We start from the raw sequence: 122,054 nt of genomic DNA, 5'->3' as shown, positions 1-122,054 counted from the left end.
AAGAATTTTGAGACTGGTGAGGCCATCATTAAAGAGTTGTGTATTGCAGGACACTAGGACTATTTTTAAGGTTGGGTCAGTCGGTCTGCATTTTTTTTTCCTTGGTGGCGTGAGATAAATTACAGTAAAGAGCTTAAAGTTTCATAATAAAGTTGGTTGTTTTCACACAGTCCTGAGTTGGCAACAAGAAGACGGAAAAGGAAAAGATTACTGCCCTTCCCCATTTATAAAAGAAAACAAAACAGAGAAAAAAAAATCATTTCATTCGTAAGCTTCATGGAGGTTTGGGATGCTAATCCGCACCACATAGGATCAATTAAGTCAGTGACAGGGAGGTTTGGGATGCTAATCTGCACCACATGGGATCAATCAAGTCAGTGACAGGGAGGTTTGGGATGCTAATCCGCACCACATGGGATCAATCAAGTCAGTGACAGGGAGGTGTGGGATGCCAATCTGCACCACATGGGATCAATCAAGTCAGTGACAGGGAGGTTTGGGATGTCAATCTGCACCACATGGGGTCAATCAACAGGGAGGTTTGGGATGCCAATCCGCACCACATGGGATCAATCAAGTCAGTGACAGGGAGGTTTGGGATGCTAATCCGCACCACATGGGATCAATCAAGTCAGTGACAGGGAGGTTTGGGATGTTAATCCGCACCACATTGGATCAATCAAGTCAGGTTTGTTTAATAAAGTTGGTTGTTTTCACACAGTCCTGAGTTGGCAACAAGAAGACGGAAAAGGAAAAGATTACTGCCCTTCCCCATTTATAAAAGAAAACAAAACAGAGAAAAAAAATCATTTCATTCGTAAGCTTCATGGAGGTTTGGGATGCTAATCCGCACCACATGGCATCAATCAAGTCAGTGACAGGGAGGTTTGGGATGCTAATCCGCACCACATTGGATCAATCACGTCAGCGACAGGGAGGTTTGGGATGCTAATCCGCACCACATGGGATCAATCAAGTCAGCGACAGGGAGGTTTGGGATGCTAATCTGCACCAAATGGGGTCAATCAACAGGGAGGTTTGGGATGCCAATCCGCACCACATGGGGTCAATCAACAGGGAGGTTTGGGATGCCAATAAGCACCATATGGGATCAATCAAGTCAGTGACAGGGAGGTTTGGGATGCCAATCCGCACCAAATGGGATCAATCAAGTCAGTGACAGGGAGGTTTGGGATGCTAATCTGCACCACATAGGATCAATTAAGTCAGTGACAGGGAGGTTTGGGATGCTAATCCGCACCACATGGGATCAATCAAGTCACCGTTCCTTACTAGGGAGATCATGTGGTCTCTAGCTTCTGACCCATCTTACAGAACACTGCATCGGTGAATGATACAGCATGATACAGGAGACTCATACATAAATGCAACAAATTAGCATACAAATTTTTTTCAGTGATAAAGATCTACTCTCCCAACCCCAACATCTCCCCCTAACTCCTTACCTGAGATGTGAACCACCCATAGGAACCTTGAGACGTCTGATGGACATGCCTGTCTCCTCTAGCACAGTCTTCTCTACCAGGTGTAACAAATCACGTAGCCCTAAACCTGCGGTGGCGGAGATCAACGTGTCCTGGGAATCAAGGGGACTGTTGAGTGGAAAAACTGCATTACTATTTGTATACCAAATACTTCCTGAACCCTTATGAAACAACATGGCTATTTGCTGAGACAGAAAGAATTGTAATTTATGTTACTATGGAAGTTGTACAACTACAATAACAGAACATGCAATAATCAGATATGCTAGAGAGGGAAGACTTCTTTCTTTATTTATTTCGTTCTTCATTATTTTATCACATGTACATCTTAAAAACTATTCACTCCTACGATGGTGGTGACCACTTACACAGGTGGAGAAAACTGTAGTGGGCGTAGTAAACCAGGAAACTTCTTTAAGAAATTAATTTTTACTGATTCCAGAACTGAAAACTACATGTACATGTAAATAGATTCAAAAAAGTTGACTTCTTAACTCTGCCATCGAGGCAGTGTCCTGCACATAAAGCAAAAGTCCAACATCGCAATCTGCACTGCCACAATGAAGGAATGATAATGGCTTAACGCCACACCTGATGCCAAAATGAAGGAATGATAATGGCTTAACGCCACACCTGATGCCAAAATGAAGGAATGATAATGGCTTAACGCCACACCTGATGCCAAAATGAAGGAATGTTAATGGCTTAACGCCACACCTGATGCCAAAATGAAGGAATGATAATGGCTTAACGCCACACCTGATGCCAAAATGAAGGAATGATAATGGCTTAACACCACACCTGATGCCAAATGAAGGAATGTTAATGGCTTAACGCCACACCTGATGCCAAAATGAAGGAATGATAATGGCTTAACGCCACACCTGATGCCAAAATGAAGGAATGATAATGGCTTAATGCCCACACCTGATGCCAAAATGAGATGGGTAATGACATCAATCCACAGCACTAAATGACTGATCATGAATTTCAATAAGCTGTTATTTGACAAGATGGAGCTAATGCGACAGGGTAGGATGTACTGGCAGTCTACTACCAAGCAGACACTAAATAAATATGCTTTTGGTCGTTGGTTCAAACCCTAGCTCCATGTGCCTCTACACCTAACAGTACATGGGTAGATCAACACAACGTTATATGTGATGTTTTTGGAGTACAGCCTCAGACATTTTTCTCACTTTGGCGGTCTCACCTTCATTCCTGGGGAGATTACCAGCCTTGATGATCAATGCTCCATGTTAAAATGAAACTATCCATAATGATGGCCTTGGTGCATGTAAACAAGGATGGCTGTGATGAATGTAAACAATGATGGCCATGGTGAATGTAAACAATGGCCGAGGTGAATGTAAACAATGATGGCCATGGTGAATGTAAACAATGGCCGTGGTGACTGTGAACAATGATGGCCGTGGTGAATGTAAACAATACTGCCTCCCATGTGTGGAGAGTTCCCACTGAAGCCGCCTTAACCTAGTTCATTTTGAAGCCTGCAATTGCTGCAATATTTCACTGACAAAGACGAAAACTAGTAGCTAAAAACCTGGTCCACCTGTGTGATCAGAGGGCACCATTAAATTCAACTCTGCAAAGTTTTAATTGGGGCCAAATGCTATGAAAGTCACTAGTCATTGTTTACAAACGGGGATGCAGTCACCATTACAGGTTTTCACACGGTTGAAAATTTTCAAAACCTGCAATCTTCTAAGGAATGAAGGTGAGGCCACTGAAATTGTAGTGGGCAGATTTGTGTTGATGTGTACTTTCGCAGGAGAAAGTGCCTGAGGTGTGAGATGGCAGAACTCTGGCGCTACTACAAGAAAATCAAATAGAACCTTGTATGGCTCCACCCCATAGTGTTAGCCAAGACGTAGAGGTACGTGGAGCTGGTTCAAACCCCAAAGAGTTTCACCCTGGTACACTGAGAACAGACCTCTGTAAAAAGTATGCATCATCTAACACAGCATTTTCTGCTGATTCCGAATATGGTTTTCTGGATATTTTTTACAGGGAATTGAATGCATATGATGATAGGTGCTGTGGTGGACTTCTTATACCTCTTTAAACAAGCTGTAACTTGACAGCTGCAAATCATGCTCAGATTGCTGGAATTTTTTGTTAAGCATGAGCATACCCGCAGTACTACATCTATATCCGTATTAATGTGGAAACATAACAGCCTAAAATGATTAGCTTCTAAAGCAAATCCATGACTCTTCTGCCTGTTCAATATGGCCCAAAAAGTTCAAACTAAAGCCTTCATGTTTCTTGCATTTTCCACATATTAAAAAAACGTAAAAAAAATTGTGAAAACCATCTGCATGAACTGGCTTTTCAGATGATGGCTACAGTCCACAATTAATGCTTCCGTGTCAGGAAGGATGAATGTAATCCCATGCTGTTGTTAGATATATTTTCTTTTGCTCCTTTGGTCTGCCCTTCATCACTATCTTCTGCTTGTTAAGTGGTATCATTTGTGCTTCAAAATTTCATTCCAGGTATAAATTTGTGTGTTTTTCAGAGAATGGTAGCAGACGCACACTAGGCTAAAGTAGTAAAAACTCTTGTTTGACCAGCCTCTGCCTGGGTGGGTTTGATCCTGATCAGCTGTTCATCAATGTAGAGAAAAATTTCATCAGTCAACCCCTATCAGGAATTTGACTGGAGTTGTGTCAGGGGACAAGGATTATCAGGCCCAATGTTTTCGGGGCACACAGATTTAGGGACAATTTGACTGGAGTTGTGTCAGGGGACAAGGATTATCAGGCCCAATGCTTTTGGGGCACACAGATTTAGGGACAATTTGACTGGAGTTGTGTCAGGGGACAAGGATTATCAGGCCCAATGTTTTCAGGGCACACAGATTTAGGGACAATTTGACTGGAGTTGTGTCAGGGGACAAGGATTATCAGGCCCAATGCTTTTGGGGCACACAGATTTAGGGACAATTTGACTGGAGTTGTGTCAGGGGACAAGGATTATCAGGCCCAATGCTTTCAGGGCACACAGATTTAGGGACAATTTGACTGGAGTTGTGTCAGGGGACAAGGATTATCAGGCCCAATGTTTTCAGGGCACACAGATTTAGGGACAATTTGACTGGAGTTGTGTCAGGGGACAAGGATTATCAGGCCCAATGCTTTTGGGGCACACAGATTTAGGGACAATTTGACTGGAGTTGTGTCAGGGGACAAGGATTATCAGGCCCAATGTTTTCAGGGCACACAGATTTAGGGACAATTTGACTGGAGTTGTGTCAGGGGACAAGGATCATCGGGCCCAATGCTTTTGGGGCACACAGATTTAGGGACAATTTGACTGGAGTTGTGTCAGGGGACAAGGATTATCAGGCCCAATGCTTTTGGGGCACACAGATTTAGGGACAATTTGACTGGAGTTGTGTCAGGGGACAAGGATCATCGGGCCCAATGCTTTTGGGGCACACAGATTTAGGGACAATTTGACTGGAGTTGTGTCAGGGGACAAGGATTATCAGGCCCAATGTTTTCAGGGCACACAGATTTAGTGACAATTTGACTGGAGTTGTGTCAGGGGACAAGGATTATCAGGCCCAATGTTTTCAGGGCACACAGATTTAGTGACAATTTGACTGAAGTTGTGTCAGGGGACAAGGATTATCAGGCCCAATGCTTTTGGGGCACACAGATTTAGGGACAATTTGACTGGAGTTGTGTCAGGGGACAAGGATTATCAGGCCCAATGTTTTCAGGGCACACAGATTTAGGGACAATTTGACTGGAGTTGTGTCAGGGGACAAGGATTATCAGGCCCAATGCTTTTGGGGCACACAGATTTAGGGACAATTTGACTGGAGTTGTGTCAGGGGACAAGGATTATCAGGCCCAATGCTTTCAGGGCACACAGATTTAGGGACAATTTGACTGGAGTTGTGTCAGGGGACAAGGATTATCAGGCCCAATGCTTTCAGGGTGCACAGATTTAGGGACAATTTGACTGGAGTTGTATCAGGGGACAAGGATTATCAGGCCCAATGCTTTCAGGGCGCACAGATTTAGGGACAATTTGACTGGAGTTGTATCAGGGGACAAGGATTATCAGGCCCAATGCTTTCAGGGCACACAGATTTAGGGACAATTTGACTGGAGTTGTGTCAGGGGACAAGGATTATCAGGCCCAATGCTTTTGGGGCACACAGATTTAGGGACAATTTGACTGGAGTTGTGTCAGGGGACAAGGATCATCGGGCCCAATGCTTTTGGGGCACACAGATTTAGGGACAATTTGACTGGAGTTGTATCAGGGGACAAGGATTATTAGGCCCAATGCTTTCAGGGCACACAGATTTAGGGACAATTTGACTGGAGTTGTGTCAGTGGACAAGGATTATCAGGCCCAATGTTTTCAGGGCACACAGATTTAGGGACAATTTGACTGGAGTTGTGTCAGGGGACAAGGATTATCAGGCCCAATGCTTTTGGGGCACACAGATTTAGGGACAATTTGACTGGAGTTGTATCAGGGGACAAGGATCATCGGGCCCAATGCTTTTGGGGCACACAGATTTAGGGACAATTTGACTGGAGTTGTGTCAGGGGACAAGGATTATCAGGCCCAATGCTTTCAGGGCACACAGATTTAGGGACAATTTGACTGGAGTTGTGTCAGGGGACAAGGATTATCAGGCCCAATGTTTTCAGGGCACACAGATTTAGGGACAATTTGACTGGAGTTGTGTCAGGGGACAAGGATTATCAGGCCCAATGCTTTTGGGGCACACAGATTTAGGGACAATTTGACTGGAGTTGTGTCAGGGGACAAGGATTATCAGGCCCAATGTTTTCAGGGCACACAGATTTAGTGACAATTTGACTGGAGTTGTGTCAGGGGACAAGGATTATCAGGCCCAATGTTTTCAGGGCACACAGATTTAGTGACAATTTGACTGAAGTTGTGTCAGGGGACAAGGATTATCAGGCCCAATGCTTTTGGGGCACACAGATTTAGGGACAATTTGACTGGAGTTGTGTCAGGGGACAAGGATTATCAGGCCCAATGTTTTCAGGGCACACAGATTTAGGGACAATTTGACTGGAGTTGTGTCAGGGGACAAGGATTATCAGGCCCAATGCTTTTGGGGCACACAGATTTAGGGACAATTTGACTGGAGTTGTGTCAGGGGACAAGGATTATCAGGCCCAATGCTTTCAGGGCACACAGATTTAGGGACAATTTGACTGGAGTTGTGTCAGGGGACAAGGATTATCAGGCCCAATGCTTTCAGGGTGCACAGATTTAGGGACAATTTGACTGGAGTTGTATCAGGGGACAAGGATTATCAGGCCCAATGCTTTCAGGGCGCACAAATTTAGGGACAATTTGACTGGAGTTGTATCAGGGGACAAGGATTATCAGGCCCAATGCTTTCAGGGCGCACAGATTTAGGGGCAATTTGACTGGAGTTGTGTCAGGGGACAAGGATTATCAGGCCCAATGCTTTTGGGGCACACAGAGTTAGGGACAATTTGACTGGAGTTGTATCAGGGGACAAGGATCATCGGGCCCAATGCTTTTGGGGCACACAGATTTAGGGACAATTTGACTGGAGTTGTATCAGGGGACAAGGATTATTAGGCCCAATGCTTTCAGGGCACACAGATTTAGGGACAATTTGACTGGAGTTGTGTCAGGGGACAAGGATTATCAGGCCCAATGTTTTCAGGGCACACAGATTTAGGGACAATTTGACTGGAGTTGTGTCAGGGGACAAGGATTATCAGGCCCAATGCTTTTGGGGCACACAGATTTAGGGACAATTTGACTGGAGTTGTATCAGGGGACAAGGATCATCGGGCCCAATGCTTTTGGGGCACACAGATTTAGGGACAATTTGACTGGAGTTGTGTCAGGGGACAAGGATTATCAGGCCCAATGCTTTCAGGGCACACAGATTTAGGGACAATTTGACTGGAGTTGTGTCAGGGGACAAGGATTATCAGGCCCAATGTTTTCAGGGCACACAGATTTAGGGACAATTTGACTGGAGTTGTGTCAGGGGACAAGGATTATCAGGCCCAATGCTTTTGGGGCACACAGATTTAGGGACAATTTGACTGGAGTTGTGTCAGGGGACAAGGATTATCAGGCCCAATGTTTTCAGGGCACACAGATTTAGGGACAATTTGACTGGAGTTGTGTCAGGGGACAAGGATCATCGGGCCCAATGCTTTTGGGGCACACAGATTTAGGGACAATTTGACTGGAGTTGTGTCAGGGGACAAGGATTATCAGGCCCAATGTTTTCAGGGCACACAGATTTAGTGACAATTTGACTGGAGTTGTGTCAGGGGACAAGGATTATCAGGCCCAATGTTTTCAGGGCACACAGATTTAGTGACAATTTGACTGAAGTTGTGTCAGGGGACAAGGATTATCAGGCCCAATGCTTTTGGGGCACACAGATTTAGGGACAATTTGACTGGAGTTGTGTCAGGGGACAAGGATTATCAGGCCCAATGTTTTCAGGGCACACAGATTTAGGGACAATTTGACTGGAGTTGTGTCAGGGGACAAGGATTATCAGGCCCAATGCTTTTGGGGCACACAGATTTAGTGACAATTTGACTGGAGTTGTGTCAGGGGACAAGGATTATCAGGCCCAATGCTTTCAGGGCACACAGATTTAGGGACAATTTGACTGGAGTTGTGTCAGGGGACAAGGATTATCAGGCCCAATGCTTTCAGGGTGCACAGATTTAGGGACAATTTGACTGGAGTTGTGTCAGGGGACAAGGATTATCAGGCCCAATGCTTTCAGGGCGCACAGATTTAGGGACAATTTGACTGGAGTTGTATCAGGGGACAAGGATTATCAGGCCCAATGCTTTCAGGGCGCACAGATTTAGGGACAATTTGACTGGAGTTGTGTCAGGGGACAAGGATTATCAGGCCCAATGCTTTTGGGGCACACAGATTTAGGGACAATTTGACTGGAGTTGTATCAGGGGACAAGGATCATCGGGCCCAATGCTTTTGGGGCACACAGATTTAGGGACAATTTGACTGGAGTTGTATCAGGGGACAAGGATTATTAGGCCCAATGCTTTTGGGGCACACAGATTTAGTGACAATTTGACTGGAGTTGTGTCAGGGGACAAGGATCATCGGGCCCAATGCTTTTGGGGCACACAGATTTAGGGACAATTTGACTGGAGTTGTATCAGGGGACAAGGATTATCAGGCCCAATGCTTTCAGGGCGCACAGATTTAGGGACAATTTGACTGGAGTTGTATCAGGGGACAAGGATTATCAGGCCCAATGCTTTCAGGGCACACAGATTTAGGGACAATTTGACTGGAGTTGTGTCAGGGGACAAGAATTATCAGGCCCAATGCTTTTGGGGCGCACAGATTTAAGGACAGTGCTATGAGACCAAATGCTAACAAGTAAATAAATGGAAAATTAATTGTAGACTGTGATCTGATGCATACTTTATTTAAAGGTGGTCCCCTCTAACCTTACTCACTGTGTGAGGAGATCTGCTTTGTTGCACACCTCAATCACCGTGGCCAGCTTCTGCTCTGGTAACATGGACTGTAGGGTGGTGAGGACATTATGTCTCTGAGCCTGGGTGTCAGGATGGCTGATGTCACGCACATGGATCACAGCATCCTAGTTAAAACATACAAACACATTGTTCATACCTCTACATCCGTGCTGCACCTATAATAAAGGGGATCAGCCACTTTGATATGTATGATTTTCTGTTTTCTTACTCCATAGCTGTTTAATGTTATAATCTTAATTTTTCTTCAACAGGAATGAATTCTTTGTTAAGACAGTAAGATTTTTTTCATCGTTTTCCTGAATAAGTACTCCTCTGGAAGGTTGATATCTGGAAGCCCTTACCTGGGTGAAATCTGAAGAGCATAAACCTGCATTTCAGAGGTCAATTTAAACCCCACCGAACACATGTAGAAGTCCAGCAAATAGCAGTTACCTATAATTACCTTGAATCTTCATCAAAAGCTAGTTTTAACATTCCATCTTTCAGAAGCAACTAATTCTTTTATTTTCTACTTCAGGGCAATTTCAGAATTAAAATACTAATACAAGCAAACATACAGCTGCAAGAGCATCTTCCAGTGTAGCGGAGAATGCATCAATGAGTGATGTGGGAATATCTGACATAAAGCCCACAGTGTCCACGTAGAGAACTGTCATGTGATTGGGCAGAACACCTGCATGGGCCGTCACATCCAGTGTGGCAAACAGCTGATCTTGAGGCTCCAGGCTTTTGTCTCCAGTCAGTGCCTTGATCAAACTTGTTTTACCTGAAATCATGAGCATGGCATTCTGGGATGATGGGTGATAAAACTGTGAAATCATGAGAATGGTAAGCTTGGATCACGGGTGATAAAACTGTGAAATCATGAGCATGGTAAGCTGGTATCACGGGTGATAAAACTGTGAAATCACGAGAATGGTAAGCTTGGATCATGGGTGATAAAACTGTGAATTCATGAGCATGATAAGCTGGGATCATGGGTGGTGATGAAACTGTGACCTATGCATTTTGTACATGTAATGCTATAAGAAAAGTAAACCAAATACTGACTTGGTATATTATCTTCATATTTTGGGAAATCAAAATAACTCGCAATGGTATAGTACACTGTCATTGTATTGCAGTACTTTTTTTTATCCTTTTTCTCTTGAATTTAATGTATGCCCAAAATAATAAATTCATAATTTTTCGACAACATTACATTTCCTAGATGCTGGTCATCCTTTGAAAAGAAATGAGTTCCCATCAAAATGATTTTTTCTGAATTTCTACATTTTGCTTTACTCCTATCACATGGCCCCATTTTAGAACACATGTAGAACATTATCCAGAGAGAGCCGGCATAGACTTTAATACCCGAGTATGTCTAGCCTTACTGGAGTCTGTGTAGACTTATGTGATTTTATGTAGACTTATTTGAGTTTGTGTAGATTTAAAATCAGTGCAGACCTACCTGAATTTGTGTATGCTTACTTGAGTTTACGCAGAGTTACCAGTGTCTGTGAAAATGCACCAGAGCTGGACTTACCCGAGTTCATGTAAACATACTGAGTTCAAACAGATTTACCTGAGTTGTGTAGGCTTACCCGAGTTGTGTACTCTTATCCAAGTTGTGCAGACTTACCTGAGATGTGTAGACTTACCTGAGATGTGTAGACTTACCTGAGTTGTGTAGACTTACCTGGGTTGTGTAGACTTACCTGGGTTGTGCAGACTTACCTGAGATGTGTAGACTTACCTGAGATGTGTAGACTTACCCAGGTTGTGCTGACTTACCTGATATGTGTAGACTTACCCGGGTTGTGCAGACTTACCTGATATGTGTAGACTTGCCCGGGTTGTGCAAATTTACCCAGGTTGTACTCGAGTTGTGTAGACTTTCGCGAGTTGCCAAACTTACCAGAGTTGTGTACACTTATCCAGGTTGTGCAGACTTTGAGTAGTGTAGATTTACCTGAGATGTACAGACATATCCGGGTTGTGAAAGCTTACCCAGGTTGTGCAAGATTACCCGAGTTGTTCAAATTTACCCGAGTTGTGTAGACATACCCCTAGTTGTGCAGACTTACCCACGTTGTGCAAACTTAACCGTGTCGTGCAACTTACCAGAGTTGTGTGCAGACCTGAGTATGTACAGACATACCTGAGTTTGCGCAGAGTTTGGGCTGACTTACCTGACTTTGGCAGGTCTACCTGAAATTGTACAGACATACATGAGTTTGCATAGATTTACCAGAGTTTGTGCTGACTTACCTGAGTTGGTGTAGCCCACAACAGCTACCACTGGTAGGTCTCTCCTGGCTCTGTTTGCTCGTAACATCTGCCTCTGATTCCTCACCTTCTCCAAGGCCTTCTTCAACTTAAGCTCCCTCTGCTGCAAGAGGGATATACATGTACCACTTCAGTGTGTTGCAGATTGGTGGTATTATGGTGAAATGATACCAATGTCTCTTCATATCAGTCCAGCCCAAGTGCCAGTTATTTTTACTCCGATGCCTCGTACTCATTTATTTGTTTCATTGGAGTTTTCGTTGTATTCAAGAATATTTTGCTTATACGACAGTGGTCAACATCACAGTGGGAAGAAACTGGGGGAAGAAACCAACGAATATCTACATGTTGCTGGCAGACCGTCTTAAGTACAACTGAGGAGGAAGTCAGCACGATTTGGACTTGAAGTCACAACAATTGCATTGGTTCCTGGGTCATTGTTCTGTGCTAGCACGCTAAACACTAGGTCACTGAGGCCCGTGGTGCCTCATATTACATTTGAGTCTTAGCATATATGCGTAAACACACCAAATAGGACACCTCATTCTGCCCTGGCAAATTCTGCACTTGGCCTGAGCACATAGTGAGGAAAAACCGAGTATTCTAAAATGTTTGACATGACCCGATTCAAAAATGATCCTGACATTTGAAACCTCTGCCCATTGCAGCGTGGAACCTTGACACTTCACTCTAAGACTGGCCTGACAAAAAGAGACAATCAAATTCAGAAGAGTTTTAATAAATGTTCTTTAATATATTGGGTTTAATTTTATTTCATACACACTGTGTCCAAGTAGGAGGATAACTTCAAATGCTACAATGTCTTCTCGTTATGTTGTTTTGCTGGAATTCCATTTCAAAGACACTAGTCAAGACACCTCACCGTGCCACACCTATACTTTACCTCCAGGTAACCGTACATATAAGTCTCTCCTGTTCCCTGAAGTACTACATGATTCATGAGTTGGCTACTATACTTGAAGAAGTCTTTGTCTCAGTTCCAGGTAAGTCTGTCCTGGTCCCTGATATACTATATCTCTGGAGACCTGGTTACTTCACCTGAAGAAGTCTTTGTCGCAGTTCCAGGTAAATCTTTTCTGAACCCTGATAAACTACATCCCTCATGACCTGATTACTTTACCTGAAGAAGTCTATGTCTCAGATCCAGGTAAGTCTCTACTGATCCCTGACATACTATATCTCTGGTGACCTGATTACTTTACCTGAAGAAGTCTATGTCTCAGCTCCAGGTAAGTCTCTGCTGAACCCTGATATACTAGCCTATATCCATGGTGACCTAGTTACTTTACCTGAAGAAGTCTATGTCTCAGATCCAGGTAACTCTCTGCTGAACCCTGATATAACAGCCTATATCCACGGTGACCTAGTTACTTCACCTGAAAAAGTCTTTGTCTCAGCTCCAGGTAAGTCTCTGCTGAACCCTGATATAATAGCCTATATCCATGGTGACCTAATTACATTACCTGAAGAAGTCTATGTCTCAGTTCCAGGTAAGTCTCTGCTGAACCCTGATATACTAGCCTATATCCATGGTGACCTAGTTACTTTACCTGAAGAAGTCTATGTCTCAGCTCCAGGTAAGTCTCTCCTGAACCCCCAATATAATGCATGCCTCCTGCTGATCTATTCACAGTGCCTTCATGGATTTCCCTCAGTCGGGATCTGTCAGCAATGAAAAATCATTGTCAAAAGCTTTATTAAGCTTCTCAAGAGCCATCTGTCATTGTAATTACTTGGGTTTTTCTCCACCCACAATACTGATGTCTTCCTATAAGTGAACAATTCATCATAAATACAATCAGAAAATGGCTAGCTAGGATTTAAAATATTTTCAAAGGCGCACAGTGTAATCAATAAGAAAATTACATCTTGAAAATTTTCATTTGTCACATCAGGATGCACTTTCCACAAATTTTTTCTCAGTCATGGTTACAAAGGGCAGCATGAGCTATGTTTATTTCTACTGAGACCAAAAGTTGGTGAACTCATATGATTCGTTAACAACACCAATGCCAATTAACACTCCGAGCCTCCAGAAACTGTTGAAGTGTTTACATTTACATGTGATATATTTTATTACTGTGAATCTTATACCATTATATTTTCTAATAGTACTGACAACTGAAACTAAGCATGTATTTAAATCATCTAATCAACTTTTAAGTATTTTAGTACACAGTATAATGAATGTACTTGTGATCAACTTAAGTTTTGAACATTGTAAATTTCCTATACCTCATACAAATCAAATTATCCAGGGTCTGGAATGACATTTATCACACATTCACCCTATAAATCTTATACATGTACAAATATATACCTGTCTAAATGTCTGTATTAAACTGCAGTTTGGACCATAAATCACAAACACCAAAAATAAGACTGTGAGTGGGAAGATCTGTCAGGAACCTGCGGATGGTCATGGGTTTCCCCCCGGGCAACTGCCCGGTTTCCACCCACCATAATGCTGGCCACCGTCGTATAAGTGAAATTTCTTCAGTACGGCATAAAACACCAATCAAATAAATAAATCAATCCAAAAATAAGATAATCTTCTTTTTTCACAACAGCTGGTTGTAGCTTTTTGTCTTTATTATTAAACCAAATCATAATGTAAAATTCTCTAACACTTGTCAATGGCTCTATTAATGGAGTAATCTGCATAGTTTGAATCAAAATCTTCAACTAGTCTCTCTTTCTGTCAGATGATGCCGGTGTGGCCGACTTGATCCAAAACTGGCGATCAAGCGAGGTCTGGCTTGCTGCTGATGAGCTAAATACATTTATTTTAAGAGTAACGTTATGGTCTTCATTACTCAAGAAGAACTACTTAATTACGAAGTCAGATTTACTGTAGGAATTCTGTACTGTCAGAAAGGAAACATGACTTAATTGGGTAAAGCTTTGATTTTATTTTACTTATATGATTGGTGTTATATGCAATACTCAAGAATATTTCACTTATGCGACAATGGCCAGCATTATGGTGGGAGGAAACTGGGCAGAGCCAGGGGAAAACCCATGACCATCAAGGGTTGCTGGCCGTCCTTCCCACATACAGCCAGAGAGGAAGCCAGCATGAGCTGGACTCACAGCGACCGCGCTGGTGAAAGGCTCCTGGGTCATTACGCTGCGCTAGTACGTTAGCCAACTGAGCCACAGAGGCCCCTGGGTAAAGCTTTGACAAACTGAGGACAGTACAGATTTGTATTTCTGAAAGCTAAGTTTGGAAGATTGAAAACAGATCTGAGATCTCTTGTCACTAGTGAATGATACGATGGTCTGACCTTAGGTAAGGGATTTCTGCCAAAGCCACTTGAAGTTTTGCTTCTTTAGTCTTTGCATGTTCTTTAAATATCTCCAAAACAACAGTGTACCTGTAAAGAGAACAAATAACAAACAAACTAAGTATTTCGTCTACCTGAATAAAACTTGTCTTTTAAGATCCATGAAAATTCCATGATTTGATGTTCTGGAAAAAAAAGAGGTTTATAAATGTTTGAATTCATTCAGATTAACTACATGTACAGTAACCAGATGAACTACATGTACAGTACCCAGATTAACTACCTGTACAATAACCAGATTAACTACATGTACAGTAACCAGATTAACTACATGTACAGTAACAAGAATAACTACCCGTTCAGTGATCAGATTAACTACATGTATAGTAAGCAGATTAACTACATGTATAGTAACCAGATTAACTACATGTACAGTAACCAGATTAACTACATGTACAGTACCCAGATTAACTACCTGTACAATAACCAGATTAACTACATGTACAGTAACCAGATTAACTACCCGTACAATAACCAGATTAACTACATGTACAGTGACAAGAATAACTACGTGTTCAGTAATCAGATTAACTACATGTATAGTAAGCAGATTAACTACATGTATAGTAACCAGATTAACTACATGTACAGTAACCAGATTACTACACGTACAGTAATTAACTACATGTACAGTTACCAGAAAACTATCATGTGTGATGGCATTATCGCCTCATCTCTATCTTTTAAATGCTGAGAACAGGTAATGAAGGTGAAGGTGTAGAGTTACACTCCTTTGTTTCACCTTTTCCTACCTGTCGTATACAGGGATGCCCCACAGCTTCTGTAATGTAGACAGTTGCTCCCCAGTCACCATATTCATACTGATGAACACAGCCGATATGTCCATCCTCGACCTCACATCTGCTGTCAGCTCATCCAGCATGCCACGGCCAAAAATGTAGCGGGTGTTCAAAGACTTCGTCTTGCAAATTTTCTAAGGCAATGACAGTTAAAGAGAAATACAAGATCAACATAAAACCACCCATTTAATGCCTTCAAAGTAAGGAAGAGTGAAGCACAGCTCTTCAAAGTAAAAGAAAGCTAAGGTAAAGTTCATCATAAAAACAAACTCAAAACTCTGCATAAAAATGCTTTCCTTTCTTTTTTCAGGTTTTTTTTGAGAAAGGCATTCAAATACTTGAAAACTATGGTGGGCTTTAAGAGCCATAGTGATAGTATCTGGGAACTGTTACGTCACATCATCTTTTTTCCTGATGTTCATCAGGAGGAAGGGAATTTTGGGAACATGATTTCAGTAATCCTTCACTCATTGGTAAAAAAAAGTTATTCCAACATTCAGTGTTGTGATTAGAGTTGGACAAACTTCCTGTGATGTTCCCAACCTCTGTTAGTGTGGTCCATAAATGCCTACTTCGAATGCCAGTGATGCCTACTTCGATATTTAGACGGCTTTTCCCTTAAATTAAAACATGAAAATCTTACTTGAACTTTTTGAATAGGGGTAACAGGTTACTGGAAGATGTAACACTTTACAATGGGTTTGCAGGGATCTTTTGAATATTATTTGTCTCAATGATTTATCAACCAATAAATTCCTGCTCACAAATTCAAAAGGTATACTCTGTAGACACATATGTACATGTAAGATGATTTATATTTTGACATCAGATCATGAGGGTGGAATACAATTTTATAATGCCAGTAAATCCAGGGTAAAATGATCTTTGCGTTATCTGTTACTTGTACTCCAAACATTCTGTGGCTATTGCAAGGTTTCCCCACAAGTTAAACTGTACACATTGGTTTTATACGGGTTATCAAGGTAAAATAAGTTCATTGGAGATTTGTTCGGTTTTTCTTCTTTATCATGGAGAAGGACAAACACACACTCCAACAAAAATACATAAAACCTTACATCATCCCACAGACACACATGTAGGATCAAACACTCTTTCATATTACTGTAAAACTCAAATAGAAATACATTGCATTTACAAATACTAGTTTCATGGTATGACTGCTTCAAACTGTTTTATTTTTTTCATGAGACCTTTGCGCTACATGTACCATGTTAGAATAAAACAATCTTGCTATAGTTATAATACTCATAGTCTTACCGCTGTTAGTATCAAATAAATACTGTAGGTCATGCACCACTTTATACAAGTACATCTAAAATGTCATCAGAGTAATTTTCTATCCCAACCATGCAATTAACAAAGTAAACAAAGGTTGCATGTTACTACCTTGTGAATTACTTTCCAGTTTGGTATACTGTCTACCAGGGCACACGCCTCCGCTAGCTGTAACTCTCCTGTGGTCAGGGTGCGCTTCATGGGGCCCCACTTCACCTCTATCAATGAGATCAAACAGTGTTAAAATTTCACAGGCCTTGGACAAAACTGCTTTTGGACATTCACATACAGAAATGCTGACTTGAATTGCAGTTCACTCTTGGAATGTCCACTAGATTTGTTTGCGACCTAACTGGTCAGGGCCTGATCCACTGTAAGAGAACAAAACCTAAGGCAAAAGAGCTGTGACGACCTAGAATGATTTGCAACTCAAATGTCAGACTTAAGACGCTGCGAAAATTAGGTATGTACTGTACTCAGTTGAACATTGCCCATTGGTGTGATAGCTGTGCTGTGAAAAGTTTGTTACACATTTGTTTTCATCACTGTTCTGAAACAAACTGTGCTGAAATAGTTTTACTGTGATAAGTGTGCCGAGAAAATTATACTGTGATAACTGTCATGACTGTGCTGTGACAGCTGTGCTGAGATACATGTGCTGTGACAACTGTGCTGAGATACATGTGCTGTGACAACTGTGCTGAAATAACTGTGCTGTGACAACTGTGCTGAAATAACTGTGCTGTGACAACTGTGCTGAAATAACTGTGCTGTGACAACTGTGCTGAAATAACTGTGCTGTGACAACTGTGCTGAGATACATGTGCTGTGACAACTGTGCTGAGATACATGTGCTGCGACGACTGTGCTGAGATACATGTAGCTGTGACAACTGTGCTGAGATAACTGCTGTGACAACTGTGCTGATGCATGTGCTGTAACAACTGTGCTGAGATACATGTGCTGCGACGACTGTGCTGATATACATGTAGCTGTGACAACTGTGCTGATATACATGTGCTGTGACAGCTGTGCTGAGATACAATACATGTAGCTGTGACAACTATGCTGAGATAACTATGCTGCGACAACTGTGCTGAGATACATGTGCTGTGACAACTGTGCTGATACATGTGCTGTAACAACTATGCTGAGATAACTGTGTTGCGACAACTGTGCTGAGATAACTGTGCTGAAATACATGTGTTGCGACAACTGTGCTGAGATACATGTAGCTGTGACAACTGTGCTGAGATACATGTAGCTGTGACAACTGTGCCGAGATAACTGTGCTGACAATTGTGCTGAGATAACTGTGCTGAAATAACTGTGCTGTGACAACTGTGCTGTGACAACTATGCTGAGATACATGTGCTGCGACAACTGTGCTGAGATAACTGTGCTGTGACAACTGTGCTGAGATACATGTAGCTGTGACAACTGTGCTGATATACATGTAGCTGTGACAACTGTGCCGAGATAACTGTGCTGTGACAAGTGTGCTGAGATACATGTAGCTGTGACAACTGTGCTGATATACATGTAGCTGTGACAACTGTGCTGATATACATGTAGGTGTGACAACTGTGCTGAGGTACATGTAGCTCCTCTGTTCTCACCTGGCTGGATGACTAATAACCTCTGGCCCGTGTCAGGAATTTTGTAATACTCGCGCAGAAACTCTCTATATTTCATGTCCTCAAGCAGTGATTCCTCTGAAACACAGAATTTGTGCATAAATACATGTATATCATTGTTGATTTGACCTCTGTGACAAGTCAGATGTATTCCAGGTGTATTCTCTGACCATCACCTAAACCTCATTACATTACAGAAGCTACTCATTAACATCTATTTTGGTTTTAAATTGTTGACTGTCAATGTGAGTGTCAAAATTCAATGGCAATTCTTTAACATGAAATTCACTTTTCCCTGATGATGAGAAATTGTTTATCGTTCTAATACCTAAAAAATTAAACCACTGCTCTGGTGGCATAAATGGAATAAAAGGCCAACTGCTTATTAAATGAATGACAAGTCACTGTTTTGTCTACATTTCAGAACTGTACTTGTATCAGCTTCAGGTTCTTGTGTCTGGTGGACAGAACACAAGGTATTCAAACCTTACATGGTAACTTAAGCTTATAGATTCATTTTTATGTACAATAATAAACATACATTTATGTACAGATGAATACATAAACCTCTTCACGAATATTAGATTTTGCGCTTTTTTTTTTTTTTTTGTCACCTGAATCCTCCTGGTTTTCGGAAGTTTCATCTATGTGAGATTCCTCCCTCCCTACAGGTGCTGATGAATGCAGTTTCCTCAGCTGGCACAATCTGCAGAAGCTAAGTCCGCTAGAAGCTTTGTTCTTGGGTAAATCATGGACTGTTTCGTGCGGCATCCACACCATTCCCACTCTTTGTTCACGGAGACGTTTTTCAGCTGATGACAAAAATCTTCGTATAATTCTGTCTCTTCCACATGAAAGGAGAAACTTCAGCCCTATTCTTTCCTTTGAGCACTGTGACTGGATAGTTCTGAGGAGCTTTACACAAGACATATTTGAAATGTCACATCATAAGAAAACCTGAAATAAAGAGGCAAAAATCAGCATATTTATCATAAATCTGACACACATTAAATTATGACTGAATCACAACTGAAAGGCCTAAAACAAGTTTAATGATGAACACTGATTAAATAGCTCTGCATGAGGGCACCAGTGGTGAGGCTAATCACAGGCTCCAAAACAAATAGTTTTGTTCAACTTTACCATTTGACCAACTAGGGGTATGTGGAGTTCAGTGTTAATTTAGGTTACAATCTGTTACACACCCTTTTGGCGAATAATAAGGAAGGGATCAATTAATTACCACAGTCAGAGATTAATTTTAATTGACACATCCCACAAAAATCTCTGTCATGTAACTTTAATGTAACTGTAACAACCAGTTCTGGAAGCACGGAGAATCAATCACTGGAAAAAAAAATACCACTGTCATGCATATATATATATATATATATATACACATATCACAGGTAGAGTAGTCTCCTACATGTATTTTTTTCCTAGCACAAAAGTCCGGTTTAAGGGTATTTTATATTTACTGATACGTGCAGGCCCTGCCATCCTTAGCCTGTGTGAGGCATGTATCTGATTTTAACACTGTATCGGTCTTCAGCTACCCTATCGTCAAAGCTCGCTGAATGTGCAATACTTAATATCCAAATCCACATAAATACATAGCCTATCCGCTAGCTAAAACATTTAGAAGTATGAAGGGCCAGATGCTTTTAAAATGACAAAAAACTGATGCTGTCAATACAAGTTTTTTTTTTTTCACCACCTAAACGTCAACCACATATGCACATGCCCCGCGATCGAAAACAAAAGCTACATATGTTTAATGAAGACAGTCTGACATTTGTGAGTAGGGCACAAAAGCCAGATATCATGGAATTACCACTCGTATGCGCCATGGAAGTAGATAAAACTTGTCCAGCAGACCACAAAGCCGTCGGCGAATGTAATTCACTTCACTTTTGCCGATGGCACGTATGTATTTTCTTGTATTTTCGTTCGGTCCAATAAGTCCGATATATACCCATATACATACTTTACTATGTACAGTTTCTCGGTTGTGAACTGACCTTACCTAATATTAAAAGTTCACAGCCGATTTCTTGGCTATTTTTTCCGTGATCGATTCCTTGTGTCAAATAGCACATACATCTACGTTCATTTGACCTTGTGAAACCTTGTCTCAGCCTACCTATATATGGCGTATCCAAATATTCATCAACCAACTGTCAGTGTACTTCGACTATGTGAAACCAGACATACCAAGGGAATTCTCGATCCTGATATATGTTGTTGTTGTTACTTCTTAAATGTTTGAGATGTTTTTTCTCAGAAGAGGATTGGGTGGTGCTCCAACGTCAAATACAGGTAATATCAAAATAACATATTAATACAGGACTTGAGAATTTGCATTATGACACACCCTACATCTGACGATATGCATTCCGCAAGTCGGTGCTTCGTTATGTCAAAGCGTCTGGTCAAACCATGTGCGTGGTCAAACACCTCAACGCAAGAGTTAATATCAAGGGAGATAACTCGAGCAGGAATAAGTTTTACCTGTCCAGAATTTCAGGTTCATGATTTGCTTTGTGTACATACACATGTATGCCTGCGTTTTTATGTCATCCTTAATACTTTTTTTCAGTCATATGACGACGAGGAGTGATTCTTGTGGCAGTACGAGCTCATGCCGCCAATGTGCCGCCGCCACTGATGTAGGCTATCATGCCAAAGACGCCAACGCATATATGCAGACATGACACCCCGCCCAGTCACATTATACTGACACCGTGCCAATCAGCCCTGTTTCCTTGCTCTATCATGTCAGAGCGGAGCTATAAGCGAAGTATACATTTTGATATGAACGGGTTTGATCTTTGGCGTGCTAACATCCTGGGGCACGGAGACCCCTAAATATAATCGTTCATAGTGGTATTTCCCTAGCGCTCAATGTGTACAGCCCAATGTCCGTATAGAGGCCCATGTGTACTGCAAGTGACTGGGTGGACGGAACATCAAATCTGGTGTCTTTAAATATTACGTGACATGTTCCTTTGAGACAACAGTCATGTCAAAATGTGGAACAGCCCTAAATTATCCTAAATTAATCGAGGAATGTTAAAAACGACTTAAAGCCAAAGTAAACAAACCAACAACAGTTTTGTCGCTCTTTAAATGGAAAAGGCCTGTTTTATTTCTGAATGAACAGGACTTTAGGACCTGTACGTGTACCTGTATGAAATAAAATAGTAGGCTGGTAATGGATAGACCCATATGTGCTTCATGTCAAATTGTCCGTTGGAAAAAAGGGGTTTTAATGATACCCAACCCTTAGAGGTTTGTCATGTCAAAATGTGGAACAGCCCTAAATTATCCTAAATTAATCGAGGAATGTTAAAAACGACATAAAGCCAAAGTAAACAAACCAACAACAGTTTTGTCGCTCTTTAAATGGAAAAGGCCTGTTTTATTTCTGAATGAACAGGACTTTAGGACCTGTACGTGTACCTGTATGAAATAAAATAGTAGGCTGGTGATGGATAGACCCATATGTGCTTCATGTCAAATTGTCCGTTGGAAAAAAGGGGTTTTAATAATACCCAACCCTTAGAGGGATGTGTTCTTATATTATATATCTTCATCGTAATCGTATACTTTGTAATCTCCGTCAAAATAACATTTTACTGTCGACCTCTGTCACTTTATTGTAGCCTCTATAGGGCCTACGCCATGCATATGACGTAGGCCTATATAAACTGGTTCGAAAACGATTATCATTTAACGAAATCCAAACTCCATTGTTTTTTAAAGGAGTATGTCATTTTCGATTTCGAAGTAAAAGTAAAAGATCTCAAATGACACTGGAAATAACAACCATTTTCGAACAGGTTTATATTTGATGCAGAAACGCACAGTTAATTAGGTTATAATTTTTTCTTTATTTTTGGAAACTTTCCAAAATAACTATGAATTCCAATCAGTTACACTTGTTCTTGAAACAGTGACATATTATGGTGACGTCATGTGTGCCCTTTGGACCCAGCTTCTCGCAGCCTTCGTCGATCTGTTTCTTTTCCGCTTTCACGCAGACTCGAGACACGACCTTATTCTGTGCAATAGTTGCTGAAAGCAAGAATAAATACTTCTGTGAGGTTAACGTTAACAATAATATAGTGATATTAGTTTATAGACATTCATGCACACAAATCACCGTGCACGGATATTTGTGACCACTGGCTTCTCTGTCTTCAGATCGTACAAGTAAAGACAACTTGATTTGAAAAGTGAAAGTTCAAATGTGAACAAAAAGTTAAACTGATAGGGCCTAAAAGAAAAGGAAAAGGCGAGAAAACGCGAGAAAACGCGAGAGTAATGAGATTCCATTTTCTGTTTTCTCTTAGCTTAACAAGTGTTGCTTCGTACATTTAATATTATGATCGATTCTCTAAGTGAGTGAAGGCAAACAAAGGAAAGAACAAAATTCTTTACTATATAAAACATATGAACGATAACTATCCTAAAATTGCGCCTAAAAATGCATTTTAGAAACAAAAAAATGTCATAAAGTATTACTTTTGGTGCAGAAAATTTCTAGTAGTAAGCCTATGTCATCATACCGTCCAAACAAACCTCAAAACATCTTTCTAAGATCAACAGCTAAAGCTCTCACAACCAGGCAAACTTTGCAACTTTGATGTCATTTTATGTCATTCGCCGTACACATGTCATTCTTTTAGACCACAAATTCATAAAAAAGTGCTTGGGTGCTATGCATATCACCACCGAGGCCTTTCAAACGACGAAAGCTCAGAGTTTCACAAATTCCACGTGCATGGCAAGACTGATCCGCACCTATAGAAGAGGTGTCCTGGCGATTGGAATGACATGCAGCTTTACCACTGGACGACGACCTGAGGTTCATAGGTCGAAAATATCTTTTACAGGAATCCGACCTTCAGGGCATTTTCAAGAGCATTACCTGCAGGTAAATCAAATTCCCTTTATTGTTCGCTCACGTAGTCCCTAGAAAGTCAGATATGTTCACTTGGATTCTCGGAAAAGAAATATTTCCCTCTGAAGACAGATATTCCTCGAATTTTCTAGCTGTGTCATGGATCTGTCAACCTCTGCATTATAATGTTACCACCAGGTACCTTTTCCTGAGTAATGGCTTATCGGGTCCAAACAAATCGCCAACATAAAGGAAGGAATGAATTACACCAATTTGGACGGAGTTACTTTAGGTGAGAAAAAAATCTCCATCATTTTGCACGTTAGGTTTATCTTTTGAGCATTGTTATCTTACATTTTCCATCCTCTCCGATCTCATGATGTGAGGTCGTCGTTTTCACCGTCATGCACGCGCGACAGTTGTCCATCACCCCACAGCGTTTAACCCAATCTGCTTTGTTGCCCATCTCAGTGGTGTTAGTCAGCGGCCCCGGAGGTGCGTACTCGTCATGGTAACACTGCAGGGACAACACTGTCAGGGAGGAGACAAAACTATAACTATAGTTATATCTTGGTAAAACCGCGGGGAGAGCATCGTCAGGGAGGAGAAAACACTATAGCTATATAGTTATATCATTGTATCACCACAGGGACAGCACTATCAGGAAAGAGAAATTACTATCGCTAAAATCGCGGGCAGAACACTGTCAGGGAGGAGAAAAACGCTATAACTATTGTCATATCATGGCAATGCCGCGAGGATAGCACTACCAGGGAAGAAAAATTAGTATGGCTAGTTACGTCATGGTAACACCATTGAGAGCACCGCCATCGATTACTATGGCTAGTTACGTCATGGTAACACCATTGAGAGCACCGCCATCGATTACTATGGCTAGTTACGTCATGGTAACACCATTGAGAGCACCGCCATCGATTACTATGGCTAGGTACGTCATGGTAACACCAACACCGCCATCGATGAGAAAACGCTAGTCATGATTAATGAAAATATTGTTTGAAAGTTTCATGTAATTTATTCATATGTTGGGCCTACAATACGAATGGCAATATTTAAATACTTTAAATGTCAGTTTTACACCGAAACAGATTTTCTTTTCATTTGAAATGTTTCTAACAGTTGACTAACAGTTGGAAATTAAATACTACATCATTGTTTCCAACTAACCTCTCCATTCCTTATACCATACTTCAAAATGGTTAAAGTAATGACTTTTTCTTTTTGTGTTTACACCTCATGGTATTGCAATGCTTTGTCAAAAATTCTAAATTGTCAAAATTACAGATATCACAAAATATGCTGAAAGTATTACCCAGTATACTTTAGTAGCACATGCTGTTATATATCTCGACTTACCTGTCGCGCTAAAAATCTGTAAGCAGACGATAAAACACGAAGAAATTTCTTGGATGTTAAACTTCATATTTGAGATCTGGTTGAAAAATGTGGAATTTTCAGTGTGGATATGTTTCGTGTGCGCCGGTGGAGCAAACAATTAACTAACGTATAGGACCATATACATATCCCAGACGTACATTATAAGATAGACGGGTACTGTTCGAAATACCGTGCTGTTCTGCATGCAGATACGGATGTATTGGGCTTGTCAGCCCGTCGAGGAGTTGGTTCCTTCCGATTAAGTTAGTTAATGCCCTTGAACGTAGTTTATTTCCGGACATACTTTCCTCCATATAAAACTAAAGTAGACCTGGTCTCTTGCAGTTTATCTGGTTGTTCACCTATTATATCTGTGAAAAATATTTCCGGCAATGAGCCGTTCATTGTTTGTACTTTATCTGCTTCCTGATGAGCGTTGTTTTGAATATCACGTCTGTCAAAAACTGGTAACACGTCTACCTCTAAGCAGTCGATCTCAGCTAACACCCCTTCCATATAGTGTTGCCGGTGGCATTATAAAACCATATCCTATATTGAACGTATTTTTCAATGATGTTTTAAGAACTCCAAACATATACCGGACATATACCTTATATAAACTTGTTGTCATTTGCAAACTGCTGTTTTAAAGGTAAAGAAAACACCATCATGAATGTCAGAAAGATGGAAGACCTTTCAACACTCTTTGTAAAAATAGTTCAATTTATGTTTTTAGATTTTTGCAACCTAGAAAAATGCATTTGAAACTTCTAATTTTACGGTGACCATTTCGGGCCACACTGGAACGAGTGGCTTAAAATCAGATTTTTACCATTTAAGACACCTCGCCTGTTAGATTGCATCGTTCAAAAATGCGGATGCATATAAATCTATGAATGCATTGGCAAAATGGACTCAAGCCAAAATATGGAAGTTACGTCACTGATACCCTCTGGGTCACTACAGTAGAGTTATAGAGTAGAATTATAAATCCATTTTGTTTGGTTGGAAAAATTCTATAAAAATGAATCTGCCTAATGGCCTTTCATCTCATATATACTTAGGTTTTACAAATGTACGCTGACAATATAGTTTACAATACGTTGGCCAGCGCTCGCCCCGGCCATGATGTATTCGTGATGTATTTACATTTAAAGGAGAAAATATAAAACATAAAAATGATGCCAAAATCAGACGAAAGACGTATTCAAAATTTTTTACATTTTTCTTTCAGGAGAAAAGTTGGAAAAGCGGAAATCCTCATTGCAATCCTCATTGCATAACAATGTTCTAAATAAGGAATGTGATGCCAATTTAATAAATTTACCTCAATGTAAATTGGGTATTTATATCGAAACATGTGCATTTAATCTGAATTAGGGTTATATTTATGAAAATGTATTAAAGATAAAAATATGATCAAAATTCAGGTTGATCACATTTGTTACCTGAAAATACCAAATTCTAGTGTAAATATATTTATTACCATTAAACATGTGTTACGTACATTATTACGCAAAGACAAGGTTCTAAACAGCCACCATACAAATTTTTTTTCTCAAGTTTCCTTTCTCTTTAAAAAAAGATGGCAAAAATATTGAACTAAATTTTCGCACTACTTCATCCGAACTTTACGTAATTTTTATGTTTTCCCCACCTTTAAAGATGATATATTTCAATCGAAAAAAAAAAATAGACAGCAAACGGCTAACCAGCATAGGTCGTCAGCTTTCAAATAAGTCGGATTTTCCACATCAGTTGTGAGAGTAGTAGGCCTATGCACTAAACAATAAATATTCAAGCCAGTCTCTATAGGTATAAGAAATACACGCATGATAATAAATACATTTTTTCCCGGGAAATAATACCTTTATTATCAAAAATATTTGTGCACATTTAATTTCACTAAAACTGAAATCAGACTCAGGTATAGTGGAATGTGATATCTCAGTTGATTGTCTCTAGGATATTCAAGAACTACACAGGATTGCTAACAATCTCCTAATCTCACTAAAACACGGAAGCATTTGGGAACATATAAAGGGGACATTAGTCCTCACGTCCAAGAAAAAAATATTATTATAACGTTCAAAGCACACGTAATTACAAACTCTCTATTTCATGTTTCATTATTAAACACATGCCTGTTCTGCTTAAACACATATTCAGCCAGTATACATACTGCTTTTGTTGAAGTCTACGTGCATGAACAAGGTCATCAATGGACTTGTGGCGTCTACACTACTGAGTCAGAGGAAATTCTTGCATATTACTATATTGATTTACTTACTTGATTTGATTTTGTGTTTTTACGCCGTACTCAAGAATATTTCACTTATACGACGGTGGCCAGCATTATGGAGGGAGGAAGCCGGGCACAGCCCGGGGGAAACCCACGACCATCCGCAGGTAGCTGGCAGACCTTCCCACGTACGGCCGGAGAGGAAGCCAGCATGAGCTGGACTTGAACTCACAGCGACCGCATTGGTGAGATATTACTATATTGAGGCAGTTTGGACCTCGCCAGAGACATCACCATAGAAAAATACAAAACCTTGTGGAATGACGTCAAGCATGGTTGACATATAGGCATACATTTCTTCGACCATTTTCATAAAGCGCAAGTGCTGTAACTGCACAGAAGGTAATATCATTTACAAAAGAGAATTCCCATTCTATCCAAGTGCAATGGCATTTTGTATGTATTACCGAATGGCGGAGAGCTATCGGGAAGTGCCGAGTCTTATCAGATTCCTGAACAAAAGTTTCTTCATTCCTTCAAAATATGTGTACATCTAAAAGGTTTAGCAGGATAGGTAACCGTAGAATGTATACACAAAGTTATATATGAACGTATTATCTGATCTCATCAACGATTAATGAAGTTTTAAAAACAACCAATTTATAAATGCATACCGAATATTTCTATGACCGTTGAAGCATTAATGTACTTATGAACAACGCCAAGAATTATAAACGTAATTGTAGAAAAATTGACTTCTTTTTGCCTTGTGGGTTCACTGGTAGGTTTTTATCCTCAGACGAAACCTAACCTTTAGGCCTACATCACTTTGCAAACACAAAAACAAACAAAAAAAAATACGAGAAAAGGACAATAATATAAAAAGTACAGATAATTAATTATTTACTATCACGATAGATCGCGAATGAGCAATGAATGTCTGTATAGAAATGTCCGTTAACCTAAAATATGTGATGTTCATAACATAGACTGTTATTGAGTAAAAAGCATGTACTGCCCGAGAGCCAGAACTGTACTCAAAAGTGTGAGGAAAGAGCTAGTGGAGATGTGCAGGGCAGAGTTACATAGATCGTCGAAACAGTGACACACATGTTGGACGGCGTGGGGTGGACCACTTCTGGAACACGAGTCTTTCTTGCTATGGGGTTCCTCTTTGGCACAGACCTTCGACACAACCGTATCGTCTGAAAGTAAACATACACAAGTTCGTTAGAACAGAACTGAGGTTCCATGAACATATACAGACAAAAGTATTGACTTTTCCAATATATATATATATATATATATATATATATATATATATATATATATATATATATATATATATATATGTACTCATGTAAACGTGTGTACGTGGAAATATTATTTTTTGTTTGACTGATTTGTGTTTGACTGATTGGTGTTAAATTCTTCACTCATTTCTTATTTCATAATACGACGGTACACGAAGGTAAACCAACGTCCCTTTCCAGGTACCTGAAAAAAATCCTGACGTCAAGGTGCAGCCGAAGCAATGAGATTGATTGATTGGTGTTTTACTCCGTACTCAAGAATATTTCACTTATACGACGGCGGCCAGCATTATGGTGGGTGGAAACCGGGCCGAGCCCGGGGGAAACCCACGACCATCCACAGGTTGCTGACAAACCTTCCCACTTACGGCCGGAGAGGAAGCCAGCATGAGCTGGACTTGAACTCACAGCGACCGCATTGGTGAGATATTACTATATTGAGGCAGTTTGGACCTCGCCAGAGACATTTGTGAGAGACTCCTGGGTCATTACGCTGCGCTAGCACGTTAACCAACTGAGCCACGGAGCCCCCGTCTGGAAGCAGTGAGAGCATATATAGAAAAATGCATTAATCTGAGTGGCGTTTCATGAGCTTCTGTAGGATATTAATTGTTTTACAAGTAAAGGAACATGAAGAGACAAGAAGAGACTGGACAGAACCTGGATAAAACTGAACAAAGCCGGAAAATAAATGGACATAGCCCAGTGGAAAATGTACACAACCTGGTGGAAAATGGACAGAAAAATGGGGCGAAGACCAAAAGAAAACTGGACAGAGCAGGGAATTTACTAGACAGAGCCCAAAGGAAAATGGACAGTGTCGGAAGGAAAATAGACAGTGCTCGGTGGAAAGTGGTTAGAATCTGTACACGAGAATGGACAGTGCATGCCCATCTATCTATCAAAGGAATCAATGAGATCAAAGGAAGCTGGACTGGAGTGATAAGATGCCTGCAGTGTGTTGTCTGAATCGACAATGCGCGAATAACGACATTGTCTGAAATGACAGGTCCCTGCAGGTTGCTGTCTGAAATGGCAGATGAGTAAACAAGGAAATTGCCAGAAATGATAGATGTCAGCAGGCTGTTATATGAACTGATAGAGGAGCAAATAATAATAATGACAATAATGAAATTGATGAAGGAACAGATGCCTGGTTTAGGTTTTTTGTATTGGTAGATGCCAGAACAGAACAATTGTATGAAGTGACAGATGCCCAGGTCACATTGTTAACTGAAATGATAGATGCGTGATCGAGAAAACAATTATCTGAATCGATACATGCGTGAAGCTATTGTTTGAAGCATTAGGCGTAGGTATGAGACATGTCGCATGTTGTCTGAAGTGCTATATGTGGGAATATAAGGGTGCTGTCTTACATAAGTACTCTCCCTTTGGCTGCTGTCGCCGGACACTGGTTTTAACCTTAACACAAGCTTTGCAGTTCTGGGCTTGTTTCTCGTGGCAACCCGCCAACCCCACCATCTTGTTGAAGATGTCGTCCCGCTTTGTGAAGTTCGTCTCTTGTCTGTACTGCCTCGCTAATTTGCATTGCTCAGTATTCATGTTCGGTCGAGTACACATGTACATGTTACATTCATAGCATGACAGGGCTGAAACAAAGAATAAAAATGGCATTACTTGGGCAGGAACACTAAAGTTACTGACAACCAAAAGTGTGACGGATGGACGGACATCAGTTTGATAGGCCAAAACTATACACCGGATGCAAACCTCACAATCTCAGTGCAAGTTAACCTGTGAATTTTGTAAATTCTATTCTGTTTAGTGCTCAGAATACGAGCCAATTATACAGTGAAGTTGACGCACGAAAAATAAATCGCCAGATATTTTCCGTATTTTCAAGGCGGAGAGACCAGGTCTTGGAGGTGGGGGGTGGGGGTCGCATTTGAAGAATGCGTTTGACTGATCTTTTTAGCCTGATCCAGTAATGAGGATAAATGAATGGAAAAAAAAATCCATAAAGCAGGAGGCGGTGCCACAGAAGCACAAGGGTGTCAAAAAGGGGACATAGGTCAATTTTGCGCCCCTGTAGACGTCATGTACATATAGATCGTTACAAAAAACCTAACACAAATAGGTCCCACATCGCTACATTCTGCTCTACTTGTACACAAAAATGTAGATGTTGTGGCAATTCTGCGTTACATGCAAGTGGGACTAAAGCAATAACCCACCCCATCCCCACCCCCACCTACCCAAAACACAAGCTGCCTTTCAATTGATATTAATGTTGTGAACACATTTCAAAATCCTGAACCCAGGCTGAAAGTAAGATCAAGCCACATACAAATGCCCCTAACGATTCCCTGATATGCATGTAACACAGACGCATGAACGACGCTATCTGCCAGTAGGCCAATTCTCTTGGCAGACGGCGATGTTCACACCAATCAGGTATTTATAGTGGACGAGGTGGATAAATTATACCGCCATAATTCTTCTGCCCAAGAAGTAGTCTATACGTCATATACCGGAGAAAGAGCAAGAACTGCGATTGTGAAAACAACATTAACAGAAAAAACAAGGGTTGTGAGAGACCCACCAGCTATCCCATATAGTGCTTCAGTGCCGGCAGCCTTTAAGCTGATCTGACACTTTAGCCATGTTGCCTAATACAAATCTCAACCTCAACCACATGACAACGATTCAAACAGCACCAGAAGGCAAAAGGACCAAAACCTGGCATTTTTGCCGGAACTGATACATTATTTCACACTTTAAAATGGGCACATTTTCAAAGCAGGTCATAAAGCCTAACGTTTAGTGAATGTTGTAAGACCATTTGATCCAAATATAAAACAGAGATGAATAGAAATTGCCCGCCAACTTGATAAAAAAAAAAGAAACAAACTTTTTAAATTATTAAAGATGTTCATTTAGTCTATTAAGTTTCGTGAATATGTGTTGAAAACTGTTTAGTTAACCCAAACATAAAACCTTACTATGGCACTACATTTATACTACACTTGAATACAAAATTGGCTATTCAAAAACCTGGTAACCTGGGAAAAAATGCAAACAACAAGAACGACAGCCATATATCATTTCAAAATTAAGATGTCTACTTCTTCACAGTACATTAATCATGTCCATTAAGTCTCTTTATGATGTAGTGAAAACTATCAGAATGGTTGACCCAAAGACAAAACATTGTGATCACAAGCATAAAAAAATGACTGTCAAACATCAGTCGGTTGGAGGAAAACGGATTGGGGTAAACCAGCAACCTTTGCCAAATTACTGACCAACTTTCCATACGTGATGTAGAGATATGCATGTATGTTGGTATAGGCCAAAGTGGCCTACAATGAACGTAAATTACCGGTACGCGGATTATTGTAAAAGCAAAACCACGACCAACCCGACAAACCTTCCCACGTAACGCCATTGCGCAGCGCTGGTGTGCTAACCACCTCGGACACGGAGCAGTCCAATATCAATAAGGGTTACACTCTGTGAGTAGCTAACCTAATGAATCAGATGTTGTATGCTAACGATTAGCAAACAACGTCTAATTCATTAGGCTATATGAGTAACCTATATAGGACAGGCTGTGATAAATCATCTGCTTCTAGTGTTGATAGAACGATCTGGTAAAGATTCCTATATCGTACTTCTGCAGACCTCTATAGTCATGTGAAAAACAGCCAACATATATAAAACAGACAATGGGTCATAAACACGAGGAGATCCTGCTGACTGTGATTTGGGGTTAGCATTTCATGATAAAGGGTGTCCCTAATCTAGGTTTCAGTGTACGCATCTCCACAACGTTAGGCTTGGCACGCCATATGTACGCGTTTAGCTGTAGGCTACACCCTTGTCCGATTGAACACAAGAATCTCTTCCACGGACATGTTCATGAGATAGGCATACGGTAAATAATAAACGCTGCTTCAAAAAAACAACAACCATTCAGTTATCAGGTTGTCTTAATCCCAATGGCTGACAGCGCTTGCCGGTTGCGCAATTCCATGGCCAATACCTTATGGTTTGACATTGGCCCTTATATGGTGAATATGTGACCCGAGGCCTATTATACGAAGGGGTTGCAAACTGCGCCTGGCGCAAACACACAGTGAAGGGATACGTCACCACGGTGAATGCGCTTGGCGTAACACTGCGACAATGTTGTAGAATGCGTTCCCTGGTCTAATAATGAACGTATGCAGTTTGGAGCATCCTTGTTTAGGTTGGAAATGTCCCCATTATCTCATTACGATCGCATCTAGGCTTGAACTACATGGTGTGGCCATTTGTCAGCTATCACACTGTCGTCGCTGCTCTGCTTTTGCTCTCTATGCTGTACGTCTTTAATTATATTTTTATTCCTGCATAACCCAGGATTCTATATCCCAGAGTCCTTTGCTTTCCGTTGTTTCAAAGTGACTGTATGTTAAATGTGATGACAGCACAGCATTTTGAGTCCTTCTAGACCACTGACGTCTAATTAATATCTCTGCATTTTTTTAACTTAATTCTACTTAAGTAATAGGGCTAGGGGACGTGTAAATTGTTACTATTTATGCATTTACATGAACAATTAGAATACAACTCTGACTGAGAGGTAAAATGAAAATAAGTCGTATTTCACCTGTTGCGTGTGACCATTTGCCAGCTATCAGACTGGTGTCGCTGCTCTGATTTTATTGTCTACACTGTACGTCTATCACACTGTCGTCACTGCTCTGGTTTTACCGACCAGCGCCAGCGACGACACTGTCGTCGCTGCTCTGGTGGTTTTGTCGATATTTACAGAGATAGACGTACAGCTGAGAGAAACAACTGCGTCAATATCGGCAAAACCACCGGTAAAACCACAACAGCGACGACAGCGTGATAGACGTACACCGTCGATGCTCTGGGTTTACTCTCTATTCTGCACATCTATCATATTGTCGTCGCTGATCTGGTCTTGCTCTCTATGCTGTACAGGTACGTCTTTAGTTATACCAACTGTATGTTGATAGCTCATCCTCTCTCGAAACAAATTTGATGAGTATAAAGTCTAAAAAGACAATTAAGTTTTCATTCTCATGCATAAGCTGATCTTTAATAAAATGAGAACGCGATCTAACATCGTGTGTGATTGTGCTGACAAGGCCTGTACAGGTACTGAGCCGGACGACGTGGACAGCATAGGCCTACTTTGAAATCGTACAGTGCATATAGCAATTAAAACATGTTTTGTGTATACATGTATACAGTTTATGCACATTTGCATGCTGCCAAATTGCCGGCTTTGGGAACATAGAAAAGTATTTCGCTTCTGTATGGCAAAGCTTCTTTTGCGTTGACAGCTGAATAAATTTGCCGAAATTTGCACAGTTGTTTTTTGTATGAAAGCCGGACACGGTCACGCGCACTCCAACAACGTTATCCAAAATCAGGAACAGCAATAATTGACCGATAGTGCGAAATTCGCTCAAGGTCCGGTTGAGATCTATGTCAAGAATCTTGCGCAAATCTCACACCGACGTATGAACCACTAGCTCTTGTTTACTTCTGGACCACGCAAATTTCGACTAAACTTCAAACTGTACATTAATGCTCTAGACTTGCCAAAATTATGTCTTATATATCAGAAAGATGCATACCTAACCTTGTGTGGGAAAGCTCTAGGTACTCTAGCGACATTCTGAATGCGAGATTACGACCAGATTTTATATATAGCGCGACATTCTGACAGTAGTATATATATATATACATATATATATATATATATATATATATATATATATATATATATATATATATATATATATATAGGGCGTCATATTCCATAATGCAGAGGAAAAGCTAGCGAGTCTTCACTGGTTCTTGAATAAATATATTGTCTATTGATTCCAGTCCATATCTCACCTGACTTCCATGTAGTCGTCAAAATACTATGAGATTGTTGCCTTTGTTACTGGACAATAATGGATTATACTACTGGATAATAATACTATAATAAATGATAATACTGGACTGGTTTAATCGAGGATTCAAGGTCGTAGAGATTGGCATATGATTATTAGTTGAATGTCGCTAGAATCTCGCCAGCTTGACTCTTACTTGAGAGTCCGGTGTTCAAATCTAACGTGCAGCAACACACGTGAGTCTCAAACTTACTGGGTTTATGTGTCTTGTCATACAGTGGAAACAGTTACTGCAGAACCCAATATACATATATGCGGATTATATTCCATAGAATTTGATATTCGCGTGACAATTTTAGGAAAAATCGTCCTTTATATTATTTCACCAATTCATGCTGCTCATATAGTGGGATTAATATTTTCGTTAATAGTGCTAATTCACACCTACATACATACATACATACATACATACATACATACATACACACACGCATGCACACACGCACACATACACACATACATACAAAAAATGTTTTCTTTTGGGTTATTGATTGACCCAAACAAACCGTCCCGGATGTGTTTATCAAAGTTTGACCTGTTATCAGTGAACGTCACATATGCGTATGCTCCAAATAATACTTTATCGGCAAGTGACATTCTACATGAGGCAAAGGGGGGACGTAAACGTGTAATGCAAAAGGTCGTCGTCTAACTTTACCATATAGCTGAGGAGTAATAGGGAGGCCATATATATGTATATATATCCAGGAATTTCGTCACCGAACGACATTATATAGGCCACAGTTAGAAGTTACAACATCGGACATACCTATGTCATCATTCACAACTCAATATTTCGTGTTTCATAAGATCACTGCGAAATTTCTGAACTCGTATTTCTGAACCGCTAAACTTTTTGAACTTAAACATTTACGAATTCCATTAAATGTGTTTGTCTGGAACTTACACCTACATATAGAAGAGCCCTTTTTTAGTTTATGCGAACACATGCGCCTAGGCAAGATGTAAATAATTGTTGCCAGAATGGGCAAAATGGAAGAAAGTTTTTTTCTGATAAGCCAAAACTTCCATGCTGACTTCGGTATACGTGGGTAGACAATTCAACTGTTTGCGCAAACTAGCCGGGGAAATCAGCTGTTGTGTGCTAGAGGCGACCTTTGGCACGCCCACAGGTAACACAATCTCCTCTTTGTATCCAAGGTGCGTTTTAGCTGCGCTAGAAGTATGTCAGGCAAGTTCAATCCTGAGCTGTTAGGGGCTATGCCAGCGTGTGTGTATAGGAAGGAATACCCTGAGGGGTTCCACGGACTGACCTATTCCCGGACAGCGAAAATGCCCCCCATATGATAGTCAGCGTTGACATATTTAAGTATTGGCCTGATATTTCTCTGTCAACTGCCGAGGGTGCGCGACCTGCTTAGGACCCGCATATAGTCGTGAGCGAGGAATGACCTATGTAACTCATCACTATTAAAACTTTGGTTATAAAATTTAATAAAGTGAAGGCAATATGTTCTGTTCCCTGAACCTTCCTAATATATCCTGTTTTGGGTGCAGTTACCAAATTACCAAACAGTACAACTGAATCATGAGAAAAACTGCAGCTGTTTTGTTTGCGCCCGGGCATTGGACGTACCTCATATCGAGGAAAACACAATTTCAAGGTATAGCGTCCTTTGGTGAAAAGCAATTCTCATTCAGTTTTCCGACATTAGGGACTTTTTCACCCACTTGACCCATGGTTTGGTCGCATGTGCCCATCCATCCACATAAAATCAAGGATGAAGGACGAAATCTACTGATTTTGAAAATTCCAATTAGGAACCAGGTGATAAAGGTTGTATTGAGAATGGTGAGCACCATCCAAAGCAGAGCAGGTATACATAAATGCTAGTGTGACCTATAAGGACCTAATACGGCCTACTAACAGTACTTCACCAACAGGTCGACGAACAAGATGTATTTAAGGCTTGCTCAATTGAATTGTGCAGCAACATTAACTTGCATCTAGAGGATACAATCTTTCGATTCACAGGTTTGAAGAGAAATAAAAGTACATGCAATTTATGTGTATTTCGCTCGATATAATGATAAATTCACAGATAAAAACTAGTTAAAACCTCGACATAAAAAGTATAGGTCATTTGAAGATGTACCAATGGTTGCTACGAGCTGAGGCGTAGACGTCCAACGTGTTATATGCACATCCAGTCCAGCTTTCAATTCTGAAGCATTTTTTACGTTTGATTCGCAATAAAAACGAGTAAACATGTTACCTGAGGTGGATGCTATAGTTATCCAGAATATGGAAGCCAAAAGGAGAAGAGACGACTGATTTTCCATGGCTCTCCTTGTCACCTTGAATCGGTCTGCGCGCTAGAGCTGAGGGCTTGATAAACAGGCTGACCCGACGCTATGCGACATTACCCTCTGTACAGACCACGTGTTCCCCGCGAGCTGTTACACACTCCACTGATCTCGCTATGTCGGGCAGGTTCCGTCAAAACAAAATATGTCAATACAATACCATGCTAAAGTCTACAGTAAAACGTAGTTCGTTAGTGACTGCATTACGGCTTGACAGAAAACCTGGATACGTTGTATATAATCCACATGTAAAATTTTTCGACAACACGCCGTATATTGCAAAACAGTAACAACTCTAAACACGAACGTTTTGCTTAACCTATGTATATCACCATTCGCGCATGTAACTGTATACAGCAATGTAGGCCTACATTCAGACAATGTTCATGCATACTGTGAGTTTAAGATCTCTATGGTGTAATTACGAATACCAGCTTTATTGGTTAAGTAAAAACTTGCGTGAATTTGGTATGCGAACAAAGAGAAACAATGGAGAAAAAGCACAAAGTATCATGACCGGACTAAAAAGCAAGCAGCTTATTGTTAAGCTTGTGCTAAAAGCAAGCAGCCTATTGTTAAGATCGTGCTACAAGCAAGCAGCCTATTGTTATGAGGCCGCACATGCCTGGACCAGAAACTTAATACATGTACATGTAGTAACAAGCAACAGTTCTCAGGATATGGGTATAAACGAAATGAGCGCAAACAAGTTTCGCAGAATTAAAGTAAAAAAAAGTTTCCTGTCGTTAGGTCGGGCAAAGGCATGAAGTTCTTCACCCTTGAAGTCATCTCAGCCGTATGACCGATATATCTAATCTACCATATATATGCATCCTTGCCTTTATATGCCTTTATAAGCACCGGTACAGTAGGCTTATAAGCTTGGCGATTTTGAGTATCATAGATGCACTGGGCATAACAATGTATACTCGACACTCGAAGAGATTGTGCAATACTAGTATACAGTGCCGTAGTAAACATTTGATTACAGAGCGCCGATACGGAAGCCGAGCCTTTGTATCACGGATAACGCGTAGGCCTAAGCAAAAAGTGAGTGTGACCCACACTATCCCCTCGGCTCAGACAAAGTAATTTTCTATTTTCAGTTGGTTGCTTTGGAAACAAGAAATCCAATCAACTCAGACGTAGTTTAAACAGAAAGCACTTCATCCCCTGAATACCAAAAATGCAACTCTTGTGTGAAACCGCATGGTTTTTAAAATGTTCACGTCACGCTGCCATGGCAAGCAGAAAGTTAATAAAAAAAAACGCCGAGTTTAAAAAGCAAGATAACTCACCCCAATCTTGATGAAGCAGAATGACTACTATAGTGTTCACATCATTTCCATTTGTCATGGAAACCAGAAAATTGATCAAAACACTTCTAGTTTAAATAGGAACTTACAGTTAACCTCAATATGAGCCAATACAAACTACCGGCAGTGTATGGTTTACACTGCGACCACACCCTTGGAACTTTCTATTTCAAGTTGGTTGCCATGAAAACCAGAAATTTGATCGACACAGCCTCAGTTTAAATATGCAATCAGTTCACCTCATTATAAACGTACATATCAAATACGAAATTCTTATTTTCATTTCTTTTGCGATTATACAACGCTGAAACTTTTCAGTTTTTGCCATGCGTGAAAACCAGATTATCTGTTTGTATCTGTATCTATGCTTAGGATTTTATATTGTACTTGACAATTTTTCAGTCAGCCTACGATGGGGAGTCATTAGACGTGTGTACATTTACTGTGTCTTGTAATGGCATGACGAGCCCTGTCATGTGTCATGCCGAAGACACTAGACATGACACCTCACACAGTCACATTATACTGATACTGGTCCAACCTGCCGGCAGCAACAATGTTATTTCCGAAGTCTATGATATGACTGGACCAGGGTTTGGTCGACGGCCTTCGACGCAAACAACTGGCCCGGATAGCACAGTTGGTAGAGAGTCCGCTTCGGGACCGGTAGATCCAGGGTCAATCCTTGATCGAGTCACACCTAAGGCTTAAAAAGAGGAAGTTGTAACTTCCTCGCTTGGCATTCTGCATGAAGGGGTTAGTGCAACAACTGGTTGACCCGTATCAGTATAATGGCTCGGGCGGGGCGGCTTACTTGCCTTCGGCAAGTCGTCTCAGTGAAGCAGCACTAAATAAAAGACCGGTGGAAATCCGTCCTGCAAACAAGGAGGCACATTACACGTACATGCACCCTAAGGATTCCTTCGTCGTCATATGACTGAAAAATTGTTGAGTACGACGTTAAAGCCCCAAGCACTCACTCACTCACTCACTCACTCGACGCAAACACACTAGCACTTAGGCCAAATAAGCTGTCTACATGGAAACCAAAAATTTAACTAAAACAGCCCTAATTTCATTAAGAATCTATTTCAGGTATGAACCTGCATGATATTAAATCATTATCTGCAGCGGTCTTAACCGCTATGACCACGTTGAGACCTTTAATGTCCAGCCGGCTGCCATGGAAACAAGAAATTTGATCAAAACAACTGCAGACTAAGTAGGAACTAATAGGAACACTTTAAACTGAACTCGCATACCAAACATGAAATCATTATCTGCAGCTCGAATCCTTCAAAACTTGGATTAAAAAATAATTGTTTACTCTGACATTATGGCTTTATCTTTACACATTTACAACTATACTCATCTATGCTTCTTGCAGACAAACAACCAAACAACAAAGCAATATTCCCTGGGATCGTTGGGTTAACAAATCCAGCTGGCGCTGTTTCGGATGCGCTTTTTATTGGGAGGTTTGTCAGGTATCTGGTCAAAGCCTGTGGTTTACGCCAGGCACACCGGTTTCCCCACCCAGAAAGCGCCGCCTTTTACATTGTAGGTGAAAGAACGGCATAAAACACAAATCAATCAATCAATCAATCAATCAATCAGTATGTCAATATATGTATAGAACATGGTAATACGTCTGTTGTGACACACTACGTACATGCCTATTCGTACGGTAGCTATATATAAATACATATACAACCAAGAATACGGAAAACCACGGTAGATCGACAAATTAACGAAATGTTTCTCTATTATCAGTGCTATACATGTCTAGACTGAATAGTTCGCGCTATACGTCGGCATCTATGTATTATACGAGCGACCGTGATCAAATTCTATGACGTACTAAAGATGATGTCGCTGGAACTGGTGGAGAAATACACGTGACCTAAATGTATACTGGTGCATGAGAACTGGACATGGGTGGGAGGGGGGGGGGGGGAGTCATTTTATCCATTCAATAATCGAGGGACCAGAAAACTGTAAATTGGTATTTTTACAGCGCATACAGAACGGAATATAACGAAAGCTTATATGTTAAATATTCGACGGTCAGAGCATTCTGTCAATGCAATAGCCCGGATTTGAATGCAGTCTATGTATTGTATTATGTTTCCCCGAATTAAATCGTCTTTCACTTCAACAGAAAACATGTCATATGTCACAGGCCTACATGCTAATACACAAAATCAACACAAGTTTTCTGAAAATTGATCAGAAACACTGACGTATCAATTCCTTGAACGACTTCAGCCCCTTTCGTGCGATAAAGCCTACAACGGTCGTACATATCTACTCATCCAAGCAGAAAACAATTGAGGCACAGACCGGGTACTTGCGCGTTTTCAGGGGTCGATGACCCGCATATTTAGGTCAACACCTGGTATAGCGGATGTCTCGCATACAACCCATGTACATGTAATACAGCAGAAAGTCGTGTTTTGTGTGTGTCCGTCAGCAAAGTTATAAAATTCTTAGGTAAATGTTGCATTATTCCTGGCTTGTCCAGAGGGTTAAAGGCAAAACTTGAGTGCAAGCCAGACTTGCAGAGTGAAACAAAGGAAACCATTTTATAGTGACAGAATGATTATTTCTTTATGGTCGCGCGTACCCAAAGCTATACTGACACATTTTAACACAAGCTAGAGATCCTTGCAGCTGATTGTAGCATTACAGTGCTGAGATTGTTGAAGCATTTAGCGTTCAATCTATACGAAGCTGTTATTCTTGTCGTATTTGAGAAAATCTTCTATCTGTCAGTGTCCCCAAAATAATAAGCAGGACATTTTTTCACTCGTAAAATTGTCCTGGCGTTCATGGAGCGATATGGTCCGTTACTGCGTTGAATTAAATATACTGGTGGAGAATGGTAGTAGAGACAATGGAGAAATCCCATTTGGAAATATATTTATGTTGGACTAAATGTTATTATATGTTCCTTCACAGTTTTAAGCTTATTTAATATCCATATCACTTATATGGATATAAAATTATGTGAAGATAAAATGAACTTTGTTCAGTTACCCAAATAATTTCACTTTTACTCATGTATGTATGTATGTATACTGTGGGGTTCAAGGTCATACTTTACAATGTTTCTGTCATACGACTACGAGGAGTCATTAGGTATGTGTAGCCTACATGCATATATTGTCTCTTCTTGCGGCAGGGCGAGTCCATGTCGCCAAAGTGGTGCTGGAAATATGCCGAAGACACCAGACATGACACCCCACCCAGTCACATTAAAGGCCTACGAACACCTGGCCAGCCAGTCCTGTTTCATTGCTCTCTGACTTCTCAGTGCTCAGTACGAGCAAGTACCACGCTCAAACCACTATGCCACCGAAGCGGTTCTCAGCAATGTGGGGAGGAAACTAATATGATAAAGTGTAACTTCGTGTTATATTTTCATTACGTTTTGCAAACACATACAATATATATATATATATATATATATATATATATATATATATATATATATATATATATATATACCTTCTGTCTGGTTAAAGGAAATACTCCCTGCCTTGGGTTACGTGCAGCAGGTTTGGCTGTATTAATGGGTAGTATAATCTCACCGAGGTATTTTATAGAATTGAGGGCAGATGCGCACATAATATAATTACGCACTTCTGCAAACATGCACAATTAACACCTGATGGGGAAACCATGACCATTCGCAGGTTGCTGGGGCCTTCCAATGTACGACTGGAGAGAAAGCCAGCATGAGCTGCACTTGAACTCACACCAACCGCATAGGTGACAGGCTCATTGCAACAAAACTTTGAGTTCTTCCCTGTTCTGAGCTTGGCTTTTAAAGCACTTTTAGTTTAGTCTTGGTCTTAAGTTACTTGATAAATACAAGTCCAGATCTCACATCCAGAGACTGACTTGTGTATCTGTGTAGAATTCAAGCATGGTGAAATCACGAGAGATTTACGTGTTATCATATAGACAAGTTTTCACGTGTTAGCGCCATCATTTTGATGGAAATTCACGTTGAGAACTCTCAAAAAAAGCTGTGAAATTTAACAGTAAGTCTGTTGTCCGAGGGAAGCTAGAATGTATTCTGTTATATGCGACACAAATATTCTGTTAACTCAACATAACAGCTGTATTAGAAAAACAGAATAATATGTTGAATATGACACATAGTACATGCATTTGTTATAATAACAGAATACATTGTAGCATCAATCAGACAACAGAATTTCTGTTAAAATTAACAGACTATTTTTTGAGTGAAGAGAAAGTTTACACTTTGGGCGAGCATTTACAAGCTGCGATCTTTCGGCTGAACTCGTCGAATTCGTCAAATAGAATGAAAACAGGAAGTCTCTTCATTAGCCCAAGGTTGCTGGACACTACATTATCGTGCCCTTACTAGCTTTTGCCCACGTTCAGATGACTGATGTGATTTGTCAAATGCTTGGACATCCAGCTACCTCGACCTTTCTAGTACAGGGCGAGGCAGAGAAGCGAGATAACGGACTAGCAAGATGACTTACATAGGTCAAGGTAGCAAGGTAGTGAAGCCAGGCAGAGAGGTATCATGTTGATCTTGCTACCTCACTGCCTCGCTACCTCACTGCCTCGCCCTGTATTAAAAAGGTTGAGGTAGTGAGATGTCCTCTATCAGCTTCCATAATTCATTCTACCAGTCGACATGACAATTGCAGCCTGCATATATGCATGTATGTATGTATGCTCGGGGTTTTGCCTCATACTGAACAATTTTTAATCATGAGGCATGTGTACTTACATCATGTCTTCATATACTGTGTCTTCTTGTAGCAGGGTGAGTTCATGCGGCCAAAGTGCTGCCGCCAGTATCATGGCGAAGACACCACACATGACACTCCATCCAGTCACATTATACTGACACTGGGGCAACCAGTCCTGTATCCTTGCTCTGACCTCTCAGTGCTGAATGCCAAGCGAAGAGTGAGTGAGTGAGTGCTTGGGGTTTAACGTCTTACTCAACAATTTTTCAGTCATATGACGACAAAGGAATCATTAGGGTGCATGTACGTGTAATGTGCCACCTTGTTGCAGGACGGATTTCCACCGCTCTTTTATTTAGTGCTGCTTCACTGAGACGACTTACCGAAGGCAAGTAAGCAGCCCCGCCCGAGCCATTATACTGATACGGGTCAACCAGTCCTGTATCCCTGCTCTGACCTCTCAGTGCTGAACGCCAAGCGAAGAACTAACAAATACCATTTTTAAAGACTTTGGTTTGACCCGGCCAAGGTTTCATGCCAGGTTTCCTAACTTCGAGGCTGACGCTCTAATCATTAGGCCACCAAAACCATCAGTTGCAGAGTGTGAACAAGGCATTATACGCGTCTCTACCCCCATCCCCTCCTTATGTCCCAGGGGAGACAATAGGGGGTAAGTTGCAGAAAATACCATTCCCACTCTCTCAGGAAGTGATAAGCACTGCCTACTGCATCAGTGTCTGTGATGACATACGGGGACATTACCAGTATTTATACTTCGGTTGGATAAGCTCACATCTGTATGGTATACATCTGTATGTGACACTTGGCACAGAATGCATCACTTCACAGTGTTATGTCCCACCAGCCTGTATGATTAGTATATAGGCTCTCCATAACCCAGCAATAAGAGCTAAAGGTCAGACGCTACATGAAGAGAAGGAAGCCAGCTTGGGTGTTTATTTACATTTATTTGGTTACAACTCTAAATGTGTATACAGTGTAAAATAGGACAAACACACTGACTATTATCACACAAAGTCTGGGTTATGCACAGTCTCTGGAGTTAGTGATTCTTGGTCCCCATATGGCTGTACACATGTAAAGTCATCAACTACTGCACATTTCTACAATAAGTGACCCAAGTTTAAGCCTTTACACTTTAAACCATGAAACTACACACAATTCTACAATACAAATGAAAACTTCATGACACAAACTTTTTATATGTGCTATACATGGCACTGCACAGAGCGCTGTTCCAGGACACTACACAAACTGCTGTTCCAGGACACTGCATGTACACAAAACGATGTTCCATGGCACTACATGGACACAAAGTGGTGTTTCATGTCACTACACAAATTGCTGTTCCATGAGACTACAATGCACACAAAGTGGTGTTTTATGACACTGCACAAAGTGACATTCCATGGCACTACACAAAGTGGTGTTCCATTAGGTATTAGTGCATTGTTAAATAATACATAACATTTTAAACCCAGCCTTTAAAATCATCACATTTAAAAACACATATGTACCTGGTAATGTTTTCACAGAGATCATCCTAATATCAACCATTCAGAAAATCTATACACTGTGCTGTCACTTGTCATAGCTACACACCATCCCCTGCCAGTGGTTAACCTGATCACCCATAACCACAGGTAGAGCATATCTGCCTCCAAACCAAGTACGTACCATAACCTAACCTCTGGCTAACATGGACTTGGCCCACCAGCTTCCATTCTGTTTGCATAGACAAATAGAACCACTTGTCACAACAGACTACACCTAATATTATCTTCACAACAATTAATCATGGACTTCATAAGCTACTGGATTAAAAGCCAGTCTGTATTGAGATTTATCGCCGAACAAACAGTGGGCTGACAGAAATACTACGGTGCCCCTGGTGGTTAAGATGCCTGTGGCTACACTGGGTTGGTCAATGTTACAGGTTTACCATAAAAACCTGCCTATCTGTACAGGACAGGTAATTCCATAAAACAAGTTGTGACTTGTATCAAAATCTGAAATTTGATGGAAACATTTATTTTGGATCCTAGGTGTTGACATTGGGAACACAAAATATATTTCAACTCACAACTGGATCAGCCTGGCCCATAAACTTTCTACTGTACTGGAGTGCTAAATTTTGACAGAAGTCAAAGGTCACTGTGAAAGGGTCTTCCTGGTTCCTTTACTTCCTTAACACGTGGTGGAATGATGCTACTAATATCACTGTAAAATAATCTTTACTTCTCCTAGCTCACTGAATTATTTATAAATACATGTATATTGTGACGTCAATTGAAAACACAGAGCGCAAACAATCTGAGGAATGTCGTCCAAAACCCTTACAAATTCTGAGGTCATTGTAAAAAATGACGGTGTACAATTTATACATTGTGGTACAAGGTAAAAATAAATACAACTGCAAGTTGTTTTTTGACCAGTCAAATAGAATCCATTATTTGGGGTTCATAATAGATAAATTATGATCTAAATACAAATTCAAACTGGATAGCTATGAACATCAGATCACATGATTCTGAGAGAAATACTTTTCAAACAATACAGAAAATGTAAAACAAACACTGCATCAAAGGACATAACAATGTACAAATAAAGAGCGTGCAAAAGAAAAAAATGGCTGTAAAAAGCTGAGGCTATTGCAACCTCATGCCAAATGGGAAGGTAGATAAAACATAACATACATGTATATCAAATAAGAATTAACATAAAAGTGGATTTCAAAGTAAAATAAAATCAGTCATGAGCAAATGTGCAGTACTCACTGCTTTCTACAACATATCATGATGTTTCTCAGAAACACTGTAAATTGTCCGAAAGAAAATAAATGCACTGTTAAAGTTACCGGTCTATGAGTGTAGAAATCTCAACATGAATAAGACATTAAAAAAAGGGATATCAAAAAAATACATTGCACAAAACAGACCTCTGGTAGGGATGGCTTATGTTATAAATTACATTTAGCTTAACTTTATGATTCAAGTGAGAAACATTTCTGTGCACATTTCTCATAAAACTGGAATTATATACCAAGCTTAGTCACTGTCATCCTCTAAAAATATTAATTTTTCTTCAAAACTGCCTTCAGATTTAAACAATGAAAATCTAAACATGACCTGTATTTGACCATCTGACCAGTCATTGTCCACTGAGTAGTCCACTGATTGTAAAATTTCTGCTGAATGTGGGTCTCTGTGTTCATGTGACCAGTAGCCTAGAAAACGCATCACTAATTTCACTCGTAAATGCAGTGTGAGACTATCTATTTATTTTTGTGACATTTTACTCTACAGAGTTATCTGTCCCTGACAATTTAAAATGACAGTAGTTTAGCTATAAGAAGAAATATAACAGTAACAAAATTAAAGGTGAGAGCAGATGCAGTGTTACAATTGTCTCCATAACATACACAAAGAATACTCTTGGCATACTTTGGTCCTCTCTCTTTACAGCTGTCATCATCGATTTCTGGTTTCTCTTGGGCACAGACTTTAGAAATCACTCTGGAAGCTACAACACCCGAAAGGAACATACAGTTACCACAGAGATAATAAGAGGGTCCTGACAAAACACAGATATGGTAAAACACAGAACCGTACATGGTAAAATACAGAACTGTACATGGTAAAACATAGAACTGTATACATGATAAAGCACAGAACTATACATATGGTAAAACATAGAACTGTATAGGGTAAAACACAGAACTGTATATATGGTAAAACATAGAACTGTATAGGGTAAAACACAGAACTGTACACATGGTAAAACATAGAACAGTATAGGGTAAAACACAAAATTGTATACATGGTAAAACATAGAACTGTATAGGGTAAAACACAGAACTGTATATATGGTAAAACATAGAACTGTATAGGGTAAAACACAAAATTGTATATATGGTAAATCACAGAACTATATAATGGTAAAACTCACGACTGTCAGACAAGAACTCCATGTGGTAAATCTCACCACCAAGTGTATATATGGTAAAAACTTTGAGACAAAACAAAGAACTGTATGTGCTAACTGTAACTGTACTTTGAAGTGTGTGAGGCAAAACAGAAAACTGTGTGTGGCAAAACACAGAAGGTATGTGGTAACACTGAGAACTGCCAGACAAAAACAGAGAACTGTATGTGATAAAACCCAAAAGTGTATTTGGAAAAACTCAAAAGCGTATGCGGAAAAACTCAAAAGTGTATGTTATAATGTAGTAAAATTCAGAATTGTCAGACTAAACAGGGAGCAGACAACTCAGAAGTGTATATATGCAAAAACTCAGAACTATACTAGGTGGTAAATCACAGAACTGTACATAAATTAGATGAACGAATCGTTAAGTCCTATTTTTTATCTGTGCTTTAACATTATACTTAAGAACTTTTCCTTTTGTCAGGTTGCTGACAAATCTCTTTACCTATTAAATAAACTGACAGCCAGCCAAGAGTAACTTGACTTGAGCATACTGCTTCTTTGGCCTAGTTACCTTCTGGCAGCCTTTCTCAATAAACAATCTGTCTAGTCACATCAGCTCTTGCTAATTTTTGATTTTCAGGAAATTTCATTGTGTAAAACTAATTATTAAAGCCAAATTTAAACCCTACTTATCCAAATATGGCAATGTGAACATCCAGCTCCACAAGCTTAGCTACTTGGCCAGCATGTGATGCCTTGGGCATGTCACAGAGATACATGTCACTTGTGTTAAACTGAGATTGTATAAAACAAGTGGATACTGAATGATCAGAAGACAGTCAAACTATAAAAGAAAAACTGAAAATCTTGACCTACAAATCTGTGAGAATTAACTTGCTACTACGACAGCCATCAGGGGATTATTACAAATTAGAACACACTCAACTGACCCACACAAGGACGTACACGTAGGTGACATGAAGTATGTACAATAAATGAATCCTTACTCATCGAGGTTCCATGATGGCCCCTCATGATGACGGTTGTGTCCACCTTGATGCAAGCCTTACAGTTATTCCTGCGCACTGGTTCACACGTGTTGTGCATCTTGTTCAACTCATCCATGGCTGTGCTGCGTGCAGTCAAGTTTGTCATGGCCTGGATTTCATGGTACTTCTGACACTCTTCATGCACTCGCTGCTGCTTTTCTGGCACGCCGCTCTGGTTACGGCTGCACAGGTGCACATTGCACTCATAACAATCCATCAAGACATCTTTACTATACACTGAAAGAAAGAAACAAACAATGGTGAAATAACTCATCAGAATTTTGTTACTTTTATCTAACAAAGCCCATTTTTCCAACCATACACACTATACTTCTTGTACTAGCTTTATAAAATAAACCGCTGCCCCTGCCACCACCACCACCAAATGGTGGATAGAAACCTTGAAACTACATGAATGTAACTACCACTGCTTTGTAAACCAGTTCCCAGGTGATGAGGTGCTGCAAGAAGTACAGGAATATGTGCCACAAAAAAAAAAAAAAAAAAAAATTAAATGCTTTCTTAAGGTTTGGTATGTATGCATTTCCTTTTAACTGCAATATACAACTGCACTGGATAGCTACAACATGATGGCAGTCATTGCAACCTTCCCATGAAGTTCACTGTCTTAGAGTTTTAATCATAGTTTGATAGAACTATGAGTTTTATTGATAGGCCTACATGTAGTTCGTAGGACTGCACCTGGGCAAATGGGCTCCCACATGAAAAGAAGACCATGCATACCACACACGATCAAAAAGTCAACTGTGTCTAAACGTAACAGAGGTGGCAGTGATGTAAAACAAGCTATCCTGGGATATAAGCAGGCTGGCATTGTCAATGAATATGTCAAGCATACATGCAGGCAATGACCATAGTGCCCAGCCAGCACCCATGTCCACAATACTTGGTAAATATTTTTTTTTCCACCATTATTCTTGCAAATTGAGCCACATTACAGTCTTTACAACGTGGGCCAGCTGTTGCACCTCCACATAATGTTATCAACACAAAGACCCTGGACAAACAATACCCTATCCAGCACTGATAGTAACCTATAGGTATAAGGCTTACCATGTTCTGTACATGAGAGATTACCTTGACCTAATGCTGTGGGTGTGATCCTAGACAACTCACCGCCATGACTGTCATCACTTACTGTTAGATTTACCTGTACGTGTTGTCTATATGTACATGCAAATGTACAGTGACATGATGAACGGCATGCCCTAATTGAACTCAAGGTTTATCAAGTTTCTCTTCAATGTTCAGCATCGCCAAGCAGAATGTGGTACATGTGGCGTTACCTTAGTGAAAAGGAAAACTGAAGAATTTCAAAGAATATAATTTTCCTTGTTTTGGTTAAAAACGAGGGTATTCATCCAACAGTAAAAACTCAAATTCATTTGTGGAAATAACAAACACCATATGATTGCATTAGCTGTGAGTCGATGTTATAGCTAGTCAATCATAATTACTCCAATTTCTATTAGTATATTCTACATGATAGCTCAACTCAAGTACTGTTAGTTACAACTGTTTTCCTCTTTCATTTTTCCGCACCAGAGTGGAACCAATTCGAATTAGCTGGTCTCATTATTTGCCAAGACTTGGATTTCGATTGTCTTTCATTTTTCACTGGCGTTTGATTGTGATTGTTCGTACAATACTACAAGTGCGATGTGTAATATTACGGTGAATGTTTACGCCTGTATCAAACAAAGACATAAACCTGGCTGTTATTCTCTCTAACCATGCCATAATTTGGTAAGAATCAGTCTAGATCATGTTTATCTCTCGTTAGAACATTGTTCTTTTTCTAATTATTAAATGTATTTATATGTAGGCCTATCTACTCTACAAGAGCCAGGCCTATAGCGTGGTCAACTTGAATTAACTGTTCAGATGTGCTCACAACATGTATGTGCCAGTACATCATACATTTATGCTCTTTCCCAGTATTACCTGGGACTATTATATACAACAGTAATAAAACCTATACGATCCCATGCCTAGATCAGATATGATTCAGATTGGCCTGTCTAATCAATCAGAGTAGTGCCCTTGTAATTGTATTTCTGCTTGGCGATGTTGAATTTATCAATACCTGTACTAGTGTTCTTATAGCTAGGGGCCATAGGCTGGATTGATAGTAAAATATGACTGAATATAGCAGTAACCGATGCCTGTACTTTGGGCAGGTGGTGCCAGGAATGAAAAATCCGAAATTCATTCGTTTTGGGTTCATATCCGATAATGGCGGTAGGCCTATGTTTTACACCTTTTGATGAAATAAAATCCATCTAATCAGAGATTTGTCTCAAAGTTCGATAGCAATGCGGAACTACTTTTGTTTTTTTGTTTTTTTCAACAGTAGTCTATGATGAGTCTATACATGCCATCATTCACTGCCTCAGTTCTAGTTGTAGTTGTAGGCCTATTGCGAAAGGAAATCCAGGTATTGCTGTTTCGGTCCAGTAAAATTAAAATGTTGGTTACAAAACACTTGCACAAAAATTGGCAGATCTGTGAAACTAAGATTACCTGTCCCCACAGTTGCAGCAAAGATCACAAAAACGACAGCGTAAACGATTTCCATTGTCTATTTCGTTGTGGACACCGGCTCCTCTGTGAATGCTGCAGCTAATATGGCGTGGGTTTTACACTTCGTTTCGGCTGAATTCGTGGTTTTCCGTAAAAATCGATTGCTTATCTAAGGGACACAACTCATATATTGATCTGAAATGTTTCAAGCGACAGATTGATTTCCCTTGGATTATGAATAACGCTATATAGGATGAGGCTTGAGGCCATTGTATTAACACAAAGCTAGAATAAAATAGGTAATAAGTGTGGTCAAGATGATGATTGACATGCGAAGGCTATTAATATAGTCTGCAAGAATTTTGCCATCCGCAAAGTTCCACTGAAAGTCTAATGAGCCTATGCAATTTAGGCCTTGCGTTCAGTTGACAGGCACTCATTTTCCTCCGCCAAGATTCCATCTTTGAACCACCTTAACATCGAAAAATATGAACGAAGTGCAACCAAAAAGGCAGACATCTATACATTGTCCCCATCACATATATTAAGTTTAATTCATGGTGACATGCAAGTATTGGTAATAGAGATGACTTCTTAGTGAGACTCTCCGGCCGTAAGTGGGAAGGTCTGCCAGCAACCTGCGGATGGTCGTGGGTTTCCCCCGGACTGTGCCCGGTTTCCACCCACCATAATGCTGGCCGCTGTCGTATAAGTGAAATATTCTTGAGTACGGCGTAAAACACCAATTCAAAAAAAAAAAAAAAAAATCTTAGTGAGACTGGTGTTTCTTCACATATATTTGTACTTAGTCAGGGAAGGGAATGGCTTCGAGATTTGACTTTAACTGGCATTCAGTCGACAACGATCTGTTCACATCCTGAAACAGGCCTCAGTGGTCCATTAATGGTTTTTGGTCAACCGTAGTTCTAAGTCATTAATATATTTATTTATTTGGTTGTTGTTCCACCATACTCAGTTTTGCCTGAAATGATGGCTGTAGATTTTACCCCTGGAGGAAACTGGAGTGCCCGACATTGGTAAACCACCAACCTTACATGGTAGCATACAAACAGTCCTACAGGTGATCATATTTCTGGGATACAAATGATCTATAATAACCTTAAGACTGCTCAGACGTCCCAGGAGCACTGGCGATAGCTTATTTTTCACGAACAACTACAAGTAAGGGAATTCACAACTTTATTCCAGGCCCAGAATTGAACTCAAACCCCTTGTGTCTGCAGCAAGGAGGCAAGACCCATATTTACCAAGCGTCTTAACACTTAATTGAAAAAGTCAAACACAGCTACAACAGAAATCCTTTGTTTCATGAAGTTTAAAATTTTTACACGGACTCTTTACTGCCGAACATTGTACCAGCCACAGTTTTAATACTTTTCTGATCTGACTTCACAAATATGAGCTCCGGGTCCTACTCCCCTTTAACAGTCAGCCATGTTAAAATGTACATGTAGGAAGGACTCAAACGAAACATCTAAAGTAATCATAACCTTTTATTTCCCAGTCTTCTTATGAGACTTTGACTACACACAAAGAAAGTAAATACAGCTTTAGTATAAATTTATAAATACAATAGAAGTTCTAAACAATTAAAGCAACATTTGAACAAAAATAAACACTGACTTTTGAAGTCTTGAACAGAAATTGTGTCCGACATCCACATTAAACTTATCTTGTTCCAATAACAATAATAACATTCAGCAGGCAGACATCTGATTAACGAAATTATAAAACACATCAACAACCTGAAGACTTTATTGTTCTCACCAGACTTAATCTGTAATCTAGCTGGCAAGGAAAATGCAAACAGGCATTATTCGTATATAAATAACTGACCCTGAGAGTGATAGTGTATTTACACAGGTATTTGCATATCTGACCAAGCTCTTAACTAAAACTAAACACCACAATGATCAAATAGTCTAGTATTTTCTTTCTCAAGGTGTAACAAGCATGGCAAAAATAAACTGACTAAAGACTAAATTGAGAAGTGAAAGTTAAATTTTTTTAATAAATAGTCACAGGAGCAAAGTGACCATGATATCTGGACAAAAAATACAAAAGCTCTTCTTATTCTGACTACTGTGATTTGCCCGGACTTCGGTGATTGCTGAAGACAGCCAAGTATAGGTCTAACCAGCAAGTAGTCAGGCATCCTCTCTCAATTGAAGCATCGGCAAAGTCACTAAAATATCTAGAATAGGACATTTCTGAACTAATTTAGTAGGCAAACCGCTGACTTTCCGAGTAGCCGAGTTTGTCCAGGTTTGGCAGACAGGCAAATTTGATCATGGGTGGTGGTCCACACATGACGATCAGGGTGTCATCTCCTGGGCCTGGGAGGTGCTCCTTGATCATGGTGTCACTCACAAAGCCTTTACTGTACTCCCAGCCTGTAAACACCAAGAAATCCCACAATTAGCAAAGAGGATACAAACCCACAGCTGGCCGACATCTACAACTGTATTTTAATAAATTTCTGTACATTTACTTGAATAAGCTTTTGGATCCCTTAGAAAAACACACACAAGGCCTTTGTGAACTGTTGTTAAATTCAAATTTGCATGCACAAAATCTTTACACCAAACGGAGTAAAAAACATGTATTTTCCTGGAGATTACATTGTTTGGAGATGAACTGCGATCTAACACCACATATAAAGGAGGAAAGCATGTCTGTAAGATATGAACAAGTGGACTTGCCATCTGAGGGACGGTCCAGGGTGTACCACAGATGGAAGCGGGATGGGTGGGCATTTTTCACTTCTTCCAGCTCTGGTCGCAATAGGATGTCATTCTCTGTCTGTAAAAAAAAAAAAAACAACAAATAAACCACTGCACTTGAAACCCAAGGATTCTTGAAAGTTGGAAATTTGATTGTTTTTTTGTAATTCAGAATTTAGCATATGATTTTTTTCCTTTCTTGGTTCCCAATATGAGGGTTTCAAATGAACAAGGAAGGAAAACAAAACCAAAAAACTAAAAGAAAAAGTTTTGTTTATCACGATTGATAGGTTTCTAAAAATCAGCTGATGGAATGATGTATACCTGTATAACAAAGTTTACATGTAGTTCACATTTAAACTTGGGCAATCAGGAATTTAGACACCCATGTGACTGACCACCATTCTGAGTGTTAATGCGATTGAACAGATAATTTTGTATAATCACAATATTAATGGATCAAAGTGCTTTGACACTTCTCTACTAGCCATGATTTCTCCTTTGATCAGAGTGATTTTTATACTGAAGCTAGCCTTTTTCAGATTTGACATGTAATTGATAGCGCTAAAGATAACACGAAGAAGACTGATTATCTCACCTGGTTGGCAAAGAGCAGGAAGAGCTCCGTCTTGTCAGCGGGGTCCTTGAACACCTGTCTGACCAACTGTAACATCGGGGTAATTCCTGAAACATTAAACACTCACCATACTGATGAGGACTGGACACTAAATTAATGGAAGATGTGTGAGTGAAGTTGATCTCTCCAGCATTTCACCATCGGAATGAAAACAGCACAATCACCAATGTGTTCCCCAACACATGAGGATTTAAAATAATTAAAAGGTCAAATCGTTATTTTATGGTTAACACCTACTCATTGAATTACATGATATACTGATCTCGTCCACAATTAACATCCAGCTATAAAGCATGTCTAAGGTGCACAATATACATGTATGTCAAAGTCCTTCAGTGGCCATAGATTTAGGCAGACATGTCTCCAAACAGCAATTTTATTATGAGAGAGGTATATTTCATCTCCATAATATCTCATTTCGGGAAAGGTATGCACTGACCACGGTCATCAACTTAACTGAAAACCTCTAGCTTTTAATAACAAGACAAAATATTATGTCAGGAAATAAATCATATTTACATGTGTTGGTACATGTGTTAGCTTACAAACTACAGCAAAGTTTATGAATGGAATAACAGTGAAGAATGTAGAAAAACATACCTGTTCCACCTGCAATCATTCCAACCTTCTTAGCAGTTACAGTACGAGGAGGAGACTTCTTGTCTGGTCGGATGGAGAAGGTACCTTAACAGAAGCGAAGAACAAAGCAGTGAACAAATCTGCTGGCTGAACAGTCAAGACATATGGTGGCTGGACAGACAAGACATATGGTGGCTGAACAGACAAGACATCTGGTAGCTGGACAGACAAGACATATGGTGGCTGGACAGACAAGACATATGGTGGCTGGACAGACAAGACATACGGTGGCTGGACAGACAAGACATATGGTGGCAGAACAGACAAGACATATGGTGGCTGAACAGACAAGACATCAGTCATCTGATGGCTGAACACAGAAACATCTGTTGGCTGAAAAGGTGAGACATCAGTCATCTGCTGGCTGAACAGATAAGACATTTGCTGGTCAAACAGAGGAGAACTTAGTCTTCTGGTGGCTGAATGGACAAGACTTGTGCTGGTTAAACAGATGGAATATCAGTCCTCTAATGGCTAAAGAGACATGACATCTGGTGGCTGAACAGACAAGATATTTGTTGGCTGAACGAAGCCAGATTTTGCAACCTCAATATACTGGATTTGTTCACTCTGCCTTTATAATGGAGTCGTCTACTCTGCCAATATCCACATGTACTAGTGTACTCCATACACTGGAGTTGTTCACTTTGCCACTGGGGTTCACCTCCAATAGGCTTCTTGGGCAGTGGTAGATAGATATGCACCTGAAGTGACACATACCGCAAGTGAAGCACTTGTGCAGAGACAGTATTCAACTGTACTTTAAACTATTACCATAATTTAATGACCCAGCCTTATAAGAGGCATATAAAAAATATCTGATGGTTATTAATACTGACAAGGTCTCTGTATTAAGAAAAAGAAAGAACAAATATTCCTCATGGAGAAGTACATGGGTTACTTTCCCAAACAGAACTGCCTGCATCCATTTATTTTCTTTGTTGTCTTTCAACGAAGTTCTATAAAAAGTGGGTTTTGCGTGGTACAAGGTTAAGAACATAAACCGAAGGTTATACTCTGTGCACAGATGGCCGCAGAATCAGCCAACAGCTCCGCTTAAAGCTTACCTTTTCCAGAGTACTTAAGCAGCCCATTGGGTCCCCGCACATCGATGTAATCCCCGATGCTCATGGACTCCAGGTGTTGAGACATCTTCCCCCCGTCAGGGAACTTGGGGTGCACATTTTTGAAGTACACCTGCAACAAAACAGTGGTAGATGAGAAATATGGAGATGACACACTGCACACTGGAAAATATCAGAAAGCTGTCTTTCAACATGGTCATGAAGGCTCCATGACATTTTATTTTATTTATTTATCTGATTGGTTGTTTTACGACGTACTCAAGAATATTTCACTTCTACGACGGTGGCCACCATTATAGCAGATCAGGTAGATCAAACAACATGATGGAGCAAAAAGAAAAATCACCATATATCATTATATGACATCATAAGTACATGTAAATCTGTTAGAGAATATGGAATATTCCAATCCTAACAAGTTATTACCTATGATAATTTTTCGTTTTATTTTACACTGTCACTGAAGCTTTGGCAATCAAGAAATCTGCACACCATACCTATGTGTGTGTTATTTATGTATTTATTTGGTTCATGTTTAATACTGTGCTCAAGAATTTTCATGTCCATGTATATGATGGCAGTCAGGTTTCTTGGTGGAGGAAACCACTGACCTTCCACAGTTACATTTACTTGATAAACCTCCTGACTTAAAGCTACAGCTGAAACATTTTGGCCTCTCTAAGTGCACTACATGTAGTAAAATTGCAATCCCATTAAAATTGCGTCTCAGAGTTGATACCTCTGAGAAGGCATTCATATTGACACATCTTAAAGCTAAATTGCAGCAATTGTGTTCACCCGAGAGAGGAGTGTAGCAGATGAAACATTACCTTTATGACCAGGTCCATGTATCCCTTGTCATCATCACTGGACACAGGTGTGTATGGCCTCACAACCAGCTCCCCATTGATACGGGCACTCAGGTAGATGTGCTGACCTAAACACAGTGATCACACACACACTCAATCTGGTTGTCAGCCAGGTGTTTTCTAGTGAACAACCATTAACCTATACCACTGTTATCAAGGTTATGGGTAAAACATATTCGGTAAGGACTTGAAAAACCCATCTCACACTGGGCACAGATCTTGATTTTTGACCTTGATTACTGTTTTGATGACTACGTTCATGATCATACATTCTATAAGGTCATGGCATGCACTAATTCAACTAGCGTACATTGTATTTTATTTATTTATTTGATCGGTGTTTTATGCCCTACTCAAGAATATTTCACTTATACGACAGCGGTCAGCATTATGTGAGAGGAAACCGGGCACAGCCTGGGGAAACCCGCAACCATCCGCAGGTTGCTGACAGACCTTCCCACGTATGGCCCGAGAGGGAGCGTGTGCATTGTAAATATTCAGGCATAGCTTGCTGGAAACAAAGCCTCTCAACCAGGTTTCTCTTCGCTTACGTTACACAATGTACCACACAAAACATCAACATGGCATCATCCAGAGAACCCTGTCGATATAGCCGCTTTTTGAACGATAACCAACACTATAAAATCATTGTCTTTCAGTACTGTGTATTTTTTTTTTCACATTTTGAGGACACCTGTGTTTGGATTTAATATCAGAATCCCAATGATATTAAAACAGCCTACAGAAATGCCATTATCAATCATCTCAGTTGGGATTTGATAGCTTATTTGTAGCTTATGTATACTACCTGGATAACAAAAAGCTGCATCCATCTTTCTATACAGTGCAGCTGGAGTGCACCACATATATATATATATATATATATACACACACCATGGTTGACATGTCAACATCTACACATCAAGCTGCATGTACATATATTAATAACTTCACATTTCCCCCATTATACAGTAAACAGTACCAACCACCTGTGACCCTCCGATAGTGAAGTAGAGCATTATTAAATAACTGCATATTTGGGACAGTTTGATGTATACCAATGTTACATGGTCCAGTTCATGATCAGATTTACAACTAAACATGTTATAAACATGTACAAAGAACATTTTATTAAAAGGAAATTCTGCATGTATATGTCTGTTGTCTTGACAACTGAAAATTGCCAATTATCCAAACAGTTGTTAAAATTTAAATTTTTTACATATTCAAAAACCTGGGAGGTCTGGGATAGCAAAACTTAAATTTAAATGCAAATCTACTCAAATATTAAAGATGCTAATAATGATAGCAGCTTCAAATGCTGCATGCCTACATACATGTAAATGTACTGTTTTAAAGTCTGGTAGAATTCTGAGGATGCATGGTGTAGATTTGTGTGAATATGTAAATACACTTACAGTACTGGTAAGACTACCTGATCCTGAACAGCATTTCTGCAGAACAACTGGGCACCTGTGATCGTTAGTACCTGTGCACATCGCTAAGTCAGCCAGCACAGCTGTGTCACGGTGTCCCTGTCTACAGTGGAAGTGTCTGTGTTAGGGAGGGGGGGTATCAACTGTTAAGGGTCTCCTGGTATGTAGCACATGTAGCTATAATAGAGAATAATGTGTACACCCCTAATGTATTACAGGTGTAATGTTTAATTTTGTTAAGGAGAACAACAACTAGGAAACTACAAAGTTCTCAAGACTTTCAACTGAGTGTATACAGTGTTCAAAATTCCTGTACACATGATTCTTTTTGGTTTTCTTTTAAAGAATTTATTTAATCTCGCAAAATGATATCTTACTCCGGCTTAAGGATACATGACCTATATGTTAGTAGTTTATTCACATACCTAATATTAGGCTGAGGCCTATAAAAGAGTATAACATGACCAGTGTCCCCACCCTGAGCCTGTCACACATACCTATAGGCTAAGACCATGAGGATAAGTCAATCCAGCTGAGAATACAGGCAATTCTGATGCTTCTGATACACAGTTGCACAGGAACATCTTTTTCAAAGCTGTTATTAAAATTCTCCACAATAATCTATAGTATTACTGATGTTAATTGTTAACAAGCTACAGTAGATTGAGCACTCCAGTACAAACAAACAAATCCATCGGGTTGTTGAAAACTGTATATTTCTGTGCATGACAAGTGATCTTATGGCTGGTATGATGTAAAAAAAGGTCTGAACATGGAAACCTTGATCGCTCTCATCATTACATGTATGATACTACTGTCCCGTCTAATAAATCCAGACAAGTTAACCCGCTAAAGGGGAACAACTTTACAAAACTTTTCCAGCATGGGGACATTGTCTGGCAGCATGATAGTATAATGCTATGATTTCACACCACCAGCACTCCGTAGTTAGAGAAACGAACTTTTCACATTATCTGACTTTATCTGATTTGACAAAAACAAAATCCAAACATAGCAGCCACTGTTTGGCACAGAATTAACCACTACTGTACCTGAAACACGATGCTTCCTGCCTCAAATTGACTGTTTCTGATTTTACGACTACTGAAAACCGAAATACTCTTGCTCATAGTCTTGTATACACGTGGAAAGAGCACACAGTTGTGCGTTGCAAAGTATGGCATCGGTCTTTTGTGAACAAGGTGCCTCCAATTACGACAACAACATTACTGGTTTATGGTACTACAGGATTTTGGACACAAACCGGCTGAAGTGGACACCCGACACAAGAAAATACATGTAAGTCAAATCAATTATTAAATGATGACCCTTCTTACCAAACTGAGTCCACCCGCCCTAAATTTTCTTCTCGGATTTGTGCCAATCTCAGAAACGATCTTTTCAGCCATAAAAAGACGGGAACTTCCCATGCCTGCATCTCTTTTCTTCACTCACCAAAAGAGTACATGCTGTCTCGATTTAGTCAGATTTTTATAGATCAGAATGTCTAATTTCCAATACTGGTCACAAATTGCCATGGTTAATTTCCAATACTGGTCACAAATTCCCATGGTTAATTTCCAATACTGGTCACAAATTCCCATGGTTAATTTCCAATACTGGTCACAAATTGCCATGGTTAATTTCCAATACTGGTCACAAATTCCCATGGTTAATTTCCAATACTGGTCACAAATTTCCATGGTTAATTTCCAATACTGGTCACAAATTCCCATGGTTAATTTCCAATACTGGTCACAAATTGCCATGGTTAATTTCCAATACTGGTCACAAATTCCCATGGTTAATTTCCAATACTGGTCACAAATTTCCATGGTTAATTTCCAATACTGGTCACAAATTGCCATGGTTAATTTCCAATACTGGTCACAAATTCCCATGGTTAATTTCCAATATTGGTCACAAATCCCCAGGGTTAATTTCTTTAGAATAGGGTATGTTTGTTCTCCTGTATAAAGCTATTATACAATGCATGCAATCTTATGTCAATAAGCAAATACACTATCATGTGAAAAGAGTAACAAAATACAAAGGAAATATCACTGAAAGCCATATTTGTTGCACATGTTCAGTACTTGCTACCACCTGATTTGTAGCATACAAGTATATATGGAGATGATGGGCTGAGGGATGATGAGGCTCTGCACTTACCCACAGGTAGACCAAGAATGTGGGCAGGGGAGGGCAGGGCGAAGCGGAACTTCCGGGTGTCATGGCTCACCTCCTGTCAAACACCAATAGGAACAGATTAAATGACTTCTTCTCACCTGACTGGCATTCATGCTCTACTCCAGAAAATTTCCCTTGCAATGCTGCAGTGAGGTTTATTGGCGGTAAAAACCACTGGTCATACATATACCTTGACAGGTAACTGACAGATCTCTTGAGAAGGTTGCAGCCAATCATACTTATTAGATTTATTCGTCTCATGAGTTTTTATACTTTTTATATATATATTTTTTTTATGTTGACATCCAACATGCATACAGTTAATGACATGATTTGAACAATTAAGGATTGATTGTAACTATTTTTCAGTTCAATGAGTATGAACAAAATAAAAACTGCTGTACAGCCCATGAATGTAATACATGTACCTCCATGCCAGAATATGATTGTAGTTAAGGTGTTTGTATTCTCCAATCTTCACAAACCCGGAGACTATTGGCTTTCCTTTGCTAAACAATGACAGGCATGGCACAAGGGGAGATAAGCCACTCACTTCTTTGTCCACAAGCTTCAATGGGTACTTGATGGTGGAGTCTTCTAGGGTGACTGGAGACTTCTTGGACTTCTTGCCCCCGAACAAGAAGACCTTGGCTAAGATTGCTGTGACTGTGACCACGCCCACCCCCACTAAGATGGGCACAGTCTGAAACCAAACAAATTGTCATGTACATGTAACATTGCTAAGGCAAAGAACCTTTGTCTACAGGCTGCATACTGGATATGCCATAACTAAAGGGAGTCGTATTAGAAAAATATTAGTGGGTGTGCCTTTTTTGCACATGGGCTACAAAGCTTCTGAACCCTGAACTAGTGTTTCAAAAAGCACCTGTAAAACTAAATGTTGCTCAAAACAAGAGGGAAAAGAACACTGGATTCTCAGTACCTTACCACTGCTCATCATCAAAAAACATTCATGCTCACCAGCATTATTCCAAGACAGCATCACTTAACATGTCAAGCATCATTTTCAATCCTTTGAGGCACTGATACAATGCCAACCATCTACATCAGTACTGTTTACAAATGCACCTACATGTATTTTGTACACTTTTCTGTCAAACACTACACTTACATAGAGGTCAATGATCTTTACCGTATTTGTCAGGTGTGAAAAGTACAAATTTGCAAGTAATCTTACCGAGCTTTTGGAATCTGCGTCCGTCATCTTGGTATTATTTTGTTTTCTGAGCAACGCCACAAAGCTGCAGAGCTGACTTTATTCTTACACATTACCTGTACAACTGTCACCTGCCCAGCTTACCTGGCACAGGTATCCAAACCCAGACAACAGATGTCGATATGCTAATGAGGTAGCTGCTTTCATCCTAGAGTTCGCTCAACCCTGAGTAACCTGGCAGGTCAATGACACGTGAATAGAGGATGCAAACTGTTCAAACCACTGGCCATCATCAATAGCACATGTGTCATAATAAACAAGATTGATCTATTTTAATTTATAAACAGCAGATTTTTGTTGTTATAAATTTATACATGTATACATCTGCATACTAAATTACCAATACATACTGGTTTGGCTCTGAAACCATAAATAAAGCCAGGGGATTGAATACAAGAGGTTTTAAATGGTGCAAACAGCCACAAGTATTTCTGACCACTTACTCTCCTCAGGGGGTTTGGGGGTTACATGCATTACATGTATTGATAAGTGAGAAGTGCATGGAAAACATTGACATGAAGGACAATGATTGGCTTGTCGCATGTACATATTCACACCAGTGCATAAACACACTGACCGTATAAACACATACATTTGTAACACAGCATGTTTGATGACACTCAAATGACAAATAATATAACGTTTTATAAAACCCAGTGTTAGGAACTAAAACTGGGAGAAGATTGACCTTAATTGTAAGTAGGAGCAACAGGGGTTTTGGCAACTGGAGACAGCTAGGAGCATCCAATCGGGCACTGGCTTTAGTCAATCTAAGTGAGCTTGCCAACCTTCATGTATTTTGTGATACACAAACGGCATTACACCTCGCTCAACACTGATGTTGCTTATAATCGCAAGTTGATCTACATGTATGCCCAGCTTCATTGATCTGCTCATTGTTACAGTGCCATATTCAACAATTTTTAACCTATATAACAGCAGTGAAGTTTCACAGATGGAGAAAAATGTGCTCAGCGAAAACCACTGACCTTTGGCAAACTTACTGACAAACCTTCCGTGTCAAATGCAGATATACGCAGCACATTGGTGGAAGACAAGCAGTATTCAACAAATTTTAGTCCGAGTGTCGTTGACTGACACTCACAGCCCACAAGCAGTGAGAGTGGGCAGAGCTACAAATTCTCTGTCCATGGCTGGGTTTGAACCAGTATCTTATACGTCCTACCAACTGAAAGACAAGCACTTTTAATCGCTAGACCACAGCCTGCACCTGCGAACTTATTGAAATACAGGTAACAACGTGTCTATATGCATTTATGTATGTGTATTGAAATTGAAAATGCAATGACAGGTGAATCAACATGTGGTATGAAAGAGCCCTATCCAATATGTAGTATGAAGGTGTCCTATCAGTCTAGAAGCCGCTCCATTCAGGTTTTACAGTTCTCTGTAGATGTATCACATATTATGATTGTCAGTACTGGTATCCATACAACTCTGTAGATGTATCACATATTATTATTGTCAGTACTGGTATCCATACAACTCTGTAGATGTATCACATATTATTATTGTCAGTACTGGTATCCATACAACTCTGTAGATGTATCACATATTATTATTGTCAGTACTGGTATCCACACAACTCTGTAGATGTATCATATATTATTATTGTCAGTACTGGTATCCATACAACTCTGTAGATGTATCACATATTATTATTGTCAGTACTGGTATCCATACAACTCAGTAGATGTATCACATATTATTACTGTCAGTACCAGTATCCATACAACTCTGTAGATGTATCACATATTATTATTGTCAGTACCGGTATCCATACAACTCTGTAGATGTATCACAGATTATTATTGTCAGTACTGGTATCCATACAAATCTGTAGACGTATCACATATTATTATTGTTAGTATTGGTATCCATACAACTCTGTAGATGTATCACATATTATTATTGTCAGTACTGGTATCCATACAACTCTGTAGACGTATCACATATTATTACAACTCTGTAGACGTATCACAGATTATTATTGTCAGTACCGGTATCCGTACAACTCTGTAGACGTATCACATATTATTATTGTCAGTACTGGTATCCATACAACTCTGTAGATGTATCACATATTATTATTGTCAGTACTGGTATCCATACAACTCTGTAGATGTATCACATATTATTATTGTCAGTACTGGTATCCATACAACTCTGTAGATGTATCACATATTATTACAACTCTGTAGACATATCACAGATTATTATTGTCAGTACCGGTATCCGTACAACTCTGTAGACGTATCACATATTATTATTGTCAGTACCGGTATCCATACAACTCTGTAGAGGTATCACATATTATTATTGTCAGTACTGGTATCCATACAACTCTGTAGATGTATCACATATTATTACAACTCTGTAGACGTATCACAGATTATTATTGTCAGTACCGGTATCCATACAACTCTGTAGACGTATCATATATTATTATTGTCAGTACCGGTATCCGTACAACTCTGTAGACGTATCACATATTATTATTGTCAGTACCGGTATCCATACAACTCTGTAGAGGTATCACATATTATTATTGTCAGTACTGGTATCCATACAACTCTGTAGATGTATCACATATTATTACAACTCTGTAGACGTATCACAGATTATTATTGTCAGTACTGGTATCCATACAACTCTGTAGATGTATCACATATTATGATTGTCAGTACTGGTATCCGTACAACTCTGTAGACGTATCACATATTATTATTGTCAGTACCGGTATCCATACAACTCTGTAGATGTATCACATATTATTACAACTCTGTAGACGTATCACAGATTATTATTGTCAGTACCGGTATCCATACAACTCTGTAGATGTATCATACATTATTATTGTCAGTACTGGTATCCATACAACTCTGTAGATGTATCACATATTATTATTGTCAGTACCGGTATCCATACAACTCTGTAGACGTATCATATATTATCACTGTCAGTACTGGTATCCATACAATTCAGGTGATGGCTAGCAACTCTCATAAATTATGTAATATGTGTACCAATTAATATCCATCTTCATTTTTATAAAAAGGGATGATATATCAGGATTTCCTCCAATATTTCACCACACAAGTAAAATTGAAATAATCATGACTGCCCACTGGGCAGTTGTTCTGCCATTACCTACATCTGATTTCCTGGTTTTCTGACAGAACTGTTTTGCTGATGTATATAATAATTTGAACACTAAATGCAGGATGAAATATGAGCCCAGTATTGTATGAGGCTAGAGGTCAAGGACATATATTGCAGTGACTTAGATACAGCATGTCCTAGTTCCCACAAAGACTAGGCATCTCGTGTTGTATTATAGACATATACGAGGCCATGTATAAGGTTATCGCTGCTTTATTTTATTTTTTTTTTTAAATCTTCTTGGAAAAGGTTATTTATTTTTTACATTTTATATTGTCTTAAGTGAATAAATGTAGTCAGCTTAAAAAGACCCCCCCCCCACACACACAGAAAGACATTAAAACCCAAGACTGGAGATATAAGCACTATTCACTGACACGCCCATCCATCATTCTGAACCCACTACTTTCCCACTCAGACCATGCGCCCAATGCCCCCTCCCCCCACCCTCCCACCACACACACCAACATGCTTTAGTATTCAGACCAGGCCCACACAAACATTCCACCATAAATTAAACCACTAATCATGGGAGTTTTGCACCACAAACTGGCACATGTCTAACAGTCTAGCCTGCGGTCTATAGGCACACAAACCGTCAGAACTGCAGTGCGAGCGCTACATATAACATATATGAATAACTTAATAAAGCACTGTAGCCATTACCCATGGCAACTTTGTTTGTGTCGGTTGTTCATTATAGCAACATTCCTACAACTACATGTACATCAAAGCTTCAAGCTGTCAAAATAATACATGTACCAACCTTATTGTAAAAAGAAAGTTTAAAATGTACATGTACATCAAAAATTTTTAAAATACTCAGTTTTCATTATTCAAGAAGTCAAAATGCTTTCTCTGGACGTTCACAAACAGCTGACGGTAAATCAAAACTTTCTTTTTAAACATCAACAATTGTTTTTAATCCTTTAACAAAAATTTTTTATGTAGTGCTTGAAACAGATCAAAAAATATTCCCACATCATCATTTTTCCAGTAAAACTTGATCTATAAAAACCAAAACCCATTTTTTTTGCTGTTACTGGTAACGCAGAATGGACAGGTTGTCCAGCAGAGCATATACTACAGACATAGGTAATGACAGTCCACTGTGTGGTCTGCGTAGAGACAATCAGAGCCAATCATGAACTCGGCAATCTACATACCAGTCCATGCCTACACAAACAGTGTATGTACTATCAGCAGGCCTTACTGCTACAAAATCTGTGTTAATACAATCACAATCACAAGTCCATTAGGACGCCCAGCCTGGTCACGTAAGCCTTGGGACTAGACATTCTAAATGGTAATTTACGTTGGTGTTGTTTACAACACCAAATTATAGCGTACAAATATATATAAGTGCAGGGGTTCTCAAAACAAGAAAATCTTTCCGCACAGTTCATTTATACGTGATATCAACACACAAGCACTGTCTCTCCTGTAGATGTATAGGGTTCACTCTGGAAATCAAATGTAATTAGACTAGAAATGGTCAAAAACATCAGCTACTATACATCTACAAGGACATCCAGATATGAGAATAGGCTGTTTGCAAAGTAACCTAGTCTGAAGTTCAATCCCCAGAATGTTAAAATACATGCACACCTGGATCACAAAAGACTGGATGGTTCCAAATCCTTTAAATACTGAAGAAAAGAATGCAATGACCTACTGGATTTATGACTCACAAGTCTTACTGTACATGTTACCTTGATAAGTCAATAAATCTAGGGCACTGTCTCAGTGGTAGGAAACTGAAGCTGTGTGACAACAGGACTGAGTTCAAGAGAACCCAACATAAGCAGACACAAATATATCCCCATTTTTATTGCACATACATTGGCGACACTTTGTCATCTCTACACATCTATGTACAAAAACCAACTGCAAAACAAATGGAGATAGAACCTGGACAGAGAAAGAGGGACAAAACATCCGTACTGTAATACACTCCACCCAACATGTATTTATATATTTGTGCCTTCATGTTTAGGCCATACTCAACATATTTCACTAATGCAACAGCGGACACGACTGTGGTGCCAGGAAACCTGGCAGACACTCCACCTAATAGAGGGCCTACAAAAATGTTTTGGGAAATCGTGGGTTAATGTTTATTTTTCATAAAGGGCTGGCTTCTGGAGTAACAGGGACTGTCAAGGCCATAACAAGGCAGCATACAGAAAATAGAGGTACATCTTTATGGAAATATACAAGTAGAAGCTGTTGTCCTGTGTGTACCTGGACAGGGGTTCTCTTTCATGTAAGGCCAATCATTCTTGATTCCTTGTTCTTGTCAAAATGTTTTAGAAAATTCTTGTGAGCCCCACACATGTAACAATTTTCATTTTTAATTATCATGATATTGGCTAAATTTTATGATAATCTCAGCTTCAGTGACAAATTCTGGTAAATATTAAAATAATGAGTTCCAATGTGGGGATAAAATAACATGCGTGCAGTAACAGGAAAACAAAAGATCAAGTGTTATTCCTCTAAACAAGCTGAAATACATGCTAGAACATATACTGTTATTTCGTTGTGGACAGGCCACACCCTCTTCCTTACTAGAGCTACAAGTATACTGTGAGAACATAGAGTAAAGCTGGATGTAAGCTTTCTCTCTCCACGTCAGACCGTACTACTCTACCAGCGGTTGTCTAGACCTACAGCTACATGTACAGTCCTCTGTCTCAGGAGAGAGGATGTAAGCCCACATGCAATCAAAAGCATCTGAGTACAGGCCTAAAGTTCTTGACAAAGCTTTTGATATGGGTACATGTAGTTCGACTGTTACTGACTCTCTGTACCTGTGACATAGCACTGACATAGCAAAGTGACTGTGATGTGATGTGTTACAGGTGATGCAGAACAGAGACCAAATTACCAAACCATATATTGAAGTACACATAAGCACACAACAACTGGACGCTACCAGTCACAGAAACACACATGTTCAACTCCAGCGATCACAAGCCCACGTAGATTGACTAAAACCAGTGGCCACATGAATGCTTACAATTGCAGCCTGATGTTCTGAGTCACCAAAATACAAACTGCTCTCTAAGTTGGAAGGTCAATCTATGACCACCTATACGCAGGGTCAGACAGCCCTTAGATACAGTTTGAAAAAACCTGTGATGATGTGTCAGGGTCTCTAACTTGTATACATTACAATACATTAGTATACATTGTAGCCTAACAATCAGGTACATTGTATGTTGGGTGACCTTTTAATATTATATACAAATCATTCATGTACATACATACATAGCAGTAAGCCAAAATACAAAGCTGTAAACCATTTATGGTTCAGGAAATGGATGCACTGCATAACAATACCATAATACTGTCAATAACCTAAATGTTCATTTTTTAAAGAAATAAATGTCACATTATAATATATCACTATTGTTGACAGAACTTTACATACATTTTTCCAATAGTATCATCTATCTTCCAAACAATCATGAGAGCACCTACATATGCATGCAAGTCCTTTCTTCACTGATCAATTATAACTTTCAAGAAACATGCAAAATGAGTAACTTTGTTGGATGAAATTTGAAGTTATCTAAATTACTCACTATCCTAACAAATAAGTTCTGTCAACTCACTGAACTCAAAACTATAAAACACAGTCATAATATACAGGACCAGAGGAAAAGCCGAAGGTGTTGCCTTCCTTTGCTGATAATTTGTTTTTGATGTCATGCTCTATGTATGTATGTTGGCTGGGTTTAACGTCATACTTTTTTTTATCAGTAATATGATGACAACGAGTCATTAGGTGTGTGTACATGTACTCATGTCTTCTTGTGGCAGGGCGAGTCCATGCCACTAAATTGCAGGCATCACTGCCAAAGACATGACACATGACACCCCGCCCAGTCACATTATATGGCCACTGGGCCAACCAGTCCTGTTTCCTTGTTCTAATCTCTCACTGCTCAGTGCCATGCAAGGCAGCAACAAGTAGTATTTTTTAAAGTCTTTGGTGTGACTCGACTCGGGTTTAATCCCTTGTCTTGTTATCACGTTGACCACATAATCTATGTCCAAGACAGGCAGATAAACCTGGCAGTTGAATTCTCAACAACGGACTTGAAAAATGCGCATGTTTTTGTGATTTTATTTGATTCCCATAGGTCTTGTTTCATAGTTCATAGATTGTGGGAGTCTATATATTCATGTAAGTAAGTTAACTATGGTTCTTTTTATCTGTTAACGATATGCTGATGTGACATTTGTCAGAAATTGTGCACATCTGTATTTCACTATCTTTGTTACTATTTTACACAGCACAACAACCAACCCATTAAAATTACCCTCACTGCACGTCATATGTAGGTATGTATGTATTAAGGAATTTGGTCATCATTTTTCAGTCGTATGAGGATGAAAAGTCATTCGATGTGTGTATTATACTATATACACTGTGTCTTCTAGTGGCAGGGCGAGACCATGTGTCAAAGTGCTGCTACCACTGAAGTATTATGCCGAAGACACCAGACATGACATCTCACCCAGTCACATTATGCGGACACCTGGCAAACCAGTACTGAGCGCCAAGTGAGCCAACCCTACAGTGCTGCTGAAGGTATACCTACTTAAGACCTTTCTTCAGTCTCAGGCTTTAATTCGGATTACAGCTGTAAAACACTTATCTGGTTACAGACTAATCATTCACCAAACCCTTTTCACAATCACATCTGCACACATGCCGGGCGTGGGAAGTTGAAAAACTCTGTACGGTGAGTGTACGGTACCGGCATAAGCTCTCCTCTGACAATAAGCTACAAACAAATGTATGTTAAAATTATAAAACAAGACACCTGACATGCATATCACTCACCAGCATTTCTGCACTAGGGGCCATTGCTTCCACAAAATGACAAACGAAAAAATGAAGAGATCCCAAGTTGACACCGCCTACGGTACTATACTTTTCCAACCAAGTCAGACGTACAGCGTGCACGAAAGAGTTCTCATTAAGGGAGAAAGCCCAATGTACTCAACCTCAATCATGCAAAGGCTTGTGGTTATCTCCCCTAGCAATGCCTTGCTTATTTCAGAAGGGTTGAACACACCCGATGCATGTCGTGGATTCGAATCTGGCGTCTGTTTGGATTTTCAATGGTATAGATTTTATTAAGTTTTGGAAATATACTTTCTATCTGTTTCGCTTAATAGCAGACTTACTGAAAGTACGAATTATCTGAGATCACTCTTCAGCATAAGCGTTTAAAACGTTCTCGATGATATGACGTCTGTCTCACCCTAGGCTCATGTATGAGATTAAAACCTGGGCGTACTCTGGGGTCTGTTCTACGCAGCTGTCTTAAACACCGCCTGGCGCAATTTTCATGACAACATCCAGTAAAGAGATGCGTCGCCACGGTAAATGCGCGTTTGGCAGCGTTTCGACGGCTATATAGAACAGGCACCTGAAGAGACTATGTTTTTTCTGGCATGCATAGATATTGATAATAATGATTGCATTTTCTGCACTGAAATATTAGAATGAATGAAGGAGATTCGTATAGAACTTGAGCAAAATAATTGGAAATGCATTTAAATCTACATTTACCTGAATGGTTCAATAGTTTTCATCATGGAATAGAGAGTGGACTCCAAACATCAAACATTTTCCTTGCAATCATGACAAATACAGCTTTATTTGTTAAGAGGAATAAGTTTCCAAGTACCTTGTAGCTCATTAGAAACCATATAACTCACTCATTTATCAGGTATAGTGTTCATCAACAATCTGATTACGATAGCGGTCAGTTTCATAGCTGGAGGAAACATGAGTGACCGCAGTAAACCACCGACCTCTTGTAACTTACTGACGAACTCACACAGGCACACACACAATCTTGTGTGAAGAACAGAATGTTCTCGAGTATGGTGCAAAGCAATAAATAAATAAAATGAAAAAACAAATAGCTAAAATGTTAATGACTGACCACTTAGTGTGCCGTGCTCAAGAATGAAAATTGTTAACTCCAATGTCCTTTTTGGTGTTCCATGTCCTATTAAATTTTCTCTGATGTTAATGACTGACCACTTAGTGTGCCGTGCTCAAGAATGAAAATTGTTAACTCCAATGGCCTTTTTGGTGTTCCATGTCCTATTAAATTTTCTCTGATCTTCGATAAGAATCATTACACAGTCCTGCGTCTCATGATGTCTCTGTAATCGTACGCGTCGCATTCATAGATTCTCCTGAAGCAGAAATAGCGTTAGAACCGAAAACTGTAGGCACTGCGTTGGCCTTCTAACCCCCTCGACCACGTAGACCTCGAACACCACCATCATGTCGAAGACACCAGACATGACACCCCACCAAGTCACATTATACTAACATCGAGCCAAGGCCCGTTTTCCTTGCTCTAACCCCAAAGTGCTGAACGACAAGCAAGTCTTTGGTGTGACCCGTGTTTCATCTCAGGCCTCCCGACTTCGAGTTTAGTGGAGTGTGAATACTTTGTGCAGCACTAGAGAGTTGAGTGTATTGGGTGCTGTGTCAGATTGTGAATATACTGCGCTCAGCACCGAAGTGTGAATATGCTCCTCGTAACACCGGGCGGTAAATACTGCATATGTGAATAGAATGTGAATATGCTGCCCCCAGTACTAGAATGTAAATATACCGTGCGCAGTACCGAAGTGTGAATATATTACTCGCAACACCTGGCTGTGAATGCTGCATTAGGGTATAGACATGCTGTGCGCGGCACCATCGAATGAATAAACTATTCTCGTATTCTGCATGTACGTTTTGAAACATAATCAGCTTTTCAACAATATATTGACACAAGTCATTTCTTTGTCATCGTGCTTCTATTCTGTATTTTTTTTTAGATTGTAAAAGTATTGTCTGCATGAGTCTCTTTGAATAATCTATGAAATATATCAGTTTTGCATACGAATGATCCAGGACAGAGATACCGTGAACTGGCAGTTGTCAAAACAAAATGCAGTGTGCTAAATAATGCTGCATTTTGAAGTATACTAAATAATACTGCATTTTGAAGTACGCTAAATAATCATATGTGGCTAAACTTGAGTGATAAAAGTATCTACTCACTTCTCACTTATACGATGACGATAATTTTATGAGTGGCAGAAACGGGTGTTCCCGCGTAAAACCACCGGCCTTGGGCAAGTTATACCAGAAGTCCATAACCTAGAAATATGCAACTTCCCCATAGCTAGTTTCCACGGCACATCACACATGTTACGTCATCCGTAGAAGTTCGAGCCACCTGGTGGGAAAATATGTCAACCTCTTGAATGAATCTTAATCATGGGAAATCCTACAAGAACTGGCCACAGGTTAAAACCGAAACTACTATTTCGCTAATCAGTGTTGCTGTGCAGTTGAAAACCTATTGACTACGTTTTTTTATATTTCCAAGCAGCTCTGAAACAGTTTCTATCAAAGACATTGTGTTCCTTTGACAAAACTTTGCGTTGTTGTAAATATTTTAAAGTTCAACACAACAGCGTTTGAAACATTTTTCCCACCATGCATCAGCCATTTCTCAAACGTTTGCTGTGTAATAGAGGGACAAAAATACATTCTGATTAATGTATTTCAAGATACTTTCAAATGTCACTTCCCGGACTAGTTGATAGTACTTAGTCGCAAGGTCTGGTGATCTATGTGTTTCCAGGCTATAGCTTGGTACATTTCTGCCCACGCCGGACTAATCAGTTGGACAACTCCGGTATAATGTTATATTGATGTGGCTTTAGGGACTTTAACCATTACTCATTCTATGTACTTAAATGTTTGGCAAATACTGTCGCTTTCTTGCTTCACGTAAATCTGTTACCAATCTCTAACAAGCGTGTTTTCTCCACATCAGCAGTAGCTCCGCCAAGACTCACGAGAAGTGCCGTGGGACAAGAACCTCATGAGTCGGTGTCATGCTCGAGTTAAGTTGTGGCATGCTGTTAGCAAAATTCGAAAATCTCTTTAGCAACTTGCTTCTGATAAGAATTACTTTATTCTTAAAAGTAATGTCAACTTATAGTCATATATCATAGAAATGGGATAAGCACATACATTAAAAAAATCTTAATGTATACAGATTTTTATATTTATTTGAAAGGTTGGTGTTTCACTTATACGCTGGTGGCTAGAATTATGGTAAAAGGAAACCAGGTAGAGCCCCAGGGGAAACCCACAACTATGTGCGGGTTGCAGACTCTAGACTCACTTAGAATGTGATAGGTGTATAAGAGTGATCAGAGTGCTGAGGGACAATATCTAGAAAAAAAATTTGTTTATTTTTTTGTTTGGATTTCTAACTAATCAGGGTTAGGCGTGTAGGGAATGGGGGGTGGGGGGCGTCTATAAACCGACAATGCACCGGTTCCATCGTGTTTCTCGTTTCTATAATATGGCGTGTCCCCTCGTAATAATTCCACATTAAAATTGATTCATAATGTTACCAAACTCGCCAGCAAGACAAAGCTGTGGCGGTTTAAACCCACTCCTTGTCCGAAATATCTAAGTCTGTCCCACCCTTTGTCCGAAATATCTCAGTATGTCCCCACCCCTTGTCCGAAATGTCTAAGTCTGTCGCCATCTTTTGTCCCAAATATCTAAATCTGTCTCCACCCCTTGTCCGAAATATCTACGATTCGTTGTTGTGTCTGATCTAGGCCTTCAGACACCCAGGGTGGCGATGTCCCACGGCCCTTGTATTGCATGCTCTAACAGATGAAAACAAAGTACGAGATTCATCTCTTGACCACACATCACATGTACATACATCATTTGTGACTCTCCGCAAACACCAAATGAGTTTGTTCCAAAACTATATGCACTTGGCTGATTTTTGTAGGATTCGTTCTCAGTTACTCAGTTAAGATAGCCATTTTTGTGTCTTGAAGCCTTGACGGGTATCCCCATATGCAGAAACTGAGCAACAGGCATGCGCATGTCAGGATGTTGAACATTTTGATGCGCCATATTCTTTTGCGAATTAGTGAAGACTGAAGACGATTCTTATTTGTGAGATAGCAATAAAACACAGCTAACATTTAACACGTGACAACGGGTTTGAACACTGGAGTGGGCATTGGAGTGAACACTATGTTTCGAGAGGGCTGGATACGTATTCTCTCGGAACGACATTCTCACCTGAGAGAACCCCCAATTTCTAGCCGTTAAGTCGTGGAAAATTCGTGCGTCTTCTGTCTGGTACCCGGCGTGTTATTTATTATTTATACTGCTTTTGCAGGTTTTCACACCGTGCTCATTGTTCTGCCACTCCTGTGAGGCTGAGCACAGTGAGGCAGCCAGACATTTTCCGCAGAACATATAAACCGCAAAACACCGCATGAAAACAGAACCGCTAAATGGCTGGGACCTCTTGCACAAAGCGATCGTAAGCTAAGTTTGACTGTAACTACCATGTTTTTAACATGTGTTGCCATAGAAGATACAATCAACTTAGCCAACGACGACTTGGTACAAGACAACTCTGACAATGAAACAAGAACAGTTTCTGATATTGTGGAGCTTAAAGGAGTTGCTCAATGTTCATGCCGACTACAAATATACACCAGTACACCGGTTTTACGCCGTACTCAAGAATATTTCAACGCGATATAGCTGCATGTGCGCTATTTGCAGATTGGTCTAATCCGCTATAGTACAATATATTTATTATACAGTTATAATACAAGACCTGTATAATGAGCGGTGTTAGTTTTAGTCAGGTGTCTCCGGGGTGAAGTGAATGGGACCTCATTCCTCTATACGGGTGTGAAGTGCGAGGCGACTTCTATTTTGCCTTTATTGATGGAATAATTTTATGTACACATTCTCAACGCCTTCTGATTTCACAACTAATTGGATCATGCTATTTTTTCACCAATTTTCCAAAAAATTGTAAAAACTTATTATCCAGGTGTGCCGTACAGTTTACTACTTGTACTGAAAAACCGAAAACTTTAAGGAAGGTTAGGTAATCATTTTTTAATTGAAGGATTCAGCTACAGGTACGTCAAATTTCAAAGCATTATGTTGAAATGTTCTTGAGAAGCCTTATGTGTTACACAAATGTTTTTACATAATTATGTAAAATTTTTAAATTGCAATGCTCCATGTAAACTAGTGTTGTATTTTGATAATAGTGAGCAAAACCTGATAGGATGTGTATTTACAATTCGAATTTGGCTTTCATCTTTAACCAGAGGAATGAAAAGAAAATGGAGAAATCAAAACGTGAAATAAAAGCATGGCCAGATCTGAGAGGAATCATTCTCATCACGCCGAAGGCTGTTTTAGGTTCTAACTCACCACGCCACACTGGCTAAGACTCTGCCAGTGTGGCGTTAAACCCTAATCCATTCATTCTGGAGTTCCCCGGGCTTTGCCCGGTTTCCTTCCACCCTAATGCTGGCCGCCGTCGTATAAGTGAAATATTCTTGAGTACGGCGTAAAACACCAATCAAATAAATAATAAATACATTCTGGAGTATACATCAAGGGATTATACGGCTAAGAACTTCTAACAAACGATTCCTCTGGGCTCTGCCTTGATTCCTCACATCATATTGCTGGGCGCCGTCGCATGAGTGAAATATTATTGAGTACGGCGTAAAACACCAATCAAAAAAGTCTAAAAAAGGAGAAAAGTTCACCGTAAAGTTTTCCTTTAGCCATCAATAGTATTAACTTATTATACTGTTTATTGTATATTATTTACTTTGTAATACTTCTGGCATTGGTAGAAAAAGAAAAACTCCTTTTCCCTTTTGCTGTCTTCTCTACAAATAAAGGGTCTAAGTCAAGCAGAACCATCTGGACAGCATGCAGACATGTTTAAATCCGACGAAGGTGGATATATTTTTTCACAACCTCTTCTCAATGTGTTATTCAAATCTAACATATCATCAACATACAACGTGGTTTTTAAGTACGGTTACTGTTCAATAAATTCTGCATAGTTACTATCCTATGCATATGAGAACAAGAGTAGGTCCACTTTGTACCCATCAGGATATCTGTGCGCGGTTGTGGTTTCTCCTTATATCACATTGATGTTACAGATTCAAGCAACTCATTAAACGACTAGACATTGCTCTGAGTCAGGTCGATACCATACCATGGAGCCACGCTTCAAGTGATTGAACGAGTATGCCCACATTTCCTGATTGAAGCCATGTGATATCCATTATGAGTGTCAGGTAACAAAGGATAGCTTTCAAGCTTAGGATATAATCTGATAGTGATATACTTACGTACATGTAATAACAAAGCATACGGTAGTAGGTAGGTGGTACAATCTATCTCAGTCGCCGGACTTTTTGAGGTACGGCATATAAAGCCATCAGGTATGACAGTATTCATTTTTCAATTTCCGGAAAAAACGAAATCCTTTTGTTTTTCACAGTACAATAGCTTCGCTGTTTCGCTACATTTATGCCACAGTAATATTTTCGCACTGTTTACACCAGGCCTTTGACAAATTCGAACCTTAGCAAAGTTAATCCGCAACTTAGATGAGAAGGTCAGCTCAGAAAACACGGAATCCTTCAAGTGAAACACTACTGGGTTAAATAGTTTTGAACAAAAGTAAATTTTTTTAGCATAATATTTCAGCCTTGTATATCGTGTGCTTTACACAAGTTAACACAAGTCAAGTTAGACGGCTGAATATGGAATGATTTCAGCCTGCTCTCCATCTGGTGTAAGTTTAGCCTCACTCACTTGGCATTTTACTATGATGTGATCAAATACAACAAACTCTTACAGGATATCCAATCTTGATGTTTATTATGATTTTTAAAACACACACTAATTTGCATAATATGACCTTTTGCTCATGTAATGTTTGCTGTAATGATCTCTATGGAACCTTGGCGCAAGGCATGTCATGTATAGTCAACAACATCTTCATTAATGAGTTTAACTCTCGCGCAATTAAATGGAAAGAAACAATAAAAATAAAGTAAACACCAGTAGCAAGACCGTTGAAACAGTAACTAAAATACTGTCAATCATTTTTATATTTTTCTTTTTTTGAATTAAATGCGATCTAATGTTTAGATTCTCCGTAAAGTTAACCGTAAATTTAACGTCAGGTTAGCTTTTTCTTTCACATGCATTCATTGCATCAGTAAAGATAACAAGAAGTTTATTCAGATCTGCATATAAAGGTGTGGAAAGAGTTGTGTGACGTCATTAGCGATGTAAATTTTCAATATTGCCCATAAAACATCTGACTATACAATAAGTAAACAAATCTGAAAAGCTATGTTAAATTAGTTTCTAAAACAATATTTAATGGTCTTTCTACAGATGATTATTTTTAACGTTTCTTTCCCTTGAATGCTACAAAATATGTTCAACTGAAGAAAGGACCGTCAGCCTAGATGAAGTTCTGGTACGTGCAGGTATAGTGCCAGTGAAGTCTTATCATGTGATTGAATCGTACGATACATGACGTATACTCTTTACTCATCAGCCATTACATCCCGGTCCAGGATAGTTAAACATTCTTCCGTATTTCTTCCACAAACATTTGAAGAAGAAAATAGCACTGATCACTCTACACGGGTCTACTCCCCTAAATGCTGCGCTATTTCCACTGGCGATCGGCCTTGACATGGCCTGGCTCCAGGTGTCTCTGCATTCACTCCGATTCCATAACAGCTGCGGCCAAGTCATGCAGTACTTTCATTTACTTTTCTTGAAGTAGTGCCAAAGCTCTGCTGTCTCGCACATCAGAAATAGTGTATCACCTAATAAAATACAATCCTGCACAACTATGAGCGCTACATTTTCGAAGGACCTACCTTTACTACATTGTAGCCTAAGAGTTCTAAGGGCATCCTCATCCTTTGATAGCTGTTTTACGCCGTACTCAAGAATATTCAATTACGCGACGGCGGCCAGCATTATGGTGGGAGGAAACCAGGCAATGCCCGGGGGGAACCCACGACCACCCGCAGGTTGCTGAAGACCTTCCCACGTACAGCCGGAGAGGACGCCAGCATCAGCTGGACTTGGAACTCACGTCGACTGCATTGGTGAGAGGCTCCTGGGTCATTACGCTGCGCCAACACGCTAACCAACAGAGCCACGGAGGCCCCGGAAGACCTTTGACGTCGACAAGTTATGGATTGAAGATGAGGTTGTTGAACCGTAGTGTGCACAATTATGTCCATTTGTCCATACAAACGTTAATATACCAACCATCAACTACCCAAGAAAAGTAGCAGGAAAGTTGTATGAGTTTACAGTAAGCCATTATGGAATGCAGGAGGAAAGGCAGAAAACATGAGTCTTTGGTTCGGTCGTGGGATTAAATCAAGAGATTTTTAGGAGGTACTGGAGGAAGTGGGGTGGTCTTCTCCGACCCTTACAATTTATTTACTTAGTATGAAATAAAATAAAATATAAAATAGTCTGAAAATGTACTTTGTTTACTGTGAAATTAGTCGTTCTTATCGGCTTCTCGAAAAGAAAATACAAAAGGAAAAAAAAAACAATCAAAAAAAACAAACCAAAACAAACTAAAATTATGTCAGTAATATAGTGGATGAAATGTATATTTCAATTTGTATGTGAAAAGATATGTCAAATATATTTAAGGGATTCACAGTAAAGAAAACTTTAATCAAGGTCAGCTGACCACTGAAAACTGTTTCTGAAAACAATGTTACCATCTCTTTAAAAATGTTCACTTGGTAAATTTGCGTTTTATATTTTTGATATCGCGTGTCACCAGACGCCTCAGACACCCCCTTCTTTACATTAGGTACAAACCTCCGAGCTGTTTGGTAGAATAATTGTGCTTTTAAGCTGTTCTAGCTCATGTAGTTCACCCTTCAATCACAATTAGATACGGACTATACACTTCAATGAAATAATTAAGATTTTTAACCCCTTTTCACGTACACTGTATTACAAGCCATCAATCACCATTTGCCTCGGCGTCGGTGTCAGCAAGTATGTCTAGCCCCTCTGCTGGCTTCTACTTGAGACAAAATTGATCTGGAAACCAATGTGACTTGTTTGAATCAGAGTCGTTCTGTTTATATTTATAATCTTATAATCAGTATCTTATATCGACATTTCCGCAGTGCTGTAATTTTCTCAAACGATAAGAATAACTGACACCGATGATTTTATGAAATAAAAGAAACATATGAAACATGGTAATATATGTGTCCATAATGTTCAATCCTCAGGTTTCAAATCCCTAAAGAGCTAGGTGCCTTGTGGCTTCCAAGGCCGTTCAGTGCAGGCACTGTGACGAGTGATGGGATCACTGTATGACTGACTGGGAGAACACCAGTGAATTTTTTTTATACAAAAGACCCTCAGTAGTCAAATACATAAGGTATACCAACATGATGAGTGTAGTGCCTTGGCTGTAGTGCGCCCCACGGCGGAAGTATTCAGTTAGTCTTGTAGCCATGGATATCACAGGATATTGTTCTCACGTCTTCACTTCAGACAAGGATACTCTTAATCCTTTTGAACAGTATAACTAGCGACATTTTGTCTATTCGCGTACTCAAAGTTTCAACGCATGTTAATACGTTCCCTCACTTTGAAACTTCAAAGACGAATGTTTGTAAATCTCTCAAACTTTGCTCTCTTCACAAAACAAATCTCTTTTCGCAGGTCCTTGGGAGTTTAAGGGAATTATCTCATCGTTCATCTGTTCTTCTTTGAGTGACTTGGAGGCTTCATGACAGTTTATGTCCCTTTCGATGAACTGTTTGATAAACGTCCTGTCGTATACTACGTAAATGATGACAACCGGGAGTCCACTACAGTAGTATAGCACGGTGACAAGGCCGTTCAGCCACAAGGGAATGACTGCTCCGTCCCCGTTTGCAATGTTAACAGCATAGTACGGACAGAGTAAAAAGAAACACACAACACTTCCGACGACGAGAGCTCTTAACGCTTTTCCGTGGTCTGTCGACTGAGAGTCGTCGATGTAATGGCCATCTATATGCTGCTGGAGATATATAGAGCCGTAACAATAGGTCATGATCCCCAGCGGCATGATAACGGCGCATGCGATGAGAAGACCTGCAAACATCCGGGTGTGAGGGTTTGTGTTTGTAAAGTCAACCATGCACACATGGAGGTCTGAAAACAGGAGAAAACTTTATCATTACTATCACATTACAGTTTTCGTAAGCCTGTATCGCGCCAGTGCCACAATTAAGGCCCAGTGTTTTATAACAGTAACCAAATGAGCTGATATTTTTCCACTCCCGCCACTCAAATATTTCATGATATTTCGAAATTCCCAGTTGCCTTCGTCAAAAGAAACCTGTCTGCTTCAGATTAAGTAATGCACTTTCAATAAGACGATATCAACTCATAAGTAAGAATAAGTCACAGCCACTCACAAAGCCTTGTAAATTAGATGGCGGCTTTACATTTTTACTCGGTAAATTTGTACATATATCAAAAAATTATACCATATGTCATTTATCTGACAAACTAAAGGACGCATCAAGGACAACTGGTGTGTATACCCCCGAAGGTTCGGCTGATGAATATCCTTGATTGTCAGAATTTGTTGACTTGTGCGCCATTTATGAGCAACACGATCGGGGTAGGCTTGTTAAAAGAGATATGATTTACCTTGGAATGGCTGATAAACATGGCTGTACAATGTGTACTCATCTTCAGGAATCCAGGTAGTTATGTGACAAACCAGACCAGGCCTGAATGCGGAACTAGCACCAATAATCGAACTCAGGTTTTGTGCTAAGGAACCATTAACGTAACTGCTCCAGAATTCCTCCAAAGAACGTTTTTGTGGTGCCTGTAAAGAAAACAGCACTGCCCCTCGGGCTCGCGACACTGACCGAACTATTAACCCCATGTGAGCCTCAATGTACTTCCAGGTCAGTAAATCCACGGATAGTGATTTGTTCAAACAAGGCACGTGATGAACTTGCGTGTCTTCAAACGGAAGTGGCGTCACCACCAACGTCTCATCTTCTGCATCTTTAGTGGTTATGTTTACTCGGAAATCAAACTTTCCTGGAAACAAAAAAAACAAAACAACAGAAAACAATCAATTAAAAGTAGAAGTAAGTTAATGAGAATTCTAACATACCTCCAAAAACTTCATCACTAAAGTCAATGGTGAGCGAAGTCTGCTGAAATTGTTATTTTATACGCAGTTGTCGTCCTCGTCATGGACACTGGGACGGTTCCATTTCACTAATGAAATAGTGAGACTGGGTTGTGCTCCTTCTTCAAAATTCGACAGCTCACGTTTTCCGAGGACGACGGCAAATTATGATTAAAAGTGAAATATTTACCATTAACTACATCATCTGCTTAATAGGCATCCCGTGTATGAGATATATAGACGTGCCATCAAACAACAAGTATCTAGGTGCTATATCTTTATCAGCGAAACATGGACACCCCCGATGCTTTTTTTCAACGCCCTTTTACTAGTAACTCCCTCCAAAAGCTGCGGATTGCTGATATTATAAGCAAGCGATGGAAGTGAACAGCTTGTGCTCTATGATGGCAGACATCTCCCGTGATGCAGCACTCAGTACACAAACCACTTTATCCGCACCACTGCAGCCACTGTTCTGAACCACGCTGGCGTTGGGATGCATGGGATAATGTCCGTAACTGGCCTCCGGAACGAGTCCAGCCTAAGGAGTTACATACAGCTAAAGGCCGTCTGAAGAACAACGCCGCTCTTTGAGCAGTGATTTTCACTCAACCGTTGTTTCCTCTCAGTCATCGGATACCTCTGTGACTTGTGTCAGGACGTCTGGATCCATAGCAACCGTCATCCAGACACAGAATGTGACCTGAGTTGAAGAAGTTGCAGGCCGGAGTCTGCCGAAATCGGCGCCACATGACCATCAAATTCTCGGCAACGCTACCATCTCAGGAAGCACATTTCATTTCAACTTCATCTGAATCTACAAGTTTCTCCACGAAATAAATCGTTTACTCCTGACAGCCTTTTATTTATTAGCCTGACTGCAATTCCTTAAAATCATCATTCCTCTGTACTTGGAAAACTGTAATGGTCGGATTTAGAGGTCGAAACTACATAGAGAGGCGCTAGCGGGAAATGTGCATTATTTGGTCAATAATTGCCACGTGCTTCGCTTTTTCCCCCCAAATAGCCCCATCATTTCATTAATGGTATGTTAGAACAGAAATAAACGTAGTTTGCCATGCCCTGCGACCTCTCGGGAGGCTTGTGGTCCCTCGTTTTCTAACAGTGGACAATTCCCGTCTGGTACGGATCATGTTGGTGATTTCAAAACGGCAAACGACGTTTTTATTTCTTAAATAATCCTCGATGAAATATACTATAATTAGCTTTAAAATAGCTTTATTTACTTTGCTCATAACATGCTTTAAACTAGGATCACAGGTGCATCTCCATCCCTGCTATCTACAAAAATGACTCACTTAATAAAACTACAGCTCACACAGAAAAAAAATGCAACTGGGTAAATGTCGTGAAGTTGAATTTAAACTGGGGCAGGTGTTCCTTCAAATAGTCAATCCTCTACCTGTCATGTAATTACTGTATCTGTATATGGGTACCTTTCATAGAACTGTACTCCCCGATTCCAAACAGCGGGTTAGACCCAATCAAAGCCATCATTACGTATGCACCAAACACCAAGATTTTGGTGTTAATTTCTGTAAACATGCAAGGATGGTCCATTGGCACCAACAGTTTCCAATATCTGAAAAATAAAATGGCATAAATGCAGAATAAGATACACCAATGCACTGCGAAACATGAAAATGTGCTACGAAACATGAAAATTCAGTACGAAAACACGAAACTAACATGACAACTTCTTCATTTCACCCTTTCTGGGTTGAGCTAATAAGTCTGGCTAAATAAGAGATAATAAGGCGAATAAGAGATATTTATATTGTATTTAGTATCCGTGAAGAAAGGCAATTGTTAAATGATGTAATATCTTTATTTTGTTTTCACTTGTCCAGAACTATCTTTTTATGCATCAGTGTGTGGTATATTTCTGTACAGTAAGGAGAGGGTCCCTGGAGATTTATGACTCGAATCGATATCATTTTAAATGATGAACATGGTATTTCTCCAAATACCCTCCAGGAAGTTTCCACACAGAAGAGATATAAAAGAATGCAAAGCATTAAATAAAACGCCCTATACAGCTGATAATGACCTGTCCACATTCCTTCCGATTACTTATTTAGTACTGCTATAATTAATGATTTATCACTATCATTCTTTGCCTGTTTAATGATAAAGCTGATTTGGTGTTTATGTCAATGCTCCAAGACGGGCTGTCCTGGATTAATATTTATGATGAAAAAGCATACACATGTGCATGAGTTTTAAATGTATGTTACACAAAAGCAACCTTAAATTAATTACCGCATGAAATACTTGGACAATAAAAATCGCACTGCATCAGTCTAACTTCTTTCTTTGTATTTATTTTCGGCCTCAATGGAGATTCATTACACGGTGAGCTGCCTTTGGGTGGCCTCGGGCAGAGTACGTTAGCTTTCTTTTTCTAATTTTATGATGCTGACATTCAAATAATGCTGTCTGTTGCGTTAAGTTAATTACATTAAATGCTCGCCCTAGGTTTCTTTTGAAATCGTTGGACTTAGCCCTCGACGTTAAATTAATTTTTAACGTCGTAATCAAAAAGTTCTTGATATTAAAACCGTTGGCTTTGTGACCGGGCTGCCCTGGATAAACCATCGAAGTTTGGCAAAGTCATTGACGAACTGTCCACGTGTGACACATGGATATGTGAACTATACTGCTGTAGGACCAGTGATCTTTAATGAAGTTTGCGGAAATGGGACCATGAGTGTCGTCCACCGGTAACTGTATAACCGAGGTGTGATCTCATAAAAAAGTGTGTTAGGGTTAACTGCCCATCCAAGGCTGTCAGATGACAAGTATCAGACTATAGATGTGTGTGTGTGTGCTCTGTGTTACTAGGGGGAAAATCTGCATCGTTTTATATCGGTCATATAAAAATAAGCATACAACAGAAGGATAAACTATCTAAGGAAATATCACATGTATCAAGTACGCCATACATAGTATCATTAGAACATTAGAACAGGCCTGAACACAAAAGAATTACTGATATAAAACACACAGGATAGAGTAAACCCTAGACAGCGAGGGCATTGCGATAGGTGACAAATGGTTAAATTCGGCCTCTTTCAACTGACCTCAGTTCATAGATATAGTTTTAAAGTGTAGCAATGCATTGTAGACTTGAGCTGAATTACGTAAAAATCTAACAGCAATGTCAAATACCAATGTACGAGATTTATTAATCTATTTTTTGATTGGAGTTTTACGCCATACTTAAAAATATTTCACTTACGACAGCATTATGGTTTTAGGAAACCGGGCAGTTCCATGGAGAAACTCGCCACTAATTACAGGCTGCTGACAGACCTTCCTACGGCATGTAACGAAAAGCCAGCATGAGCTTTACTTGACTGTTACTTTTGAGAAGCTCCCAAATTATTAAGCTGCACCCGCGCACGAACCTCTAGGCCACGGCAGCAACCAATACACTAAACGTGACCGATCTAGAATAACATCAAAGCGTGTTGTTATCATAAATCAATATTCGTGTGTTGCTGACAGATCTTCCCACGTACATAAGCATTTTAAAAGTAGCCACTTCTCCACCTGAAAGCTATTGCAGGCTTACACTAGGAGTTCAGGTGACTGGGGAGATGCACATATATATGTGAAAATCAAAATGTCATGGGATGGAAAAATTTGTTTACTTATATATGATATGGGTAATAATGTATTCATTAAAACACCTTACTGTCTATAGATCAGTTGCAGGCAAATAATTAAACTAATAAGAACATTTCTGTTTTGAGTGAATACATCGATCCGAACGTGGTCACAGCTCTAGATAATGAATTTATTTACTTATTTATTTGATAGGTATTTTACGCCGTACTCTGCATTATGGTGGGAGAAAACCGGGCAGAGCCCGGGGCTAAACCACGACCATCCACAGGTTGCTGAAGACCTTCCCACAAACGGCCGGAGAGGAAGCCAGCTGGGCTTGAACTCACAGCGACAGCATTGGTGAGAGGCTCCTGGGTCATTACGCTGCGCTAGCGCGCTAACCAACTGAGCTACATAGGACCCTTCTATATAATGAAGGCTTAACTTATAATCATGTACTAGTCAGCACAGTGTGTATTGACCAACCGGTGGTTCCTGCCCACTAACCTTGTAAACATTGATCTCACTAATTATTTTCGTTTTAGATATTTTGCTATGCTGAGAAGCTTACAATAGGCAATGTACATGGGTGCAGTACACATAAATACTTGCGCTGAACACAGCATGTGCCAAAGGAATCAATTAGTTCAAAGATCTCATCTCATGTGCTAAAGCCACCTGTTCTATTTTTTAATTTTATCAATAAGATCAACATGAAACTTGACGGCACAACTCACAAAGAAAGAACAGGTGTTCGTGTGGGTGCTGAAAGCTCTTCTATATTAGCGGAACTTTACTTGATTGATCAAAACCTGAGACATTGAAGTACGGTAGTACATTCCTTTGCTTCCACTGCTTGTAGGGAAATGGTAATGGCAAGCTATTGACTGCGCTCGTGTGGCTATTCGCGCAGTCTGGTGTTTATTGAAACCGCTTGTCTCCACCAACATGGCGTGCATATATGTACGTCACATTTGTGAAAGCTTGTCCCTAACTTGGCAAAAGGTCGGTAGCCCCAGTCACTCCGGATTCTTCCGCCCAAAACACTATCCGACACATAGTATTTATGTGTACTGCACCCATATCCGACATAATCCGATGCAGAAGTCGAATAATTTATATTATTTTAATATTTTTATATTTGACGCCATTCTTTGTATTATATCATGTGTATGACGTAGATCAGATTTTCAATGCGGAAATCGGGAAAAAAATCGGCAAAAGTTAATTGGTCAAGGTTTAGTTGACAGCACATTAAAAAAATATAATTATAAAGCTCGGTAAAGTTGGCACAAGATTCCAACACAACATTCAACACCATATTCGCCAGAATGCAGCTCGTCCAGCTGCGAATATGGAGCTGAATGTTGTGTTGCAATAATGTGTCAACTTTACTCTGTAAACAACATTTAGCTGGTTATAGACACATCTTGTGCGCGACTGTGACATGTATAATATAGTGCTACATAGGTAGTTAACAGTTCGTCCAAGAAGACACAAATTTCATGCTTACTGAAAACATAAGATTTATTTTCACATTTCGAACGAGTTTAGTGCCCAAAATACCTTCTTTATACGGTCAGTTGACATACAGTTCAAGTCCTAAAGGTCCTTTAGTGAATATTCATCAAGTCAGAAACTTGCCACAGTGTCAAAGGGCATTTCGTTTGCAACATAACTGAAACTGTACATGTATGTAAAGGTGCATAGTTGTGGTCAGGAAATAAGGAGTCACAACATATGCAACGCAAGTCGTAGACGTCCAGTAATGGGCAATAAAGGACAGCATCTTGTTTAATCCTTGTATCCAATGCCATCTTAGACCGTCTCCAACATGCCTAGGTGTCAAAACTGTCCCCAAAAAATTCATTTAAAATTCAGAAAGATACCTGACTAGTGCAAGTCGCAGACGCCCTGGAAAGGCGATTAAACGACAGTATGTTGTTCATTCGTAATATTCAACGTATTCTCAAACCCTCTCCGACTTGCATACTGTCGTTTAATCCCCCTTTTAGGGCGTCTGCGCCTTACACTGTAAGTTTTCTAACCTTAAAATTGTACTATACGGTAAGTTATAAAATAAGCCAATTGCACTTATTTAAGCCAAGAAGACATTTTTGACATTTTTGACACCATAGCAAGTTGGAGACGGTTTGAGATTGCGTTGAATATCACGAATGAATAACATACTGTCGTTTTATCGCCTTTCCAGGGCGTTTGCGACTTGCACTTCATATTTTCTATCCATAAAATTATACTTTCAGTCAGGTATCTTCCTCATAAAATGAATTTTAGAGGACATTTTTGATGCCTAGGCATGTTGGCGGCAGTCTAAGATGGCATTAAATATAAAGAGTAAACAAGATGATGTAGGATTTCGACTGCATGTTAACTGACCATAGAAATGTACCCCTAGGGCCGGTTAAAGAGGCAAGAACACCCATTTCAAGAAGGTATTTTGGGCACTAAACTCGTTCGAAATGTGAAAATAAATCTTATGTTTTCAGTAAGCATGAAATTTGTGTCTTTTTGGATGAACTGTTAACTACCTATGTAGCACTCTATTAAACATGTCACAGTCGCGCACAAGATGTGTCTATAACCAGCTAAATGTTGTTTTACAAAGTAAAGTTGACACATTATTGCAACACAACATTCAGCTCCATATTCGCAGCTGGACGAGCTGCGTTCTGGCGAATATGGTGTTGAATGTTGTGTTGGAATCTTGTGCCAACTTTGCAGAGCTTAAATATAATCATATCAAGAAGGCTTTAAAAATACTTCAAAAACAATCAAATTTCTATTGATCATTTGTCGTTTGTATGACAGTATGATTATACACCTTCAGTGAACTACTCCACAAAGCACAGACTAATATGACATTATTAACTATCCAATCATAAATACAATTTTCCCGATGGCTCGAGGTATGCTTATGTTTCCTAACTGTTACAATGTACGAAGTGTCCATAATCTCCAATGATAACTCTGCTTCATAGTTTTGTCTAATTCCGTTTAAACCGGTTCTAAAGGTTTGAAAACACACCGTCCTAAGTACAATCTTCACGTTGGACATATTAATGAACAGCTGTAATTAAAGCGCAATTAAAATACCTATTAGTGATTAAAAAATCCTTTAAAGTGGCTTTATATATACCTGATTAGGACACCGATCAAATTTACGCGTTAGACCATTCCTGGTCTCTTTACGAGCATCATTGAAAAACTGATCACTGATTGTCATTCACATCGCTTCATCTTCATTTCTTATTTTATATGCTTTTTTTTAAAGTTCTTTGGTGGTTTGTGTTGAAGCTTGTTTTGGAAATTGGTTTAATGATTCTTGTCCAGAAATCTCTATTACTGATGACATCTGGAAAACGAATGTATGTCACGATATATATGTTAACACGGTTTCGTTTCATCCCAGTCTATTTTTTTTAAGGGAAAGCATTTTGCAGATAATAATTAAATTTTTCATCTGCTTTATCGGATACCGAGTTAAGACGTTGCACGGTGGAGCGCTTATATTTCTAGCATTTCTGCCATGTAAATGAGTGCTCAAATCGCTGCTAGGCTCTGTGGATAGGGCAATGTCAACTAGAATATAGGACGACAAGGAACGATTTGTTTCTTATATAATGTATTATAAGGATTATATGTAACATATTTACACACGGATATTACAGACATATAGATTCTTCCGACACCGTTGAAAGCTCTCGATAGCTTCCTTTTCAGATAAATAATTTACGTCCCATTTGGAATATATTACGATGCTTCGTACGTGGGAAGGTAGCCGATGGTTAGAGATTTCCCCCAAGCTCTGTCCGGTTCCCTCTCATCATAATACAAATATGGTGTCAGGAAATAAGCAATCAAATAAATAGCTAAATATTAAATAAATGTATGTTGTGCTGGGCCCGCTTGGATAAAGATATTGTAGCTACAATCCATTGTAGACCCTGCAGTGAGTTAACAACTGATTGTAAAATAAGTTGCGCCGCTTGCTCAAAAGAATTGTATGGCGAAGTTACAATCTATCGTAGGCCAAATCTGACTGATACATAAAGGTGGCCTGTGTAAATGGACAATGTACCGGTCAATAACTTTTCTTGCCTTCATTTTCAAAAGAATTCTACATGATAATGATTCAGCTGCTAACAACACGTGAACAAATGTTCGTTAACATCTTACGAAGACAATTACATTGCACATCATTACAAACCGAGTTGAAAAGTACTAACAGTCTACCTAAGGCAAATATTTGCACTGAATGTTGCACTGACGATAGTAAATATTTACAACACGGTCAACGCCATTGTAATTTCTGATTGTAAGTACAACTGTCGTAGCTTACAATCACTTCGGGCAAGTGGGTGTGGATTGTAAGGTAAGGCTACGATCTAAATCTTATTTACGATCAACTTAGACATACAATCCCTTTGTACAAGCTGCCCCTAGACATAAGGGGTGAACCATGCGCGCAAATGTGACAAATTTGTACAGTTTTCATTGTGTACATGTAGGTCTATGTATATCAAAATATCATCCAGGTCTGTCTGTTTCATCGACCCCTGCCCTTACAAATTGGTCTAAGAGTGGAAAAATCCCTCTACCCATTGAATAAACTTCAATATCTACCCTGACGCAATGACGCATTTCCATTGGTCGAAATTGCATATCGTTTCTCGAGAGTCTACATAACCCTGGTAGCCATGGTATACATACATACTGCATGCATGTCTGTGACCTTGACACTGTGTGATCTTTTGTACGCTATGTATACTGGGAGGCAGCGCTATAGTTGAAATATTTTTTTAGTTCGGCGTAAAATAAATACACACAGACTGAGGTGCTTGATAAAGTAAATTCTGAACAGGAGAGCCACAACACAGTCATAGTAATGTATGGCTTATCGTCAAAGAGACGCCACTCTTCGTACAAGATAATCCACTCAATGTAAGTTACTTTGATAACGGATTGCAATGATAAAATAGAATGCACTACTGAGCTATATTTTGCCTGGCAACTCCAGAAAATGACGTAGACGATATATAATTGAATCATGCGTCGCACCTTGCAACATTTCATAGCAATGCCACATAAATCTACTTTCCAACGGTAGACACGTTCTAGCCTCCCATCCTTTTGCGGTCGATATATCATCAGCAATTTTTCAGACTGGCCTCTCGCCGTTTGGTTGCGCATAGAGTCGTAGCCTTAATATGAGACAGCCTGACTGGAGTTTATGCATTTCAAACATGGAAGATTCTGTGACGTAGTATTATCGTTTCGAAACCATTTACTGTTTCCTGGTTTAAACATCTTCTCCCCACGACATGGCTGCAATGTTGCCTGAAGCCATCATTATTCATTCACTAATTCAAACCTTGAAGTTTACCTTTCCATGGCGCCAATAGCCAGAACCCAGGTGGTTCCTGCTACTAGTACGAGCCCCACAAGTCCATGAACCTGGCACATTGTGTCTCCCATCAACCATCCACCTGAAAAATACAACGGATGACAGATGATTTATCACACATATGTGTGCAAAAGACAAAGCATTATACCAAAACCCTGCAGTGTGTACAAGGAATCGTATCGACGAGATTATTTTGTGCCGTTTTTTTTAAATAACGAGTTAATCAAAGTTGATCTTTTTCTCCTAAATGAGCTATGTATTACTTATGGCAAAACTCATTTTTAAATGAACTACCCTTATTGAAGGAATTATTTCTATCGGATTTCATTCGAATAAATTGTCAGTCTGGAATCCATTTGTTATATCTAGAAAAACAATTATTCTAAAACTGAGAGTAAGTGTTACCCTTAGTTAAATATTGTTTGATTAGCGGAATTCCATGTTCAATTTTTTTTATGTCATGTCTTAATTTCTTATATAATAGCAACTTAGACGCCCTCCAGCACAATGGTTTAAGCAGGCTTAGGTAAAAAAATGCAGTGATGTCAGCTGAAATATATTAAACATCATTGGTCTAAACCACCCCCTGTTTCCATTACATGTCACACAACACTTTCTCATTGCCACTATCAGTCTCTGGATAACAGCTTGTGGTGCCCTACGTCACTTACGTTGTAGCCGAGGACAAGCGCGAAATCTCTAATGTTGGCGATTTGGGGACGACATCCCGTAAGTGCTAGACAGATCGGGAGATGAGGCAGCACATGGATTAAGGCGTAAATTACTCTGAGCCAGGAGTTCAATAGAAGCACGTAGTATGAAGCTCTTGCTTTTGACGGAAACAGGGTACAACCCGACGTCCCAAACTTTGTTGCTATGGTTCTTGTATTCAGGCCAACTTCGGTCTAGGCAATGGCACATTCCCGTTCCTCAGGTCTCAGGTGCGGCACTGTGTCTTCATTGCTATTCTGCTGTTACAGCGATTGTGCGGATAGCCTTTGAATGCCTTCCCTTTATATACCATTTCTGGATCCCAAAGTAAATGACTTGCTTTTCAGGTGTAAAAACGTGTTTTCCAGTAGTGTGCCATTGTTATTCTCAATTTACGTTACACTTAACACCTAAATGAACTGCGTTCTGTTATAATGGGTGTTAGATCATACACTAGAATTGGTATACTCATAAGTTCTGTTTATTAAACATGTGCTGTAAACAAGTAATGAGAATTCCACTGGGAACGTTTTGTACCTTCCAATCGCCTATAATAGCCTAGGAAAGGTTACTGTAGGGCGCTGTTTTAATCATTTAGGAATTATTGCTAAACAAACAGAAAAAGCACACAATCGTATGTGTTCTTTTCGTTAATGCAGAGTCGTAATATAAACTACAGTTATGTATTTTCCTAAAATCATAAAGGGGACGGCGATCTCTGTGGTAGTCAGTGAGAGGATTTAAGCATAAGCCTTGCTATAGTTATTCCTTTGATTCAAGTCACCTTATTTGGATATTTCAGTGCTTAAGCCAATATGTTTGAAACGAGATAGGTCTTGTTCAAAACACTCTTCCAGTCGACAGTGAGACTTACTAAACGTTATTTAAGGAAAAAGAAAAGAACACTAACTATGAAAATATTCAAGCTTGAAATAAGGACTCTGTTTACCTTCCCAAGCAAACGAATATCTCACACGAAATAATTGGTCTCAAAATTATGTGAATTAAGAATCATGCTATCCGTGCGATAAGGGATTCTCATGAACTCTCCCTTCAGTACCCCCATGACACATATAGGCTGGGCATAAATACTTACTAAAAACAGCGAACTGGAGCTATCGTCAGCGGAAGATTGAAAATTGAGACAATAGGACTGGCCAAAAATAATACATCAACCGAGTCATGACCTTCTGCATATAACTGGTGTTTATTATTAACAAAAAACTATTGTGATTTGTGACTTACTTGACTAGCTTATTTAGCAATTTGAAGATATAAAACCAGAGCAGCGAGGGCAAAACAAATGGTCATGAGTAACTGCATTGTCTTTTGTTAACTTACCTCAGTTACGGCATTACGCTAACTGTTCATGCAAATGTTTAAATAGTACAATCCTACAGGCGCTATTGCAACATTACTTAGATACAAGTAGTCACAAAGTGAAATCAAACTGTATTTTTTCGCGCACAGATAAGCATCATTTATTCCTTACTAAGGGTGATATTGAAGTGACTTCACATGTGTTTTCTATTCGGGTTTATCCCAGCAGTAACGGGATAATTCTCCCTGGAAGATGCTGGTGACTTAAAATAAGAATTCTACCCTGAAATGCCCTCGTACAAAACGTCCAGGTTTTTACTGTGATCAAAAATGGGAAACTAGCTCATATACCCGATGTTTTAAAAGTTGACCTTATAAAGTAGTGTCCACGGATATTTTTATTGCCATTTTACCTCATATACATGCATCTTGCGGTCGTCCAACATCACACAATCTTTATGCAGGCTTCCGGTGAATCTTGGGAAATAGCTGATAGCTGATATTCTGTACCCACACCAAAAACGTCGTTCATCCTGTTTGCAAAAGTCGTAAAACGTTTCAAGACTTTTTTTTACATTTCAAATACAGGAAACCAGATATGCTGCTTCCTCTTAATGGGAGCCCACTCTTTGTAATGACCCTTGGAGAGGGAAACTTATGAATGTTCATATCTCCACAGGTGCAACAGGTGCATGAAATATTATGCGAATAGGACATTGCCGTCGTTGAAATCCCACTAGAATGTGACAATATCCTTCGTTAAGCATATTGTTAGGACAGTGGGAGAGAGACAACAGTTAGCAACTGTTGTAATGTTAGGAAATTTAACTTTAACCCTATTGTAGCAACATAGTCATCCATGTGAGGCTAATTGGCATCTGCATTTCGTCTTTGAATAACCATAATACATACTCAGTGAATAAAAGCTCACGTGATTAAAGAGGCAGGGTTAATGTCAGCTGGTATTCCATATTGCTAAATAAATAGTAAATGGTACTCGTGCACTGTGAGGTACGTTTGGGATAAACTGAAATGTATTTTCTCTCACAACAGAAGACAATCATGCCTGGGGTGATATCGTGATACCGGGTAATCAAGGATAATACTACAATTAGAATCTTATAAAAGCCTCTTTGGATGGTGGGCCTGCTGCTAGAGAGGGTTTAGTGGTAGGGGAATCTTCCAGTTGATACCCTAGTGAAGGGTCAATGCAGGGTGGTGATCCAGGTTAGAGAGAAATTCACGCAATTTGTTTTGTACGTTTGCATAGTGACGTGGAGATCCCTAGCCAGTGGCAATAGACCTTTGCGAACAGTCAATCAAGAACACGCGAATGGCCAATCATAAGCAGTATAGTTGCAGATAGGTCTACTGGATGTTCCACACATGGTTACAAATGTTCAATCTTTCTGTGACGTCATGACGTCACAATAGCTTTCACCGGGAATGGAATGTAAAGATACGTTGTCACGAAATGGGATGGTGAGACATCGGATTTGTTGGGGCCATCCATGCCATCATATTCTAGATTCATCAACTTTTGGAAAGAAAAAAAAAAACATTTGTTGGAATTAATGATCGTTCTCGAAGTATAGGGACATGTAACTGTTCTTGGGACATTGACTGTTCTCAAAAGTCATTGCAATTAGTTGTTGACCATTGTAATTTGTTAAACCATTGGTATATACTCGTGGCAAATGCATGTTCACAGGGATTATAACAAGGGTATTTGGTATTGGGAAATCTTGTTCTAAAATTGTTTTTCTTTCCCAACATTGTATTGTGTCTGGTTTACAGCCTATTATTATAAATTGTCCCAACTTTCAAAATATAGATAATACGCAATTTTGTGCCGGTGACGTTTGAATTGATCAACAGTGGAATAATCAAGTGGTTAAAACCAGCAGCACACGAGCAAACACACACGGGTACAGCGTGTACACCTCACATACAGATACTCATCTTCTATAATTAGCTGGGTGTTCTCAATTAAACAGAATGCATTGAACCGTTTATGGAGTTAATGTAAACCTTGACATCTAAACGATTAAGTTGACGTATGTGAACTATAAAGGAAAATAGAAAATAGATGGCGAGGTAATTAACAAGATATAGGAAAAAGGTTTAGAGCAGTGACTTGCCACTAATCACATCTGCTTTACACAAATTCCCCCAGCCGGCATTTCATTAATTCTCTCAGCTGAAGGCAGGTCTATTATGTTGGCAATATCTGACGAATGGTAAGTTGAGGAACGGTAACTCATCTTACTGTCTGAATGCTATATTTTCCCTGAGGAGCCCTGGATGGTCACACCTTAGCTTGATTTCATGTGCGACTTCAGACCAGTAAATTTATTTGCTCAACATCTTAGTCTTTTCCCAGCAATACTTTGAGCTGTCATTGCCATTCGGAATACAAAAACTCTGGTGAGTAAAACCAGAACAGCAAGGACAATATGACAGTCTGCAAATAATCCTGCGTAACACCGTGAAATCTGGTTTATCATTAATATACTTCATGTAGTGGGTTTTTTAATATGTCAGTCCACGTAAATTCTTAAATAGTAGCAAATTAAGCGCCCCCTATACAGCATCATGGCAAAAAATGTTGTCAAAGTCTCTTGTGTGTCTTTCTTGCTGGCCCTGGTAATCAGTATCTGAGACATTGTTTATTTTAAAAGGTGGAAAAACGTTTTGAAGGAAGGCCAAGGCTGTATTAGCGCTCTTCTTCTCCGGAAAATATTCTAAGACCTCAGTGCATTATTGTACCTGATGATAACGTCCAAAGTGTATTTGAGAAGTGTTTTATAACCTTACATGGTTTAAACTGAGCCAAAATATCCATACATTCCTGCATGTGCCATACAGCGAGAACGTCAATCTTTGGATGGCATCAGTACTTAAAATGGCAAAAATTAAAATGTTTAAGATAGTAAGTCGATGTTAGGGATTTTTTTCTGTACTGGTTTGTTAGAAGTGTACAATAACTTTTATCAAGAGGTCATCAGCAGTTTTAAGTATTAGTCGATTCCAAGTATTGACCTATATGTAATGAAGCGATTGACATGGTGATTATAATATCCTTCAAAAATCGGAGTAAAGCCGTGTTCACGACTCATCGAAGTCGACTTTTCGAAAGAGCATAGGATATCCGATATTCCATACGATTGTAGCATTCGACAAATCATACTGTCTGAACGCGGTTTATGTTAGACATGTGGTTTTATTTTCATCCTCTTTATCGAATTCAACAAGTCTGCACTTTCAAGCACAAGCGAAAGCCACTGGTTTTGCCAAAAAAATCTCATTCATCAAATTCACAGGTTTATTGCGTTTACAAAGAAGTTAGCCTGTCCCTTCCTGCATTTCGTTAAAGCAGAATCGTTTATGTTATACAAGATGTCTAAATGACTTGTTCTCAGTTTATCACTCAAGACTTGTATGAGTGTGAGTGATTAAGGTCACACGAAGACCGTTCCTGGAAGAAATCTAATGAATATTTCAGCTAACCTTGGATACAATTTGCTCTTGGCTTGTTGTGTGGTACACAGTAGATGTATAGCACGCTATTTACCGCCCCATACAAATTTTAGAATTCACGTACTAGTGCATGGTCACGACAGTGTTTAGTGCATGGTCACGACAGTAAATGTATGTATTCTGTGACCGTGTATGTGTTGGAAACTTCCTTTCATACAACTCAGCTACACATTTGGAACAATTTCAAGGACGTACATATATGACAAATCAAAACATCATACAGATCTATACTTGTTTCCTCCATCCTGGTAAACGTCCCGACAATATTATACATAAACCACTGCATTGGCATATTTTGGATTCGACCCAAACGATCAGTAGGCACTGTCAAGATTGATAAATGAACATCCCATTCTAGTTCGTAAATAATAATTTGAGTATAAGCTTTTCTAATATAAAAACCTGGAAACGAATTCGCATTTGGTTTCTTTTTTATTCGCCTTTTAGAATAATTCAGACATGTTACGTAAATTTTGCAGATTTTGTTTTTGTTTTGTCAATGTCTGTTCTAATGCATTAATTTATCCTGAAATAACTGGATTTGGAAACATGTTCTGTCTTCTTTGACAAACCACTCATAACCTTCACAACAAAATGCCACATATCGGAGAACGCAGCATTTAAGATGACAGGATGTGCGGCATCTCGCAGTGGGGCTTTAAATGTTGCTCAGGGTAATTCCCCCACCTCTGTGTATTTTGCAAGTCCCTTTTGCGCTTGCGCTGCAGATATGCACATCATACGAACGTAAGACTGAGCAAACTGCCACACGTGATCACCGTCGGCAGCTTATTGTCACAGAGGCCCCAGAAGCAGTGAAAATAAATTCTCCTCCTTGTTTGATCTATTTATTTATTTCATTGGTGATTCCTCAAGAATATTTCACTTATACTACGGCGGCCAGCATTATGGTGGGAGGAACTCTGAAACGAGGATTATGGTTCCAGGGTAAATGAACAAAGTTAGCATAGTTTATATCTCTTACCCACTGCTTTAAGCATATTTTCCGTCAACTGTTGGAAATTTTAGATAATGATGTTAACGATGACCTTAATGGATGGCGGAAATAGTTCCCACTACAGAGTTGCTTTGACAGCTATCACCGTTGACGTGACGACGGCAAGGTACATAATTTTCAGATTTGCAGCTGGGACTGTAATTTAAAGCCATTTAGGAAGAAAGATGAGATTTTTTTGTACTTAGAACACGTGTTATTACACGTATTAAACGGCATCTTAACCCCCCTCCCCCCAAAAAAGATAACAAATAAAAACCTTTCATTTGTCCTGTAACCGGATAAACCTGCGTGGTCGTTTGCGTAACTGATAAAATCCTATTGCCGATTTGACTATCTTCTCTAATGTCTAGGTTCACTCAAAAAAGAAATCTGGTCATTGAAGGAGCTTAGTTCACTGGCACATTCATCGGATTGAGAGTTTGGGGCAATAAAAGGACACGCCCTGCCAACTGGTCTGAAGGCTAAAATTAAATTTGTTACCTTAGTGACGTCAACAGCAGACAAGACTATGCTTGTCTCGGAGGCCATAACTTTGATCATGTACAAAAAATACACATTTACAAATAATGTAAATACATATTCCTAAAGAGAGTGAATTCATTTCGTACCTATGACATTAAAAGTTTGTCAAGAATGGATTACTGTTAAACGACACAAAGCCATTATGCCTGAACAGAAATGGATTTGCAATTATTACATCCGTTCATTTAAAACCAATTAGGTTCCTACATTTTTCTTGTTGGAGGTAGAGCTGCCAGTTATATATCGGCTATCAATAAATGTACCACCATGGTCTTCCAGCATCGTGTGAGATGACAATGACAGAGGCATTTTGTGTAACAGGAGACCCCAGCTTGTAACTTAGCCTCCTAAGAGTAAACACTACAAAACTGTAAATTTAAATAAATATTCTCTTGCTGGTCTGTGTAATGTTTTATGTATAGGATTACTTAACAAGTGAGTTCCTAGAGCATGGGTGCTTGGCGAACGGACATAAGTTTGCAATCAAATAAATAAAGTTCTTCGCTCTTTGCTGAGTGACAGCTAATCCACTCCTTACGATCGACACAAATTGGCAAAAAGAATCAACGGATCCTTTTTAGCCAATGTAACTACAGGAGAATTTTGCAGAGACCGTCTATATTCGGTATGATGTTGTAAACTTTTGTCCTTTACGTTTGTGTTGTATACTTATTTACTCATGGAAGAATATGTGTTTCTAAGTCGAATGCATTACGGTAAAACTAAATAGACCAGGGAATTCATTAACTGAATTAACTGATGAGATGTTTCCGGACCACATAATTTTTTAATATCTCATGTCCATTTAACCGCTCCACATGTCTGCGCAAGGGCTTTAATTAAGATTAAACAAGCTCACGTATGCTTCACAGGTTCGATAAGTGAGACTTAATTTTCTACTGGCGTTTAAAATTAAATCCGTTTTTTTAAAAAAAACAAATATACACAATGAGCTGTGCCCTGAACGACGGTTTACTAGTATCAAGCACAGGGACCTATAGATACAAATACATCCTGAGTCATGTTTATATCCTTCATCATGACGTATTTCATGACGGACTCAGGTGGTGTGTGGGGGCATAAATACACATTCGTCTGCGCTTTTCTTTAATAAATTGCCTGTGACTAAATAAAAGATGGGCTGACAGCGGTGTAATGTTCCTATTATAGCAATCATTATGTACAAAATACTAATACTAAAAACATCTGCCCATAAACTATTTTCTGGCTACAGCTATAGCTATTTATTTATTTGATTGGTGTTTTACGCCGTACTCAAGAATAGTTCACTCAGCCATAGCTATTATTCAAACATATGGGTTTTTTTTTTAGTAATAAATGAAGTTTAAAAAATTGCAACAATTTTCAGTACATATGAAAATTCCAGCAGATTTATTCACTGAAATATTTTTTCGCGTACTCATATGTCATTCGTCAGATGCGAACGTCGGAATTCAGAACATTGTCCAATTACTTATTTTAAGTTAAGAACAGCGTCCGGACTTTTGTGCGAGCAGACCTTCTTATTCTAGTTGTGTGACTGGTCCATTCAAAGACATCTGGTCACTTTTAAATTCCCACACGTTCACATGAACCAGGTGACCGATATATGGTCAGAGGTACCTACTTATTGGTTTGTGGTTACAGTCATCCACTCATTGGTTTGTGGTGACAGTCATCCGTTCATTGGTTTGTGGTTACAGTGATCCGCTCATTGGTTTGTGGTTACAGTAATCCGTTCATTGTTATGTGGCCACAGGTATCTGGTCACCGTTTTGTGGTCACGAGTGTCTGGTCACTGGTTTGTGGTCACGAGTGTCTGGTCGCTAGCATCGAACCACTGATAACCTCTCACTGATGTATATCTGCCAACTGATATCGAACTGGTATCTGGTCGCAAGTACCTAATGATACACACTTGTGATAAAAAAATGCCTGGGGGAGTAGTAACGACAGTGCGATAGTTGGAAAATGCTTACCCCTTTGCACCATAGCCTAATCATGGTGTATGACACGTGTATGACGGGAGTATTATGCAAGGAGAAGTTCCAGACGCCGTAAAGTTTTGGTTTGCATACAGTTATATGACACAGTTAACTTGATATAAATATGTTTAGAATAGTTTCAACAGGCAGACATTCTCATATGTCAAATGTTAACGGCGTCAAACGATTTTATTTATAACGACACACAAGATTTAAATATGAGCCCTTGTGAGAATTTCAATTTCCACCGACCTTCAAGAGAATACAAATCCCAGGGGAATACAGATAATACATCATGCAGAACAATTACAAAACAAATATTTTCAGACCAGAGTCTTTATTGATGTAGTTTTTAGATGCATAATTGGTCATTTTTGTAGCGAACGCACTTCGGTGGGCTTTCTATTGACAGAGTGTAGATGTGTGTGAGTCAGTGTTTCAATTTCTGATCATTAAAAAAATGGTAGATAATGCCTTAATAACAAAAAAAAACCCCTAAATATTAAATGAACCACTCAAAAAAAAAATTACAAACGCTTACATATATGCCTATATATTCACGTTTAGTAATGGTAGCAAAAACAGGCGTGTATCTAGCGATTGTTTTCGCGCATCTTTCTATCAGAAAAATTGACCTTCCGTCATAGACAGCCAATGACATTGCATCTCTCATATTTCCGCCAGGAGGATTTTCAGCCATTCATTGCTCATTCCTTCTAAGAGTATATTTTGATTTGAAAACAAATATATGTAAGCTCGGAGTTATTTCGTTGGTATAACATCAGAAAAAAGCAATATGCAGTGTGTGAACACGGTTAATGTGATTTTATCGACAGGAACAGGCAGTGGAAAGTTACTGTACTACCAGGCAATACCGGTGATAGCGAAACAGGTTGGCCATCCAGTTTAAATTTTTTTAAAAACTAGTTCACGTTCAGGGAGTTACATTTGGTACTAAATTTAGTCCATACACTACATATATTTGTCACTAACGCCATTTTGCAACGTCATGTTGTTTTGAACTCCTGTCAGTGTCAGTGACTAAGGCCCCAGCTGGTCGACCTTTGTAAAGTGTAACCTGATTGAACCGTAAATCATATTTATTTATGAAGGAAAGATCGCCAAAACACTGGACTTTGAGGAGTTAATATAGCTCAAGGTAGATGATGTTCGATATCGCTAACTTGATTAAAGGAAGACGGTTTTCTTGCGACCGAACACCATTGTGAATGGGGAAAGTTATGATGTTCTAAAGGGTTATTCTAATTTCAGATAAGCACAGCGATGAGAGGTTGTAAGGGTTTGTCTGCATGTTTCTCACATGAACTGTTGGTGTATATATTGTCAATTTATAAACATGCAAAAGGATTCAAATACATTCTTTTTACAAACTCATCAAGACCAAAGAAGTTAGCGTAGTTGTAAAATAGAAATCACAATACAATTACCCATGATCGGACATTCGATGTCGCGTCACCCTGGCTCATATGGATCAAAGGCAAAACGGTGTTAGGGTTTACGTCCGCGGAAACATGTGCGTGCACGTACTGTAGAAATAACTCGCGCCTGACTGATTACAACTGATAACATGGCGGCGCTTTCGAATCTTTCAGTATTTTGCTTAATCAGAACTGCGATGTATCCGTTACACAGCATCACCAAAATAAAAAGTTTTGCTTTTAAAACTATATGTGGGATACTTTATCGAAGTATATATACATTTTGACCAGTGTTGCCTTTTCTTTCATCCCCCGGGCTCTGCCTGGTTTCAACCCACCATAATGCTGGCCGCCGTCGTATAAGTGAAATATTCTTGAGTACGGCGTAAAATACCAATCCAATAAATAAAAAAACGTTTTCTTTCAAGTATTAACAGTAGGCCGCCTGAGAAACTTTCTGTGGTGCTTCGCTACATAGAGTGAGAGTAGCCTTGGGTTTACAATTTATTTACCGAGTCGAGAAGTGCACTCATTGATTTTCTTTGACCATTACACGCATTAGCTAAATGAATCCCCAACTGTTTGATGAACTTCAACCACACTTAAAGTAAAACTCCAGTGTCTCTGAAAGGCCGTTGCGTGAAGAAAAACATGAAATCAATTTGAAAGGACCTCATGGCGGGCTGCATCGATCAAGGTGCAAACCACACACCGTAATGTTCCACTAGCCCATGATTTTTCGTTACGCTTATATTGTGCTCTTTTTCAGTGAATGGACACGAGTTAACGACCCAACTTTATGGTAGGAGACGATTTATTGATTGTGCTTCTACAATTTAACCGATATTGGACTCACCAGTGCTATGGTTCAACAAACATAGAGTGAGGGGGAATTGTTTTCAACCTGTAGGGGTGACAATATCTGAAAAATAACAACTAGAATGAAATTTTATAGGATAAATAGTATAACCAAACAGAAAGCAAATGTGTGGAGTTCAATTCGAACAAAGCTACAGACCCTGTCAGCATCGTCGGAAGAAAATTAAAAGTATGTGTGGAGGAAGGTGGTGGTAGTGGTGGGTGGGAGGGGGGGGGGGACTATCACATCAGGGCCCCCGAATCTTCGACTCTAGATTACCGTAGATGAGATCTCAGCCATTTTGGGGTATCAAGATATGGGGTATAATGGGCAGAGAGCGGTAAAAGGGACATTGTGAAAATGAAAGCTTTAAAATGCTACCCCATCAAGTTAGGCGATGGTCAAATGGCCGCTGAGGCCAAGGAGTTTCCACAACGTTAGACTGCCATAAATGTATACTTGAGTAGACATCCATAGCTGGGGCATCGCAGCACGGGAATTAAGTTATCCGCGTTTTGAGAAGGGTATATGGGGATTTAAAAACTGTTTTAAATTTATTTGAATGAAAATTAATTTAGTCTACCACCGTTTTTCTTATTTCCATTGGTCAGCTGAAATGTAGATTTCAGATGTTGAATATAAGGATTCGTTGTATATATTCTTTATTTTTCAATTTGAGTATATGTATCCATATTCCTACTGCTTACTATCGAAGGAGGAACAGGTACCAAGAAGTGGCATCACTTCAAAGTCATTTGAAGTATACTTTATTTAGCTAACCAGTTATTAACTTACTGACCTTAAGGCTTTCTCCACTCTATACGAACCACGGTAATATGGCAAAAATACACCCCCACTTAATGTGTACACGTATCAATGGTGCACAAAGTGGTAATTTGTGTAACTCCCAACACCCACAATGACATGTGCATCAGTGATGCCCAACTTGTGTGCAACCGATGATATTGTGGACAAACCTTATTCTGCAAAGGTTTCTACAAGCAATCTTTCAGCATCCAATTATCTGAAAGTCACATGGTAACCGGAAGTAATTAAGAATAGCGATGTTTGCCCGACATCACGAAGTGTACCCCAATTCCGCCAAGCTGTTAATAGGCGTAATTTATGCACATATAAATTCGTAACAAAACAACTGGGACGCGGCGTATTCTTGTTTTACAGTTTTATGTACAAGGTCATGAGAATTCCTTCTATGATTGAGTGGCATTTAAAAATGCTGGCAGGGATGTATGGAGAGTGGGAGTAAATCCCTATCTGTAGACGCGTCATGGAGCAATAAAACAAAGGTTCCATATACAACGCGGGATGCTCAGCGTTTAATAGCGATATACTGGTTACTTTAATTAGATAGAAAAACAGCACCTGTGCTCCTTACAAACGGAAACACGGCTTATTAGTTTTTATTTTGATCTCTTATACATCAAAAACATCTATAGACAGGTTGGAAAGAGACAAAGCTGTGATTAATGGGAGCTGTGCTTGAACCAGCTCTATCCAGCTCCAGTCGCTCTATCATTAGTATATACTACTACGTCATGTTGTTTTTGGCTCAGAGGTGTTTTTAAGGGTTTATTTAGTAGTATCTACATTGTATTACCATATACACCCGCTGGTTGTAATCACTCGATGTTATCCGTCATCACCCGACTTTAACTCGACACCACTAAAGCTTTCAAACACCACCCGAACTCATCCAACACCCGAACTCATCTAGAACCTTCGGACATAATCTGATTCTTCTGGTCACTCTACACCAGACACCAGATCTGACGTGTACAGTAACAGATATTTTGCAAGATAAAACCTAGATGAAGGTGATCTGCCTGGTTGGCGTATTTCACCTCTGAGCTATGATCATCACATTCTCGTGGCTGTCAGGTACTCGATCAGCCTTTGTATCTTACATAAGCTCCTGCAGACAGACAGCGGTCATGTTGATTGTTAGACATTGAGCGTCGAGTTTGGAGTGAGCGAGTGAGGACTGGCCCTCGCTATACCCAACTATCATGAGATTGCTTTTGTAAATAGCCCCATCCGTTTACAGTGTGTATATAGATAAATTTTTTTTGTAAATATTGTGGTTTGGATAGGGCTTGTAGTTTTGGGTTTTTCCTATAGCTGTCTAACCGTATGCCAGGTACTGTTTGGCACTGCTAAGTGTCATTTCGATTTTGGCAGGGCCTTACATTTGTATATATTTAGGTGTCTATACATGCTCGCACTCCCATGTTGGCGTGGACGTGGGCACGAGTATACTGTGAAGCACACTGTATCGTATTGAATTTACATAGCATATTGGAAGTAGTATTTCTGGTAGTGCTGGCCTGTAGCTGTGATGTAGGGCTGTATTTTCAGCTATACGTTAGGTATAGCGTAGCATTGCACTGTAGCCGAGTATTTACATGGTGCTGCTCAGCACTTCTAACGCCTTTTGTCTTTCCTTAGCCTAGAGCAGCCTTTAGGCTTTCCTATCTGTTACATAACTGTCTTGTATTAAAAACTTGTCCTGTACACCTGTTACGAAATTATATTCCAACAATTATGATGGCCCAAACTCTAGGGAGGTTATCGAAATAAAAACTTTAGGGAAACACACTGGGAATTTTTCCAGCCAGCCAAGGGTAGCAAAGAGGTACGGCAAGTAACTGCAATGCCCTAATATCTTCCTTGGGGGGGATTAGCAATTTCCGCTTGGAATCCAATTAAATTTGCGCAAGTCTTACAGCAGATAATACGTAATGTCAAACAAGTTAAACGCTGTAATAATAAAGATCTTCTTATATCCTGTTCTTCTGATACTCAAGTTAAGAAAACACTGAATTTGTCTTCCTTTATGGGTCGTGATGTGGTTTGTAAATTGCGGTCTAGTATTAACATATATCGTGGGGTAATATATGGGTTGAGGGAGGACATATCTGAAGAAGTTTTAGCGGCATTAAAGAAAAGTGAAGCTACTCAAATCCAAAGATTGCCTAAGGGGAGGTAAAAAGTTCCAACCAAATGTCTTTTGCTATATTTTGATTCTGAAATCTGGCCTGAAGAAGTCCACTTAGGTTACGAAATATTTCCTGTAAAACAGTATATTCTACCTGTAATTAGATGCTTCAAATGTCAATCCCTTAGTCATAGATTTTCTGAATGCAGAGGACGCCAGTTGTGCCCGAGGTGTGGAGGAGAGCATGCCTTTGACGAGCGTAAGAATTTAGACAGACCATGGTACATGCATTGTAACTCATCTGGCTACAGCTCGGCGTACATGGGCTATCCACATCATTTACTGGCCTTGTTTACTGGCTATAAGGTCAGTGGCAACACAGACTACTGTATCCACTGGTACACAGTATGAAGATCCTCCGTTGACAATGGTCACTAAATTAATCGCTGTATTTGCTGAAATACTACTTACAGTATTTGATGTTTCCCACCCTCATGGGCTTGTCCAAACAGTTTTCGAAATTGCCCAAAATCGTAGCGGACCGTAAAAATGTTAGGAGTCTCATGGAGTCATTAACGCCCATGTCAACAAATGATTCAAAGTCATAGGTACCAAGACGCCTCAGTGTGAGTTATATTACATTGTCCCCGTATTATTTACAGTGCCTTTCAGTCTACTACATTGCAGTATTAATGGCATAGTCTCCCATGAGCTGGAGTTAAGGTTTTACTTGTTAAATATTGTACCTTCTCCTGATGTGGTGTGTTTACAAGAAACTTTTTTAAAACCACACCTGGACTTTACTTACCCGGGTATTCAGTTTGTAGGGTGGATCGACATACAGGGGCTAAGGGTGGACTTGTCATGTCAAGGATGGGTTGTCTTTTTCAGAGGTTGATCTCCCCGTCTTTAAGTCAATGGAGTGTTAGAGCTTTAGTATAGCTCGTCCGAATGGACAGTCCACAACTGTAAGTAACATGGACAACCCGTACAATTCCCTTGAATTTACAGATTTTAATATGCAGGTGGCTCACTGAGAAAGCTCTTTTATTATATGTGGGGATGGATTAACTACTAATGCTAATGATGGTAGTCAATGATTTCATCGCAGATCATGACCTGGTACTTTTAAATAATGGGTCGGATACTGGACTAGACCTCCATACGTACAATTTACCCTGTACCGATCTGACTTTGTGCACCTCTGACCTAAGGCCAAAGAACGAATGTTCTGTGGATTTGTTGAATGACGCTTGCACCGCCGCTAAGTGGAGGAACTAATGTTCAAATATTTCGAGCCGTACCCCTGTAAGAAATGCCTGGGCGCAAGTCAACGCCATTAGCGGCAAGGGCAGATCTACATCTACACCAAATATAGTAGATCAGAGAACCATGTCATCAATATTGATAAGGCCAATATATTGGCTGATAACTTTTCCTATGTATCTAGTTCGGACAATTACACAGAAATCACGTAACCGTTCCTCTTCACAATTCCCGTGTTAAGTTGTCCAGTCATTTCGTCGTCTGTCCTCTTAATGAGGAGTATATCTGGGAAATCTTAGGGTACTGATAGACATTGTCTGTTGTTGTTGTATCGTTCTCTGATTCGTTCTAAGCGACCCATTCATCTGCATATTTATGCATGTTTTTTGTAATGAGTGGCCTTTGTGTCTCTGCCGGGGCCTGCGTGCTATCCTGTTATGATAGTTTATGATGGTTAATGACAATTAGGCCTTGCCGTTCAGCTTGAGGCCCAAAGAGACCTCTTCCTTTGTTCCTGATTTCCCGTCATGGAATTTGTATTTTCCTTTTATTTCCACAGACCTCCATAGCAAAGTTAAGAAATGTGACAACCTCGTCACATCATTGATGTGTGTTAAAGACCATATCGCATCCAACTGGTCCGAGTACCTATATATTCCTAATTATACAGATGCCTCAAAATGCCTAGGTAGCAATTGTGTTGGTGCGTCATTTTGCGTCCCTAAAATGAAATATATCAAATCGTTTAGATCACTAATTTCGTTTCTGTGTGCACTGCTGAAATTACTGTCATTATCTGGGGCCTGAATTTTCTTCTTGAGTTAAAACCTGTGCGAGCACTGATTCATTGTCTTCGTTACAGCTGTTTTAAATTACATCTGGACTAAGCCTTCTCCACTGATGTATGAAATACGACACTTGTGTACTGCGCTTAACTCTCTAGAAGCCTCCGGCAATGAGCTTGCCGACACTCTAGCAAAACGGGCTCTTTCTTTGCCAGATATATCACATATGGTTGCATTATCAAGCCACGAAGCTTAAGCTATATTAAGCCCAAAATCAATGATCTTCTTCAGCAGGACTGGAATAATTCCAACAAAGGTAGACTTTTCTACTTGGTCAATGCCGTAATTAATATGAAACATTCTCTCAACCTCAACCATCGTAAAGATTTATTTATTTTTTTGATTGGTGTTTTACGCCGTACTCAAGAATATTTCACTTATACGACGGCGGCCAGCATTATGGTGGGGGAAGACCGGGTGGAGCCCGGGGAAACCCACGACCATCCGCAGGTTGCTGCAGACCTTCCCACTTACGGGAAGTATGAGCCAGTATGATCTTAACCTGCTGCTGTACGCTAACCAGCCCCGTCTAACTTGCTTTCCCGACTGTCCTTAAAACGTCGCACTCCTCTCCTCAGTCTGTCTCTGACATCTATAAGCGTTGCATATTATATATGAATTATAATTCATAAATATTAAGCCTAGCCAAGCAGCTACCAGTTTAAGTTCCATCGTTGGTGTATATCGTTCACTTCGGATGGGTACACGCCATTACAAATCTAACTCCCTCCTCCCTTATATAAGCTGCGTTCGCACAGTCGTTGCGGACAAAAGTTTTATGAATTTATGCTTTATAAATATGTAGACATCTTTCTGTATAGATTGAATGGCTTGAAAGTTCCTACCAAAACGGAACAAGCCTCGATCTCACTCATTAGGTGTTGGGGTTCACAAATGAATTAGTGTTCTAGTGGTAGTGTTCTTTCTCAGTAATAAAGGCATCTGTAGTTAGAGAGTGTCACTAGGAACCGAAGAGAGAAGAACCCTTAAATACACTAGTAATCTGACTGTTTCTACTGAAATCTTGGGTCGACACAGCCTCAGATATTCCTCCACTGTGAGAATTCCCCCAGAGGATGACTTAATTAAAGTCGAAATGTTAGGTTCGTCAAAATGAATTTCTTTGGAGTTACTTTGCTTATTTATTATGCTAAGCTGTTCAGTGGATCAAGTAGATTTGGGGCTGAAGCTGTGAATAGTTTACAAGAATTACTTACTGTTCTGCTAAAGAATATGCTTAACCACAGGCTCAAAAAGTCTCCCAAAATGGCTGATGGAGTTCCGGCTCTGAGGATGTAATATAGGTTATAAAGGTTTTGGGGCTAAAGTTGTCCATATTTCACAAGAATTAATAAACAATTTTGTGACGAAGATGACAGAACTGGTTTGATGTTTACGATAACTCAACCGTTTGTAATAATGTATCTTCAGAACTCATGAATGCGAATACAGTGATAATCTTGTATCTGGTCACAGTTTTTACGGAAACAACCCAAAATGGTCAGGTTAACGTTACTATTATAAATAAGTCATCAAAAACGTTCAATTGTTTTCACAAACGATCAAACGAACTATTATCACAAAGTTGATGAGATAAAAAATATGTTCTGTGAAGATCTTCCCCTCTGGGTTAAACAGTTGTGTCACTGGGTTGTTAGCAATATGTAACGATACTTTTAATAAATACTTTTAAGTCCTTAGGACACTATTTAAAACTTCTTTTTGGTTGTAGAGATAAAGAATCAGACTGCTTGATTTCTATGTATGTAGTATATGTTACTTCATGAAGAGTATATCGGCCTCTCGGCTTTGCAAACACTAATTGTAGTTAAATAATTAATGAATGAATATAAGGGATTATCACTACCAGAATAAAGGCTCGAGGGCAAGTTTTCTGCCTATCTGACACACACACGTTTTCTGTTGATTATTTTGTACACTTACATATAGGCTTGTTTTTTTCGCATATCATTATTTGATTGTTGTTTAATACTCTATAATTTTTCACTTATACGATGGCAGTCTGCTTTAATAGGTAGGGAAAACCGGCCTGCGGTAAACCACCAACCTTGGGCAAGTTACTGACCAACTTTCTCAGATGTGACGTATAGATATGTAACCATACTGGAGGAATACATATGATTTTAAGCGAACGTTAAAATTCCAAAACTGACACACGAGTGCCCTTGGGAGCTTACTGTCATCAAACCAGTCCATGCACGAGCAGTGGCCGACAACGGGGAATGAACAAGTTTCTTGCCCAAGGCCGGGTTTGCACCTCGTTTTGGCAGCTCGGTTGGCTTTGTAATTTATACACAGAATAAAGGCAGGATGTAATTTTTGAATTTGGCAACATGGTAAATGTAACAGCCACGCTTTTACCACTTGAGGATAAATATGATTATAGTTAAAATGCTCTGTTTCATGAAGCCCCCCTAAGTCAAATTATTTACATTTTTAATTCATGTTATTCTTTAACCTTCTCCACTGCACCTAAAAATCCATTGCACGTATTTCTCACTGTTAACACTATGAGCTGCACTCACATCCATAACCGTGAGAAATAAAGCTTACATAAAACTACATAGGCTTTGCGTCATATGCCTTGAAGAAATACGTCACTTCAGAGAAGCGCGTCATTGAATTTAATAGTACCTAATCAAAATACCACGATATACAGCACGGTGACCGGTACGCGTTGTTAGCAAGCAGTAACCGTCTTCATCTAGTTTCATTCTCTAACGTTTATCAGCAGTCATTATTACATCCTATTTCAGCTGACACGCTCGGTGCATGCACCTATATGTACTAGTGCACACATGCGATTGGTCAATTATATCACGGGTTCCACAATAACACAAATTTGGCCACACCATTTCCTCCCCTGAAACCTTGAAAGCAAGCATGACCTGAAATTGCAAGCATGACCTGAAATTACAGACGAACGTTGTATACAAGTCATGTACATATACATGTATTGGGCAACAAGCCAACTGAGTTTTCCTCATTCGTCTAATAAAGAGCCTAATTTGTTCGCGTTTAACACCGGTCGAAGTAGTGAATTATCGGGATTTGCTTAAGTGAACATCTTCTATTTCCCATGTGTGCCAACCTGATGGCAGTTACAAAATTATTTGACATTCAAAACGTTGGAAACTAAAACATGTTTGTGGGAAGAAAGCCGACAGAGTCCACGGCCATCCACAGGTTGCTGACAAACTTCCGCAAGTAGAGGAAGACACCATGATCTGTATAAGTCCGCTTGCACTAAGTTCTCTTAACGTCACGAGCACGTAACTACCATGGTAAACAGCACTGTAAGCATTACATCGCCATGTCAATTACGAGCTTCGTACAAGTGGACCGTGGACATGCACTGACAACGAGCGCACTGGTTTATAGCATGCAAAATGCTTAAAACTTACAATTTAAAAAGTTACAAAGTTACAATTTAGTAGCTGTCGTGTTCTGATGTGGAATTACTCACAGTGTTGTGGTGTCATAACATTTAATAAACATTTAGGTGAAATAAATACAAAAAGACCAGGCCTGGGAGATTAACACTAGTCATAGACATAAAGGAATAAATAAGCAATATTATATTAGATTTCGATCACACTGCTCATCGTCTCTCCACCTTTATGCATAGTTTTTATGTTAAAAAAGATTAGCAGATGAATTTCCAAATAACCATACATCAAAGTCAATAAAACAATTAAGATTTTTCTTGATTCAGGGAAACATTTATTATCGTCTTTTATTATTAAGAGAATGACGCATTGTCGCACTCAAATATCTAATTCATGGATGGTAACAGTTACTAGTACGGACACTGATAAATAGCTCAACGTCAGTCACGTTTCCGTCCAGATTCATTTTACCGTATGCGTTATGGACGTTTATTTTAGGATAAATGACGACTGTACAAATAAGACCAACAACATGCATCTATATTATATTAGTTTTGTAAGCTGTCCAAACGTATCATATGTTCTTTAGCATCACAAGTAATTCATTATTGTAGAAGGTCACATATCGACAGATGTGTACAAGAGCATACGCCTGATATGTTATTTTAACGCCAAACTGATTGCACCTAAAAAATCTTATTAAGATCTTGCCAATAAATATAAATATGTTCATGTCAAACATAAAAGGGTAATAGGTTGTTAGGTAGTTAATTTTTCCCGCTATATTTTAGACTATTTTTGTTTAAATTTTAACACATTAACAATAAATGAGAGTAATCAATAGAATCACTTTTGTTTTCTGGTGTATATAAAAACCATACCTCGTCTCGGACACTAATCTTAGAAGAATATTCAAAATGTGTCTGACCGATTTTTTTTGGGGCATAAATGTGGATTTATATGCTAAGAAAGGCATGGATATTAAACTGGATATTAAATACTATTTGAAAAATCTTTTTTTTTTGCCTAATTTTATTCAAAAATAATATTGAGTGATTTTTTTATAAAAGTAATTGAATGATCTGTTCTCAAAGGGTTGAGGACGAATATACAAGTCCTCGAAACTATTCAAATGGAAAAACGAAAGCATTCCTTTATCAGGTTACAGTTACATTACCATCCTGCTCAAAGAGGCATTGTTAATTGTTGACGCTAACCCGTATCGTAATCTGATTCAGGAAGATAGTTACACCCAGCTTCTTTGAAACCAGAAAGATTTTACAGCATTAATTAGAAGCAGAACCAGTTCTTGCTCATTATCTGTACTCAATCAGTCTTCGCCAGAACGATGAGTTAAAAACGTGTACATTAAATGTTAGAAAGCTATAATTATATCTACTCTCATTTGAGAGAAAGAGCTCACACTGAACTCATTAGCAAACCATGAATTATAATCAGTTTCATGGATAAAGGACACCTGAAGTGGCAATTATAGCCACTTACACCCTGTTCAAACTTTACTTGACAGAGCCTAATGCCTTTGTCAAGTGGCATTGTATTTATTGAGCCACGTGATCGATGTTTTATGATGTAATCAGGAACTGTCTGATCAGTATGGTTTATGCTGACAGTAACAACACCATCTTTGTAAGTACCAAGGAACTTCCGGGAGCAAACGTATGGCTACTTCAGCGGAAGTCGAAGTAGAACCCGAGGGATATTAAGACTGTTCGCGGAAGCTAGAAGCTTGTGTAATAGTGCATAATACAAGTACTTGATATGCACTATGCCAAGTACACATACATACACCAGCTGTTAAGAAAAGATAACTGCATACATGTCCATAGCGAAGGCATCGAATGCACATGTAATATTGTAGGAAATACATATTATAAACTATAGTGATTTTATACGGATACTGTTTTGGATAACCTTTTTCAAAACATACTCAAAGTTGGTAACTGTGATATGGTTGATATGGCGTTAGCCAATAATGGTTCATTCAAAGTTGATAAGCTGATCATCTTAATCACAGAAAACTGCTTGAATGTTTGGGGTAAAAGGGAAGTTCAAGTCAAACAACGCTTACTTACCTGAAACTGTAGAAATGAGAAACACAAGTCCATTGAAAACAACACATGTTAAATCCGACACGCAGATATACATCATGAGGCGCTTTGGCCGAATGGCTTTGTTCACACGCAACATGATTATAACGAAGAAATCATAGAGCGAAGGAGAGTAACGTAGCCCAAGAGCGTAGATTTCCTGCCGTCGTTGTCGTGGTACCAAGCCAGTAATCCCGTGTGCGCTACCTACACGCTGCTGTGTGACAGTCGGCCGTTGTTACTCCAGCAACCTTGGACCCGTAAGCACGCTCACAACTCCCACCATGCTATACCACCATCACGCTGTTCATTAAAGACGTCATTTGGATCCCCCTTGATCAAACTGCCAGCGTCCAACTATCTATTATTCCCGTTCATTCCCCACAGCCAGTGTTCGATTAGCACTTAACCCATCGTTGTATTTGTAATCTGTCGTGTCCTGGTGGTTTATTGAGATAAGCCTGATGAGTTTTTTTTTCTTTATCCAACTTAACTACCGAAACAACGTGTATGCTGCAGATGTAGTCGTGTGGAACTTTCCGGTTAATTTTCCCCAGCGATCATAAACTCTTGTCTTTATACAGAGACTCACAACGACATATTAAAGCGTGCGTCCATTTCTGTTTAGAGAAATTCTCATTTTTGTCATGCATCGGTAATCACTGGCCTGTTCAGAAGTTTTAGTTTATAGCTGCCAGCTCTGTGCCTGGGGCTAGTTTGATCTTCATTATCGTGGCTAATCGACCTACAATTTTCACGCATGTGTTTCCATCATCCAATTGTTGTCCACCTTCACTTCCTGCATAACAGTCCATATCCACTTGACCATATGCAGTTGTTCCTTCATTAGTTTTGACCTTAGGAGTCTTGCAGACCGCAACCTCTGAAGACAATGACGTTTGCATGTTAACTCTGGACGAATGTTTCACTAATAGCTCCGTAGGATGCCATATGTGTGACTCAGTTCGGCCAGGCTCTTTTACTTGGCATCTGTATCCTTCCAGGTTAATTTTTATCATTTAGGAAACTTCCTTTAGCCAATCAGTCCGGTTGCCCGATCACTTGGTTAGGCCTTGCCGTTTTGGTGACCAGAGATATTTTGGCCATGTCTTTTACAGTAGCCTAATATCTGTAACAAGACTCGGTTCTTGGACATGCCAGCCTCATTAACCCGTTATCTATGAATCTACCCTAGATGATATACAAGAGCAATTCATTCTGGTCGTGCAAGTGCTATACTTACGTTATCTGCAATCGGGTGAGTTGGACAGGAAGTATATGATCTATCGACAAACTCACTCTAATCACGCTCAGACATACCTCACCAATCCTTCCTTCGGATAGGCTAACCTATTATTTAGCGGTTGCTCTTTTTAAATACTGGCTTGATGGTCCACTTAAAGTAAATATTAATCACTTAGGATACCACTTTGATCAAAGTCATGTATGGAAGACCATGACGACCTTCGCTCAACCACAAAGTAGACGGTACGAGGCAATGAGGCCCCGTAATCCAGTGATTTGCTGGTAAAATCTCTCTCCCTGTGAGGTAAGCGTCAAATGTCCAGTCCTAAGTGGCTGGTCGCTACTCTGGGTGCCAGATCATGTACTACAGGCAGACAGTGACATGGCTGTGGCTCACCACGCTCAACTATAGCTCCGATAATCTATAAAAAATCTCTGGCAGATCGAATTCTGTGTGTAGGCCTCCGTCCTCTCTGAAATCCCTGCAGCATTTACAGGGATCGTTGGCTGTCATCTTGTTGCCGCCTGTCTAACGTCATCTCCTGCGCTCTGATGTACACTCCCGCGATGGCAGGATAAAAGCAAACTTTTAGGACAACCTTTTGTTCTTTCTTATTCCAATTTTAATAAATGTGTATCTGTGTCATGGTATCCTTTTATCATTCTGTTTACCGTCTACTAAGTCCGCCCACTACATGTGATCAAACAGATTGTCTACTAAACCCGCCCACTACATGTGATCATACAGACCGTCTACTAGCCCCTCCCAGTACACAGATTACACACTTATTTGATTATGCGCTAGCATCACACTTTATTTCAGCTGGTTGGAGTTTTCCCGTTTAATATTGAAGAAATGTGCATCTTGACGATGTTAACACGGCAGTGCGGAGCTATAACCTAAATGCCTCTCAGCAATGTAGTCGCTGTGAGGTCAAGTCTAGCTCATGCTTGCTTCCTCTCCGGCCGTACGAGGGAAGGTCTGCCAGCAACCTGTGGATGGTCGTTTCCTCACAACATAATGCTGGCCGCTGTCGTATAAGTGAAATATTCTTGAGTACAGTGTAAAATCAAATGGTCTGTGAGGTACAGCCCTAGTGACGAGCATGAACCTCGTCAAAGACTACGTCATCCACAAGCAGAAGAGCGTAGCCGATCTAACCGACACGTTAAAGTGGCCTGCCGGCATGGAGTAACCAGAGACTGGATAAAATCGACATTCAATTTGTGAAACAGGTGTGGTTGGTCTAAACCTTCATCTTTTACCCTGAATGCAAATTTAGAATAACACAATTCGGCACAGTTAACCTGGTGCGCAGAAATGTGTTCAGTAGCCCTCGACTTCAACGTGAGACTAAATGAATGGTTTGCCAGGGAATGAATTTTAAGAATCCTTGTTAGTTTAATTGACTTTGGAGACAAGAGCTTAATCGACCTGGGGACTGACTAACCTCTTGGAGGCAGAAATCTCTTACTCGAGTTTACCCGTGAGCTATGTGGAGGAGTAGGCCGAAGTTGAATCTGTCACTAATGTACATATACACTACCAGTATAGTCGTTGATAAGGTATCGTAGCAAAACAGATCCGAGCAAATTGACCGTAATCGCACTAGCCTTAGGAAAATTGTCTACTTGATTAAACACCAAAGGTATCCAAAAAAGATGTAGTGTGCACAGTAACTGATCCACACCTGCTGACATTGCTGTTTGTACGTGTATGCGATGTTAGGAGCGTCTGTTTGATCATAATTCTTACAGCGCATGCATCGCTCTCTACGTTCGCTTTACATCGTTGCCACCAATAGCAAATTTGCCACCGAGATCTTGAACAGGCGTGATCGGACCGAAAGTGATGTCAGAAAACACAAAACACCAAGGTCACTCACTATGTTGCAATAATTGAAAAGAATTCTTGTCGGGACCAACTCCGTTCAATCCATCCATTCTCCGAGAAACTTGTCTTTGAATGAAAAACTTTTATATGTATAAATCAGTTCGTCATATTAACATTTTGCCTTAATCTCTATCTCAGTTGACTGCTTAGCTTTGCCCGATTCCGTCCTGTTTTCGTACTTAGGTGGTTTGTGTTAAACGTCGTTTGGGGAATTGGCCTTGTGATTATTGACCTGGAACGTCCATCTTGGTTGAGTTCTTGTATGCGAATGTTTCGACGCATAGATCCGATGTGATTACTGACACACTGATCTTGCAGAAACGAGAGTAGTCTGTCAGCGCAACACTCTGTTAGCGAGAAAACACATGTCATTGAATGTCATTAAACTTTAGATTTAATCACGACATTGCCACTCAAGTCTTCACACGCAAACAATGTACCGTGTAAATATGGAAGCATAGAGTTCATAAGGTAATATCGGGTGTCTGCTTTTGGGTAAATATGTCCATAGAGCGTTTTCGATGAACTAAAGTTCAGAGTTCACGTACAGCCTCCATTTGTGAGGATAACAGGCTCCATCTATCAGGATAACAGCCTCCGCTCTGCACACCATCACTTCACTCTGACATCGGATTTGCTCGTGAGCCCAGGGAGCCCGGATTTAAGTCCGTTAAAGAATATATGGGATATGTTTGACCATATCGTATACAAACACTAGAGACCCCTGCAAGACCTATCAGCAACTTTTGCACTGGGAGCTTAGGCAATTGCTGGGATCCTCCAGATCCGGCATCTAGCGGGAGGGATGTGACGTACGGTGCAGATCGCCATTGGGACACATGAAAGCTATACGTGACAATATATCACGACTAAATTCTAATCTTTAATTCGCGGTGTCCTCTTACTGACAGAGTATTGGCCATGCAAATCACATTCACTCCGGCAATTCAGTTTGCCAATCATGTAAAAAATATATCATGCCATTTGTCAGTATAGAATTTGAGAATGGTGCTTAGTGTTTCCTTTGTGTATATATGTGATTATATGTTACAAATGACCAAGGTCACTCACTATGTTGCAATAATTGAAAAGAATTCTTGTCAGGACCAACTCCGTTCAATCCATCCATTCTCCGAGAACCTTGCCTTTGAATGAAAAACTTGTATATGTATCAATCAGTTCGTCATATAAACATTTTGCCTTAATCTCTATCGAGATATGAACACATGCTCGAGCTTGTCAGGGACGTGTTATGTCCTGTAAACACGTATAGCTGTAATTACTTGACCTGATTGTATTGCCCCTCTTTGTGCGAGGACTAACACGCGCACTGCACCGCAGTTAAATTAGTACCCATCGGCTTTCAGCAATTGGTTTACTGGGATCTTTCAGCAATTGGTTTACTCCTTAAATGCCAATGGAAAATGTGGTGCCTAAACAAGAAAACGCTGGGAAGTAGCCAAGTTCCGAGCTCATTACCGCATACATGTTGAAGAAGGGTGATCCTCCAAGGAATTCTCAGTTGACTTTGGAAAGTGGTCAGGGTGGGAAACTAAATAACACACGATGTACATGTCATTATTCTTGGGTAAAGCCATAAATCCGTAATCGTAGTTTGATGTGTGCCTTTTCCCCTTGCATTGTCCACTCGGATCCAAGCAAGGGTGACCATTGTTCTCTGGAGCAATATGGGAGTGTTGCGTTCATACCATTATGCAGACAAACCTTCATCGCAAGGGCAACAGCAAACAAGATAGACTAGCTAGCTTTGGTCCGTGTTAGTTTGAAGGGGAGCGTTTCCCTATAATATACTCTGACGCACACAATATATAGCAAACATACGCAATACAATATCCTATGTTCAGGTAATTAACTCACCCCTCTATATATAGTCATATTTTTGTTAGCAATTTCTTTGTTTTGTTGCCACAGCGTCATAATGATAAAGCACTGGAAATGTCATTTTGTGTCAAAACGAAAGCAATTCTAACTTTGTATTAATGTTTGTTTACATTATGTTTTCTCTGTATAATTATTATAATGAACAAAAGTAAGGTACAATTTTTGACATGACATACGCTTTTTCTTGGGCGGAAACTGATTTCACAATTGTGTGTTAGACTAAAGTACCGTTATAACGTATGGTAGGCTTACCACACAATTGTGTTGGACTAAAGCGCCGTTATAGCGTATGGTAAGGTTGCCACAATATTGTATTATACTAGCGTTGTTGCCTGAACAATTATTTCGCGTACATACTAACTTACAGGTTCAATCAAGCACCATGACAGTACAACCTGTGTGCAAGTCAAAACAAATAGGTTTAAATCACAAGAAACCAGACATACTAGAGGTGGGTGACAAGGTGTAGACGCTCACAAGAAAATATAAGTTCTCAGCTTTATGTGTCAAACGAATGTCAAGGACAAATGATGAACCGAAAATCCACAACAGCTGCCTTCTTTTTAAAATTTTCTTGATTCTAACCAATTTAAGAAATTGCATAGCGGACATCTGTTTTTCTACAGTGTGCATCTGTTAAAAAGAACATACATACATTGTACATGTACTACACATAAAATTTCATCAATCTTGATATAGATTTCCTTCAAACAATGTTTATGCAATTGGAAAACTGGGGAAATAGCTGTACAGCAATCAGACTACACATATGAGCACGTTAAATATACATGTAGTATATCCTTACAATTTGTCCTCATATCTTTTGTGAAGGTGTTAAGGCTGCTAGGCCCGCTTGTTCAAAGTTGTATTAGCTAACACCTGTATTAACTCATACAACATATCTCAGACTTGTGCGAAACCCACCCGCCATTGGAGTTGTTCAAAGTCCAGGTACATGTATGTAACACAAGATTTTGTGAATATACTGTTGCACAATTATTTTTAGGCTGGGTATTAAGTGGAAAATATCATAACATCTATATGAATATACACTGATCTGCATGTGTACACCAATCTGGATCTACACGTGACACATATACTCTACTGAAGTATACCACTAATCTGTATCTGAATATACCACAAACACCTCAGCATCTGAAAGTATCGTAAACTCTGCAGGAGAACCACACTAAACTGGATCTAAGCGCTTCATAAACTCTACAAGAGCACCACACTAATCTGGATCTTAACGTACCATAAACTCTGCAAGAGCACCACACTAATCTGGATCTAACGTACCATAAACTCTGCACGAGTACCACACTAATCTAGATCTAAACGTATCATCAACTCTGAAAGACAACGACATTAGTCTGGATCTAAACGTACCATAAACTCTGAAAGAGTACCACACTAATCTGCACTTGACGTACCATAAACTCTCCACGAGTGCCACACTAATCTGGATCTAAACGCACCATAAACTCTGCACGAGCACCACAATACTCTGGATCTATACGTACCATGGCCTCTGAACGCGTACCACACTAATCTGGATCCAAACATACCCTAAACTCCACACTACTACTAAACTAATCTGGATCTAAACGTACCATAAACTCTGCACTAGTACCACACTAATCTAGATCTAAACGTATCATAAAATCTGCGCGACCACTGCACTAATCTAGATCTAAACCCTACCAAAAACCGTGCACGAGTACCACACTAATCTGGATCTATTCATAACATAAACTCTACACAAGTATCACACTTATTTGGATATAAGCGTACCATAAACTGTATAATTAATATGTTATAATGCGCTGGAGCATCCCGCCATGCAATCTGTATCTGAATGTAAACTCTACTTGAGTGAATGATTGAATGCTTGTGATTTTACCTCGAGCTTAACGATTTTTCAGTCAAATAACGACCAGAAGTCATTAGGTACGTGTACATATATACTGTGTCCATGGCGCCAATGTGCTGCCACCACTGTACGGAGTATTATGTCGATGGCAGCAGACAAGACACCCGACCTACTCTGATACCGGGCCAACCATGCACATCTACGCGTAAACTCTATAAGGGTAGCCCAGACTATAAACATAGTACAACTGCACTGTAAATGGGACATATGGAGGGGAGGGGGGGGGGGGTCGTGTCGTGTCGTGGACGAGTTGAAGCGTGTGAGTTCCAGTCCAGTCTTCTATGGCTGTATGTGAGAAGGTCTGTCGGAAAACTGCTCTTATTCTTAGGCACAGCACAAAACAACAATCGAATAAATATATGAATGCATATACCTGAATATATACTATATGCTGTATCCAAACAATAAAATAATCTTTATTCTAAAGCCCTGTCCAGACTGTTCAACACCACTCAACTTTTGTTTACTCAGCAACAGGTTCAGACGTGTTGAGTAGTCTGGACGGGTTCCTCAGCTTTGTTCAACAGCACTCAACACCATTCAACATTGTTGAATCAGAAATTTTTGTCAACAAGATGAGTCAAGTTGAGTGAAAGTAGCCAATCAGCGGGCGTGTAGAAATAACGTGACCGTCTTAAAGCACGTGACATGGGAAATAAGGCGGCACCAAAGGCGAAGGAGAGAAAATGGTCTCGCGATGCGAGAGAAAGATGGAAATTTCCCTCCAATTTCTAGAAAGTTTGGTAAAAAAAAACCAAGAAAAAAACACAGCCCAACACACGACAACAGTGTTGAACAATGTTGACCTATCTAATCTGTAGTGTGGACTGGACACTCAACTTACCTCAACAGCATTCAACTTGCTGTGGAGTCAACAAAAGTTGAACGATGGTGGATAGTCTGGGCGGTGCTTTATACAACATAAAAAGATACCACTCTTGTTAAAAGCTGCAGTCGTTGTCATGCGACATTAACGATGACAAGGGGGCCACTACGCAGTAGACTAAAATACACACATATATAGTTTCAGATCAGTGTGCCCTATTTCTGATGTACACGTATGTAGGCTATATTAAAAGGCATCACAGAGGATTAATCTCTATCAAGTCTAGCAAGAAGGCTTATACCATGCCTTCCCAGTCAGCAGCACCGTTTCCGTTTCGCCAAGTCAAGCGAACATGTCTGCGTTAATCAGCCTGGAATTCAGGATCGATAACAAGTACGAAAGCTTTTAACTGAACAACACGCACGAGCTCTGAGCGGCTTCCGAGTCGTTGCATTGGTAAGCATGCATCTGTCACATTATGTTCTTCTGTGTACAGGCAGCTTCTGTCTCGCTTATGCACTATATAGATGGCTCAAACAAAGTGCAACGACCTTTTTGTACACAAAAATAAAAAACAATTAAAAGATCGATGTCTGTTGAAGATTATATTAGGCATACTATATGGCGGTACTTTTGAACACGTGTGTATCTATGTATGTTTGGGGTTTTACGTCGCAATTATTCAGTCATATGATGGCCACGTTGACCACATACACACAGTGAATGAATGTACATCAGTGACATAGTTCATGACAACATAAATTTATATTTATGTTTTTTATTTATTCCATAGTTCGACATGAAAAAGACGATATAAGTCACTATTTTAAAACTGCTGAACGCCTTTACCTCCAGAATGGCTGATATTTCGCACGCAAGCTCGCCGATACTCATCGTTCCTAAGGCCTGTCATGTAAACAAATAAGCTTAGGTACAGATTCCTCTCGGCATATGCTCGACGTCAATTAATCGTAGTTTAGAGTAGGGAGGTGGTTTAGACGTTGTCTGTTAATCCCTAATCCAGATTAGGTGCATGTTCAATTCCGGCCTTAGGAAACGGTGTTTCACCCACTTTTACTATTAATGACAGTATGCAGTGGACGACACTCGTTTTCGTGAACACCTTGAGCTCCTGAAGGTTGCCTACAATAAATCACATGCAATAAATCACGTGAACTGGCTTTCTGATCAGCTGACAGCTAGTGGCCAGTTCTGTAATCAGTAACTGAATTAGGTGTTGTTTTTGTTTTTTATGTTCTGTCAATCTTTCTCGTCAAATCAACAAAGACAAAATAAGAAAAGAAATCGAAGGGTGATGTTTTGTATTCTGGGCACAGTTGTTCGAAAGTGTATTTGCTAATACTGGTATTAAGTCATATTTTATATTTAAAATTTGGACCAAACCCAGCACCCAGTGGAGTTCAGCAGAAGTTTTAGTTCATATTTAATATTCAGTTATAAAATAGTAGCCTGCCCCAGTCACACTGAAATTTCTCTTTTGTTGTATTCGAAACTGTACAGTGGGGCAAATCATTGCACCACAAATATTACTTAGTGGTGAAAAATTCCTGCGCGCGCAGTTATGGACCAGTGGATAAAATAGACATATAAGACATGTAACTTTCAACCTTATGGATATCCGCTATGGATAGCATATTAATGTAAATGATAGATTACCAGGTGTGCTCTAATGCAGGATTCATGCAGGATTTATGACTTCGTAGAGGTCGCCATATGTCACGTTTCCCACGCCTTAACGATTACTGATTCTAAATCATGTGACAAATATTCAATACAAGGCGACCTATATCTGCGAAAAAATAACCACAGATTCGAACTCTTTCTTGAGGCCTAAGCTGTTCTGCATATTGATTTCGTGAGTCCACTGTACTATGAACGTTGCCTAACAGACTATGGCAGAAATACGGATTTTAAACTTGCTGCAAAATGACAAAATTGATCACATTATAAAATTAATGTTTTAAATATGACGACAAACGTTAGCCAAAACAAAACTTCGACAGCATGTACAAATATCTCAGTAAAAATATTTGTCTGGTTAACGTCAATCTTTGTACTGTGAATTAACAATACAGTGCCTCGTTTGAACGAAAAATTGGCGTTTTTGATCGAGAGTGCATTTTTGGTGATGATCTCTTTTTTGGCCATATAACTTGTTGTTACGACCAAGTTTTATTCTCGGTACACTTATATAGAAATGTACTGTGATTTTGATATTTGCACTTTCTTATCGCACCTCTCTTGGGACCGATTCTCCGCCTTACCATATATGTCCTTTACAAATGAGAGGTTTTTAAACTAAAAAGCTAATTCTTAGCACTGGTCGTGGTTTGGGAAACAATGGCAGCTCCATTCCGAGGAATCATGTGTACCATGTTTGCGGCATTGCTATGTTAGAATCGTGGTAGAAAAAAATACTTAATGTGCATGAAAAATCTAACAAATGTCTAAAAAAAATATTGTTAGTCGGCTTACTGGGAGAAAAGTAGTGGTCGGAGTCGGATTAACTATACACCTGCATCCACAAGTTCTGCACAGAACTAATGCTCCTGCATGGTTCATATGGGACAACACAAGTATAATGTAAGGCTGGATCCTTTTAAATACGATGTATTTATAAGAAAATACAGTAGCATGCCTAAACTATGGAGGTTGATAGCGACCATTTTCACCGCGCATTCCGCGACCCGCGGAAAGTGCAGTTTGAAGAAAACCGCAGCCTCCCCGTTTTCCGCGAACCTGCGGACGGCGTGGAGGGCGCGGTTTTAACAAAAGCGAGTTTTAACCTTCTTCGAGTTCCCTCGGGCGGCAAGGTCGCGTTCGTCGCGGTTTTAATAAAATCTTGGACTCTGCGA

At 39.7% G+C, this 122,054-nt stretch overlaps 4 protein-coding genes and 1 long non-coding RNA gene across 9 annotated transcripts; all 5 read right to left on the bottom strand.

Moving 5' to 3' along the window:
* Positions 1-1,462: 1,462 nt before the first annotated feature.
* LOC135467241 (putative GTP-binding protein 6) lies at positions 1,463-20,883 on the bottom strand. The gene is made up of 11 exons (XM_064745006.1): positions 20,589-20,883; positions 19,060-19,402; positions 18,428-18,523; positions 16,920-17,026; positions 15,465-15,646; positions 14,653-14,742; positions 12,916-13,027; positions 11,327-11,447; positions 9,631-9,839; positions 9,032-9,177; positions 1,463-1,613 (listed from the first exon to the last, which is right to left on the bottom strand). The coding sequence occupies exons 2-11, from the start codon at positions 19,373-19,375 to the stop codon at positions 1,463-1,465; spliced, it is 1,530 nt and encodes a 509-aa protein (XP_064601076.1). The 5' UTR covers positions 19,376-19,402; positions 20,589-20,883.
* An 887-nt stretch (positions 20,884-21,770) lies between these two features.
* LOC135469002 (uncharacterized) lies at positions 21,771-25,002 on the bottom strand. The gene is made up of 3 exons (XM_064747515.1): positions 24,729-25,002; positions 23,706-23,882; positions 21,771-22,522 (listed from the first exon to the last, which is right to left on the bottom strand). The coding sequence occupies exons 1-3, from the start codon at positions 24,793-24,795 to the stop codon at positions 22,377-22,379; spliced, it is 390 nt and encodes a 129-aa protein (XP_064603585.1). The 5' UTR covers positions 24,796-25,002; the 3' UTR covers positions 21,771-22,376.
* A 2,000-nt stretch (positions 25,003-27,002) lies between these two features.
* LOC135468419 (uncharacterized) lies at positions 27,003-42,686 on the bottom strand. 3 transcript variants are annotated; one of them, XR_010444223.1, is made up of 4 exons: positions 42,671-42,686; positions 36,487-36,691; positions 29,684-29,917; positions 27,003-28,196 (listed from the first exon to the last, which is right to left on the bottom strand). It is a non-coding gene; the product is annotated as an uncharacterized LOC135468419 (long non-coding RNA). The 3 variants fall into 3 exon arrangements; XR_010444222.1 differs by lacking the exon at positions 42,671-42,686 and adding an exon at positions 37,876-37,890; XR_010444221.1 differs by lacking the exon at positions 42,671-42,686 and having other exon boundaries at positions 36,487-36,907.
* A 901-nt stretch (positions 42,687-43,587) lies between these two features.
* On the bottom strand, positions 43,588-50,294 carry LOC135468195 (uncharacterized). The gene is made up of 3 exons (XM_064746309.1): positions 50,177-50,294; positions 47,591-47,869; positions 43,588-46,175 (listed from the first exon to the last, which is right to left on the bottom strand). Exons 1-3 carry the CDS (start codon positions 50,229-50,231, stop codon positions 45,979-45,981), a joined length of 531 nt encoding a protein of 176 aa, XP_064602379.1. The 5' UTR covers positions 50,232-50,294; the 3' UTR covers positions 43,588-45,978.
* Positions 50,295-51,672: 1,378 nt separating this feature from the next.
* LOC135466860 (NADH-cytochrome b5 reductase 3-like) lies at positions 51,673-69,144 on the bottom strand. Of its 3 annotated transcripts, none has more exons than XM_064744613.1 (9): positions 69,055-69,144; positions 60,330-60,479; positions 59,759-59,831; positions 56,112-56,218; positions 55,264-55,393; positions 54,158-54,241; positions 53,519-53,604; positions 52,900-52,999; positions 51,673-52,590 (listed from the first exon to the last, which is right to left on the bottom strand). In XM_064744613.1, the coding sequence occupies exons 1-9, from the start codon at positions 69,076-69,078 to the stop codon at positions 52,418-52,420; spliced, it is 927 nt and encodes a 308-aa protein (XP_064600683.1). In that variant the 5' UTR covers positions 69,079-69,144; the 3' UTR covers positions 51,673-52,417. The 3 variants fall into 3 exon arrangements, with proteins under 3 accessions (XP_064600683.1, XP_064600680.1, XP_064600681.1); XM_064744610.1 differs by lacking the exon at positions 69,055-69,144 and adding an exon at positions 61,098-62,234; XM_064744611.1 differs by lacking the exon at positions 69,055-69,144 and adding an exon at positions 60,975-61,072.
* Positions 69,145-122,054: the final 52,910 nt, after the last annotated feature.

This window comes from Liolophura sinensis, chromosome 6 (genome assembly GCF_032854445.1).
Source record: "Liolophura sinensis isolate JHLJ2023 chromosome 6, CUHK_Ljap_v2, whole genome shotgun sequence".
Lineage (NCBI taxonomy): Eukaryota > Metazoa > Mollusca > Polyplacophora > Chitonida > Chitonidae > Liolophura > Liolophura sinensis.
Note: the sequence above shows the minus strand (reverse complement) of the source record. Positions and strands in the feature narration are given on the sequence as shown.

Excerpts from the sequence above, each read along its gene's own strand:
- LOC135467241 (XM_064745006.1), bottom strand. The coding sequence starts at position 19,375 with ATGTCTTGTGTAAAGCTCCTCAGAACTATCCAGTCACAGTGCTCAAAG. Across the intron at positions 15,647-16,919 it reads ACTGGAAAGTAATTCACAAG|AAAATTTGCAAGACGAAGTC; the intron begins GTAGTAACATGC and ends TCATTGCCTTAG. Across the intron at positions 11,448-12,915 it reads TGAGACATAGACTTCTTCAG|CAGAGGGAGCTTAAGTTGAA; the intron begins GTAAAGTAACTA and ends TCCCTCTTGCAG.
- LOC135469002 (XM_064747515.1), bottom strand. The coding sequence starts at position 24,795 with ATGAAGTTTAACATCCAAGAAATTTCTTCGTGTTTTATCGTCTGCTTA. Across the intron at positions 23,883-24,728 it reads ACAGATTTTTAGCGCGACAG|TGTTGTCCCTGCAGTGTTAC; the intron begins GTAAGTCGAGAT and ends CCTCCCTGACAG. Across the intron at positions 22,523-23,705 it reads GATCGGAGAGGATGGAAAAT|CAACTATTGCACAGAATAAG; the intron begins GTAAGATAACAA and ends TCTTGCTTTCAG.
- LOC135468195 (XM_064746309.1), bottom strand. The coding sequence starts at position 50,231 with ATGGAAATCGTTTACGCTGTCGTTTTTGTGATCTTTGCTGCAACTGTG. Across the intron at positions 47,870-50,176 it reads TGCTGCAACTGTGGGGACAG|TGTATAGTAAAGATGTCTTG; the intron begins GTAATCTTAGTT and ends TCTTTCTTTCAG. Across the intron at positions 46,176-47,590 it reads CCATCATGGAACCTCGATGA|CTTCCAGAGTGATTTCTAAA; the intron begins GTAAGGATTCAT and ends CGGGTGTTGTAG.
- LOC135466860 (XM_064744610.1), bottom strand. The coding sequence starts at position 61,160 with ATGAAAGCAGCTACCTCATTAGCATATCGACATCTGTTGTCTGGGTTT. Across the intron at positions 54,242-55,263 it reads GCTTAAGTACTCTGGAAAAG|GTACCTTCTCCATCCGACCA; the intron begins GTAAGCTTTAAG and ends GCTTCTGTTAAG. Across the intron at positions 53,605-54,157 it reads AATGATTGCAGGTGGAACAG|GAATTACCCCGATGTTACAG; the intron begins GTATGTTTTTCT and ends TTAATGTTTCAG.